At 44.0% G+C, this 144,179-nt stretch overlaps 1 protein-coding gene across 1 annotated transcript; it reads right to left on the reverse strand.

Moving 5' to 3' along the window:
• Nucleotides 1–13,217: 13,217 nt before the first annotated feature.
• LOC124615959 (cytochrome P450 6k1-like) lies at nt 13,218–96,641 on the reverse strand. Its single transcript, XM_047144162.1, has 8 exons — nt 96,542–96,641; nt 78,922–79,182; nt 54,195–54,433; nt 38,368–38,630; nt 26,297–26,487; nt 24,361–24,582; nt 21,757–22,005; nt 13,218–13,550 (listed from the first exon to the last, which is right to left on the reverse strand). The coding sequence occupies exons 2-8, from the start codon at nt 79,139–79,141 to the stop codon at nt 13,384–13,386; spliced, it is 1,551 nt and encodes a 516-aa protein (XP_047000118.1). The 5' UTR covers nt 79,142–79,182; nt 96,542–96,641; the 3' UTR covers nt 13,218–13,383.
• Between the last annotated feature and the right edge of the window lie 47,538 nt (nt 96,642–144,179).

A 144,179-nucleotide genomic window follows, 5' to 3' on the forward strand; every position in this document is an offset into this window, starting at 1 on the left:
CTGGCAATGTAAAGCTGTTTTCTTAGAGTTATTTGTTTTATTACATGGAAAAAGGTACCAATTAATTTGCCGTCAGTGGAGAGATCCTCATATAGCTACGATCAAGGCACATGGTCTAGCAAACAACGCTCTGCTAACTGTAATTAAGTATTTCGCTTTATCTCTGAATCAAAAATTAATTGTGCGCATTATTCTCCTTCAGATGCTATTTTCATGAAGCAGTAATTTAAACATGCTGTCACATTAAATCAAAAAAAATATAACTAGCAACAAAAAATCGTGGTAAATGTATAAAAACTAAAGTATAACTTTGAAAAGCGTGTTAAAAAAATGGTTCAAATGGCTCTGAGCACTATGAGACTTAACTTCTGAAGTCATCACGCCCCTAGAACTTAGAACTACTGAAACCTAACTAACCTAAGGACATCACACACATCCATGCCCGAGGCACGATTCGAACCTGCGACCAAGGGAATTCGAACCGATGTCCTCCCGAATGCCCCTCCTGTCTTTTGTTCCTGCTTCACATCGCTCTACGTGCTTTTACTGCGGAATTCTGTACCTCACAGTGCGAAAGAGGTTCTGGGTAGTCTAACTGACCAGCATTGATCTGTCTGGTGATGGGATGTATTGTCGTGTGCATATCGTAGTCCTCGCAGGACATCCTTGGCACTGTGGCACTTCGAAAGCACATGGAGAGTCAAAACAGTCTTCGGTAAAATTAAAAGCGAGAGTGTTAAGAGTGCAAGGAGAATTCCATTGTTACATACAGAGGAGAGAGTGGATAGGCGGAAAGAGTACATTGAAGGCCTCTATGAGGGGGAAGATTTGTCCGCAAGTGCGAGAATTATTGCGCAATCTGTTTGACAGTTCACGCTTCCAAGTTATTGACAAGAATAATATACAGAAAAATGGAATGGGAAATTGAGGATGTGTCAGATGATCAGTTTGGCTTTAGTAAAGGTAAAGGCACGAGAGAGGAAATTCTCACGTTGTGGTTGATAATGGAAGCAAGACTGAAGAAAAATCAAAACACGTTCATAGGATTTGTCGACCTGGAATAAGCGTTAGTCAACGTAAATGATGGAGGATGGTCGAAATCCTGATAAAAATAGGGGTAAGCTATAGGGAGAGACTGGTAATGTACAATATGTACAAGAGCCAAGAGGGAACGGTAAGAGTGGACGACCAAGAACGAAATACTGGATTAAAAAGGATGTAAGGCAGGAATGTAGTCTTTCGCCCCTACTGTTCAATCTGTACATCGAAGAAGCAGTGATGAAAATAAAAGAAAGGTTCATGAGTGAAATTGAAATTCTAGGTAAAAGGATAACAATGATCCATTCCATTCCGCTGATGACATTGCAATTCTGAATGCAGGTGAAGAATTACGTGATCGTCTAAAAAAATGAACAGTCTAATGAGGACAGAACATGGATTGAGAGAAAACTGAAGAAAGACGAAAGTAATGAGAAGTAGCAGAAATGATAACAGCTACAAACTTAAAATCAGAACTGATGGCCACGAAATACATGAAGTTAAGGAATTGTGCTACCTAGGTAGCAAAATACCCAATGACGGACTGAGGAAGAATGACAGCAAAAGCAGACTAGCACTGACGAAAAGGACATTCTTGGCCAAGCGAACTCTACTAGTATCAAACATAGGCCTTAATTTGAGGAACAAAATTTCTGAAAACTTACGTTTGGAGCACAACATTGTATGGTGGTGAAACACTCACTGTGGGAAAACCGGAACAGAAGAGAATCGAAGCATTTGAAATGTGGCGCTACACACGAATGTTGAAAATTAGGTGAACTGTTAAGGTAAAGAATGCGAAAGATCTGTGCAAAATCGGAGAGGAAAACGCTGACAAGGAGAAGGGACAGGATAATAGAACATCTGTTAAGACATCAGGGAATGACATCCAGGGCAAAAACTGTAGAGGAAGACAGAGGTTGGAATACATCCAGCAAATAATTGAGGACGTAGGTTGCAAGTGCTACTCTGGCATGAAGAGGTTGGCACAGAAGAGGATTTCGTTGTGGGTCTTCTCAAACCACTCAGAAGACTGATTTGTCTACCCTACCACACCACCTGTCAGACCCAAATTCTCAAATTACACCACACATTACTGTTGCAGTACCCCTGCTCATTAGCTTCAGTACTCGCGGCATCTCACCGAGCCCCATAAGGTTGGTGTGCATCTGCACTGAAGGGATCATTGGCCGCCATACAGATATATGTATATACAGGGTGAGTCACCTAACATTACCGCTGGATATATTTCGTAAACCACATCAAATACTGACGAATCGATTCCACAGACCGAACGTGAGGAGAGGGGCTAGTGTAATTGGTTAATGCAAACCATAAAAAAATGCCTGGAAGTATGTTTTTTAACACAAACCTACGTTTTTATAAATGGAACCCCGTTAGTTTTGTTAGCAGATCGGAACATATAAACAAATACGTAATCAGTGTCGTTTGTTGCATTGTAAAATGTTAATTACATCCGGAGATATTGTAACCTAAAGTTGACGCTTGAGTACCACTCCTCCGCTGTTCGATCGTGTGTATCGGAGAGCACCGAATTACGTAGGGATCCAAAGGGAACGGTGATGGACCTTAGGTACAGAAGAGACTGGAACAGCACATTACGTCCACATGTTAACACCTTTTTATTGGTGTTTTTCACTGACGCACAGATGCGGTGGACACTGTAGGTCGAAATTCGCCCACAAACACATCCTAAGCGACGTATCAGTATACTCACATACTAAATGAGGTGAAGGAAAAAATATTACTATTTATTGTTCTTCTTACTCCTGGACCGCCCTAAAATAAAAGTTGGCGACACAGAACTTAATGCAGCAAATGCTTCAATGAAACTCCCATCTCACGTTATATTTGTCGTCAGCTAGATCTCATCAGTGTGATAAATGTCTTCTGTGATATCTCTCTTGTCTTGACGAAACTCAGCGGTGACAAGAGAAGGCAGAGCAACTATTTGCTACTTTGTACATTAATACACATTTACGTGTATGGATTTTATAACTAATAAAGCAGAATCTGAAGTAGAGCTAGCTGATCAACCGTAGAAGGTTGTGTAATGCAAACAATCAATTTTCTTGGCGAGGGAATTATTTGACTGGCAGCTTGGTAACAGTAATGGCCGAACCATGAAAAGTGAATGGAATTCCATCGTCATTTACTGGTTTATTAGAAAAGTAAAACAGTACAGAACACAGTTAATGTTTATCAAGTTCTGCTAGTTTTTAGATGCTAAATGTCTAACTGACTTACTTTTCGCTGTCGTCTTCTATCACGAGTCATTAGATAAGCTGGCATCACAATTACCTTCACATCACTGTACTGTAAATATTTTCGTTGCCTATCCAGCAAAATGTAGTCAGTTATTTTCTGTACCTTCTCGATTTTTTTCCTTTGTTTTATTTCATGAACATCTAAGCGCAATATACGAGGGCTACTCGGAAAGTAAGGTCTGATCAATCGCGAAATGTAAACCACAGTGAAACTGGAATGAAGCTTTGCACAGATGTGTTGGGAAGTGTCTCTAATATGCCCATCGATCGCGTCACATCGCTCTTCTCTGTTCTGAGCGCACAGTGAGCACGTAAAGAGGCTTAGGTAAATAGTATGAGAGCCTGGTAAGAGTGTTCGCCTGGTGTCATGCAACCCACATATCTCCCATGCGTTTCTTTCTTCATGACAATTCTCGGCCGCACTCTGCGGAGGCAATGAAGATACTATTGAAGCGTTTTCGATGAGATCACCCCCCAAACAGCCATTAATTGGCTCTCCCTGAGTTTCATCTCTACTCATATGAACCACTGGCTATGAAGACAATATTTTGGCGCAGACAAAGAGATTCAGACTAGCGTACAAAATTGGCGGAAAGCACAAGCGGCTGCCTTCTACAATGAGGGCACTGGAAAGCTGGTACAACGCTAGGACAGAGGTCTAACTCGGCACTGCAACTGTGGAGAAAAGTAGCTGGAAGATGCAGCTACCTGCTGCAAACAAAACATTTTTGATTTTTCACAGTGGTTTCCGAGTAGCTCTCATATATCATATTACGACTCTTTATTTATCTGTTACTTTAAAGCTGTGGCTTGTTATTTGACTATCTTATTGCGTAGTATGACAAAGAGAGACTGTCAATGTTTTGTGTATACAAGTAGGACTTACCTCTGACACACAGGAAGCACATCGAGCATTCTTTTAGAAACACTATTTAAAGACGACAACGGCTTTTCTGACAGCCGCTAAAATACTATTCTGTTATCGAAGACCAGGATAATTAAGTAGGTTTTACATCGGTTACAATAACAAACTAGATAGTATAGCAAGTACATTCACAGACGATATGTAATGTCTGTGCTGCTGTCCCTTTTTATACCGCTTCATAGTATTATGCATAAATATAATCAAGATGTTCACCACTTATCTTGTAATCGGATTCTGTGGGGTTCTTTCTCTTTATTATTGCCATTACCTTGAATTTATCCACTTTTGTCTGGTATGAAGTAGAGACCTGAATAACTAATCAGAGACATATAAACAAGCTGAAACTGTTAAAGATGAATTTCTGGAGAGGATCAGCAATAATTTCCTGGAAAGACCACGTAAGAAACATGGCAGTGATAAAGAAGTGGAACTAGAAATATGTGATTGATACATCGAAAAAATTATAGTAGTATAGACAAGTTTGAAGGTGACAAGAACACAAAGAGACTGATACTGGGATGAGAAGTTGATAGAAGAACAAGAAGACGACGACTGATGACTACGTGGCTCCAAAATGTGCAGATGAAATAACATTTGAAGTGGAAGAAGAAAAAAAAATTGTAAATTTGTGGTAAGATCTTATCTTATGGGACCAATCTGCTGAGGTCATCGGTCCTTAAACTTACACATTACTTAATCTAACTTAAACTAACTTACGCTAGGGACAACACACACAGCCATTTCCGAGGAAGGACTCGAACCTCCGACGGGAGGAGCCGCGCGAACCGTGGCAGGACGCCCTAGACCACGTGGTTACCCTGCCCGGTGAAGAAGAGAATACACAAGTCCTGAATACCTAGGGGAACATCTTGAAGTGAAAGTTAGAATACTTCTGTAATACTCTTTGCAATGAATTCTGAGTATACTGTTTTTTTGGAATGAAAGCTCTGTATTAAGGAAAGCTTCAGTATAATTAATATAGAAAGATAGCTGCCATTCATTACATCAAAATGAAATTTTGTGCAGATCTTTTGTCCAGGTCGTTCTGCATTTTCTTATGATCGCAGTACAGTTATACTTCCCCGGCGACCACAACATAGTAAACCATCTTGTAATGCTGCTGTTACTATTTGACTAATCTTTTATGTAGTCTACGAGTATCAGAAGTAATATTACACATTCTTGAAGCACGTTCGATTTTTCTTTCTGTTCTGTTGGGGACTTGTCTTCCATTATAGAGTACTGCATACTACTTGCCAAACATTCATAAAGTCAGTGACAATATTAGTCGACGATGTTGTACAGTGCCGAACGTCTCAGAGAATTCCAGGAAGTTGGAATTACCTGTTCAGTTTCACCTACGGTTCGCAAGATCTCATGTGTGGATAAAGCAATCAGTGTTTCGCACGAATGGTTTTTGCTCAATACGTCTGTTATTTTTGTCACATCAGTACCAAACTTATTGGGAGTGCCACGATATCATTATTATTTACGAACTCATTTACTTTTCATACATACTGTTGTTTACTAACGATAATAATAGTGTTGCCTTCATCGGCTCTTATGACTATGTAAAGCTTTTTTTCATCATTTATCATTAACATTGTTTCTTTGTTTTCTTATGCATCTTTGTCTGCACCCACGCAAGCAATATTTCGACGTGAATTGCTTCACTCTTCATTTTTCGGGTGACTCGAATGAGAAACATGAAGTTTCTATTATGTTTTTAATATCAGTAAAAAGCTTTTACATAGGTCTCTCTTACATCTATTGTATTATTGTTACTGGTCTACAATAATCATTTCATGGTTTTTGGATGGAGTACTGACCGAGGTTATGATAGGAGTGGAGACAGAATAATGTTTTGCAGGTAGAGGTTACGGAATGTATAGGATTTCCCGCCAGAAGATCAACTGTAGCTCTATAGCATAACAAAAACTCTAGCACTCCTGAATTTTTCTCCATTTCCTCAAGCTATCAAGAGGCTAAGATCCATGTTTGCTCTCCACCCACACTTTATAGCTAACCTAAAATTCATACTGCCAATAATAACCAATATTACTGTGGATACATATTATTGAAGTAAATATGTTGCTTCCTTATTAGACCATTTCTAGTAAAATTTTCATACCACATTCAAAACCCGGCGTATTTCTTAAATGCGCTTCGTGTAAGCAACTCAGGTCGCTGTGGTTTCATTCTTTTGTAAGGGTTCTACTCATACAATTACTAGCACTGATTGGCTATAAATTTGGCGCAAGGGGGAGGGGGGGGGGGGGGGAGTAGCATCTCAGAACTGATCTGACATGCTTCTTCCTCAGCTATTTTACATTTAGGGTAAGGTTGCCATCAAAGGGCCAGTTAACTTTAGTCTCGAATTGAAGGCAATCCAATTTTTAAAATGTGAAACTGAAACACAGTTTGCCTACATTGCAGTGTATAGCCTTTATTTCTGAAGTACCTTTAATACCGCCAGGAAAAAATTCTGCCGGCCTCGGTGGCCGAGCGGTTCTAGGCGCTCAGTCCGGAACCGCGTGACTGCTACGGTCGCAGGTTCGAGTCCTGCCTCGTGTGTGATGTCCTTAGGTTGGTTCGGTTTAAGTAGCTCTAAGTTCTAGGTGACTTATGACCACAGAAGTTAAGTCCCATAGTGTTCAGGGCCATTTTTTTGAAAAAATTCTGAATTACTTTCTGCAAAGGTCCGTTCATGAATACCTATTTCCATCAATGGACCAGCGTGATTAAATCCTCTTATTCGAGTATACGACGGCTGGATGGATCTGAATACGTTCACACGGCATAATTAAGAAAATAGAAGGATGCTTAAGTGATAATTAATTTTTATATGAACGAGGAATGTTGATTCTGAACGTAAAAAATTAGACCAATACTGAAGTGCAGTAAAATCTAAAATGACATTATTATAAAATTAAGTGAACTTTAGACTACTTTATACCACAATTGAATTGCCATTGCATCTATAACACAGGGGTACAGTCTATCTGCAATTAAAACAAAAGTATCTTTTAGTATTCTACCTAACTCCAGTGCAATTTTTATGAACCCACTTCCTAAATGTCATGCACTGAATCACTTTTTCCACTGATCGAACTGAACATAATTCACAAAACCAATCATTGGTGTTGGCGCTTTTCGCTTGTTTCGTTTGACTCGATATAGGCAGCTTTCTCTTTATGTTAGCAGGAGATTTACGAGTAGACCTGGAATATGTTTTGTTGTTGTGGTCTTCAGTCCTGAGACTGGTTGGATGCAGCTCTCCATGCTAATCTATCCTGTGCAAGCTTCTTCATCTCCCAGTACCTACTGCAACCTACATCCTTCTGAATCTGCTTAGTGTATTCATCTCTTGGTCTCCCTCTACGATTTTTACCCTCCACGGTGCCCTCCAATGCTAAATTTGTGATCCCTTGATGCCTCAAAACATGTCCTACCAACCGGTTGGAAGGACCTGGAATAATCGATGTTAATACCACACACAGCTCAATCTGAACCTGACGCTACATCAAATAACGCAGTTTCCTTCAATCAGAAATAAGGTCTTCGCTGTAAACTACAAAATTCAATATAAGATGGGGTGTTTCTCAACTGGAAAGTCGGTGTAGCATAGCTAGAGGGCAACAGCTACCATGCAAACAGAAATGTAGCGATGGACCATCCATGGAACCGGTCGGCTGATGACAATCTTACGCTAACAAGGATTTTTTTAACACCCTGTGAAGTACTCTTCCTTCCTTGATCGGTATCTTCTGTGAAGGATTTTGTGAAGAGAGCTCTGGAATCATCTGTCCCCAAACTAACTGGCCCTTTGAAGAGGACAAACCAAAGACGTTTTGGCACCATCTCAACTCCATTCATACAAGCGTCATATTTACCATGGAAACAGATGAATATGTTTCTTTACTGTTCTTCGATGTTCTGTGCTATATAGACGTCGCCTTCGTTGATCACACCCAGCGCCCCAGGGGCCACTCACAGCTACGTGGGAGACTGCACTTTTAAATCTCCCGACAGCATGGCGACAAAAACTGGACAGACATGCCACACAAGATCAGAGCCACAACATGCATTTATTCTGACAGGGAATTTGATCTCCTGCAAAGAGTACACACACTCAGAATACCTATAGCGAGCAGAACGTACTACCTAGGGCAAATCCTACCAGTCTCAAATCACCTAGCAAAAGGTTCAAATGGCTCTGAGCACAACGGGACCTAACATCCGAGGTCATTAGTCCCCTAGACTTAGAACTACTTAAACCTAACTAACTTAAGGACATCACACACATCCATGCCCGAGGCACGATTCTAACCTGAGACCGTAGCAGCAGCGCGGTTCCAGACTGAAGCGCCTAGAACCGCTCAGTCACAGGGGCCGGCTCACCTAGCAAACAGCAAACAGGAGGCGTTCTGTTGGTACGTCCTCAGAGGCCACATTTTCAAAGTAAGCTTTCCAAGGTTGACCTTGCCATCCTCACGAGGAGGGATTGGTCTCATGATTGCCAAACATAAGTGTCGGACCTTACTAATTAACCGTACGCATAAACTATAACAATAACACACCGACCTTAATTAAGAATTTAATGCTAAATTGGAAGCGATGCAGTATAATTCTACCCATTAACGTAGCATTGATACCAATAACCTTTCGCCTTATTTACTACTGCGAGTTCAATTACGTACGATAAGCTGACAACATCCATCCACATTATACGAACGCCAAAATCTATAGTTATCTCACAAAAGATGGTAGAGAAAACAGAGTCATTTAAAAATACCAGAAAGCAAAGTAGAATACCATCTGGTGAAATATCCATAGCTCTGTCTTGCCATCACGCGTCCGGTATACGTGCTATCTAATCATCAACGACATAGTTGCAACCAATGACGAACTCCACAACATCCAAATGAGCACCACGCCCACCTGCTCGATATGTGGTCGCGTGTACACCTTAGTTCATAGATTCACCTGTGTTACAGCTAGATTGATCACGGCACACATGCGAAGCAGACTGGCGATAACTAACCACCTAGTTCGGCACAACGTCGACATCATGAAATTAAACAGGTCAGAAAAAGTACAATATCACCGTAGGAAGCAAAATGCCACCATTTCGATTTTAGGTCACACCGCTGCTTATATTATCAATCATCGTCATGAAACACTTAAGAATGCTGTGCATATATGGAATACGAACATGCAATAATGAGAGGACAAAGAGATTAGATTGAGATGTATGGTAACAAATTGAAAATTCTGGTGCAGATGTGAATCAATTTATTTAAGTCCCTATTTAGCACAAAACAACGTATCACAAGTTAGCCGTGTGGCTCGATAAGCGATATTCCCGCCGCCGGTGTGAGTCACCTTTCCGGTGGTGTGCGCAGAGCGCGCGGTGGCGCCACCTACCGGGCCGATCGGCAGGCGAGGGGTAAGCTCTAGCAAGTACACTACTGGCTATTAAAATTGCTACACCAAGAAGAAATGCAGATGATAAACGGGTATTCATTGGACAAATATATTATACTAGGACTGACATGTGATTACATTTTCACGCAATTTGGGTGCATAGATCCTGAGAAATCAGTACCCAGAACAACCACCTCTGGCCGTAATAACGGCCTTGATACGACTGGGCATTGAGTGAAACAGAGCTTGAATGGCGTGTGCAGGTACAGCTGCCCATGCAGCTTCAACACGATACCACAGTTCATCAAGAGTAGTGACTGGCGTATTGTGACGAGCCAACTGCTCGGCCTCCATTGACCAGACGTTTTCAGTTGGTGAGAGATCTGGAGAAAGTGCTGGCCAGGGCAGCACTCGAACATTTTCTGTATCCAGAAAGGTCCGTACAGGACCTGCAACATGCGGTCGTGCATTATCCTGCTGAAATGTAGGGTTTCGCATCTCGAATGAAGGGTAGAGACACGGTTCGTAACACATCTGAAATGTAACGTCCACTGTTCAAAGTGCCGTCAGTGCGAACAAGAGGTGACCGAGACGAGTAACCAATGGTACCCCATACCATCACGCCGGGTGATACGCCAGTATGGCGATGACGAATACACGCTTCCAATGTGCGTTCACCGCGATGTCGCCAAACACGGATGCTACCATCATGATGGTGCAAACAGAATCTGGATTCATCCGAAAAAATGACGTTTCGCCATTCGTGCATCCAGGTTCGTCGTTGAGTACACCATCGCACGCGCTCCTGTCTGTGATGCAACGTGAAGGGTAACGACAGCCATGGTCTCCGAGCTGATAGTCCATGATGCTGCAAACGTCGTAGAACTGTTCGTGCAGATGGTTGTTGTCTTGCAAACGTCCCCATCTATTGACTCAGGGATCGAAACGTGGCTGCAGGTTCCGTTACAGCCATGCGGATAAGATACCTGTCATCTCGACTGCTAGTGATACGAGGCAGTTGGGATCCAGCACGGCATTCCGTATTACCCTCCTGAATCCACCGATTCCATATTCTGGTAACAGTCATTGGATCTCGACCAATGCGAGCAGCAATGTCGCGACACGATAAACCGCAATCGCGATAGGCTACAATCCAACCTTTATCCGCAGTGGTTAGACACTGGACTCGCATTCGGGAGGACGACGGTTCAATCCCGCGTCCGGCCATACTGATTTAGGTTTTCCGTGATTTCCCTAGATCACTCCAGGCAAATGCCGGGATGGTTCCTCTGAAAGGGCACGGCCGACTTCCTTCCCAATCCTTCCCTAATCCGATGAGACCGATGACCACGCTGTCTGGTCTCCTTCCCCAAACCAACCAACCAACCTTTATCGAAGTCGGAAACGTGATGGTATGCATTTCTCCTACTTACACGAGGCATCACAACAACGTTTCACCAGGCAACGCCGGTCAACTGCTGTTTGTGTATGAGAAATCGGTTGGAAACTTTCCTCATATCAGCACGTTGTAGGTGTCGCCACCGGCGCCAACCTTGTGTTAATGCTCTGAAAAGCTAATCATTTGCATATCTCAGCATCTTCATCCTGTCGGTTAAATTTCGCGTCTGTAGCACGTCATCTTCGTGGTGTAGCAATTTTAATGGCCAGTAATGTACTTCTCAATTGATAAGAGTAAATATTGTAAATAAACTTACTAATGTGTTACCTTTTTGTAGACGTATGGTTCTCTTTCTTGGGCACCTCAGCCACCAACATATCAGATAACCACTGGCGACGAGCCTGATGCGTAACTGTGACACTTGTAGGAAATCTGTAAAGCGTTTCATATTTTTATTGTGAGTATATATTACATTGTCTTTAAGTGGGAACTTCTGAAGAGCAATCCCTCACTGCATTGGTTAAGTCTCAGAGCCAGCAAATTATCTCACTGCTCACTGCTGTCAACAGTTCGATGGACGCACAACAAACCCAGAAATCAACAACTGAAGCACAAAAGTGCAATCGGCGAGGTGTCTCCTCTCTCCCTTCCGTTCTTTTGACGCAAAACAAGAGGATGGACTGAGTACTGACTACAGGTCAAGCTGAATCTTCAAGCACAAAAGTATCAGGTGAATTAAGACGTTAATTTTTTAAAGTGGGTAAGAGTACGTGTTTTTAGGCTGTATAGGAAGTTGTTCGCTTAGTTAGAACCCAGAACGCTACCCTATAACTATTTTTATAGATACCATCGATTCCCTTCCAATTTTTTGATCTCTCTCTTCTCTTGTGTATAGCTACAACGCTGCATACACTGTGACGGTATGTATAACAGCGAGTGAAGGCATCATACACGGTAGTGAGAAACAATGTGAAAAGCTTGTAAGTGTGGTCCAGGGTAGTTTGTAATGAGAAGTAATAGATACCAAAAAAAGTTCAATACATTGCGCCTTTTCCGAGTTGATTAGCCTTTAAGTTAGCCAACCAGAAGTCTGCGCTCGTAAATTCAATCCGTTCGCCAGAGACGGTGTCGCCAAACGCGTTCTTCGTTTCGTTTCCTAAAATCCAACAAGAGAGCGCTACGAAAACTATACATGAGACGGCAGTAAAGATCGAACCCGAGACAAAGACTCAGCAGCATCGTGCGTCAACATCTATGCTGTTAGAACAACTGCCACAAATTGTGTCTGGCTGTCCACTTGAATTCGTGCACACAACGACCTGATTGGCTGACCTCAATGCTACCGTAATTACCTCGGAAAAGGCGCAAAGTATAGAACTTTTGCTTAACGATTATTAAAAAAAAATGGCTCTGAGCACTATGGGACTTAACATCTTAGGTCATCAGTCCCCTAGAACTTAGAACTACTTAAACCTAACTAACCTAAGGACATCATACACATCCATGCCCGAGGCAGGATTCGAACCTGCGACCGTAGTAGTCCCACGGTTCCGGACTGACGCGCCTAGAACCGCACGGCCACCGCGGCCGGCGCTTTACGATTATTCCTCGGCACAACCCACGCTGCAACTTCCCAACAAGCTTTTCAGACAGTTTGTGACAACCCTGTCTACGTTTACGTGGAGGTGTGTGTGTATGTGTGTGTGTGCGTGTGTGAGTGTGTGTGCGTGTGTGAATGTGTGTACGTGTGTGTTTATGTGTCTGTGTCTTCTTTGCGGTAATATTTCGTTAAATTCTTACGTACATTGTTTCTTCTATCCAGTATTCTGACCACTGGTTCATTTCACTCGGGTGATAAATTACCTGGACTACTGAAATGAGACAACATACGCTTTCATTCATCTGCTGAGGATAAGATATACGGTCATGTATACACCTGACTCAGTCCTGCAAATAAACAAGCCAGCTCTTTGGTATCGCTTCGCAGTGCAAAATGTAATTTAATTTTTCAAGTCAGACGACTATCAATAAAACTTTATGAAATTTCGGGTGCTTATAAATACTCATACACGAAGGGCGCGGAAGTGACAATCCTCATCGAACTTAAAACAAAACGACAATACAAATAAATATTTCGTAATAAATAATAACAAATAGTTTATTAAGGAAGCATTAGGATACATACAAATATTTAAATGCAGCAGAGATGGTACAGATCAATAGAAGAGCTGTATATTTCGATTGCATTTTCTGGTGACAATAATTGTTACACTTTTCTCACACATTAGAGCTAAGGCCCGCAGCATCTATTTCCTAATAGCCAAACGCAGTTGCACCCCACTGACGGGCATTATGACCTGTGACACATTGCTGAACTCCATTGGCACAATGGTTTGCTCACAGCGCTGCACCTCAAACTTGGACATGAGGTACGCCAGTCCGATCTTGGTCTGCAACAGACCGAGTCGCATTCCTGAAAAATAAATACCCATTTAGTTCAAAAACTCTCACTTCAAAATTTCACCACCAATGTCAATTACAAATTAAAAGTCTGAGACCTCTCTGCGTAAAGAAATAGTTCTATGTACCTAACTGATAATGCTTGGTTAAAATTGATTCAATAGATTTCCAAAGATTTGTTGTCAGGTGTCCCGAATAGTGAAAGTGACTGAGCGCCTTCGACGCCTAAGATAGGATGCTAAACTGAACTCCGTCAGAACAGGCCTCGGAAGACCGTAGCGGTACTAACCGACCACCGTGTCTTCCTGAGCCTATAGGCGTCACTGGATGCGAGTATGGAGGAGAGCGTGGTCAGTACACCGGTCTCCCGGCCGGTGTCAGTTGTTGTGAGCAAGGCTGCTACTTCTCAATCAAGTAGCTCCTCAATTTGCCTCACAAGGGCTGAGTGCACTCCGTTTGCCAACGGCGCTCGGCAGACCAGGCGGTCACCCATCTAAGTGTTAGCCAAGTCCGACATTGCTTAACTTCAGCGAGCTGATGGGGAACCGATGCTGGCAAGGATTTGGTAGTAAGATAGTACACAGACGAGAAATTTATTATCTCGAGCTTGGAATGTCATTTCCTCGTGCTTCTTTAACAGCACAAACATGTGAAACAATGCAGCCATGGAGCCATGTACACACAGGGCGAGGTGGCGCAGTGGTTCGCACACTGGACTCGCATTCGGGAGGACGACGGTTCAATCCCGGGTCTGGCCATCCTGATTTAGGTTTTCCGTGATTTCCCTAAATCGCTCCAGGCAAATTCCAAGATGGCTCCTTTGAAAGGCACGGCCGACTTCCTTCCCCGCCCTTCCCTAACCCGATGAGACCGATGACCTCGCTGTCTGATCTCCTTCCCCAAACAACCCACGTATACACGGCAGTGAAGCTGCGAACACGCCGATAGGACACGGAGGGAAAATTTTGTTCGCCCAACAATTGTTACTTCGCAGTGATCTGAATTGGGCAGTGCGCGCGTGTCGCAACCTTAGCATCAGCTGCACTAGGCCCGCTATCGACGCAGCCGGTTCGGGTTTGGACCTGTTTACTGAAGAGGTGAAGACATCTCGTTAGGAGTACTGTAAGAAGATTAAGACGAAATGCGCACGGTTTCAAGTACATGAAAATATTTGCGAAAGCTTTACTGCGAAACTTTACTGTCATCTTACTTCAGATCTAAAAACATTATCAGAATATTCCTTTCAGCATTCGTGAACTAAGCAGTGGGTGAGAACAAAACTTTTTGTTTTGTTTATTAACCCCATATGACTAAACCGTCGTAAAATTTACAATTGCACCTGGTACCAATTAGAGATTACCACCAATCTGATACATTCAATTTAGTGTGTAAAACAGGGACATTGTACTTTTTGTGTGTGACACACCAGTGGAGACCTTACAATTGTAATTAACTAGTCGATAAACTATAAATTATGACACCTTTTGAATAAAATATGGAGTAGTGAAATTTACGTTGGTTTGATAACAATGTGACATTTTCCCCTTTTTAGTGTTCTAGGGTTAATGGATTGATACACAAGATTATCAAATATGCCTGCTTTGCTCTCGTGAATGTAAACTCCGTCCACAGGCCTTGACGTGGCCTTCGGTACCGACAGACCGTCGCCTCATCCTCCCACCATGTCGTCACTGGGTGCGGAATGGAGTGGCGTGGGATCAAGACACCGCCCTTCTGGACGTTATCAGTTTACGTGAGCAGGAGCCGCTACTACTCGGTGAAATAGCTTCTCACTTGATTTCCTGTCCTATAGCAAAGAAAAGAAATCGCTGGCAGTACTGGGAATCGAACCCAGCTCCTCTGAAATGCAGTAACCGCGCTGACCCGTCAGCTACAAACGCGGACCTGATTTTCGTTACCTAAGTCATCATTCGTTGCTTTCAAATATGGTACTGCTGTGTGATTTTCGCTGGAACGTCGTCGTCGTGTTTGTGAGTGAGTGTTGAAATGATTTTTGTCACTGCGAGTCTCTACTTTTACTCACTCCTATGCATCGACCGTCAAGGCCGACTGATACTCGACGTCAACTTGGGTATGCGCGCCAGTCCCGGATCGAACCCTTCCGGCGGATTAGTTACGATGGCCAGCCTGAATGTTGTTTTTTGGTGGTTTTCCATATCCCAATAGGTGAATACTGTGCTGGTTCCCACGTCCCGCCTCAGTTACACGTGTCGCAGACATCTGGACACATTCGCACTTTTCCATGGATTACACAAGTCGCAGACAGTTGGAATACACTCATTCTGCCCCGGGGGTATGGGATGGGGGCAGGAAGGGCATCCCGCCACCCCTTAAACTAACCTTGCCAAATCCGATTAACCATGCCGACCCGGCGTAGCCGTGGGACAAGGTGTGGTGTCACCAGCCTTTAAATCAGCCGCGGTCCGTTAGTATTCGTCGGACCCGCGTGCCGCCACTATCAGTGATTGCAGACCGAGCGCCGCCACACGGCAGGTCTAGTCTAGAGAGACTCCCTAGCACTCGCTCCAGTTGTACAGCCGACTTTGCTAGCGATTGTTCACTGTCTACATACACTCTCATTTGCAGAGACGACAGTTTAGCATAGCCTTGAGCTACGTCATTTGCTACGAACTAGCAAAGCGCCATATACAGTTACTATGAATGTATTCTGAACAGATAATATTGTGAATCACGTACCGCCAAGAGCGACGTTCATCATTAATGGATTAAAGTTAAGTATCAAACTAATTATGTCCGCTTTCTGAATTCTAATTCCTTGTCATGTTCCAGACCTCACCTCAGTATAGTTCTTCCCTCCTCACGCCAGCCTGCGTGAGCTAAAACGCGTGCATTTCGGCCTCCACTAGTAACACGGTGTTGGCTCTTCTGCCAACACAACACAAGGCACAACCGATAGATAGACATTCAAATGACGGAGTGTTCACTCTAGATAGGGCGTCAATACAGCGACACGTCACATAGTCCAGTATTGGACGGCGAAAGTGACTTTCTGAGGTATCACCCTCCTACAAACAGTCAGAATGTACAGAACTAGGAAGATGATGAGAAACGTAACGGAGATTACCAAGGAACTAGCAGTCAAAGCGGATTCTATTAATGGCCAAATTCACAATGTGTTCCTGACAGAAAGGTTTTATGATAAATTTTCCATACTGCTGAAAACTGAAAAAATAGGGAAACTGTCGCCCAAACGTTTCAAAACATCAACACATACGAGGTGACTTCAAAAAGTAAGTTACACATTCTTATAGCAGGTCAACGGCTATAATAAGTTTCGTGAAATATATGATGCACAACAACTCATATTTCTGGCAATCACTTACGAGGGGGAGTCAAATGAAAACCTTATATTTGTAATAACAAATCGAAATTTCGCGCCGTTACCTTGTAAGTTGGTAACCGCGCTACAAACAGCGTGCAGAATGGCCTGTAGATGGCAGCATAGTGCAGATGCACACATACCGTCACAGTATCAGTATAAAGATGGCCGCCCCACTTGCGACTTGCACCAGAGAAGAACAGCGTTTTGTTATTCGGTTTTTGCGTAGTGAAGGTGTGAAACCTATTGAAATTCATCGAAGAATGAAGGTTTAGTACGGTGATGGATGTTTGTCACAGCAGCAAGTCTACGAATGGAGTAGGGAGTTTGCAAATGGTGTGACTTCAGTGGACGATGCTCCTCGTCCAGGTCAGGCACAACCAGTTGTGACGCCACGGAACATTGCAGCAGTTGAAGCCATAGTGAAGGAAAACCGCCGAGTGACACTGAATGACATTGCAGCATGTTTACAGATTAGTCATGGGTCAGCACACCATATTGTGCATGATGTGCTCCAGTTTCACAAAGTGTCTGCAAGATGGGTGCCACGGCAGCTGACTCCTGAAATGAGAGAACGGCTTGTTGATGTTCGTGAAGAACTTCTTCGCCGCTTTGAACGAGAAGGTGATGGCTTTCTTGCAAGAATCGTTACTGGGGACGAAACCTGGGTTAATTTCCACGAACCGGAAACGAAGAGAGCGTGCAAGGAATGACGCCATTCCTCATCACCAAAACCAAGGAAGTTTCGAACAGAACCATCAGCAGGGAAGGTTATGCTGACTCTCTTTTGGGACGAAAAAGGCGCCATTTTGGAGCATTACATGCCTAGAAGGACCACTGTCACCAGCGCATCATACCCAGATCTCTTAAAAAATCATCTGCGGCCTGCAATCAAATGAATGCGACGTGGATTGCTGTCAGCAGGTGTCCTTTTGCAACATGACAATGCAAGACCCCACACTGCCCGTACAACAGTTGCAACAATCACAGACTTGCATTTTGAGTGTCTTCCTCATCCATCATACTCACCAGACCTTGCCCCAAGTGATTTCCATATGTTTGGACGACTCAAAGACGCAATGGGAGGAAACAAGTTCCGTTCTGATGAAGAGGTACGCCACGCGGTGCATGAGTGGTTGCGCGGACTACCAAAAGAATTTTTTTCTAAAGCAATTTATGTACGTTGTAAGCGCTGGAGGACTTGCATTGAGCGTGGGGGAGATTACGTTGAAAAGTGATACAGCTTTGTACCACTTCTGCACAGTAAATAATATTTAAAAAAATATTTAAGGTTTTCATTTGACTCACCCTCGTATATTGACTGCTTCACTACACACCAAAGTGACACAGACAATATCGATCATAGTCACAAAGTCTCTGTAAACAATGGTTCGAATGTTCTACCAGTCTTTCAATTGCTGGATAGCAGGTCCACATCTTGGTCACGGTGATATTCGAGACCCGCTCTGTGAACGTCCCATATTTTGAAAATCTCTCTCTTGCCAGACGTTATTTCATCTTGGCGAAGTGATTGAAATAGTATAGTGCAACGTCTGGATTTCCCTATCAGCATCGGCAACATCGGTGCAGCCTTGATCAAATATATGGCACCGTTTCACAACAGCTGGTTGCGACATTGCATTTGGTCGATATACTACCAGAATTTCGCGATTAATCTGCGTACAATTTAACCGTTTGGCCGGACAATAATCGTACCGTCCCGCCAACTTTCTCTTTGGAGGACGTTTCCAGTTACTACCCCACGTCAGTCGCGTGCGTGATGCACTTGACATTCGCACTGCAGCAGAGAAGTGTCTGCAGGAAACCAGGAGCGTTTACTCTATCATGAAAATTCGCCATTCTTGTTGCGGAATGATCTTAGTGTGGGACATGTGAATTTCTTTCTAGAGTTCGTACATATTTGCTCGAGAAAATATGTAAGTACAAAGACATCACTTAATACTCAGAGAGCAATGCATAGCGCCTTTTCGCTTTATTCATTTTTTTCCTTCCAAGTACTAATAACACCAAAAAATGCATTTTTCTAGTAATAGTTTAATGAAAATTGTTTCATTTATTTAAGTTTTCAAATATTTGGCCCAATACGCAAAAGAACAATCATAGAACAAATTTCAAAATCCTCATGTAACTTTCAAAATATGTTACGAAAACAAAGAAATTAATAAAAATAAAGGTTAAGAAGACGCAAAAGAAGGAAATCCACTACTATTAGGCAATTGATCGCTGTGAGGTTACCATATTCTATTACCAGACGACACCACTGTCCCATCCCACTCGTTACCCCTGATCCCCCACATATGTCAACGTCAAAACCTCTTCCCAATCTTCTTTAACGTTGACGTTTTGTCCCTTCCCGTTCCGTTGGCGCCTGTGCAAATGCCAGCATTTGGAATGCATACACTACTGGACATTAAAATTGCCACATCACGAAGATGACGTGGTACAGACGCGAAATTTAACCGACAGGAAGAAGATGCTGTGATATGCAAATGATTAGCTTTTCAGATCATTCACACAAGGCTGGCGCCGGTGGCGACACCTACAACGTGCTGACATGAGGAAAGTTTCCAACCGATTTCTCATAAACAAAAAGGAGTTGACCGGCGTTGCCTGGTGAAACGTTGTTGTGATGCCTCGTATAAGGAGGAGAAATGCGTACCATCACGTTTCCGACTTCGATAAAGGTAGGATTGTAGCCTATCGCGATTGCGGTTTATCGCATGGCGACATTGCTGCTCGCGTTGGTCGAGATCCAATGACTGTTATCAGAATATGGAATCGGTGGGTTCAGGAGCGTAATACGGAACGCCGTGCTGGATCCCAACGGTCTCGTATCACTAGCAGTCAAGATGACAGACATCTTATCTGCATGGCTGTAACGGATCGTGCAGCCACGTCTCGATCCCTGAGTCAACAGATACGGACGTTTGCAAGACAACAACCATCTGCGCAAACAGCTCGACGACGTTTGCAGCAGCATGGTCTATCAGCTAGAGACCATGGCTGCGATTACACTTGACGTTGCACCACAGGCAGGAGCGCCTGCGATGGTGTACTCAACGACGAACCTGGGTGCACGAATGGCAAAACGTAATTTTTTCGGATGAATCCAGGTTCTGTTTATAGCATCGTGATGGTCGCATCCGTGTTTGGCGACATCGCGTTGAACGCACATTGGAAGCGTGTATTCGTCACCGCCGTACTGGCGTGTCACCCGGCGTGATGGTATGGGGAGCCATTGTTTGCACGTCTCGGCCACCTCTTGTTCGCATTGGCAGCACTTTGAACAGTGGACGTTATATTTCAGATGTGTTACGACCCGTGTCTCTATCCTTCATTAGATCCCTGCGAAACCATACATTTCAGCAGGATAATGCACGACCGCATGTTGCAGGTCCTCTATAGGCCTTTCTGGATACAGAAAATGTTCGACTGCTGCCCTGGCCAGCACATTCTCCAGATCTCTCACCAATTGAAAATGTCTGGTCAATGGTGGCCGAGCAACTGGCTCGTCACAATACGCCAGTCACTACTCTTGATGAACTGTGGTATCCTGTTGAAGCTGCATGGGCAGCTGTACCTGTACACGACATCCAAGCTCTGTTTCACTCAATTCCCAGGCGTATCAGGGCGATATTACGGCCAGATGTGGTTGTTATGGTTACTGATTTCTCAGGATCTATGCACCCAAATTGCGTGAAAATGCAATCAAATGTCAGTTCTAGTATAATATATTTGTCCAATGAATACCCGTTTATCATCTGCATTTCTTCTTGGTGTAGCAATTTTAATGGCCAGTAGTGTATTTCGATGTTCCGTTCACTGTAGTGACACCCTGTTTGAATTTTCTTGAAAAACCCCTTGCAACAACACTATAGTTCTGTGTGTCAAAACAAACTGTAGAATGGAAGTCGGTCATTTACACAGTTGAGAAAACCGGCATAGACTGAAGTTCTACTGTGTTATGATTTTGGATTGTTGCTTTTTTGCTGGATTTGACTTTGCTCGGTTACGGGTTACCTTAGTCGATTCCAGAACGATGAGTCAAAAATAACTACTTTGTGATTCCATTTCAGAAGTTGTATTAATACTGAGATGCACAAACTGCCTAGATGAGTAACTCTACGAGAGGGCTCAGCGCCGCGAATGTCTGCCTCGACATTGTTGTGCGAGATTTGGCATCATCATATCGAGGCAACCACGCACAAAAACGGTCCTTTGTTAGTGGCTACATTGGGAGCAACGATTTAGCTTTGAAAATTGCTCCTAAAAACTAAAACAAAGATTGACACTCAAAATTAATGAACACCCTGTTTTAACCTATTACCGGTTACTGTTATTTTCAGAGACCTTTGAATTTTTGCTACGTCTCATGCAGGATGTAACGGGTAAAAGTGCAGATATTTTTGTATGTTGTACAGTAATTTGTACACACATCAGTGTGTTGTTTGTTTTTTCTCTGTGTCGGACAGTCTTCCCACAAACACGTCACCAACTATACGATCTGATGTTTTCTGCGTTGTCGCACTGCACCACTGAGAAGACTACGCCTGTCAGTATAGACTGACCGTTTTGCGTCTACACGTCCTCACTTCAACACCTAACCTGTGCCCCAAAACATACAACTGGCAATTCTAGGCAAATTTGCACAGGATGTTTCTTAACTAAGGTATGATTCTGTCAGGTCTTACTATAATTACGTTCCTATTGCAGTCCTTACTCATGTCTGTACACATGCAAAGAGAGTGGACACTGATTTCTCCAGTCCAAGATTTAGCAGAGAATGACGAAGTCAGCGCACATTCATGTCTGCTTAGTGACCCTAACATGAACTTACCTATACAGTTGCGCGGACCTTCACCAAACGGCAGATACACGTAAGGGTGCCTCGTGGCTTTCTTCTCCTCCGAGAAGTGCTCGGGGTTGAAGCGTTGTGGCTCCGGAAAGTATTTTGGATCCATGTGAAGTGCGTAAACTGGGATGAAAACAATTGTACCCTCTTCGAGCTCTGGCCCATCCGGAATCTTGTAACGCCGTGTAGTTTTCCGTTGAAGAACTGCGCCTGGAGGGTACATTCTCAGCGTTTCTGGGAAAAAAATAAGCAACGATGTCACAGTCATGGTGGTAGTCATAAAATCAGTTCATGAATTGTGCTGTTAATGGCAGTAGAAAACAATACATAGGCAGCAATAGAAATAAACAGCAAAGAAAACACAAGTTTCAGTGCTTTAGCTAAGCTCGTTAATCTTCTTTCGTTACGATCTGTTCTAGGAAAGTTTGAATCCAGACACAATGTTGGTCCGATATTTCGTAAGCTCGCATCCTGTTCACTACGGGACGGTGCGATCGTGTAAGCCTTCCACAAATCCAGGGATGGGGCATCGAACTATCATTGCGAGTATGATTATGTTCGGTTCAATGGATCCTATTTACAAATAGAGCTGTATAAGCTTTACAAAATGTTGTGAAACCATGTTGATTTTTGTGTTTGAGATTCTTGTTCTCCAAGAATCTCATACGTGAGCGTAAAAAATGTTTCACAATTCTGCGACAAATCGTCTGCAGCGGAAGAGGCCTTTGGGGCTCTGCCCGATGCATGGAGACATAATAAGGTTAGATGATGTCAAACTTACGTTTTGAAGCCGCCGACATCATTTTAGATGCCCCAGAACATTAGCAGACAGAAGCTGTGTAAAACAGAAAATGTCATAGTGCATTCGTCAATAACACAGCGTCATCAAGTCGTTTCAGATTTTTTTCTAATCTTTAATTCATATTTGAACCAGTAATGCGACGCATGTCCTTTTTGTTACACATTTCGAATAACCAAGAAGACAACAACAGGTATGTGATATGAAAAGGCTGATTTCGTAATCCAGCACTTTCGGTAAAGCGGAATGACGAAACTGATGCCTGTCTGTGTCAACATTCCGAAAATTTTGAGAACATCTTTTGCTACGTTAGGTCACTTTCCAATTTTTCTGGCTCCTAGCGTTCATACAGAGAGAAATGATAGGTAATCTACGGTCAAATAACAGAAGTGAAAACTTAACTGAGGCGACAAAAGTCGTGAAATAGCGGTAGGCATATGTACACATGGGGTAGAATCGCATACACTAGGTATAAAACAGCAGTGCATTTGCGAAGCTATCATTTGTACTCAGGTTAGTCATATTAAAAGGTTTCCGACGTGATTATGGCCACCCGAATGCGAATTAACAGACTTTGAACGTCGAATGGTAGTTGGAGCTAGACGCATAGGACATCCTATTTGGAAAATCGTCGGGAAATTCAATAGTCTCAGATCCACAGTGTCAAGGGTGTTTATGTATATCACGTTTCAGACATAATCTCTTATCACAGACAATAATGTGGCCGATTGCCTTCACTTAACGAACGAGAGCAGCGATGATTGTGTTTGGGTCGTCAGTGCTAACAGAGAAACACCACTGGATGAAATAACCGCACAAATCAATGTGTTACGTACGACGAACGTATCCGTTATGACAGTGCGGCGAAATCTGGCGTTAATGGTCTAAGGCAGAAGTCAACCAAAGCGATTTCCTTTGCTGACAGCACGACGTCGCCAGCAGCGCCTCTCCTGGGCCCGTGACCTTATCGGCTGGACCCTAAACGACTGGAAAACCGTGACCTGGTCCTGGTCGTATGAGTCCTGATAATATCTGATGGTAGGGCTCGGGTGTGGCGGAGACCCCACGGAGTCATGAACCCAAGTTGTCAGGAAGGCCCTGTGCAAGTTGGTGGTGGTGGCTCCATAACGCAATGCACTGTGCTTACACGGGACGAACTGGGTCCTCTGGTCCAACTGAACCGATCATTGATTCTAAATAGTTCTGTTCTGATACTTGGTTATCATTTGTTCCCAGACAACGATGGATTTTTTTTTTTTTTTTTTTTTTTTTGTGGATGATAATGCGCCATTTTCCAGATCACAATAGCACGCGGTTAGCTTGAAGAGCATTCTGGACAATTCCAGCCAATCATATGGCCACCGAGATCGGCCGACATGTATTCTATCGAAAATTTATGGGGCATAATCGAGAGGTCAATTCGTCCACAAAATTCTGCACCCGCAACACTTTCGCAATTATGGACGGCTATCGAGGCAGCATGCATGACTCAGCATTTCTGCAGGGGACTTCCAACGACTTGTTGAATCCATGAACCACGTCGAGTTGCTGCACTACGCCGTGCAAAAGGAGAGCGGTTACGATAGTAGGAGGTATCCCTTACCCTTCGTCACTTGGAATCCTTCACTGCTATAGGGAACTACGATAAACAGCTACTAAAAAAGATAGCAATTTGTTACGCTTAATAAACCTTGTAATGTGTCATGTGGTCTGGATGGAGATGACGAAGTCGTTGCCGTAAAACCTTGCCGAAATAAATAAACTCAATGGGTGCTGGTGCAAGGCCTCACCTGAGACGACCTTGTCCAGGTACGGCATCTCGGCAATGGCTTCGTATGTCAGCTGTCTGTTGTTCTTCTGCATCGCGGCGTCCACCTCCTCCTGTAGCCTCTTCTGCACGTCCGGGTTGAGGGCCAGCTCGTACAGCGCAAAGCTCATCGTCGTCGACGACGTCTCGAAGCCCGCCAGGTAGAAGACGAACGCCTGCGCGGCCACCTCATCCAGAGACAACTCTGGACGGAACAGAAACAGAGGGCGCCGTCAGGGTCCGTGCGAAAACTTACACACAGGTAAACAGCGAAAATTCTCCGGTCTGGCACACAGAGACTACTGAAAACACTCGAGTTGTGGTTTAATAAATTGTTCCGTGTAGTGTAGTGTCTTGCACTCAGAGGTATAAACTGATTTAAGATCATGACATTTTCTGCTTTTTGACGATTTATCACAGTCATAAATTCATCCAGAGTTGGTAGAACCATATATTAGTTAAGCAGTTATCGGCTGAATACAAAGCAGTCGAACTTCACTTCGAAATCGGCAATTACGGCAGAAAAATAAAGCACTCCGTCTTCAGGCCACGACCCACTGGGACCATCCGACCGCCGTGTCATCCTCAGTGGAGGATGCGGATAGGAGGGGCGTGGGGTCAGCACACCGCACTCCCGGTCGTTATGATGGTATTCTTGACCGGAGCCGCTAGTATTCGGTCGAGTAGTTCCTCAATTGGCATCACGAGGCTGAGTGCACCCCGACAAATGGCAACAGCGCATGGCGACCTGGAAGGTCACCCATACAAATGCCGACCACGCCCGACAGCGCTTAACTTGGGTGATCTTACGGGAATCGGTGTATCCACTGCGGCAAGGCCGTTGCCACGGCAGAAAAATAACCAAATAAAATTTTATAAAAAACCGTCAAAGGTTTTGTGAAATAATTTCTCTGAATATAAGAAATAAAATAGACAAGATAAACTTTGACATGACTCTGAATGATACTCGAAATCATGTACGACAGAGTTACATCATACAATTCTCTAATCGTTTTTATTTCTTACTTTTACATAAATTATTTCCCAAAAGATTTCACAGATATCTTTTTAAATTTTTTATTTTCATGTTTTGTTAAGAATTCAGGAAATTTAATACACTTTAAAAGAAAAGAATGTCGCACCACGAACGAATTATCCGAATGGGACGGAAATCGGTAGATGCGTGGTACACGTACACAGAAAAACAAATGATTACAATTTCAGAAAAATTCGATGATTTATTCAAAGGAACGAATGTCACAAATTAAGCAACTCAATAACGCTTTGGTGCACCTCTGGCCCTTATAAAAGAAGTTATTCGGCCTAGCATTGATTGACAGAGATTTTGGATGTCCTGAGAGATATCGCGCAAGATTCTGTCCCTTTGCATCCTTATAATTATCTATTTTGCGTATTTCACCTTTTTTTAATAATGATTGTCATACGTGCTGCTGCATATTATGCAATCAGTCAACATGAATCTGTCAGATTCCATTATCTTATAATGAGTGGTATCGCCGAAAAACATTTTTTTAATCATCACATGTACTACTTACGTAATTTTCTTGCTACACGTTAGTGAACTAAATGAGAATAAAATATAAAAAACCATTGTAACCCAAATAGATCGAAAGTACTGCAAAACCGATACGCCTTCAAAAAACAATAACAACGAAAATAAAATGTTGAGATGGTGTAAATGTTAGTATTAGTGAAGAACATTTACGTGAAAACGCTTTACCATCTTTAATCCTCTAAGGAAATGATTTTTTGCGGCTAGTGTAGAATGTATTAAGGCTGCTGCAGAACCCTCGTTCACTAATTTTTAACGATGCAACACCAACAATTCTTTACTTGCTGCTAATTCCGTGACACGGCTTTCTTCCTGTCTTATAACACCTTCATACGTCTGCACTTACTCCAGTTGTCGATGTCCTTGTTTTCTCCCTTGTCGCCTATCTTCTCTCCGTCGATGAAACCTTTGTTCTTCAGTTGTACGAGTAGGTTCATGAAATCGTTTCGCGTTACGTTGTGCTTCTCTCGGTACTCTACTGTCTGTCTGACCATGTTTCGGAAGAATGCGGACACCTCTTGCGTTCCAGAATCAACTCTGTAAACAAGGGAAAGGAATGTTTTAGTTACAATAGAATCCACAGTCACCACAATTTTTTTGAATTATATAAACTTGCCAACCACGCTGCTATTGTTAGGATTAAAACCTCATTTTATTTTATATTGTTTTGACCACTGCTACGTAGTTTCCGCTCTGTATCAATTTTCAAGTGTAGAGAATAACCCATTGAACGTTGATAATCAGCGTACTTGTCCACGTCTTCTGAAATTGTGCGAATTGAGGGTATTACGTATTTTCTTTCAGCAACTATTTCTTAGCAGCAACACAAAGGAACTGTAAACTGTAAATGAAAATCAAGGTGGTTTCCCCAGCCATGATTTCAATCTAAAGAAGATTAAACACAGATCGCACAGCTCAACGTAACCAACGCTCTCACGTATTATACTGTATAATCAGTTTTCACACCGATAAGATAGGGATGCAGCTGACGACAAATATAGCGTGAGATGGGAGTTTCATTGAAGCATTTGCTACATTAAGTTCTGTGTCACCAACTTTTATTCTGCGGCGGTCCATGAGTATGGAGAACAAAAATAGTAACATTTTTACCTTCACCTCATTTAGTATGTCAGTATACTGATACGTCGCTTAGGATGTGTTTGCGGCCGAATTTCGACTTACAGTGTCCAACGCATCTGTTTCCACTATTAATATATTGGATCTTTTCAGGTGATTCACTTTACAGACTTATTTCTTAATATCCTGGAGTCATATTATGGAGATACTCATTTGATATACAATCTTTTGTACATCTATTTCCTATGAATGCCATTAGAATAGTACAAAGTTTTCAGCCCTGAAGCCGCGCGGGATTAGCCGAGCGGTTTGGGGCGTTGCAGCCATGGACTGTGCGGCTGATTCCGGCGGAGTTTCGAGTCCTCCCTCGGGCATGGGTGTGTGTGTTTGTCCTTAGGATAATTTAGGTTACGTAGTGTGTAAGCTTAAGGACTGATGACCTTAGCAGTTAAGTCCCATAAGATTTCACACATTTTCAGCCCTGAACCAACGTAGGCCATTATTTAAGAATCTGTAGTCCTTATCTCGACATGACAGTACATCTACACAGTCATGAGATTTGTGTTGACAGTATTAACCTGTTTAAAAGGAACAACAGCAACCATTCACTCAACGGAAGGCAAACAATCTGTGTATGGGACATTTGCCACTCTCTGCCGTTCTGAAAAGAGTGCTTTGTTGATCAACATACTTTCGCAGCAAATTAAGGCGATTTGTGTCTTTTTTCAAGGGCAGGTTACAGGTTTACCTCTTGGAATGCTTATTTTTTTCGTTGGTGCAATTAAGATCCAGGTGAGAGTAATTATTGCTATTGTGAAATACTTGCACCTACCTATTTACGAAGTATTATTGCTTTAATGTCTCTGGACAGCAAAATGATACAACTATACTGATTTGGCTTTTTCAACATTTTCTCAAACATTCCCAGGTGAAAACATGGATGGTTGCTATCAATACACTATTTCATGCCCATTTGGAATTTGAACTAAACATTACACAGGCCCATTATTACATTAATATTATTATTATCATTCCCTATAAAACATAGGCCTTGCGATGCTGCGCCTTGGTGATACATGTAGCCATCACAGGGGTTTCCCCTCAGTGCACATACACTGCAACCTCGAACTCTTATAGCAGTCGCTAAGTAGCCGCGAGTAATAAAGCTAATGAGAAGCGGCACTACATCAGTAGTGTGCGGTATAATTTGAGAATTTTGGTCAAGCAGGTGGCGTGGAAGGGGAGATAAATCAGTCTTACGACTGCTTTGATTGCGACCCGCCTGTGCCAACCTCTTCATCTCAGAGTAGCACTTGCAGCCTATGTCTTCAATTACACTACTGGCCATTAAAATTGCTACACCACGAAGGTGACGTGCTACAGACGTGAAATTTAACCGACAGGAAGAAGATGCAGTAATACACAAATGATTAACTTTTCAGAGCATTCACACAAGGTTGGTGCCGGTGGCGACACCTACAACGTGCTAACATGAGGAAAGTTTCCAACCAATTTCTAATACACAAACAGCAGTTGACCGGCGTTGCCTGGTGAAACGTTGGTTTCCCGGGTTCGATTCCCGGCGGGGTCAGGGATTTTCTCTGCCTCGTGATGACTGGGTGTTGTGTGCTGTCCTTAGGTTAGTTAGGTTTAAGTAGTTCTACGTTCTAGGGGACTGATGACCATAGATGTTAAGTCCCATAGTGCTCAGAGCCATTTGAACCATTTTTGAAACGTTGTTATGATGCCTCGTGTAAGGATGAGAAATGCGTACCATCACGTTTCCGACTTTGATAAAGGTCGGATTGTACCCTATCGCTATTGCGGTTTATTGTATCACGACATTGCTGCTCGCATTGGTCGAGTTCCAATGACTATTAGCAGAATATGGAATCGGTGAGTTCAGGAGAGTAATACGGAACGCCGTGCTGGACCCCAACGGCCTCGTATCACTAGCAGTCGAGATGACAGGCATCAGCATGGCTGTAACGGATCGTGCAGCTACGTCTCGATCCCAGAGTCAACAGATGGGGACGTTTGCAAGACAACCATCATCTGCACGAACAGTTCGACGACGTTTGCAGCAGCATGGACTATCAGCTCGCAGACCATGGCTGCGGTTACCCTTGACGCTGCATCACAGACAGGAGCGCCTGCGATGGTGTACTCAACGACGAACCTGGGTGCACGAATGGCAAAACGTCATTTTTTCGGATGAATCCAGGTTCTGTTTACAGCATCACGATGGTCGCATCCGTGTTTGGCGACATCGTAGTGAACGCACATTAGAAGCGTGTATTCGTCATCGCCATAATGGCGCATCATCCGGCGTGATGGTATGGGGTGCCATTGGTTACACGCCTCGGTCACCTCTTGTTCGCATTGACGGCACTTTGAACAGTGGACGTTACATTTCAGATGTGTTACGACCCGTGGCTCTACCCTTCATTCGATCCCTGCGAAACCCTACATTTCAGCAGGATAACGCACGACTGCATGTTGCAGGTCCTGTACGGGCCTTTCTGGATACAGAAAATGTTCGACTGCTGCCCTGGCCAGCACTTTCTCCAGATCTCTCACCAATTGAAAACGTCTGGTCAATGGTGGCCGAGGAACTGGCTCGTCACAATACGCCAGTCACTACTCTTGATGAACTGTGGTATCGTGTTGAAGCTGCATGGGCAGCTGTACCTGTACACGCCATCCAAGCTCTGTATGACTCAATGCCCAGTCGTATCAAGGCCGTTATTACGCCCAGAGGTGATTGTTCTGGGTACTGATTTCTCAGGATCTATGCACCTAAATTGCGTGCAAATGTAATCACATCTCAGTTCTAGTATAATATATTTGTCCAATGAATACCCGTTATCATCTGCATTTCTTCTTGGTGTAGCAATTTTAATGGCCAGTAGTGTATTTGCTTGATGTATTGCAACCTCTGTCCTCCTCTAGAGTTTTTTCCACAGTCCATGTTTCGCCAACACACTGTGTTGTGTTCCAAACGTATGTTCTCAAAAATTTTTTCCTCGTATTAAGTCCTATGTTTGATACTTGTAGGCTCCTCTTGGCCAAAAACGCCCTTGTTGACAGTGATGGTCTTCTTTTGATGTCCTTCTTCCTGTGTCCGTCATTGATTATTTTGTTGCGTAGGCAGTGGAATTCCTTAACAACATCTACTTCCTGGCCATCAATCCTGATATGAAGTTTCTCGCTGTTCTCATTTTTGCTGCTTCTAATTGCTTTCGCCTTTCTTCGATTTACTCTCAATATGTATTCTGTACTCTGTAGACCCTTCATTCTATTTAGTAGCTGATGTAAATCTGCACTTTCACTCAGAATAGCAATGACAGCGGTGAATCGTATCATTGTTATCCTTTCACTTTCAGTTTTAATTCCACTCCTGAACCTTTCTTTTATTTCCATCATTGCTTATTCGTTGTACAGATTGGACAGTAGGGGCGAAAGACTTTATCCCTGTATTACACCCTATTTATTCCCAGCATTTCGTTCTTGGTCGTTCACTCTTACTATTCCCTCATGGCTCTTGTACATATTGTATATTATCCTTGTCTCCCTATAGCTCACCCCTATTCTTCTCAGGACTTCGAACATCTTGCATCATTTGCGTTGTCTAACGCTTTTTCCGCGTCGACAAATCCTAGAAACATGTCTTGATTTTTCTTTAGTCTTGCTTCCACTATCAACCTCAAGGTCAGAATTTCTTCTCTGGCGCCTTTACCTTTCCTAAAGCCAAACTGATCGTCACCTAACACATCCTCAATTTTTAGATTCCATTCTTCTGTGTATTATTCTTGTCAGCAATTTGGATGCATGAGCTGTTAAGATGATTGTGCGATAATTCTCGCACTTGCAGACAAATCTTCCCCGTCATAGAGGCCTTCAATGTACTCTCTCCTCCTATCTGCTCTCTCCTCGGCATTTAACAATGGAATTCTCGTTGCACTCTTAATGTTACCACTCTTGCTTTTAATTTCACCGGAGGCTGTTTTGACTCTCCTATACGCCGAGTCACTCCTTCCGACAATCATTTATTTTTCGATTTCGTTACGTTTTTCATGCAGCCATTTCGTCTTAGCTTTCCGGAACTTCCTATTTAATTAATTCCTCAGCCACGTGTATTTCTGTACTCCTGAATTTCCCTGAACATTTTTGAGTTTCCTTCTTCCAGCCATCAACTGAAGTATTTCCTCTGTTACCCATGGTTTCTTCGCAGTTACCTCCTTTGTACCTATGTTTTTCGTACCAACTGTTTAGAGATGTCCATTCCCCTTCAACTGGATTGCCTATTGGGCTATTCCTTATTTGTGTATCTATACCCTTAGAGAACTTCAAGCGTGTCTCGTCATTCCTTAGTGCTTCCGTATCCCAAGTCTTTGCATGCTGATTCTTCCTGATTAATCTCTTAAACTTCGTCCTACCCTTTATTACCACTACATTGTGGTCTGAGTCTATATCTGCTCCTGCGTACGCCTCACAAACCAGTATTTGATTTCGGAATCTCTGTCTACTATGTGTAATCTAAATGAAATTTTCCCGTACCCCCCCCCCCCCCCCCCCCCCCCACACACACCGGCCTTTCCCAAATACACCTCCTGCTCTTGTGATTATTGAACAGAGTATTCACTATTGCTAGCTGAAACCTACTGCAATACTCAATTAGTCTTTCTCCTCTTTCATTTCTAGTACCAACCGCACATTCTCACGTAATCCTTTCTTCTACTCCTTCCCCTACAACCGCATTTCAATTCCCCATGACTATTAGATGCTCATCACCCCTTACGTACTGAATTACCCGTCCTATATCCTCATATATTTTTTCTCTCTTCATCATCTGCTCGCGGTGGCGTCATATACAAGGTGTGTTTTTTAGTAACTACCGTTTTGAAATTAAAAAAAGACGTGCTAAGATATCTCAATAATTTTTACATGAAAGCCTGTATCTTAATCTAGTTTTCTACATAATTTCCGTCAATATTGAGACACTTGTCATAACGTTGTACCAGTTTTTGAATACCCTCCTCATAGAAGTCTGCCGCCTGACTCGTTAACCACTGCATCACCACTGTTTTGACTTCGTCATCGTCTTGAAGACGATGACCGCCCAGGTGTTTCTTCAAATGCAGGAACAGATGGCATTCACTGGGCGCAAGATCGGGGCTGTAAGGAGGATGATCTAGAGTTTCCCATCGGAAAGATGTGATGAGATCTTTGGTCTGATTCGCCAGATGCGGACGGGCATTGTCTTGCAGCAAAACGATGCCCTTGCTCAACTTCCATGGTCTGTGACGTAGGCCACCCATGTTTCTTCGCCCGTAACAATTTGGCTTAAGAATTCGTCACCGTCGTTGTGGTACCGCTCAAGGAAAGTCAATCCACTGTCGAAACGTTTCGTTTTGTGCACGTCCGTCAACATTTTCGGCACCCAACGAGCGCACAATTTTCGGTAATTCAAGTGCTCGGTCACAATGCCATAGAAAACACTACGGAAACATTAGGAAAGTCATCCCGCAAGGAGGAAATCGTAAAGCGTCTGTTTTCTCTCACCTTATTGTCCACTTCCTGCACCAAACTTTCAATAACGACCTAAGGACGCCCTCTCCGTTGTTCATCATGCACATTTGTGCTGCCATCTTTAAATGCTCTCACCCAATTTCTTACCATTCCATCACTCAATGTTTTCTCCGTAAACTGCACAGATCTCACCGTGAATATGGATCGATTTTAGGCCTTTAGCACTAAGAAATCTTATAACAGCCCGTACTTCACACTTGGCGGGACTCACGATTATCGGAGGCATCTTAAACACTCAGTACACAACGTCAACAAGGAAGAATCAGACTGTAATGGCGTCAGTGCGTAGATTAAGGTACAGGCTTTCATGTAAAAATAAAATTATTGAGATATCTTAGCACGTCTTTTTTTAACGGTACTTACTTAAAAAGCACGCCTCGTATATCTGAACAATCGTTGTCGGTGTTGGTTTACTATCGTCTCTGCTATAAAACAACTCTCTCACTGAACTGTTCACAGTAACACACTCTCTGTCCTACCTTCCTATTCATAATGAATCCTACTCCCGTTGTACCGTTCTCTGTTGCTGTTGATATTACCCTGTACTCATATGAGCAGAAATCCTTGTTAGCTTTCCATTTCACTTCACTGTCCCCTATTATATGCAGACTGAGCCTTTGTATTTCCCTATTCAGATTTTCTAGCTTCCCTACCACTCCCCGACTCGAAGGACTTTATTTTTTCGTTGGTTATTTAATTTTTCTCTCATGGTCACCTCCCCCTTGGCAGTACCCTCCCCGAGATCCGAATGGAGAACTATTCCGGAATCTTATGCCAATGGAGAGATCATCGTGACACTTTTTCAATTATAGGCCACATGTCCTGCGGATACACATTACGTGTCTTTAATGCAGTGGTTTCCATTGCCTGCTACATTCTCATACCATTGATTATTGCTGATTCTTCCCCTTTAGGGGCAGATTCCCACCGCGAGGACAAGAGAGTGTCCTGAACCTCTGTTGTTGCTCCGCCCTATTTCACAAGACCTATGACATAGTCAGGGTAACTTCTTATGCCGAAAGTCTTCGGCCGCCAATGCTGATTATTACACAAAATTTAAGCGGTGGCAAGTTTCTTTCTTTTATCGATTTTGTTCGTTACTGTTTGTTGCATTTGTTCGGCGTAGTCGTTCCATGACACCCGCTCATGTCCATCATTGATCTATTTACTCAGTTGTTTTCTTACAAAAGGCTGCTAACCCTCCGACTGATAAGAATCCGGGACCGAGGAAGTTCTGATTACTAATGAAAGACGCTACCCCTAGACCATAGGTGGGGTGGCAGATAATGTCTCTAATTCCTTTGTAACTTGAGACTAATGTATGGTTCAGAAGAGGCGTTTCAACCTGTTCGAAAGTGGCTTAAGCAACAGTCTGTTGACTGACGGAACTATCCTTGCAACATTAACCATCAGAGATCTGCTATGTTGATGGTGCAGCAGAACTCAAAGCAAAGGAAAACTGTACCCGTTATATTTCCCGAGGGCACGCAGCGGCACCGTATGTTAAATGACTACGGAGTCTTCTTGGATAAAATATTTCAGAGGTTAATTAGACCCCCACTCGGATCTCAGCGATTTCGATATCAGTTATGAAACTGAAAACATTTTCACACGTACTCGCGGAGTCTGGCCACAGTTTGTTAGTTATTAAATGTAGGTTAAATCTGGAGAAACTTCAGAAAAGTAGGAAACTGAGGAGATGGAACATGGTTAACGTGAAATAACAAGAGGTTGTAATGAATTTCGAAGAAAGCATTAACCAACGACTGAAGAAACACGGCAGAAGGTGGATGAGTATCTTTAAGAGTTAGAGTAGAGAAGGCAGCAGGGGACTAACTAGGCAAAAAGATAACGCCCGGTAGAAGTCCACGGACAACACACGAGATATAAAATTTAATTGCTGAAAAATGAAATCATGAAGCAAGGAAAAAGAGAATACAGACCTCTAAAAATGAATTTGGCAGACAGTGCAAAAGGACAAAGCAGGCATGGCTAGAGAACATATGCAAAGCTGCGGAAGGGTGGGGTACTGTAGGAAAGATAGATACCACCTATAGGAAAATTAAAGAAATCTTTGGAAAAAAGAAACAGCTGTGTGGACAGATTTATGCCATTTGTATTTTTTGAATTGACTTCTGTCAGTGTTGATGGAATAAACTCTTTGACATTTTGCAATTGGGTTGCAGTAATAACATATGAGGGACATGAAAGGACCGCAGCAACAGCAAAGTGTTTCACAGAGTTGTAACAAGGAAGCCAAGAAGAAATTTGAAAAGAGGGTTAAAGTTCAGGAGGAAGAGCTAAAACGTTTAAGGTCTGCCGATATTTTGTCAGAGACAGCAAAGGATTTGGAAGATCGGTTGAATGGAATATGCACTGAGATGAGAAAAGCCATGGGATAGCAACATGCACATGCAAAAATGGCATAGGGTCGCGTAAACATGGCGTAAAATGGCAGTACATTGGCGGAGCTGTCATCTGTACTCGGATGATTCATGTGAAAATGTTTCCGAAGTGATTATGGCCGCACGACGGGAACTAACAGACTTTGAACGCGTAATGGTAGTTGGAGCTAGACTTATGGGTCATTCCATTTCGTAAATCGTTAGGGAATTCAGTATTCCGAGATCTATAACGTCGAGAGTGAGTCGATAACACCAAATTTCAGGTGTTATCTCTCACCATGGACAGCTCAGTGACCAACGGCCTTCACTTAACGACCGAGAGCAGCGTTGTTTACCTGAGTTAGTGCTAATAGAAAGGCAATACTGCGTGGAATAACCGCAGAAGTCGATCTGGGATGTACGACTAACGTGTCCGTTAGGATAGAGCGGTGAAATCTGGCGTTAATGGGCTATGGCAGCAGACGACTGAGTGCCTTTGCTAACAGAACGACATCGCCTGAAGTGCCTCCCCTGGGCTCGTCACCATGTAGGTTGGATCCTAGATGACAGGAAAAGCGTGGCCGTCCAGATGAGTATCGATTTCAGTAGGTAAGATCTGATGATAGGATTCGAGTGTGACGCAGACCCCACGAAGCCATACACCCAAGTTGTCAACAAGGCACTGTGCAAGCTGCGGGCTCCATAATGGTGCTGGGGTGTGTTTACATGGAATGGTGTGGGTCCGCTGGAAGTTCGGCTGCTTTCGAGAACATTTGCAGCCATTCGTGGACGTCATGTTCCCAAAGAACGATGGAATTTTCATCGATAACAGTGTGCCATGTCACTGGGCCACAATTGTTCGAGACTGGTTTGAAGAACATTTGGACAGTTCGAGCGAATGATTTGGCCACCCAGATCACTCAACATAAATCCCATCGAACATATGTGGGACTTATCATGGCTCAGTATTTCTCCAGGGTACTTCCAATGACTCGATGAGTCCATGCCACATCGAGGTGCTGCACTAAGCAGTGCAAAAGGAGAAACGATACGATATTGTTGGGTATCCAATAACTTTTGTCACCTCAGTGGGCAGTATCTTCAAATAAAGCCGTAAGTTAAAGGTAAATAAATGTAAAACGGTGATAATAGAGAGTAGCTGAATTAAATAAAGTAATGTTGAGCGACTCTGATTTGGAAATGAGGTGCTAAAAGTAGCCGGCCGGGTTGGCCGAGCGGTTCTAGGCGCTACAGTCTGGAACCGCGCCACCACTACGGTCACAGGTTCGAATCCTGCCTCGGGCATGGATGTGTGTGATGTCCTTAGGTTAGTTCGGTTTAAGTAGTTCTAAGTTCTGGGGGACTGATGACCTCAGATGTTAAGTCCCATAGTGCTCACAGCCATTTGAACCATTTTTTTGCTAAAAGTAGCGGATGAGTTTTCTTATTTACGGAGCAAAATCACTGATGAGAGTCGATGAAAGAGGATATAAAATGCTGATTGATAACATCAAGAAAAGAGTTTCTGCAAAAGAAAAAAAATTGTTAATGTTGATTGTGAATTTAAACTTACCAGTAAAAACACTCTGTCTGAAAAAAAAACAAATTTTCTAAAATCGAATACAAATTTAAGTATCAGGTAGTCTCCTGTGAAAGTGAAACTTCCTGGCAGATTAAAACTGCGTGCCAGACCGAGACTCGAACCCGGGACCTTTGCCTTTCGCGGGCAAGTGCCCTACCAACTGAGATACCCAAGCACGACTCACGTCCCGTCCTCACAGCTTTACTTCTGCCAGTACCTCGTCTCCTACCTTCCAAACTTTACAGTAGCGAACCTTGCAAACTAGCACTCCTGAAAGAAAGGATATTGTGGAGACATGGCTTAGCCACAGCTGGGGGATGTTTCCTGAATGAGATTTTCACGCTGCAGCGGAATGTGCGCTGATATGAAACTTCCTGGCAGATTAAAACTGTGTGCCGGACCGAGACTCAAACTCGGCACCTTTGCCTTTCGCGGGCAAGTGCTCTACCAACTGTGATACCCATCACGACTCACGCCCTGTCCTCACAGCTTTAGTTCTGCCAGTAGTTCTGCAAGGTTCTCAGGAGAGCTTCTGCAAAGTTTGGAAGGTAGGAGACGAGGTACTGGCAGAAGTAAAGCTGTGAGGACGGGGCGTGAGTCGTGCTTGGGTAGCTCAGTTGGATCGCCGGCACGGTAGCTCAGCGTGTTCAGTAAGAGGGTCAACTTGAACTGATGTCTTGTGACGTCCGCCCACACCAAACGCCACGAACTATAACGAAAAAAAAAAAAAGGTTGGTAGAGCACTTGCCCGCGAAAGGCAAAGGTCCCGAGTTCGAGTCTCGGCCGGCACACAGTTTTAATGTGCCAGGAGGTTTCATACCAGCGCACACTCCGCTGCAGAGTGAAAATCTCATCCTGTGAAAGTATTTATGTGTAGTGCAGTCTTATATGGATTTGAAACGTGAACGGTAGACTGTACAGAGAGAGAAATAAAAGAATTTGAAATGTTGTGGTATAGTAGAATGTTGAAGAGCAGATGGGTAGATCGAGTAGTGACTGGAAAGGTTCTGTATTGAATTGTGGAGAAAAGAACTTTGTGGTATGACGCGATTAAAACGAGGGATAAACTCAGAATAGGTATCTGGAATCTAACAAGACGGTAGTTTAAAAGGATTTGTGCGCTATTTTCGCTGACGTCTGCTTGGTTGCCATTCTGCGTCGTTTGCGAGTATCTTTTGATTTTCTCTGTGAATATTTTGTCTGTATGCTGTTATTACTACCGCATGTCCTTGAGATTAAATTTTTTAGCAGAAGAGGCAAGTAATTATTTTCAGTTAATCAGTTAGTGAAACGTGTGGTCTTGAATAAGTAAGGATGTCAAGGTTGTGGGCGCCTAGTAACATTTCCTAGGTGGCAAAGCTGGATCCAAATAAGGTGGAGAGGAAGCGACACGAGAATGGAATATGGGATACCTGCCGGGAAGGCTGAAGAAATAGGTTGTTGGTGTTAGGACAGAAGTAGATTATGCCCTAGCAGTTAGGAAGTGAAACGGTTGGCTTTTGGAATGAAAGAGGCAGGGTGGTCTACAGTTGAGAGGGCGGTTAGATCTCAAGATTGATGAGTGGGAGAATGAATGATGAGTGGGAGTAATGGCAGTCGACCAGGTTCTCAATGATGAGGGGCACATTGGGGTGTTGCGAGACAATTTTGTGATAGACATAGGACTGGCGAAGACATTTCAGGTGTTTGGGAAGATGCGGTAGAGGGTAAATGGATGTCGAAAGCGAGCCGGTGTTCACGGCCTTCAAGGAGGAGGTGAGGGAAACTGTCAGTAGGTCTTACCTTAGTAACCTGGCGACGAGTGGAAAGAACTCGTACATGAGCACAGCAACCTTGTTCTTGAGCGATGGTTCGAACACCTTGCGCCCCCACTGTCGGAACTCGGCCTCTGGGTTGCGCTGGCAGTTGACCTCCACCCCGAAGGCGACAGATGCGATGATGTCCGTGGCGTACCTGGCGGACACTTCCCTCATCTCCAGCACCTCGCCACGGCGTGCCGAGTCCTCCAGGACCTCGACCATCTCGCGGCCGCAGTCTTGCATCGTCTGCGGAGGAGAAGCGACCATCAAATAGTATTTAAAACATCATGTAGGCAGTGCTGCTTTCCCTGTACCACAGTGCCAAGTATGTCCTGCGAACACTACGCTATGTATGAAACCACGCCCACCAAAAACAGATCCAATGGGCAACATTGTATTACTGACCACTTTGGAGTAACGAAGAGTGTAACAGCTGACAGAAAAACCACAATACATCACATGACCAGCCAGATCAGTGTTGGGCAGCAACTGGAGATCAGTTATACCACCCAAAACCTCCCTCCCGCTGTGGGGTACAGAATCCCGAAGCCCAAGCATATAGAGCGAAGTGAAGCAGCGCTAAAACACAGGAGGGGCCTTCGGGAGGACGGCAGTTCGAATCCCCTTACGGATATCTAGATTTGGGGTTTACATGTTTCCCCTAAACCTGTGATATGGAATTTTCGGGAAGGACATGTTTGCTTCCACTTATCTTCCCCAATCTGAGCTCTGTCTTTAAATAAGTGGTCGAGAGAACATTAAAACCAAATCTTCCTCCCTTCTTCCTTTGCTTCACTTACGTATCTCTGATCACTATGCATCACAAGGCACAAACATCAGTACAGACACGGAAAAACCACCCTTCGCCGCTAGAATCACGGATAGGCTTCCCTGGTAAGATAACGCGCAGATATATACATTTCTTGGACTGGATTTGCTGATGATGGCGCCCTCTTCCAGAAGGAACTGACAGAACAGTAAAAAAATTGGCCAAGTGCGTGTAGAAATCGCGTACCGGGGGTTTCGTATAAACTTATTTACATAGTATATAGACAATTCAGTCATCCCTAGAATCGAGAATCTCGACGATTTTGTCTGTTATGTATACTGAATTCCAAGACTTTCATTAATGTTTTAATCTTAATTTCGAAGTCGGACAACAAATGAAAAAAGAAATGTTTTGTGTGCTATAATCACAAATTAACAATTTACGGATCTTTTCCCTTCATTTCTACTGCGAATCCTTGCACTTCCACACTCTTAAGCCAAAAAAGAAAAGGAAGAAAAACGACACTCTAGCAAGAAATTCAGAATGGTTCAAATGGCTCCAAGCACTATGGGACTTAACATCTGAGGTCATCAACGCTAGACTTAGAACTACTTAAACCTATCTAACCTAAGGACAACACACACATACATGCCTGAGGTAGGATTCGAACCTGCGACCGTCAAAGCTGCGCGGTTCCGGTCTGAAGCTTCGACAAGTAGTCCTACTTATTTCTTCTACTGTTGCTCTCATTACAGACCGAATTCTCCTCGAAATACTTGGTTTTCTGGTACTACTGCTTACCTCATGTACCTTCCTGTTTCCTGGTGTCAGTATACCATCCAGATTACTCCGTAACGTAATTGTCCATTGTCTAACTGGTTTTTCCTGTACAACAGATGCATCTCGTGGCATCTCTACATTCACAACAGCTTTCTGTCGCGGAAGGTTAACTTTGGCACGATGTTCAGTCAGAACATTTACTTTCAGCCTCACGTTACATCCTTCACTAATTTCATACCCGTCGCATACGCCAGACTTTGGCTGCCTGTAAACAGCTCATTACGCACTTCAGATGCTTGTCCTGCGAGGCTGCGACCCAGTGCTTGCGTTCGCGCTACATTCTGAACCACTGGCGTACACTCGACAACACATTCGGCTCTGTCGACTTGATCATCCACTCTATCAACTCGTCTCCTCTTAATTTCTCCCGTTCGCCGTGCATCTGAGGAAATGTCTATGCCTGTACCGTTTCAGCCACAACATCTGCAACACAATTACCAACAACCTCGTCTGCGTTCCCTGTAGTATATAAAAAACAACGAACTAATCTACAGTTCCACTCTGCACAATGCGAAAATCACCAGCAAATGCACTTTCTTGCGCATCCGACCCATGCTCTCCAGCCTCAATATAACGCTTGTTAACACCCAACGGGGCAGATACTACTGCCCTTAAATCACCCACGTTCCTATCCACACAGCCGCGTGGGATTAGCCGAGCGGTCTAGGGCGCTGCAGTCATGGACTGTGCGGCTGTCCCGGCGGAGATTCGAGTCCTCCATCGGGTATGGGTGTGTGTGTTTGTCCTTAGGATAATTTAGGTTAAGTAGTGTGTAAGCTTCGGGACTGGTGGCCTTAGCAGTTAAATCCCATAAGATTTCACACAATTATTGAACTATCCACACACTGCATCACTTCGGTACAGCCCACACTCATTCCCGCTACCACAGACTCCACAATTCCACTGGATATCGGACTTGGTGCTCCTATATTACTCTCCATCACCTCAACAACGTCATTACTCTGTGCTTCGCTTAAATTCCAAGAAAGTGGTATTGTGACATCATCTACAGCTAATTTAATCTTCCCACTAAAAAATCCATTTGCGACATTCTGTCCTACTCTTCACAGGACTGACAGCGTTGACTATTTCTTTGGAAGTCGGCTGTTACGCAGGAACGTGTAAAATATCCACAAACCTGTTCCACTCCGTTTCAGCCTCTTCCTTTTCCCTCCTCTCTGCTTCCTCTCCTTTCCTCCTTTCCCTCATCTCCATAATCAACATATACCTCACATTCCGAGGTCCGTTTTCATTTATCTATTACTCGGTCTCTCTCTGAAAATTTTCCCTATACTCCGGAGATCTGTGATAAGTCATTTCCTTCAACTCAGCATAACATGCTTCTAATCTCTCATCCCACTCCATTTTTTCTACTTGTAACTTATCAACTTCGTCTCCTAAAATTCTCAATACCTTCGCTCAACTACCCCCTTGCAGCATTAACAGCCGTGCTGCCTGCGATCTGGCCACGACATGATTAGTTCCTAAGAATCACACAAATGAAAAAAAAAAACACTTAACCATCCCACTACACTAACTCTTCCCACCACTTTACATGGTTCACCACCGAGCCATATTCCTTGTTCTGCACGAAATAAATCCAAATCACGAGAACATCTAACTGTAATACTACCATATTATTTCTTACTATAACTTACTTACTCTCGACGCAGTGGCTACTGATGATTACTACTATAAATCGTAACAGTGACTAAACTTAGCTTGCCCCTCTAAATCACTACTCATGATTCATAGCTTAAACACTATGTAACACTCTAAGAAACCAGAAAACCCAAATACGAATGTCATGATAATTTAAAGTAGGGAACAGTGTTATCCTGACAGGCACGATGACTTTGACAATAATATAACACCTTAAAGTTTTGATGAACACCAACTTCAATAATTATTGAGTATGTTATGATATAAAGGTAGAAAGAAAGGTTATTTTTATTTAGCTATTAAACATCTCAGTGATAACTGGAACTCAGTACGACGAAAGTTAAGTCCAAAGTAATATGTCGGTCAGAGATAACATTTATTGTGAAAGAGCGTTGTAAACGCGGCGAAAAGGAAATTCAATGCGTCTACAATGCTCGATCATGGAAATGCTTGCTACCAAGTCGTGAGAGAGTACCGTTTGTTACAGTACTACAAACGGAACGCTACGAGATTGTTTCTATTCAAAAAGGTACGATTGCGGTATAGAGATGCGCGGACTTTGTTCTCAGTTATTCTGACTTGAGAACTTGAACTGAAGTGATATTCTGATAGTATACGACGAGTTAATGAACTTTAATTATTGGAGATATTATTGTTGGACTCAACCTTCAGCAAAGTGAACAGTTACAACGAAGAATGGACATATTATCGAAGACTGAAATACCTGATTAGCCTTGAATAGGAAACACTAATACGATCACACGAAGATAATACAAATACGCCGACTGTAAAAGTTGTAATTGTCACGATCACCGAAGTGAAAAGAATCTTAATTGATCTGATCCATCGGTGTGCGTGTGGAGTGATGATTATAAACTAACTGCTAAGAAGGAACAATAAAAATTGTTGGTCAGTAATGGAAATCTCACGTGTTAGCTCCGTCATAAATTAAACTGTGTGATAGTTGATGATCAAAATTAATTAACTGTGAACATTTTAATGTGACTCTTCAGGCTTTCCCGGCGATCTAATGACATCTTGGGTTGTCGGGTGTTCTGCCGGATATCAGCGTCGTACTTGCACGATATTTCGGTCACGTAGCTCGAGACCTTCATCAGGTGCGACCTGAGACTGCTCCTCGAGTGAACCTGCACAATGGACTGAGGAAGATAACCTCGACTGGGGGCGAAGTACTAGCGCAACAAGTCGCTTCACCTTCTGGCATGACGGTTTGGCTAGGGAAATTTCATGGCGTTATTGTTCGGCTTGACTCTTTGTGCATTATTTATTTTATTTTTTTTAAATAAAAGAAAGAGGAAAGGATAGTAAGAGAGACAGTGAGAGAAAAGGAAAACAAACGGCCCAATTGACTGGCCGGGAATTACGATTAGTTACAGAAGAAAGGACAGAAGGAGGAATAGTGAGAGTGAGTGAAAGCGAACGGCCATTATCCTGGCCTCTTCTGCTTCGTAGCGGCGACGCGATGGCGGCGGCAGTCAGTCTTGAAATGGCGAATTGGGGGGGGGGGGGGGGGGGGAAGAGAAAGAAGTCAGAGGGTGACAGTTGAAGAAGTGGAAAAAGGAAGGGCCCATCATGATTAGGCCAACATTGGGGGTAGTGTGGGGGGAAGGGGGTGGCGTGTTGGGGGAGCGAATGACACGGCATGTGGGGGGGGGGGAATAATCTATGGCGTGAGGGAGGTAGTCGGCATGAGATGACGTGCCTGGTGCAGGCGAGGTCATGGGGGGCGAAATAAAAGGTCGGGCCATCGATTGGTGGCTAGTCGGTGAACACGGGTGCCCAGGGAAAGGATTAAGGGATTAGGAGAGTGACGAGTTTTGTGGTAAAAGGAGTGGGCGGCGGAGAGGATGCGGGTACGAAGGAGCGGCACTTCAGCCAGGAGGTGGAGCTCGCGGGTTGGGAAGTCGAAGGGGAGGCGGAGGGCACGCCGGAGAGCCCGGTTCTGGATGGTCTGGAGTCGGCGGAGGTGGGTGGGGGCAGCATTGCCCCACACCACCACCGCGTATTCAAGGATGGGGCGAACAAGGGAGGTGTACAGTCGAACAGCAAGGTGCGTGGGGAGGGAAGAGGTTGGGTTGATGAGAGGGTAGAGCAGGCATAGCCGCCCCATTGCCTTACGACGCACCTCGTCGATGTGGGGGCGCCAGGTTAGGCGTTGGTCCAGGGTAACACCCAAGTACTTTGCAGTACGAGTCCAGGGGACTGGGGTACCAAGGACCGCCACCTGAGGGAGCCGAATGGGAATACGGCGTCGGCAGATGATAAGGGCTTGGGTTTTGGAGGGATTAAATGCCAGACGCCAGGTCCTAGCCCAGTCGGTTAGGGAATCTGTAGCCCCTTGGAGCCACTGTTGAAGAACTGCCGCACTCCGAGAACGAGAGAAGAGTGCAGTGTCATCTGCGTAGAGAGCTAAATGTACCCTCGGCGCAGAGGGCAGATCAGCTGTGAAGAGCGAGTAGAGTAGCGGCCCAAGTACGCTGCCCTGTGGTACTCCTGCCCTGATGCGTCGTCGCGTGGATTTCCCGTCAGGGATCCTAACATGGAAGGTGCGACCTTCCAGGTATGTGGCTATTAGCCGTACATGGGACACTGGGAAGCCAAGGGAAAATAATTTGTAGAGCAGCCCTTCGTGCCAGACCGAGTCAAACGCTCTGGACACGTCGAGGAGTATGGCCCCGAAGTACTCCCTACGTTCAATGGCGTCCAGTGCCTCTTCTACAAGGCGCAGGAGTTGGTGAGTGGTGGTGTGGCCCTCCCTGAAGCCAAACTGCTCATCAGGGAGGACTCGTTCTCGGGCAATGTGGATGAGCATTCGTTTAAGGTACAGCCTCTCAAACACCTTGGAGATGGCGGGCAAGAGGCTGATGGGGCGGTAGCTGGCAGGGGAACGAAGATCCTTCCCAGCCTTGGGTATGGCGACCACTTCAGCGTGTTTCCAGGCAGAGGGATATTGCCTGGTTGTGAGGATGTTGTTGAATGTGGCCGTCAGGATGGGAATAGAAGCTGGGGGTAGTTGCTTGAGGAGGGCATTCGTCAGCTTATCGGGGCTGCCAGCTTTCTTGGATTTGAGGTACCGCAATTGCAGTGCAACCTCCTCTTCGTTGATGGGGGTGATTTCATCCTCAGGGTCCTGGACGGCAAGGAATTGAGGGAGGCGTGCCGTGACCAGGCGAATATGGCCGGGGTCAATGGGGTCATTGACCGGGGTGAAGTTGCGCGCGAAGACATCAGCCAAGGCGTTAGCCTTGGCGTCTGGTTTGGACACAAAGTCATTGCCGACCTGTAGGGGGGGGATCCGTTGCCCTCGTCTCAGAAGGCTTTTTGTGAGTCGCCAAGCAGACAGGTCACTCAGGTCAATGGCAGAGATTTTGTTCTCCCATGCCTGATTGCGGTGGTCGTGCACCGCAGCCTTGATTTGGCACTGTAATCTATTGATGAGGCGCTTGGTTGCCGGATTCCGAGTGAGCTGCCATTCACGGGTGGTCCAGTTTTTCTCTGTGATGAGAGCAAGGATGTGGGGGGGGGGGGGGGGGAGTGGATGCAGATGATCCGGGGGCCGGTGCGGACGGGGAGGGGTCGCTGCTGTTGCAGCATCTAGTACAACGGTGGTGAGGTGGATGAGGGTACGATCTGCGTCCGTGTGATCGGCAGCAGGGATTGTGGGTAGGGCTGCTTCGACCCGTCTCTGGTAGGACTGCCAGTCAATACCGCGGATGTCTAGGCCTTCCCTCGGCATGGTCGAGGTTCCAGCGAGATCGATGGAACAGATGACCGGCCGGTGATCGGAGCCTAGAGCGATGCGGGTGGCTGCAGTGATGGGGTGGGGTAGACCTTTCACCACTGCGATGTCTAGGACATCTGGGGGACGTCCACCAGAAGGGTAAATGGTGGGGTCGTGCGGGCCGATGGTGCGGGCATGATGCCGCTCTGCGACCCGGAGGAGTCGACGACCTGATGTGTTGGTTAACCTACTGTTCCAGGCAGCGTGTTTGGCATTGAAGTCACCGCCAATGAAGACGTCGTTGCCGAGCGACAGCAATGCTTCATAGTCCGGTGTTTCGAGAAGGCCTCGTGGTGGCCTGTAGAGAGCCACGAACGTGATGGGACCCCTCACCGTGTGGATGACAATGCCAGTGGCTTCCACAGTGTGAAGTGGGGGGAGGGGAATAGGGTGGTGGCGGAGGGAGTTACGCACGTACACCGCCGTGCCACCATAGGCGGTGGGCCTGTCTGTCCGGTAGCAGGAGTAGTTTGCTACACGGACAAAAACACCGGGTTTGAGGTGCGTCTCTGCAACAAGGCAAACATCAACCCTCTCATCCAGGAGGAACTGTCGGAACTCGCCCTGTTGTTTGAGGAGACCATTGGCATTCCAGATCATGGCTGTCAATCCGTGATGTCTAACAGCCATGACTGGTTGGAATGGGAGCGGGAGTGGCGATGGGGGATATGGATTGGGAGAGGGCGGTGGCAAGTTGGTGTGGGAGGGATTGGAGGAGGGAGGTGAATGTGGCGGAGATGGCTGAGGTCAGTGCCTCAACAACATTGGCGATGAGGTCACCAAGGGGGGTGGGAACAGAGGAGGGGGTGGGGAGAGGGTGCTGCGGAGAGTGTACCGGGATGGGAGAGGGGGAGGCAGTGCTTAACGCCTGCCGGGGGGATGGGGAAGGAACAGCGGAGTGTGACACCTGCTGGGAGGAGGGGGAAGCAGTGCTTGACACCTGCTGGGTGGGGAGGGGAGGGAAGGCTGTTGGAGGGGGTAGGATGGGGAGGGAGAGGAGTGGGGGTGGGTGGGAGCCCAGAGGGGCGGGATGGGAACGAGATGCAAGGGGGGGGTGGGCCCGCGACGCCGACCCGACCAGCACACCAGAGTAACTGGTGCCCGGGCAGGCCGCCGCCGATGTCCCTGCAAACCGTTTCTGATTTGCCTTGAAAGACTTAATTTTGGGGCAGCCCTGTGTGATTCCCTCCATAGCGGGCACAGGTGGGGGGGACGTCTCGGGGTACTGCTCCTCGAGTGGACCTGGTCCAGTATTTATGCCTATGGCCTTCCCCCTCCACCAACGGCTGCAGGCGCTTCCTCTGTGGTCCGCGCCCATTCCCTGTGACCTGCTGGAGCGTTGCTGCTCCGTTTTCCGTCCGCTGCGGTTCTAGGTGTTCCCTCTGCGGTCCGCGCCCACCAAACCCGCTCCTGGGGGTTTCATCTACGGTCTGGGGTACCAGGCGTTCCCCCTGCGGTCAGCGCCCGCTCACCACTATCTGTTGGAGCGTTGCCGCTCCATTTTTCGTCTGCTGCGGCTCTGGATGTTCCCTCTGCGGTCCGCGCCCACCAGTCCCACTTCTGGGTGTTCCATCTTCGGTCTGGTGCTCCTGGCAGTCCGTCAGGGGCTCGTTTACCATCTCCATGTCTCTGGTTCTTCTGTTTGTGTAGTGTTGCAGCTAGCCCCGTTGCTCCTTTAACAATTCCAGAGCCAGATCCCAAGCTCTGCTTAGCTGGTACCCTGTGTCACGATTCATAAGATCGTCAGCCATTTTAATCTCAATCGATTCTCTTATAACACTGTCCCAAAATCTGGGTGTTTGTGCTAGAATCTTGGTATCCTCATACTTCATGGCATGATCTAGTTCTAGACAGTGTTCAGCAATGGCTGACTTAGTCACCTGTCTTAATCTAGTGTGCCTCTGATGTTCTTTGCACCTGATCTCCACAGTTCTTGTCGTCTGGCCAATGTAGGACATGCCACATTGACAAGGTACATTGTAAATCCCTGGTTTTCGTAACCCCAGGTCGTCTTTGACACTCCCCAGCAGTCCCCCAATCTTGTTGTATGGACAGAAAACACACTTGATATTGTGTTTACGCAGGATCCTACTGATTCTGGCAGAAATAGAGCCAGCATAGGGCAGATATGCCACCTTCCTTGCTTCATCTTGGTCTTCTTCAGGAACCTGTGGTATAGTGGCTGGTCGGAGTGCCCTCTCAATTTGTCTGTCCATGTATCCATTCTTGGAGAAAACTGTTTTGAGACGTTCTATCTCTATGGGTAGATTCTCTTGGTCTGATAGGGCACGTGCTCTGTGGACCAAAGTCTTCAGAACCCCATTCTTCTGTGCAGGGTGGTGACAACTGCTGGCCTGCAGATATAAATAAGTGTGTGTAGGTTTTCGGTACACACTGTGGCCAATTGATCCATCTGCTTTCCTCTGGACTAGTACATCCAGAAATGACAGCTGGCCATTCTTCTCCAGTTCCATGGTGAACTTGATATTAGGGTGGCATGAGTTAAGATGTTCAAGAAACTCATTGAGCCTGTCTATCCCATGTGGCCAGATCACGAAGGTGTCATCTACATACCTAAAGAAGCATGTGGGTTTAAATGTGGCTGTCTCCAATGCCCTCTCCTCAAAACTCTCCATAAACATGTTGGCAACCACAGGGGACAGTGGGCTGCCCATAGCTACACCTTCAGTTTGCTCGTAATGTTGGTTTCTGTACAGGAAATACGTGGATGTCAGTGTATGACTGAACAGGTCCAACAGAGCACCATCAAATTTCTCTGCAATCAGTTCTAGTGAGTCCTTCAGTGGGACCCTGGTGAACAGCGATACCAACATCAAAACTAACCATGATGTCCGAATCTGCGATGTGCAGTTGCTTGAGGTGTTGCAGGAAATCTTCTGAGTTGCGGATGTGGTGAATACATTTCCCCACATATGGAGCCAGGAGACCTTTCAGGTACTTGGCTGTTGTGTACGTAGGTGCCCCAATATTACTGACAATAGGACGTAGGGGCACACCCTCCTTGTGTATTTTAGGCAGACCATACAGTCTAGGTGGCACTGGCGCTTTTTCCCGTAGTTGTCTGATGATCTTATCGGGCATCCCTGTTTCCTTCAAGAGAGCACTAGTCTTCTTGGCCACCTTGTCCGTGGGGTCACACTCCAGAATTCTGTATGCAGGGTCCTCCAGAAGTTGGCGTACTTTCTCATCATAATTTTAATTGAAAGAGTGACTTGATGAACATTGAGCATTGAAAGGAGTGTTTTGCCGAAATAATATTACGACGCACGAAATCAAGATAGCATTATACACTCCTGGAAATTGAAATAAGAACACCGTGAATTCATTGTCCCAGGAAGGGGAAACTTTATTGACACATTCCTGGGGTCAGATACATCACATGATCACACTGACAGAACCACAGGCACATCGACACAGGCAACAGAGCATGCACAATGTCGGCACTAGTACAGTGTATATCCACCTTTCGCAGCAATGCAGGCTGCTATTCTCCCATGGAGACGATCGTAGAGATGCTGGATGTAGTCCTGTGGAACGGCTTGCCATGCCATTTCCACCTGGCGCCTCAGTTGGACCAGCGTTCGTGCTGGACGTGCAGACCGCGTGAGACGACGCTTCATCCAGTCCCAAACATGCTCAATGGGGGACAGATCCGGAGATCTCGCTGGCCAGGGTAGTTGACTTACACCTTCTAGAGCACGTTGGGTGGCACGGGATACATGCGGACGTGCATTGTCCTGTTGGAACAGCAAGTTCCCTTGCCGGTCTAGGAATGGTAGAACGATGGGTTCGATGACGGTTTGGATGTACCGTGCACTATTCAGTGTCCCCTCGACGATCACCAGTGGTGTACGGCCAGTGTAGGAGATCGCTCCCCACACCATGAAGCCGGGTGTTGGCCCTGTGTGTCTCGGTCGTATGCAGTCCTGATTGTGGCGCTCACCTGCACGGCGCCAAACACGCATACGACCATCATTGGCACCAAGGCAGAAGCGACTCTCATCGCTGAAGACGACACGTCTCCATTCGTCCCTCCATTCACGCCTGTCGCGACACCACTGGAGGCGGGCTGCACGATGTTGGGGCGTGAGCGGAAGACGGCCTAACGGTGTGCGGGACCGTAGCCCAGCTTCATGGAGACAGTTGCGAATGGTCCTCGCCGATACCCCAGGAGCAACAGTGTACCTAATTTGCTGGGAAGTGGCGGTGCGGTCCCCTACGGCACTGCGTAGGATCCTACGGTCTTGGCGTGCATCCGTGCGTCGCTGCGGTCCGGTCCCAGGTCGACGGGCACGTGCACCTTCCGCCGACCACTGGCGACAACATCGATGTACTGTGGAGACCTCACGCCCCACGTGTTGAGCAATTCGGCGGTACGTCCACCCGCATGCCCACTATACGCCCTCGCTCAAAGTCCGTCAACTGCACATACGGTTCACGTCCACGCTGTCGCGGCATGCTACCAGTGTTAAAGACTGCGATGGAGCTCCGTATGCCACGGCAAACTGGCTGACACTGACGGCGGCGGTGCACAAATGCTGCGCAGCTAGCGCCATTCGACGGCCAACACCGCGGTTCCTGGTGTGTCCGCTGTGCCGTGCGTGTGATCATTGCTTGTACAGCCCTCTCGCAGTGTCCGGAGCAAGTATGGTGGGTCTGACACACCGGTGTCAATGTGTTCTTTTTTCCATTTCCAGGAGTGTAGATTATCTCTGGATTTGCGTCGTGCCGTAGTGAACAATTCTGCCTAGCAACGTAACAACAACTACTGATACTGAACCGCAAATGAATTTTTCCTCGCTTCAGTGGTGTGAAACGACGCTGGTGATGAATGGTTCACTCAATACTGCAATAACTAACTAACCGGGCATAGCAAAGCGTCATAAAACCATAACAGACAATTAAAATCAGCTGTTCGCATCGCTGAGAAGAGTGTGCGGACTCGCAAACGGACTTTCATACATTACGCGAGGAACAATTTTGTGTAGAGATTTTCAGGTGCTCTTCTACGTTATCCGACGGGGACAACCATCACTGCGCATTCGCGTCTCCATTCCACCGACCGAGCTGTAGCAGTAGCGGCTCAACATCAACAGCGACAACAAAACGGGAGAGGGGACGTCACAACTACTAGTTTATACACTGACTGACAATAAGCCACACCTCTTTCTTCTGACACCTATATTGCCAATAACAAGCAGGTGAAAATTAACTCTCGCATTTACGCCTCCTTCAATTATTGTCTGCATTTACTTATCAGCAGCTGAACTGACAAGTGCTAAACTCTGAAAAAACTCACTGCATTGCTATGAGACTCGCAGTCAAACAAAAAGCCTATATTCGCCCCACAATGAAGATAATGTAGGTGTTGTTACTTCTTCTGTTGTCACCAAACGACGTGGCGACGGGCTTGAAGATCCAACTTCTGACACTAATCTGAAGAGCGCTTGTTGGTGACGACCTCTCAGACACCATCATGGAAATAGTAGTTGCACTCAGGGAATTGAGAAGGCAGTGGTGACAGGCCAGCAGGACCAGTGGAAACACTAATGACAGTAAAGAATGCCTTTACTCTATTCCAATACATGATGTGTCATGGCTCAAAGAGGCAAACGTGAATCACTCTGTTGTCCCTGTCCAGCGCTGACGTATGGACAGCAGCTTCCACCTTGGATGCTGACTAGGCGCCCTGCGGTGCTGACACTAGGCCCGTCGCAGGCCTACTTCCTTCAGTGGCGTGGAGGTCTTTCGGCCACTTGGCTCAACATGTACCTTCCGTGACGGCGTGTTGAGACAGCTGTCCATGGAATTCGACTTAACCACCTGCCGGCAGTAGTTGGACAGCGAGTGGTGCTGAGAACACGAAGTCCCAGTAGGAACTCAGTGCTGGTGGCAGCAGGCACAGACACTGTGGCACCAGGTTCCATGAGAAACTTACTGGTGGTGGCAACAACCACAGCACGGTTTCTAACTCATGGCTGCTGCTGGCAATTCCCGGTCGTTTCGCTGGCTGGCGTGGCTCCTGAAGTCGTGGTGATGCTGCTCGACTCCGACAATGAGCAAATGCAAGAACAAGAGTACTTCTTCCTCAAAAGTCAGCCATATTTATACCACTCCAATGCACATTCGTTTCTCTGAAAGCTGGTCCCTGCTCATGTCGCCCATAACAAGGGACTTGCCCTGGTTTTGTGTCACTGACCAGCCCCCTATGGTCATTGTGACATTTCGCGAGGTCCTTAGGTGCACACCGTTCTCACCTACATGTCGCCACACTTGTGGCTGCCAGCCTGCAGCTGCTTTCTCACTACTTCTTGTTAATTTTGACGAAAGCCATATTACTTTTCATAAACGTCTGGGTAGTGGCGCTACACCACAGAGTGGTGAGATGGAATGATTCATTCCTCCCCCCCCCCCCCCCCTCCTTTTTACCCAATTATTGAGTCATCTCTACAACAACTCATATTGGCTGTGAGAACATATTTGTACACTACTGGCCATTAAAATTGCTACACCACGAAGGTGAAATGCTACAGACGTGAAATTTAACCGACAGGAAGAAGATGCTGTGATATGCAAATGATCAGCTTTTCGGATCATTCACACGAGGTTGGAGCCGGTGGCGACACCTACAACGTACTGATACGAGGAAAGCTTCCAACCGATTTCTCATACACAAACAGCAGTTGACCGGCGTTGCCTGGTGAAACGTTGTTGTGATGCCTCGTGTAAGGAGGAGAAATGCGTACCATCAAGTTTCCGACTTTGATAAAGGTCGGATTGTAGCCTATCACGATTGCGGTTTATCTTATCGCGACATTGCTGCTCGCGTTGGTCGAGATCCAATGACTGTTAGCAGAATATGGAATCGGTGGGTTCCGGAGGGTAATAAGGACGCCGTGCTGGATCCCAGCAGCCTCGTATCACTAGCAATCGAGATGACAGGCATTTTATCCGCATGGCTGTGACGGATAGTGCAGCCACGTCTCGATACCTGAGTCAACACATGGGGACGTTTGCAAGACAACAACCATCTGCACGAACAGTTCGACGACGTTTGCAGCAGCATGGACTATCAACTCGGAGACCATGGCTGCGGTTACCCTTGACGCCGCATCACAGACAGGAGCGCCTGCGATGGTATACTCAACGACGAACCTGGGTGCACGAATGGCAAAACGTAATTTTTTTGGATGAATCCAGGTTCTGTTTACAGCATCATGATGGTCGCATCCGTGTTTTGGCGACATCGCGGGTAACGCACATTGGAAGCCTGTATTCGTCATCGCCATAGTGGCGTATCACCCGGCGTGATGGTATGGGGCGCCATTGGTTAAACGTCTCGGACACCTCTTGTTCGTATTGACGGCACTTTGAACAGTGGACGTTACATTTCAGATGTGTTACGACCCGTGGCTCTACCCTGCATTCGATCCCTGCGAAACCCTACATTTCTGCAGGATAATGCACGACCGCATGTTCCAGGTCCTGTACGGGCCTTTCTGGATACCGAAAACGATCGACAGCTGCCCTGGCCAGCACATTCTCCAGATCTCTCACCAATTGAAAACGTCTGGTCAATGGTGGCTGAGCAACTGGCTCGTCACAACCTCCTCCGGGACCAGCCGCGCAGGACAGGCAGCATATAGGAACCTCAGAGTGAACATAGCGGACTTCCACTTCAACAGCATTGAGGCTGCTTGGACTTCACAGAAGAGAACTTGTACCACTGCACATGGAAACTTAAATGATGTAGCTCTTTGTTTATGAATAAGAAACCCAGCTATTAATAACAAGGACACCGTCCACCAACCAACCTCCTCGCCTAGCTTCCCAATGTACAGCTCTACAGAGAGAACGAGACGACATAAAACCGGCTAAAGAGAATGCAACACCAACAACAAACATAAATATTTCCATGTATTAATATTTCAATCAATTTGTTTTTACTGCGATCTGATTTGCACGCAAAAATTTTGCCACTCGATTCCAATTGATTACTTGTTGATGCCCAGTTTGGAGCCATTTTCACATTAAATTTTACTATATATTTTGGCACTCAGAATGGCATAACCTAATTTGACAAATCTCATTTCAATTCACTATAGTTTGGCGCCCAAAGTGGGATGACATCATTTTCAATTAATCAAAACAACTTCAGTTTATTACATAACATAAAAAATTATTTCTTCAGATCACGAGGTAGATGTAATTGACTGATAACTAATTCCTGATTTTCTTTCGATTTTCAACTTTTCTGTCGTATTTTAGCTTTCATTTAATAAATTGCTGATGTAGGCACCGTTGGAAAGTAGGAAATTAGGTAAGAAACTGTGGCACGTTCCCTTGGCGTTTGAATAGGCAATCTTTTTGCCCTATATGATTAGCTTATTACATTATGCCATACAGCTCTTATCAAAAATAGTGAATTTTTTATTTGGACTTTACTATCTATAGCCCTGAAAACCAGAAAAGTACTAGCACATTAAATGTCTTTTTCAGTATGATAAATGTTCCTTTCCATAGAAATGTTGACTATTGTTCTCAGGTGAATCTGCATCATAACTTACAGAATTCTCTCTTGACTGAAACCCGGATCATTTTCATATACTGTTGCATAATAAGGCATGTACGAACTATATCATTGTAGCAAAGCCACGCAACTATAAAACGTGTTTATAGCACCACAGTTCACTCATTGCACTCAATATGTACTCACCTGGGACATCATTTTGAGCTTTCCTGACGTGAATGTAGGAGTCATCTTCGTTCTCATTCGCTTCCATTTCGGCCCATCCATGAAGAATAGGTTGTGATTCAATGGCTCTTGTTCGTTGTACTTCATTCCTCTGTCGCGGAACGTGTCAAAATCCTTGACCAGTACTAGGCGGATGAGATCTGGATCATTCAGCATGAGGAATGGTCTGTTGAACGCATACATTCCCACAAATCTCTCACCTGCCGTACAGAGAAAGAACAGTAAAATTGCGACAGTTACTGATAAAATAATGGTGAATCTATCTGATATCAAAATGAATACATCAACAAATGGAATGATACACTTCGGATTAACTTACATATTTCAAAACCTAGCCATATCACGAGCTTTCTGAGCTCTTGGTTTGAAGATTGAGAAAAAAATGAAAAGATGATTCCAGAGTCTCAGTGTGCCACGTCATACAGAATTAAAAGTCTGCTTCGCTGATGACGCTAATAACGTAAAGCCGTATAACGCCTTTTCATCAACAAGTGTGAGATCTGGGGCTTGAGTGTATCTGTGCAGGATAGGTAGCTTGACGATTGCGAGTAGAGTTCAGTGCCCTGTTTATGTTATCGATATCAGTAAGGGCGTGAAGGACAAGGATGAAACACAGTGACGGCACATAACCTGCTGTAACCGAGAGTGCCAAGTCGACCGTTGAGACCTGGTAATTAAGGAAGGGAGGATTGGGTTACGATTGTGGACGGGTCCCGAATGAATTACTATTGGTTTGCTTTGCAGTTTCACTCATTTATTTTAGTAAATAATTTTTGAAACAAGCCAATGAGGTCGCAACCAGACTTTTAAGGCACGTAACCACAATCACGGCTGAAGGCCTTTAACGCCCAAAATGGCAATTATTTAAAAAATTTAACAAACGTACATAAAATACAGGCAGCAAATAATTTTTTGAAAACAACCGAATGTGACCCCAATCAGAATTTTAAAGTAAGTAACCACAATCACCGATGAAGGGCTTTAACACCAAAATGGAAATTATAAAAAATTTAACAAATATACTTTCAAACGGCAAAGGGCATCGCAAAAGTCAATTAAAAAAAAAAAAACAACAGATCACCAAACAGGGGAGACAAATGCCGGTAGCCGGCCGGAGGCGGCCGAGCGGTTCTAGACGCTACAGCCTGGAACCGCGCGACCGCTACGGTCGCAGATTCGAATCCTGCCTCGGGCATGGGTGTGTGTGATTTCCTTAGGTTAGTTAGGTTTAAGTAGTTCTACGTTCTAGGGGACTGATGACCTCAGCAGTTAAGTCCCATAGTGTTCAGAGCCATTTGAACCATTTGAACAAATGCTGGTAACTTAATAATACAATAATAAAATAAAACACAAGGGCGAGTGACAGAGGGTGCTCCAGGTATCGACCTCTGAGTAGGCCACACCAAAGACGCTTTCGCGAGCGAAGAGAAAGGAAGCCAAGAGTTGCATTCAGATCACAAGATGGTAACTCGGGCTAGTGGCTGTCTAACGAGCGACTAATGATAATCTTGGTGAGTCTACCTGGCATCCAACAAAACAAAAGCAAGATGTAAAATTACGCCAAAGCCGGTTAGGTTTAAGTAGTTCTAAGTTCTAGTGGACTGATGACCACAGCAGTTGAGTCCCATAGTGCTCAGAGCCATCTTCCCCAGGTACTCCACTCGCTGCTTATCACCTCGGCGACACTACGAGCAGCAACACAAACCCGAGTCACTGGAGAATATCGAGATTACACAAGGGTGGAGGTTTCTCTGCGCAAATTGCAGTGCAGTCAACTTAAACATCAGGATCCGTTTTCGACGAGGTCGTGCACCCTCGTGACCACTGCCCTTCGATCCGGCAATCCATACACGCCGCCAGCGGTCTCGGCGTGTTGTCGCTCTGCGCGGACCTCGCTGCTCCTGCATCCCCATCCGGAATCCACACTCACACCAGAGACAGGGCAGCAGAACTACATATCGATAAGCGCCGCTGCTGCCACTAGCGGAGAGTCACCGCTTACGAAACCGAGTGGCGCCAGTGGACACGAGAAGAAGAAAAACAACTGTAAGTAGGCTCTTTAGGTTTTTATGTTGGTAACGCCACGTAGAGCTCTATATGAAAATCACTGACTGTGCTGTTTGAAGTCTGTGGCTGATTTGCATTGTTGGAATTTTTGCTATTGTAGTGTTGGGCAGTTGGATGTGAACAGCGCATAGCATTGCGCAGTTGGAGGTGAGCCGCCAGCAGTGGTGGATGTGGGGAGAGAGATTGCAGAATTTTGAGAGCGGACGATCTGGACGTGTGTCCATCAGAAAGAGTAAATTTGTAATACTGGATATCATGAACTAATATATATGTATATATATATATATATATATATATATATATATATATATATATATATATATATGATGACTTTGGAACATTATTAAGGTAAATACATTGTTTGTTCTCTATCAAAATCTTTCATTTGCTAACTATGCCTATCAGTAGTTAGTGGCTTCAGTAGCTAGAATCTTTTATTTAGCTGGCAATATTGGCGCTCGCTGTATTGCAGTAGTTCGAGTAACAAAGATTTTTGTGAGGTGAGTGACTCATGAAACGTATAGATTATTGTTAGTCAGGGCCATTCTTTTGTAGGGATTATTGAAAGTCAGATTGTGTTGAGCTAAAAATATTGTGTCAGTTTAGCGTTGATCACAATTAGTAAAGAGAGAAATGTCTGAGTACGTTCAGTTCTGCTCAGCTGTTTGAAAATCAAACAACGTAAGGGGTTTATCAGCAAAGTCATTCATAAATTTTTCTAAGGCGACGTTTCACAACACAACCATGCCAACTGAACGACACGGTGTGGCAGAAACCTACACACGGCACCAACGCGAGCCGCAGCAAGGCTCAGCCGCTAAGGTTCTACAGCTACATCTACACCTATATCTACATCTACATACAAATCCCGCAAGCCACAGTACGGTGTGTGGTTGAGAGTACTCTGTACCACAACTAGTCGTTTTCTTTCCTCAAAATCTGCAGGCTTTCCTGGACGTTCTGACTGAAGCTAAGATTTTAACTTCAGTTTCCGTTTCTGTTCCACTCGCAAATAGAGCGAGGAAAAAACGACTGTCTATATGCCTCCGTATGAGTCTTAATTTCTCTTACGTTGTCTTCGCGGTCCTTATGCGAGATGTACGTTGGCAGCAGAGAGAATCGTTCTGCTGTCAGCTTCGAATGCTGGTTCTCTGAATTTTCTCACTAATGTTGATCGAAAAAACGTCGCCTTCCCTCAGGAGATTCCCGTTTGAGTTGCTGAAGTATCTCCGTAACACTTTCGTATAGTTCGAACCTACCAGTAACAAATCTAGCTGCCTGCCTTTGAATTGTTTTAATGTCTTGCTTTAATCCGACCTGGTGCGACTACCAAACACTCGAGCAGTACTCAAGAATAGGTCGGACTAGCGTCCTATATGCGATCTTCTTTACAGATGAACCACACTTCCTCCAAATTATCCCAATAAACCGAATTCGACCATTTTCCTTCCCTACCACAATCTTCGGATACTCGTTCCATTTCATACTGCTTTGCAACGTTGCGCTCAGATCTTTGAACAACTTGACTGTGTCAAGCAGGGCACTACTACTGCCCTATCTGAACATTACGTATTTGTTTTTCCTTGTCATTTTTCCTTCCATTTTTCTACCTTCATCACACCAACTAGAAATTTTGTCTAACGAGGAGACCTTCTGGTAGGGCATCGAGGTATGGGCTCCCACTTTGCCAGCTTATAGTGTGGGTAGGTACCTACCACACTTTAAAATTGTAGGTGCCAATGCGGTCTCGTTTTTTAAATATTGCCTGTTAAAGTTTGGGCAGCTCTTTATATACAGAAAAGTTTCACTACTGTGGCAAGTGAGCGAGTAGCCGAGCCACAATAGTGAAACTTTTCTGTATATAAAGAGCTGCCCAAACTTTAACAGGCAATATTTCAAAAACGAGGCCGCATTGGCACCTACAATTTTAAGGTGTGGTAGGTGCCAACCCATACTATAAGAAGGCGAAGTGGGAGCTCATAATTCGATGCACCTCCCAGAAGGTCCCCTCGTAAGTCATCGTTTATCCTCCTACAGTCACTCAACTACGATAACTTCCTGTACAGAAGAGGATCATCAGCAAATAATTGTACACTGCTGCGCACCCTGCCCGCCAGATCATTTAATTATTTTAAGTACACTGTTTAGCTTTTGATGTTGGTAACGCCACGAAGTGTTCTGTATGAAAATCACTGACTGCGCTGTGTGCAATATGTGGCTGGTTGGACTCCTTGTTGGAATATTTGCTTGTGCAGTGTTGGGCAGTTGGATGTGAACAGCGCGTAGCGTTGGGCAGTTGGAGGTGAGCCGCCAGCAGTGGTCGATGTAGGGAGATATGCCAGAGTTTTGAGCGGACGATCTGGAGGTGTGTCCGTCAGAAAAAGGAAATTTGTTTAATTGGATATATGACTTTTGAACGCTATTAAGGTAAATACATTGTTTGTTCTCTATCAAAATCTTTCATTTGCTAACTATGCCTATCAGTAGTTAGTGCCTTCAGTACTTAGAAACTTTAATTTAGCTAGCAGTATTGGCGCTTGCTGTATTGCAGTAGTTCGAGTCACGAAGATTTTTATGAGGTAAGTGATTCATGAAAGGTATAGGTTATTGTTAGTCAGGGCCATTCTTTTGTAGGGATTATTGAAAGTCAGATTCCGTTGCGCTAAAATATTGTGTGTCCGTTTAGTGATGATCAGAATATGTAAAGAGAAAACTGACTGAGTAAGTTGTGTTTTACTCAGTTGTTTCTGTATCAAATAACGTGGAAGTATACCAGCACAGTCATTCTTAATTTTTCTGAAGGGACGTTTCAGTATACAGATAATACCAGCAGTCCAACCCTCTTCTTTGGGGCATTCCTGACGATACCCTTGTCTCTGATGAGCATTCGCCGTCGAGGACAACATACTGGGTTCTATTTCTTAAGAAGTCTTCAAGCCACACATATATCTGAGAACATATTCCACACGCTCGTACCTTCGTTAACAGTCTGCAGTGGGGCACCGTGTCAAATAATTCTCGGAAATCTAGAAATATGGAATTTACCTGTTGCCCTTCTTCCATAGTTTGCAGTACATCATGTGAGAAAAGGCAATCTGAGTTTCACACGAGTAATGCTTTCTAAAACAGTGCTGATTCGTGAACTAAGCTTCTCGATCTCAAGAAAATTTAATATATTCGAGCTCAGGGCATGTCCAATTATCCTGCAGCAAACCGATGTTAGATATTGGTCTGTAATCTTGGGAGTCCGTTCTTCTTACCTCACCAAAGCTTAACGCCTACCACTACTACATGAGGTCCTACGTAGAGATTTGGAATATAACACAGGACATTGGTCCAAAATCCGGTGAACCACAACATTACGCATTCCCTTTGCTCCCCCACCCCTTCTTGTTTTCTTTTTTTATAATCATGATGAGTGACTGGTTTGATGCAACCTGCCACGTCTTCCTTTCTTGCGCCAACCTCAGAGCAGAACTTGCACACATCGGCTTCCATTATTGTATATAGAATAAAAACCAAACAACAGCCGTATTTAACTCAGTATTTATTTATTTTTCTTAAAGCCACCAGGTTCGTCCCTTCACTGGCGCTATCCTCAGGCCCCTGTATATTAGGATATCAACAAGTATACTAGTGTATGGTGTGTAGCACAAGATAATAATACAGATACACTATGTGACAGAAAGTATCTGGACACCTGGCTCAGAATGACTTACAAGTTCGTGGCGCACTCCATTCGTAATGCTGGAATTCAATATGGTGTTGGCACACTCTTAGCCTTGATGACAGCTTCCACTCTTGCAGGCATTCGTTCAATCAAGTGCTGGAAGGTTTCTTGGGGATTGGCAGCCCATTCTTCACGGAATGCTGCACTGAGGAGAGGTATCGGTGTCGGTCGGTGAGGCCTGCATGACGTCGGCGTTCCAAAACATCCCAAAGGTGTTCTATAGGACTCAGGTCAGGACTCTGTGCAGGCCAGTCCATTACAGGGATGTTATTGTCGTGTAACCACTCAGCCACAGGCCGTGCATTATGAACAGATGCTCGATCGTGTTGAAAGATGCAATCGCCATCCTCGAATTGCTCTTCAACAGTGGGAAGGAAGAAGGTGCTTAAAATGTCAATGTAGGCCTGTGCTGTGTTAGTGCCACGCAAAACAACAAGGCGTGCAAGCCCCCTCCATGAAAAATACGAAAACCACTACACTACCGCATCCGAATTTTACCGTTGGCACTACACATGCTGGCACATGACGTAAACCGTGCATTCGCCATACCCACACTCTGTCATTGGATTGCCACATGTGTACCGTGATTCGTCACTCCAAAAAGATGAGTCACGTTTCAAATCGTATCAAGCGGATGGACGTGTGCGTATATGGAGACAATCTCATGAATCCATGGACCCTGCATGTCAGCAGCGGACTGTTCTAGCTGGAGGAGGAGGAGACTCGGGTTTAACGTCCCGTCGAGAACGAGGTCATTAGCGACGGAGCACGAGCTCGGCTTAGGGAAGGATGGAGAAGGAAATCGGCTGTGCCCTCCGAAAGGAACCATCCCGGCATGTTCAAGCTGGTGGAGGCTCTGTAATAGTGTGGGGTGTGTGCAGTTATAATGATCTTGGACCTCTGATGCGTCTATATACGGCTCTGACAGGTGACACGTACGTAAGCATCCTGTCTGATCACCTGCATCCGTTCATGTCCGTTGTGCATTGCGACGGACTTGGGCAATTCTAGAAGGTTAATGTTACACCCCACACGTCTAGAACTGGTTCACAGTGGCTCCAGGAACACTCTTCTGAGATCAAACTCTTCCCGCTGGCCACCAACTCCCCAGACATAAGCATTATGGAGTGTATCTGGCATTACTTGCAACCTGCTGTTCACCTCCTTGTAACCTTGCGGATTTATGGACAGCCCTGCAGGATTCATAGTGTCAGTTCCCTCCAGTAGTACTTCAGACATTAGTCGAGTCCATTCCACGACGTGTTGCGGAACTTCTGCATGCTCGTGGTGCCCCTACACGATATTAGGCAGGTGTACCAGTTTCTTTGGCTCTTCAGTCTATCACCCTTTGAATTATGTGCCATTCATGAAAATAACTGAAATAGCAGCCATACTAACAAAGAAAGCGTACTCAGCGACAAACATAATAGTCCCCTTGTTGTTATGCGACGGACGGTATATGATGAACTAGCTTGGAGCCACTCGTAAAACTGAACGCCATAGAACTTTGTACCAGACGAACAGTGATACGCTACGCATACTTTTAACATCGAGCAATCTGAACGAACCGGAAAACATATATTAAGGCCTGCCTAACGGGAAGCTTCAGACATCATACCAGCCATAGAGAAAAATTACTTAAAACACATTGTTACAGTGTTGTAAGATGATTTCTCTTGGTAAATACAAAATGTCGTACAAGTTACATGGTTTGTAGAAACAAAGATGAAAATGAATCCAGGCAGAAACTTCATCTGCGAGATTTACACTTGAAAGAACGGAGGTTTGGGGAAGGAAAAGGATAAAGGAACATGGGGTTGGGGATGGGTAGATAAGAACCAATGAAAGTATACGAAGCATATACATACCTTTACAGGGCCATGATGGTACAAAAAGGAACGAAGTCTGTGAGTATAAAAGGGCAAATTAGTGAATGAGAAAAAATGCCTTATCAGAGTAAATACTAAATCTGAACAAGCGAGAGCTATTTTTTACATAAACAGACCCAGGTGGTGAAGCAAGATCAAATAAAGAAGAAGCGTCATATAGCATGAAACCTAAGCTAAAAATCATAGACTCTTCTTAATAATAAAAGGGATAAACCAAGTGGATTAAGAGCAAAGGTTAGGAATGAAGAAGCACTGGACTGTATACGCCACGTGTCTCTGTTATCAAGTAACACTACCTAACAGTTCTCTCTTTAAAAATAACCACAGAAAACTCCCTGACCATCATCAATTTAAACCTCTAGAAGTCATAACATTAGCAATATGGTAAGTAAAAGCCTTCCACATTGTGTATGGAGAGATAAAAATCATCCATCCACGAAATATACCGTATGTGCAAATTAAATCTATACAGACATCATAAACCTGCATTTGATTGCTCACGTCTCAGCTCATTTTTTTGTAGTTGCCATCATTATATGTCTTTTATGTGTAATGTGTTAGTTTATTGATGTCAGTCAGTATGTGAACGTGTTCTGTTACAGTGTGGTTTGTGTTCGAAATTAACTTTTTATATCCCTTTATGTCACAATTTGTATGGTGTAGCGACCTTTGCCTGCATTGATTGGTATCTGTGTTTATTATCTTGTATCATACACCAGATACACTGTATACTTTTTGATGTTCTAACGTACAGGGGCCTGAAGATGACCCTAGCGAAATGCCGAACCTGGTAACCTAAGGAAATATAAATAATAACTGACTGAAATACGGCTGTTGTTTTGTTTTTGTTCTACAAAGTGTCTGATCAGCCGCTGTCCCAGATCCATGGTGCATCCAAGGAGATCTTTAATTATTTATTGGTTATATCCTAATCTTTGACTTCTCCCACAGTTTTAACCCTGTGCAGTTCCTTTCACTGTAATGTACTATTCGAAAATAAGAGAACATCCTTCTCCAGTCGGTTTTCTCATTGATTTCCTCATATTTCTTTCCTTGACGATTCAGAGAGAACATCCTCTTTCCGTATGAGTCCACCTGATTTTCAACCTCCCTCTGTAGAATCATTTCTCGAACACTTCGCATCTCGTATTTCCGCTTTTCCCACAGTCCATACACTTTCATAAAACGCTTCGCTCCAAATGTACGTTCTCAGCAATTTCTTCGCGAAACTAAAGCTGATGTTTGATACTAGTAGACTATTTTTGACCGTGAGCGTCCTATTTGCATGTGCTAGTCTTACTTTTATGTCCTGCTTGGGCCGTCCGTCATGAGTTATTTTGCCCTCTTAACTTCGTCTACTCTGTGGTCCCCAACTTCCGTGTTAAGTTTATCGCTAATCTAATTCCATCGCTCCTCATTACTTGCGTCTTACTTAGATTTACTCTTCCGAAGTTCTGTCAAAGTCTGACGCTGACGTTTGATTCATTATTTTTTCCAAATCGCCTCTCATTTCTACATTTATCACTTCAGCAGAAGGTTTTTTCCTCCTCGTCTTCCGTTTTCGTCTTCGATGTACTCATTCCCCCTAACTGCCTTCTCTTCTGCGTGTAACAGTTTTATATCTTTTGCAGTCTTAATGTTCATGCCTTTGCTTTTATTTGTAATTTCAACAAACGTTTTGACTACATGCTAAACCTGTCATACCGCAACAATTTCCTTCTCGATTTACTCACCTTTTACATTGTTCACGACGTAAAATTTGATGAGATGGCGGTAGGTAGTGTGGGACAAGATTAACTAGAAACACCCGCCAGCTAGCTCGTTACGTGTACATATAGCAGAAGGCAGTTTATTGGTGGATTATCAATTACACTCCTACTAAAAGCAATATGTGCAAATAATGCAGCCAAACGATTTCGATTAGTATTTCATTTTGAAAGACATAATTTAGAACGAGTGCCTTTCCACGTTCACCTCAAAACCACTTGCTTTTTTTATAGACTTTCAGTTACGCTTTGCTCTTTCTGCTAGTGCAAGATATCGTTCAGGACTCTCTTAAGGCCCCCATGTATAATCAAATTTCGTCAAGTTTTACTATGTTTGTCAAATTTTTGACGGTGTACGGTGTTGTTTGGCGTGTTTGACGTGTCTGAGGGATGTCATGACTGACGGCGGATTTGCCAAGTGGCGGACGCTGTTTGTGTTGATATTTCGCAGCGCTTGTTTAGCGAAAATGAGTTTTATTACAGTTTATTTCACTGCATTGTGAGATTCCGGAAGTGAGGAAACTATGAACTGGATTAGAAACTAAACAGCACTAGCAGTTATCGAAATGGTAGAGATAGTGCGTCTTTCCCTGTCATATATTGCTCATGAAGAGGTTATTGTATGTATTGTATGTTAACCGGGGACCTAGAAACGACGGAGAGGCTGCGTTAGACCGCTCGGCTAACCGGGTGGGCTATGAAGAGGTTAAGAAGAAAATCCATATTCTATGCACGACAACATACAAGCGTGGGCGCAACAAAACAAAACAAAAATCGAAACTTAGGTGTTCTGCCACGGACGATGTATATGTTAGCACGTTGCGGTATTTTAATGAACTCTCATTAGAGAGTTCATTTAATTGGCAACCAAAATATGTCGCACCGTGTTCCTGAACTATTATGTGAAAATCTCATATACAGAATGTCATGAGATTATCAAAATTCTGTTTTATTCAGAACACATGGTGTTCTGTCATCATATTAGACATCTGAAAATTCAGATGAGATACGAGTAACATTTCGTACTCATTTCCAAATCTTCAGTAGAGTTAGAATATTATTGCTTTGCAGAACTGAGATGTTGTAACGGAGGGAGTGTTAACTGTGCTTACTCGATATTCATCCATCGCCATTCTGGCAAAAATGTATAACTTTCCCAATGGAAAATTATTATTCCTTCCTTGCGTTTAAATCTCGTGGATCATCAACTTGTTCCTAAAATCATCCATTTCAACCACGTGTTTCTGCGTCCATGTCGGAACTTATACATATACTCATATTCACAAAAAAAAAAAAAACACCTTGAACGACCAGAGATAATACGTTCATATTCACAGGTCATGTAAATTAGTATGTTCTGCAGAAATTTCAACTCGGTTCAGCATGTATCCTGTTGCCTAGAAGGCACAGGTTCCGCAATGGATCCTGATAACTTTTTGCATGTGTGAAGGCATCGACATGTATAAGGCACAAGCGGCGTCCTGTGGTATAGCCATCCATGCTGCATTCACCTGGGTTCAAAGTTCATCTGTGGTGGTTCGCATTGCGTGACAGCGCTGCAAGTGTGGTTTCACCATATCTCACACATTTTCGATTGGCGACAAGTCTGGCGATCTGGCGGGACAGGGCAAAAGGCTGACATCCTCTGACAACAAGAAGGCACGTGTTCATGCTGCAACATACGGGTGTGCGTTGTCTTGCTGAAGAATGGCACCTGGGGCGTCGTGCAGGGAGGGTTTGGCTACGGGTCGCAGGTCAGATTGGTCATAGTGCCCTGGATATGCACCAGCTGTGATTTGTGGCTGTACCCAATAACACTCCACACCATAAGCCCTCGAGTTGGTGTTGTATGTCTTCTGCGATTGCAGTCACTGTGATGCCGCTCCCCCTGTCTGCGGCGAACCACATTGCAGCCATCATTTTCAAAGAATCAGAATTGGATTCGTCTGAAAACGCTATCTGATGCCATTCCTGCCCCCTGCCCCCCCCCCCCCCCCCCAAGCGATGTCCTTCCATACACCATCGCCGTGTAACATGTGTAGCGGGACTTTGAATTTCGCCGCGCTACACTCGTTCCCTCAGATGAAAAATATCCCGTCGCAGCGGTATGAGCGCTCGACGGCAGAGAAAATACTAAAATTGTAACTCTTTTTTTGTTTTCTATTCGTTTCTTAATTGTCTCTCGACAGTGGAAGCTTAATGCAGACGTGATCTGATGCTGACGTAAAAAACTTATTAGCTAGTCTTGATCTGATTTTAATGTATAGACATATTGAGGAAGTTGTTATGACATTTGGAGGAGGGAAGCAACGTAAAATAAATTGCATTTAATGTCAAGACGGTTTTGTATACATTAGAAATTCCTGGACAATGAAACTTATTGCAAGATTTCGGAGCAGACTTTTCACGCAGAAATGAAGTAGGAGATTTTTGAAGACCTGGACGCCGCACGAAACAAGAAGACATGTTAACATGGTAAAGAATTAACTCTAAGCTACGCCATTTCCCCCTGTCAGTTACATTTTGTTATTCTCTGTTCTTTTTCAATAATTTTTGTAGTGGAAATTGGTTTAACTTTTGCTCATAAACGCCACAAGGACCACCCCAACAATAGCTTTTCCGAATCACGAAGTCCGATAGCTTTTCTATAATACGAAGACCGATTTGCTTTACATTCTTTCCCTTTTTCACGGTCATTTACGATTATAAAACCCCTTTTTTATTCACCATTTCTTCCCACATTTTCAACCTTTTCTTCTTCTTTTCTTCTTATTTTTCTTTTTTTATTAACCACTACACATGTTTCTGCACATTCATCAAAGTTGGGCGGAGAAATGGACGACGCGCACGTAACATATGCCGTAATAAGCAGCGACAGATTGTCACCCCTCATCCCATTCGGATGAGGCGTCAATGTTCTACCGGTGGTGGTCTGGGTGCTGCGTCCTGACCCATCTCTTCGTGTTCTACGGCCTTCTGTGAGCCATTCTGCACACACCGATTGCACTGCCGAAACACTTCGACCCACACGGGCAGCATTTTCCCGGACGGATGCATCACATTCTCTCGTGCCAATAAATCGCCCTCTTTCAAGCTCATTGATTTGACGGTACCGGTTGCGCATACGTCTGCGAGACATCCTGCACGTCCGCTCAAGTCACACTGATCCATTTACCTTCGGTTCATAGCGACAACGAGAGCCGCTGGCATACTTTACCGATAGGTGGCGTTGCTCCAAAGCTGTTTCACAGAGGAAGACCGCACTGCAGTTCCTTCTCTAAATCCTCGCACAAACGAAAAAATGGCAGACATCGAAATAAGTGTCCAAGGAATAGAAAAGCAACTGGAATCACTCAACAGAGGAAAGTCCACTGGACCTGACGGGATACCAATTCGATTCTACACAGAGTACGCGAAAGAACTTGCCCACTTTCTAACAGCCGTGTACCGCAAGTCTCTAGAGGAACGGAAGGTTCCAAATGATTGCAAAAGAGCACAGGTAGTCTCAGTCTTCAAGAAGGGTCGTCGAGCAGATGCGCAAAACTATAGACCTATATCTCTGACGTCGATCTGTTGTAGAATTTTAGAACATGTTTTTTGCTCGAGTATCATGTCGTTTTAGGAAACCCAGAATCTACTATGTAGGAATCAACATGGATTCCGGAAACAGCGATCGTGTGAGACCCAACTCGATTTATTTGTTCATGAGACCCAGAAAATATTAGATACAGGTTCCCAGGTAGATGCTATTTTTCTTGACTTCCGGAAGGCGTTCGATACAGTTCCGCACTGTCGCCTGATAAACAAAGTAAGAGCCTACGGAATATCAGACCAGCTGTGTGGCTGGATTGAAGAGTTTTTAGCAAACAGAACACAGCATGTTGTTATCAATGGAGAGACGTCTACAGACGTTAAAGTAACCTCTGGCGTGCCACAGGGGAGTGTTATGGGACCATTGCTTTTCACACTAGATATAAATGACCTAGTAGATAGTGTCGAAAGTTCCACGCGGCTTTTCGCGGATGATGCTGTAATATACAGAGAAGTTGCAGCATTAGAAAATTGTAGCCAAATGCAGGAAGATCTGCAGCGGATAGGCACTTGGTGCAGTGAGTGACAACTGTCCCTTAACATAGACAAATGTAATGTATTGCGAATACATAGAAAGAAGGATCCTTTATCGTAGCCGGCCGGTGTGGCCGAGCGGTTCTAGGCGCTTCAGTCTGGAACCGCGCGACCGCTACGGTCGCAGGTTCGAATCCTGCCTCGGGCATGGATGTGTGTGATGTCCTTAGGTTAGTTAGGTTTAAGTAGTTCTAAGTTCTAGGGGACTGATGACCTCAGATGTTAAGTCCCATAGTGCTCAGAGCCATTTGAACCTTTATTGTATGAATATATGATATCGGAACAAACACTGGTAGCAGTTACTTCTGTAAAATATCTGGGAGTATGCGTACGGAACGATTTGAAGTGGAATGATCATATAAAATTAATTGTTGGTAAGGCGGGTACCAGGTTGAGATTCATTGGAAGAGTGCTTAGAAAATGTAGTCCATCAACAAAGGAGGTGGCTTACAAAACACTCGTTCGACCTATACTTGAGTATTGCTCATCAGTGTGGGATCCGTACCAGATCGGGTTGACGGAGGAGATAGAGAAGATCCAAAGAAGAGCGGCGCGTTTCGTCACAGGGTTATTTGGTAACCGTGATAGCGTTACGGAGATGTTTAATAAACTCAAGTGGCAGACTCTGCAAGAGAGGCGCTCTGCATCGCGGTGTAGCTTGCTTGCCAGGTTTCGAGAGGGTGCGTTTCTGGATGAGGTATCGAATATATTGCTTCCCCCTACTTATACCTCCCGAGGAGATCACGAATGTAAAATTAGAGAGATCAGAGCGCGCACGGAGGCTTTCAGACAGTCGTTCTTCCCGTGAACCATACGCGATTGGAACAGGAAAGGGAGGTAATGACAGTGGCACGTAAGGTGCCCTTCGCCACACACCGTTGGGTGGCTTGCGGAGTATAAATGTAGATGTAGATGTAGATATCGATGTTGACCTTGAAGCCGTGGGCCGACATGAATCAAATGCTAATCGTTTTTGCAGAACATAGTAATTTACATGTCCTATGAATATGAACATCCTATTTCTGGTCTTTCAAGGTTTTTTTATTTTTTGTGAACATGAATGTACTTTCAAGGAATGGTGTGATTCTTACTTTTGCTTGTATTCATTGTTACACTGAACATGCATTCTCTACTTCTCTTTTATGTTATAAAAAACTTTCAGCAAAAAAAAGGTGAGTCATAGCATATGCTGGTACCACGAGATCTTCGAATGCTGAAACTACCCGACTGCTGACTATTGCATTCTCCATGCAGGCTAAAGGTTATACGTTATAAGTGTAGTAAGTAACAGCTGGCAAAGACATTTTCCCATGTAGTAATCGTACCTATAACGAGCGATTCAAATACTTGTGGGATGTTTCGTAGGTTATTGTGTCATCCTCGCTGCTTCCGAGTAACCTCCCACTTCTTGTTGGTCCTTGCATGGAATCTCTTCCGTCTATCGCTAATTTAAAGGTCAGATCGCTTTTTCCATGGGTCAGGTTCACTTTCTGGGGGTGAAGTTCAGGTCATATAATGTGTTCAACACTTTGCACGAACAGCTGCAACCTTGAAGATAAGTGAGCCTGCCCTTCAAGTTCTGTCAGTGTATTACCCAAATCAGTATGGGGTGGCGAACATCCTGTTGTTAGTGCCAGCAAACCACCGAGTCTTTAAAGAATCGAACTCACTTGTGTAAAACAGCTTCAAACGACCAAGTACTTTATAAATGAGCTAATGTGTTAAATAGTTCCCATTAAACATATAAGTCAAAAAGCTTAGAAGAGGCTCGAAATTATGCTTAAAGGTTGTTGGGAGTCGCTAAGTGCTCTCATTATGAAACACTGGATGAATATAGTCTGAGTAATTTGCGCCCCATTTTCAGCAAGATCAAATTTTCTCAATCATGTTTCAGTCATGTTTATGACGTCATACCTCCTGAACTGTCTCTTGTATAACGATAAAAAGTTGCGAGCACATTCAGTGATAGGGCCTATATGTTATACCTGCCAATTCTGCCAAGTCAGGGGGTGACTCCAGATTTTGCGCTTCTTCTCCTGCCTCCACGTTATTCCATTATTTCTCTCGATTTTAAGCTAATTATCGTCAATCCTAATACATTCGTTGTGAAAAATCGCCGATTTTTTCCCCTAATGTTCAAATGGTTCAAATGGCTCTGAGCACTATGGGACTTAACATCTGAGGTCATCAGTCGTCTAGAACTTAGAACTACTTTAACCTAAACTAACTTAAGGACATCACAAACATCTATGCCCGTGGCAGGATTTGAATCTGCGACCGTAGCGGTCGCTCGGTTCCAGACTGTAGCGCCTAGAACCGCACGGCCACTCCGGTCAGCCCCCTAATGTTCGAAAGTCTTTCGCTCATTGGTCGATTTTTAATCGATATACGTGTCTGTAAGAAAATCGCCTGCGATGATTGTTTTTCCTCAATCCCGTGCATTTTTTATAATGTATACTCGTATCGTTCAGCATTGAGCTCTGTGTGGCCTAGAGTTTGTTTGTTGTCATTAAACTTAAGTGAAGTGGCTTACTGTTCAATGTTTTTTATAATCAGTATAAATCTTTAGAATGGATGAGTCAATGTTATTTTGTTACGAGAATCCCTGAAAGGCTTTGTGTATGGGCTTATTTCACGTGTATCTTAATCGTCATATTCATAGTATTCGTAATATTAAAAAAGTTGAAAGTAAGAAGATTAAAACTTTTGGTCGATCTCTTATGAGGTAAGTAAATGGTAGGTTAACTGTCTTCTATTGCGTGTTTGTGTGCATCACACTTCAGTCCGCTGTATGTAAGTGGTTGCCTTTCCCTTAGTTTATGACTCGACGTTTTGGGTAGTTCTGGTGTCTCCATTTACGATTTTATAGCCGTTAATACAGGCTTGCGTCGTCGTAGGGAAAGACACGCATCAGCTGTCTCGAGAGTTCTTGATTTTTTAAAACTGAATCTCCCGATTTTTTGTTTTTGAAAGTTGGCAGGTATTGAGATACGGTCTGCAAAGTGTGTTGCGCAATACAGTTGGTAGTAAAGAAGTAAGAAATGAAAATGCTACACCTGAAGTTTTACTGCCCCCCTTTTTAAGCAGAAGCTGGTTTTTCACGCATCTAAATGTCTCTGACGCCATGGCTCCTGAACTATGTGTCTATAACGACATAATTTTGCAGATACATTCGTTGGTATATGTGGGTATGTCTGATGTTGCAGTTTTACTGCATGAACGGCGAAAATGTAGCAAGCGATAAACTTTTTTGTTCAAGTGCGGATATTTGCACGCAGTTCGTTACTCTGCCTCGAGGAAAACACACCGTTTCTTAACAGTAATACTTTATCATTATGTATACTTTTAGTTTAAGATTATACCTCTTACTGAGTGGTTTATGATAGCATTTTAAATTTTTAAATTTGCTCAATAATTACGCGAGATATAGAAAATCAGATTTCTGTTGCCCCGAAAGCCGTTAGATGGGTTCCCTGCAACTGGAATTGGGTATGGTGGCAGTCACTTAGTACTTAATTCACACTGTTCAAGGACGAAGCCCTTTTTTCCAGTCGTGATGGTCTTTACAATTGCTGCAAAAGTAATAATGAGGCAATTCCACTTTCCATGCTCATCACAGATCACCAATGAAGATGTTCCATCGTGTGGGCTAGAATTGTACAAGGTCATGAAGTAGCACCTAATTTGTCGCCAGTCCGTTTGAATGGTGCCAGTTACTTAGTATTAAATTAGGATATCGTGCCACAGTCGCTGGAGACTGAATCGCTTGTTCTCGGCGAGCGGACACGGGTTCGACACGATGGTGAAACACCTTGGTTCTGTATTGATGTCCGTGAACAGCTGAGCGACACAAACCAACATCGTTAGTTTGGAAAGGGCGTCTTGTCCCTTGGCCAGCAAGACCGCCCCATCTGACACGTATGAATTGTTTTTCCGTCAAGTTGGTGCATGAAACATTAGTAGAAACTGAGGAGAACTGCCTGTCTCTTGTACGTCTAGACTCATCAGAGAGGGTGGTGCTGTGGTAGGATAGTTCTTCCGGCCTCTGTTGGAACAGCGACTTTACCCATAAATGTGAGTGAAAGCCGGCACTCAATGCTAAAATGAATTAACCAACACCCTAACGGAAGCAACATCGCTATTATTCAATCTCTGGTAGCATACGTACTAGTTGGTTGGTTGGTTGTTTTGGGGAAGGAGACCAGACAGCGAGGTCATCGGACTCATCGGATTAGGGAAGGACGGGGAAGGAAGTCGGCCGTGCCCTTTGAAAGGAACCATCCCGGCATTTGCCTGGAGAGATTTAGGGAAATCACGGACAACCTAAATCAGGATGACCGGACGCGGGATTAAAACGTCGTCCTCCCGAATGCGAGTCCAGTGTCTAACCACTGCGCCACCTCGCTCGGTTCAAAAATGGCTCTGAGCACTATGGGACTTAACATCTTAGGTCATCAGTCCCCTAGAACTTAGAACTACTTAAACCTAACTAACCTAAGGACATCACACACATCCATGCCCGAGGCAGGATTCGAACCTGCGACCGTAGCAGTCGCGCGGTTCCGGACTGAGCGCCTAGAACCGCTAGTCCACCGCGGCCGGCACCTCGCTCGGTCATACGTACTAGGGACGTTCAGTAAGTAATGAGTAATGCAAATCATTTTTTTCTGAATTCGGAGTGGTTTTATTCAGGATTCCAATAGACAGTGCTATTTGCCATTCTTTTGGCTACAAAACCCTATTTTTCAACAATCTCAATTCAATGCGGCAGCCTTACTCCACCTTACGGGGAGAGCTTGTAGAGGGTGACAATTATTGAATTATATGAAATAAAATCGTCATAACTTTTGAACGGTTTGCGTTAGGACGTTCAAACTGCACGGTTGGCCGCGGCGCATGAAGGGAATTAGTATGCGCATTGTGTTTGGTTTAGCGACGAAGTCAATTTTCATTTGGATGGGTTCAAATGGTTCAAATGGATCTGAGCACAATGGGACTTAACTTCTGAGGTCATCAGTCCCCTAGAACTTAGAACTACTTAAACCTAACTAACCTAAGGACATCACACACGTCCATGGCCGAGGTAGTATTCGAACCTGCGACCGTATCGGTCACGCAGTTCCAGACTGTAGCGCCTAGAGCCGCTCGGTGACCCCAGCCGGCTGGATGGGTTCGTCAATAAGCAAAATTAGCGTGTTTTGGGGATTGCGAATCCGCATTTCGCGGTGGAGAAGTCTCTTCACCCTCAACGGGTAAATGTGAGGTTTGCAATGTCCAGTCACGGAATAGTTGGTCCGATATTCGTTGATGGCGCGGTGGCTACCGAACGGTACGAGACGGTTTTGAGGATGATTTCATCCACATTATTCAAGGCTACCCTGATTTCGACAAGATGTGGTTCATGCAAGACGGAGCTCGACTCCATCGAAGCAGGAGAGTGTTCGACGTCCTGGAGCAGCACTTTGGAGACGGCATTCTGGCTCTGCGATATCCAGAGGCCACTGGCATGGGCCTCGAATGGCCGCCATGTTTTCAGATATGGACACATGCGACTCCTTTTTGTGGGCCTATATTAAAGACAAGATGTACAGCAATAATCCCAAAACCATTGTTGTGCTGGAAACAGCCATTCAGGAGATCATCGACAGCATCAGTGTTCCGACACTTCAGCGGGTCGTGCAGAATTTCGCTATTCATCTGCACCACGTCATCGCCACCTATGGCAGGCATATTGAACATGCCATAACCGAAATACGAATATCTGTAGTGACGTTTACATGTTGAACAAAATGGGTGCACGCCGTAGTTTGTAACTAATTTAAGTTTTTTTCATATTGTACAATAATTGTCCGCATGGTACCACTCTAGTGGCCGATGTCGGAGCCAACGTCTTGCTGCATCAATAACCTCCACATCATCCATGTACTGCTTCACGTGGAGTTCATCCTTCATGCTAGTCGTAAGGTGCGAGGCCCGGACTGTAGAGTAGACGAGGACGAACAGTCCAATCAACATTTGTGATCTCCTCACGGGTGCGCAGACACGTTTGAGGGCCGGCTGGTGTGGCCGTGTGGTTCTAGGCGCGTCAGTCTGGAACCGCGAGACCGCTACGGTCGCAGGTTCGAATCCTGCCTCGGGCATGGATGTGTGTGATGTCCTTAGGTTAGTTAGGTTTAAGTAGTTCTAAGTTCTAGGGGATTGATGACCTCAGATGTTAAGTCCCATACTGCTTAGAGCCATTAAAAAAAAAAAAAAAGTTTATCGTTGCGCCATGAGGAAGGTCATGAAATAGAGTAACCGCTATAGAGTCCCAGAGACCGTCACCCTGACTTTATCGGCTGAGGGGGCAGCTTTGAACTTTTTCTTCGGAGGAGAGGTCGTGTTGCCCCACTCCATCGATTGTAATTTTCCTTCCGCTTCGAAGTCATGAACCGATGTTTCATCACCTGTGATGATGTTCGACAAAAAATTGTTACGATCAGGCTCGAACCTGGCAAGCAATTGCGCACAGATGATTCTGTGTCGCTCTTTATGTCCTTACATTAGGTAGTGAGGAACCTAGCGGTCACACACCTTTGAGTATCTCAACTGGTGGGCGAGTGCGTCAGCACTTCCTGTTGTGCAGCGAGCTGTTTGATTGTGATTCATCGATCACCTCGAATGAGTGTGTCCACACGTTCTATCATTGCAAGACTCACAGGTGTGTGCGGCCGGCCGGCACGCGGGAGATTGACAGATTTGAGCGACTTTGTTGCGATAATGACAGACGCCTCGCCCAGAGGTTCACCGTGCTTTTGTTCACTGACAGTTTTCCGTAGACACCATGCTAGCGCCTGTGAATATCTGCTATGCTCTGGTTTTCCGCTTAAAGAAACTCAGTGACAGCGCTCTCTGCCGCTATGTCCCATAACATACTCCGCATTTTTTTAACCGAAATGGGCCGAGAAAAAATGTGTTACATTACGAATCCTGTCAGTTAAACAACGTCTTTTGAAGAAACCAGGGTATCACGTTCTCTCGTAGTCCCGTTTTGTATGGTTTTGATACCTGATTTGAAGTAAGTTCTCCATGTTCTATCACAAATTTACAAAAAAATTGGTTTTTCTTACTTAATTGAGTTGAAAGGGCGGTTACTTAGCAAATATTACCACGTCGAGTAATGCTTCCGCTAAGGGTGTCTCCAGGAATGGCGTATAGGGGGCCACAATGGTCAGCCAGGGCCAATACAACCGCCGAGAACTAAAAGTTATCTGTTCCACTTTTACTGTTATTCATCCCAACAAATATTGAACGTAACTATAATAAACGATGATTCATTGTACACAATAATAATATTCCTAATTAACAATAAAGGTAATAATTACCCAACATTAATAAATAATGATTTTTATTAAATAACAGAACAGTTAATTTTTCCACACAGCAATGGTGTGCACATGTAAGGGCAAAGAGGCAGTCGGTCATATGTTCCCTGTGACACGGAGAGACCAACACAGTCACCGAAGAACGACATAGCTTTCAAAACTGCTGCGACCTCCTATCGACTTCTAAGGTACAGATTGAGGAGATGACTTTAGAAGGAAAATCCACGTGATACTGACAACAAGAAGGTATTTTGAGTTTTTCAGTGTGTGTGTTTACCTCAATCAGAGAGAAGGGAATTTATGACCGTCTCCTGTTGTTGGAGAGAAGATTTATCGGCATGACTGTTAACGAACTGTGATGCGCAGCATTTGAACTGGCCGAGAGAAATAATCTTTCTCTTAATTTCAACAAAGAGAGTAGAATGTCTGGGAAGCGATGGATTGGTGGTTTGCGGAAATAGTTTCCAAGACTGAGGTTGAGGTCTACTGACTAGGATGTGCAATGTGGGTCCACAAACAATATGTGGCTATTGATGAAACCAAAACGATTATTTGTGCGATAACTCTGCTAAAAAATATTCTAATCACTTTACTTTTTCTCGGTAGTAATAATGAATTTGTTCTTGAAAACATTATTCTTTTGTGTAATTTTTTTCCTCTCAACACGTAATTTGCGCTGTAATACTTTCTTTTGCTCTCAGTGCGGTGTTTCAAAGCTGAAAATGGTTTTCTCAATTTATTTAGCCTTTCTTACTTGTGGTCAATGTGTTTGTCCCGTGGGGCAAACTGGCCTTTTACGTATTTTTTCGGTTATTGACTATTTAGGAACTTTCGTTTTTCCAACGACAATGAAAAAAAATCGAGCAGATGGGAGAATAGTTTGATTGTACACCCCGAGATTTTAGTGGTCTTAGATCGACTGCATCTTGCTGTAAAAGGAAAAAGAATCACCAAACGTAGGATCACCGTCAGTGCGCTCTTTCCCTGCCTCAGATAACACCTGAATGTAATGACAGAGGATGTCGATGAAAGTTCAGTTTACGTACAAATCTGATACAAGGAATCAGCAAACATTTATCCACGAATTTCGCTGGGGAAAACTGCGTTCTCCTCTACTCTTTGTTTAACTGGGACCCTAAACCTTTTGGACACCCTGCATACATTAAGTTTAATGACGATATCACGATGAGGAGCACTGAAAGACCTAAGTCGAAACAAGGCCCCGAGAGTAGACATTCCATTAGAACTACTGATAGCCTTGGGAGAGCCAGCCCTGACAAAGCACCACCATCTGGTGAGCAAGATGTATGAGACAGGCGAAATACCCTCAGACTTCAAGAAGAATATAATAATTACAATCCCAAAGAAAGCAGGTGCTGACAGATGTGAAAATTATCGAACTATCAGTTTAATAAGTCACGGCTGCAAAATACTAACACGAATTCTTTACAGACGAATGGAAAAACTGGTAGAAGTAGACCTCCGGGAAGATCAGTTTGGATTCCGTAGAAATATTGGAACACGTGAGGCAATACTGACCCTACGACTTATCTTGGAAGCTAGATTAAGGAAAGGCAAACCTACGTTTCTAGCATTTGTAGACTTACAGAAAGCTTTTGACAATGTTGACTGGAATACTCTCTTTCAGATTCTGAAGGTGGCAGGGGTAAAATACAGAGAGCGAAAGGCTATTTACAATTTATACAGAAACCATATGGCAGTTATAAGAGTCGAGGGGCATGAAAGGGAAGCAGTGGTTGGGAAGGGAGTGAGACAGGGTTGTAGCCTCTCCCCGATGCTATTCAATCTGTATATTGAGCACACAGTAAAGGAAACAAACGAAAGTTTGGAGTAGGAATTAAAATCCATGGACAAGAAATAAAAATTTTGAGGTTCGCCGATGACACTGTAATTCTGTCAGAGACAGCAAAGGACATGGAAGAGGAGCTGAACGGGATGGACAGTGTCTTGAAAGGAGGATATAGGATGAACATCAACAAAAGCAAAAGGAGGATAATGGAATGTAGTCGAATTAAGTCGGGTGATGCTGAGGGAATTAGATTAGGAAATGAGACACTTAAAGTAGTAAACGAGTTTTGCTATTTGGGGATCAAAATAACTGATGATGGTCGAAGTAGAGAGTATATAAACTGTAGACTGGCAATGGCAAGGAAAGCGTTACTGAAGAAGAGAAATTTGCTAACATCGAGTATAGATTTAAGTGTCAGGAAATCGTTTCTGAAAGTATTTGTATGGAGTGTAGCCATGTATGGAAGTGAAACATGGACGATAAATAGTTTAGACAAGAAGAGAATAGAAGCTTCCTGTCAGATTAAAACTGTGTGCCGGACCGAGACTCGAACTCGGGACCTTTGCCTTTCGCGGGCAAGTGCTCTACCAACTGAGCTACCCAAGCACGACTCACAACCCGTCCCCACAGCTTTACTTCTACCAGTACCTCGTCTCCTACTTTCCAAACTTAACAGAAGCTCTCCTGCGAACCTTGCAGAACTAGCACTCCTGAAAGAAAGGATATTGCGGAGAGATGGCTTAGCCACAGCCTGGGGGAAGGTAGGAGACAAGGTACTGGTAGAAGTAAAGCTGTGAGGACGGGTCGTGAGTCGTGCTTGGGTAAATCAGTTGGTAGAGCATTTGCCCGCGAAAGGCAAAGGTCCCGAGTTCGAGTCTAGGTCCGGCATACAGTTTTAATCTGCCAGGAAGTTTCATATCAGCGCACACTCCACTGCAGAGTGAAAATCTCATTCTGGAAACATCCCCCAGGTTGTGGCTAAGCCATGTCTCCGCAATATCCTTTCTTTCAGGAGTTCTAGTTCTGCAAGGTTCGCAAGAGAGCGTCTGTTAAGTTTGGAAGGTAGGAGACGAGGTACTGGTAGAAGTAAAGCTGTGAGGACGGGTCGTGAGTCGTGCTTGGGTAGCTCAGTTGGTAGAGCACGTGCCCGCGAAAGGCAAAGGTCCCGAGTTCAAGTCTCGGTCCGGCACACAGTTTTAATCATCCAGGAAGTTTCATATCAGAGCACACTCAGCTGCAGAGTGAAAATCTCATTCAAGAGAATAGAAGCTTTCGAAATGTGGTGCTACAGTAGAATCCTGAAGATTGGATGGGTAGATCACATAACTAATGAACAGGTATTCAAAAATCGCTCTGAGCACTATGGGACTAAACTGCTGTGGTCATCAGTCCCGTAGAACTTAGAATTACTTAAACCTAACTAACCTAAGGGCATCACAAACATCCATGCCTGAAGCAGGATTCGAACCTGCGACCGTAGCGGTCGCGCGGTTCCAGCTGTAGCGCCTAGAACCGCTCGGCCACTCTGGCCGGCGTAGAGGTATTGAACAGAATTGGGGAGAAGAGGAGTTTGTGGCACAACTTGACCAGAAGAAGGGACTGGTTGGTAGAACATGTTCTGAGGCATCAAGGGATCACAAATTTAGTATTGGAGGGCAGCGTGGAGGGTAAAAATCGTAGAGGGAGACCAAGAGGTGACTAAACTAAACAGATTCAGAAGGATGTAGGTTGCAGTAGGTACTGGGAGACGAAGAAGCTTGCACAGGATAGAGTAGCATGGAGAGCTGCATCAAACCAGTCTCTGGATTGAAGATAACAACAGCAACAATCACGATGAGGTCATCACAATGCAGATTGGTCTACACGTATAAAATTATGGGCTACGCAATGAAAGTGAAATGTAAAGACAATGTAGCCGCTGTAATGGAATACAGTACCTTTGTGTAGATCGTAGACTTCCTTCATTATCAGCTCCAGTCGACTTTGGGCCAGGAAGGTCCTTCGAATGTTCCCGAAAGGGAACTGGGGCTCTACCTGGAAGACGCCCTTGCGGGTCCAGTACTTGAACCTGTTGGCGAACCACAGGTAGGTAGCCGTGAGCGCCACCAGCGCCACGGCCACCAGCTCGGCCAACCACGACTCCAGGAAGACGGCCATTGCGTCACGGGCGCGGCGCTACCCACCCGCTGCCAGCAGTACTGAAACACACGATGCGTGCAACGTACAGACTCTATCGGTTTTCATAACGCATGTAGACAAAGCAAATTGCGGAACAAGATTTTTTATCAATACATAGTATTGCAAACACGATGTTTGCTAGTTATTTACACGTCCCTTAGAGCATGTTGCTGTTGTGGTCTTCAATCCGAAGACTAGTTTGATGCAGCTCTGCGTTCTACTCTATCCTGTGCAAGCCTCTAGATCCCCGAACAACTAATGCAACTTACATGCTTCTGAATCTGCTAACTTCTCTCCAGTATTAACTTGGTGACCCTTTGGTGTCTCAGAGTGTGTCCTATCAACTGAAACCTTCTTCAAATCTGGTTGCGTCACGAATTTATTTCCTCCTGTTGTGTACATAGTTCCTCGTAGTCAGCGCGTACACAACTTTCCCACTAGAGCGCGCCCCGCTAAGCACAACAGCACAGGCGCAGCACTCGTCCGTCTCCACGCTATGAGATGGCGCTGTCTTAGAGACGGACCAAATTCTGCATCCGCTGATCCACGTATTAATATGTAATGCAGCCAATGAGATTGCTGCTAACGTATAACCTTTTCTCCTCGCGGATCACACTCGCGCAGTGATACCTGAACGCGCGATGTATTATAATGAGTGTACAGACCTCCGATTAGTCAGTGAGCATTAGTCTGCACCAGTCTGTACCAGTCTGCATTAGTCTGCATTAGTCTAAAGTCAAGTTACAGCCTGCGCCTAATAAGATTATCATATTCCTGTACATAGCCATGAAGATAAATGAATAGACACTTTGTCAAGTATCAGAGATATGTGAGAAGAAGATTAACGTACCAAGACCGAAGGAACTTCAGATTGTCAATTGTAAATAGCATCCAGAACCAAGTTAACTTATTTTTATGCTTTGTTATTATTTTAATAAATGTGTGTGAAAATTAATCAAGTTCTGTTTAAAGTTGGCCACCGTCAATCTGCTAGTCTAAGCGTGCAAGTAGCATTTCTATCGTCTGACGTAACGGCAGAAGATAAACACGCCACTATATGACCACGAGACATGTTGCTGACACTCGCCTACTTCGTTAGAGCGACAAGTCAAATAATCTGATGGTGTGTGTACCGAAGGTCTTACAGTACGCACACCACACCTCCCCAGTTCTGTTCAGTACCTCCTCGTTAGTTACGTGCTCTATCTATCTAACCTTCAACATTCTTCTGTAGCACCACATTTCAAAAGCCTCTATTTTCTTCTTTCCTAAAATGTTTCACTTTTATACATGGCTACACTCCATACAAATACTTCCAAAAAAGATTTACTAACACTTGAGTCTATAATCTATGTTGACAAATTTCTCTTTCTCAGAAACTCTTTTCTTGCCATTGTCATTTGCATTTTATATTCCCTTTACTTAGGCTGTTATCAGTTATCGCATGCCCAAGGAGCAAAACTCATCTACTTCTTTGTCTCGTTTCCTAATCTAATTCCCTCGGCATCACCTAACTTAATTCGACTACATTTATTTATCCTTTTTTTGCTTTTGTTGATGATCATCACATATTCGTCTTTCAACACACTGTCCACTCCATCCAACTGCTCCAGCAAGTCCTTTGCTGTCTCTGACAGAATTACGTCATCAGCAAACCTCAAAGTTTTTATTTCTTCTCCCTTTAATTCATTCTTCAAATTTTGCTTTCATTCCCTTTACTTCTTGCTCAATGTACAGACTGATTAACATCGGGGGAAGGTTACAATCCTGTATCACTTCCTTCTCAACCACTGCTTCCTTTTCGTCCCCCTCGCCTCGTATCACTGCTATCTGTTTTCTGTACAGGTTGTAAATAGTATTTCGCTCCTTGTATGTTACCCTTAATACCTTCACTATTTTTAAGAATGTATTCCACTAAACGTCATCAAGAGTCTTCTGTAAGTCTACAAATGCAATAGACGTAGGCTTGCCTTTTCTTAACCAATCTTCCAGAAGAAGTCGCAGGGTCAGTACTGCCTCCTGTGTGCCTTCATTGCTCTGGAATCCAACCAGAGCTAGGCTTCTACGACTTTTCCATTTTTCTGTAAAGAATCCGTGTCAGTATTTTGCAACAATGACTTATTAAACTGACAGTTCGGTAACATTCACACTTATCAGCACCTACGGTTCTTTGCTATTAAATCGTTATATTCTTATTGAATTCTGAGGGTATATCAACAGTCTCTTATATCTTGCACTCTAGACGGAAGAGTGTTGTCATGCCTGGCTCTCCCGTACTATCAGTAGTTCTGGCGGAGTGTCATCTACTCCTGGGGTCGTATTTCGACCTAGGTCTATGCTCCGTCAAATTCTTCTCGCAGTATCATATCTCCCATCTCATCTTCATCTATTCCTCTTCCATTTCTATGGTATTGCCTTCCGATTTCATCTCCCTTGTATAGAGCGTATAAACGATTTTTTCATTGAAATTATGTGAAACTGTCAGTTTATAGGATATCCATACATGATTCATAACATTAATGAAAACATCATTTTTTTAGTCGTACTCGTGCTAATACACTCTTAAAAACTAAGCCTTTTATTCTATTTTACATAATTTATTTTATTTTATTGTTACAGGCTACCAGTTTTTAAATAGAAATTATTCCTTGGAACTGAAGGACTTGTCCAGGAGAAATGATTTTATGTTAAATTTAAAACTTGCCTTGCTGCCTGTCAGAAATTTTATGTTATTGGGCAAATGGCGAAAATTTTTGTTGCTGTATATTGAAACCCTTTCTGTGCCACTGACACCATTAGTAATGGGTAATAAAGAACATTTTTTTCCTCTAGTGTTGTAGATACAGATGTCACTGCTCTTCTCAACTTGTGGTGTATTATTTACGACAGTGCATTTTAAAATGTCTTAACTCTTTAAAGAGATACATAAATGACGCCCGCGGATGAACAACACATATTAGTCTTTCTGCTTGCTTTTGCGCAATTAATACTTTCTTTTTAAGTAGTGAGTTAACTCAGTGAATGCTTCCATGAGACATTATTGAGTAGAAACACGCAAAATATGTCACGAGGTTGATTCGTTTGTTTCCAAGACTAGCAATTATACCAAGAGCAAAAGTAGCTCAATTTAACTGCCTGAGAAGCTCAGTAACACGCTTCTTCAAATTCAAGCGTCCATCAACACGTAAATCAAAAATTTCGAAACGTTCTATCCTATTTTCTGACGTCTATTCATATGCTACACCAGTTGTCGGTATGGCTCTATTTTTTGTGCAGAACTGAATATAGAGCGTTTTCTCAAAATTTAGGGAGGTATATTTTCAGAGAATCACTCAATAATTCTTTTTAAATATGACTGATAATCTCTTCTCTGGGTTTATCCCTAATGTAATTTATTGTAACACTAGTAACATTTCAAAAAGGTACCAATTCTGTATGTTGAAATTTAATTTATTGTATTTTTTCCTGGGGAATGGCAGCCCATTCTTCACGGAGTACTGCACTGAGGACAGCTAACGAAGTCGGTCGGTCAGGTTTGGCACGAAGTCGGCGTTCCGAAACATCCCAAAGCTGTTCTATATATTTCAGATCAGGACTCTATGCAGGTCAGTCCATTACAGGGATGTTATTTTATTTTATTTATTTACACGTCAAGTTCCGTAGGACCAAATTCAAGAGCAAATCTCCAAGGTCATGGAACGTGTCAGTACATGAAATTACAACATAAAATTATTAACAGAGAAATAAAAATTTTATGAGCGTAAATAACCGCAGTCAACAATATAACATAAGAATCACCTTAATTTTTCAAGGAACTCCTCAACAGAATAGGAGTGACCGATGCGGAAACTCTTTAGTTTCGATTTGAAAGCGCGTGGATTACTGCTAAGATTGTTGAATCAAGTGATAGCTTATTGAAAATGGATGCAGCAGTATACTGCACATCTTTCTGCGCAAGAGTTAAGGAAGTCCGATATCAAGGAGGTCTGATTTCTGCCGAGTATTATCTAAGTGAAAGCTGCTTGTTCTTAGAAATAAGCTAATATTGTTAACAAGAAATGACAGTAAGGAATATATATATATATTCAGAGGCAAATGTCAAAATACGCAGACTCGTGAACAAGAGGTTCGTGAACTTACACCACTTATTGCCCGAACCGCCCGTTTCTGAACCAAAAATATCCTTTTAGAATGCGAAGAGTTATCCCAAAATATAATACCATACGACATTAGCGAATGAAAATGAGCAAAGTAGACTAATTTTCATGTCGAACAATCACTCACTTGAGATACCGTTCAAATAGCAAATTACGTGTTAGAAACTGTAACAACTTTAGCGTTAGTTTATTTTCAACAAGCCATGAACTTAGGTCATGAACTGCACTATTTGAAACTGAGCCAATGTTTCACGTAACATCCGTTGCTACTAAGCTAGTGTCGTCAGCAAACAGAAATATTTTGGAGTTACCCATAATACTAGGGGGCATATCATATTTATAAATAAGGAACAGAAGTGGCCCAAACACTGATCCCTGGGGCACCCCCACTTGACTGTACCCCACTCAGACCGCACATCACAACTATTCTCAACGTTGTGAGTAATGACCTTATGCTGTATGTCGTTAAAGTAAGAGGTGAACCAATTGTGAGCTACTTCCTGTATTCCATAATGGTCCAACTTCTGGGAGCAATATTTTGTGACCAACACAATCAAACGCCTTACTTAATTTAAAAAAATTTACCTAGCGTTCGATAGCTTTTGTTTAACCCATCCAGCACCTCACTGAGAAAAGTTGTTAAGCGACTTCTAGAGCTGAACTGTTCCTTTTATAGCAAATCGTGTGATATACAATGATCAATTATTCTTACATACACAGCCTTTTCAATAACGTAAGCGAACACTGATGGCGTAGAAATAGGTCTAAAATTGTCCTTTCTCCTTTTTTATAAAGCGGCTTTACTACTGAGTACTTCAGTCGTTCAGGGAACTGACGATTCCAAAAGGAAAAATTACAAACGTGGCTGAATACAGGGCCAACATGTGCAGCACAGTACTTTAATATTTTGCTAGGCACTCTTTCATAACCAAGAGAATGAAGTTATAATGAAATCTAGACCTCTCGCTGCTTACAGGCGTTGATAAACATAAACGGGGACAGTCGAAAAATGTGCGCCCCGACCAGAACTCGAAACCGCGACCTCCTGGTTATATAGCAGACGCTCTATCGGAATGAGCCACAGAGGACACAGGCGATAGTGTGACTGCAGGGCACGCTCCCCGTGAGACCCACACTTTCCAACTTTCTGTCCACACACTACATTTGTAGTGCCCGTGCCCACCATATCATTACTGGCGCCAGTCGATGTACCGATTCCCGTAAGAGTTCGGGTAATTTTGAGTGCATCCGCACTAAGGACGATCATTGGCCGGTAAGCCTTATATCTATGACGCTGGTATCTGTACAGATATCGTTGGTGATCTTGCAGCTATCGAAGAATGACGTTATAATCAAATCTAGACCTTTCGACGTTTACAGGCGTTGAAAAATATCAACGGGGACTGCCGTGAGTAATGAATATGGTGGTCAGGGGCACTACAAGTGTAGTGTGTGGACAGGAAGTTGGGAAGTGTGCGTCTCACGGGGAGCGTGCCAGAGATAAGTTCCTGCTGTCGCACTGCTGTCTGTGTCCTCGGTGGCTCAATCAGCCGGCACGGTAACTCACTGTGTTCGGTCAGAGGGTCAGCTGCCCTCTGTAATAAAAAAAAAACTGAGTTAATGGATCAACGACGAACTGAAACGTGTGTCTTGCGACGTCCGTCCCGAGCAGATGCAATGGTCGAAAACGAACAAAATGAGATTACAAAAAAAAAAGTCGGCTAGAGCGTATGCCATGTAAGCAGGAGGTCCATGGTTCGAATCCCGATCGGTGCACACATTTTTCAACTGTCCCCGTTGATATTTATCAACGCCTGTAAGCAGCGAAAGGTCTAGAATTCATTATAACTTCATTCTTCGAGAGCTGCAAGATCACCAATGATGTCTGTACAGATACCAGCTACATATAACAATGAGAGTCCTTGGTCTTCAGTGATTTAATTATTGACTCAGTCTCCCCCTTGTCTGTATCACAGAGGAGTATTTCAGAGATCAATCCCGGAAAGGCACTTGCCATAAAAATTATATGATTCCCTGTAGAAACTAAATTTTTATTTAATTCACCAGCAATGCTCAGAAAATGATTATTAAGTACTGTACATATATCTGATTTATCAGTAACAGATTTTTCTTTACTTCGAACTGACTTTATATCGTCGACCTTGCGCTGCTGACCAGACACTTCCTTTACAACTGACCATATGGTTTTAATTTTATCCTGTTAATTAGCTGTTCTATTTGCATACCATATACTCTTTGCCTTCCTAATAAAATTTTAAGCATTTTACATTAATGTTTGTAATGGGCTACTGCAGCTTGATTGTGTCTACTTCTAACAATTTGATATAATTCCCGCTTTGTTCTACATGATATCCTTATCCCACTAGTCAGCCACCTGGGCTGCTTTTTACTGTTAGTATCCCGTTTAGGACGTTCTAATGGGAAGCCACTCTCAAAGAGCATGAGAAATGTGTCAAGAAAATTATTATATCTATGATCTATGTTATCAGCGCTATAAACATCCTGCCACTCTTGTCCCTTGACAAGGTTTAAAAAAACTCTATCGCTGTTGGATTAACTTTCCTACATAGTTTTTAGTTACATGTTACATTTGTTTGAGTACAACAGCCTTTTAGTGTTAAAATTTGTGCATCATGGTTTGAAAAGCCATTCACCCTTTCACCGACAGATTGCCCATCTATTAATAAAGAAAGAATAAAAATATTGTCTGTGGTTGTGCTACTGTTCCCCTGCACCCTAGGTGGAAAAAAATAGTCTGCATCAGATACCATGAACTTAGTAGCTCTTCCAACATCCTTTTTCTTGCACCATAATACACAAAATTTATATTGAAGTCACCATATATAACTAATTTCTGGTAGTTCCTACAAAGAGAATCAAGTTCCCTCTCTAGCTTGAGCAAAAATGCTCTGAAGTCAGAGTTAGGGAACCTGTAAACACTGCACAACATTCAAATGTCTGTTCAGTGCAGTGCCGTGATACGTCTAAGGACTCAAAAATTGTCGTGTAACGACTCCTCCACAGGTGGTGCATTATGAATAGGTGCTCGATCGTGTTGAAAGATGCAGTCGCCATCCCAGAATTGCTCTTCACCAGTGGGAAGCAAGAAGGTGCTTAAAACATCAACGTAGGCCTGTGCTGTGATACAGCCACGTAAAACAACAAGGGGTGCAAACCGCTCCAGGCAAAAAACACGAGCTCACCATAGCAGCACTGCCTCCAAATTTTACTGTTAGCACTACACACGCTGGCAGATGACGTTCACCGGGCATTCGCCGTACCCACACGCTGCCATCGGATCGACACATTGTGTAACTCCACACAACGTTTTTCCACTATTAAATCGTCCAATTTTTACGCTCCTTACACCAAGCGAGGCGTAGTTTGGCTTTTGCAGGCGTGATGTGTGGCTTATGAGCAGCCGCTCGACCATGAAATCCAAGTTTTCACACCTCCCGCCTAACTGTCATAGTACCTGCAGTGAATCCTGATGCAGTTTGGAATTCCTGTGTGATGGTCTGGATAGATGTCTGCCTATTACACATTAAGACCCTCTTCAAATATCGGCGGTCTCTATCAGTCAACAGATGAGGTCAGCATGTACGTTTTTGTGCTGTACGTGTCCCTTCACGGTTCCACTCCACTATCACACCGGTTATAACGGACCTAGGGATGTATAGGAGTGTGGAAATCTCACATACAGACGTACGATACAAGTGACACCCAATCACCTGAGCACCTTCGAAGTCTGTGAGTTCCGTGGAGCGACCCATTCTGCTCTCAGGATGTCTAATGAGTACTGAGGTCGGTGATATGGAGTACCTGGCAGTAGGTGGCAGCACAATGCACTTAATATGAAAAACGTATCTTTTTGGGGGAATCCAGGTACTGTTGACCACATAGCGTATCAATCTGAAAATTATTTCACGTGCTAATGTCTTCGGTCCGTTGGCGATATAAAAAATTTGAACTTCTATGTCAATGCAAACAAAATATACTGCTATTTACGTCACGCATTTTGATATCTTAACATTGTCGATACCGATAACGAGCAATAATCATGCTAAATCTCGATTCCCGGGATGGATGAACTATCACTGTACATAATTAAGTCCGAACGGAACCCCCGGTGCGGAAATCCTACTCGCACTTACCCGGATCTTTTTAAAAGAACTTCTAGAAAAATGAACTCACGCTTGCAACGAATTAACGTGCTAAATTCGAAAAATGTTTCTCTTTAAAAAATATGACTTTGTGATTAGATAGCTATCGACGAGACTGCCATATCGCCGGCCGGTGTGAGCGAGCGGTTCTAGGGGCTACAGTCTGGAACAGCGCGACCGCTACGGTCGCAGGTTCGAATCCTGCCTCGGGCATGGATGTGTGTGATGTCCTTAGGTTAGTTAGGTTTAAGTAGTTCTAAGTTCTAGGGGACTGGTGACCTCAGAAGTTAAGTCCCATAGTGCTCAGAGCCATTTGAACCATTTTGAGACTGCCATATCGGAAAATTCTCTAGGTTTAAATTACGTTTTCGATCTATTCACGTGGCATTCGTTTCAGTTTAAATAAGCAAGATCTACTGGTTCTTTCAGGGTTTGTGCTAGAAGAAGAAGTGTGAATAATGCGTCTAGAAAGTTGGTAGTGACGTAATCTCAGCCGTTAAACAATGTAAAATCCAATTACCGCGCGAAGCGCGACAACTGCGGCTGTCTGCAGCAGTCACTCGACGGTTTTGCAACGAACGCGAGCAGCTGTAAGTTCAGCAGGTATTTGTTCACTGTTGTCCCATATTTCCACACTTTGCTTGTTACCATGTCTCAGGTACTGCAGAGATTGTTGGATCGACGATGTGGGAAAGATGAGTGTCAGGTCGCCAAACAAGTCTCTTCTGCACTACCAGATTCTGTCGTTGTTGCACGAGCATAGGAAACACTGACTGGTTAAGAAAAATAAATGCCTTCGACAGAATCAAGTAATCTTCGGTCTCCAAATGAGGATGCGTAAATAATTTTTGAAATTTTCGAGCGACTGGTTTTGTAAATAGCAGTGAAGGGTGTTAAACAACTGTGGCGTACGTTTCATATCTATGGTCAATGAAATATGGAACTACGAAATGAAAGTTGCAGCTTTTCTCCATACCTGAAACATAATACAGAGTGGTCTGTAAAGAACTGTTTACGCCACAGCTAATGAACTTAACTCGATATGTTTATCAGAAGCTGGAGTTTCGCATTTTAAAAGGCTATGCATTAGAATAAACACGAAATGTTTTGGTATATATGAATGCATGATTGGAAGGAAACCGCGACGTATGTGAGGCCTGCAACAGGGATAATTTAAATCATATTTATGGTTTCTGAATCAGACGCTTGTCTTATCCGCACAGTTCGCATATATAATTTGCGCTGAAGAAAACCAACGAAATTCTGAAGGGCGGTGAAACGAGTTCCTTCAATGACATGCCAATCGTGTGAAAACTCGCCTTAACACGTCCCTTTCATTTTTCAGCCTGGGTTCGTATCACTTTCACTATCTAGAAAGCAGTCTTTCGTAGTACAAACTCCTTTTATACATGACTAAATCTGCAACAAGACCTCTCATAGAGTACGGTGTGTATGGATGTATAAACTTTTGTGATCATATTTAAGTAAAGCATAAGTCAAACGAAAAAATGAAGTCCTTAAAAAAAAGTTACTTTTCTCTGAACACATTGCAATATTTCATTCGGTTATTAGAGTGTAATGATTTAGCGAGTGGGGTCCAATGACCATTTAGAAGTACCGTTCAGAGGTTGGTAACGTTATGAAACGAGACTCATTTGACCAAATGACGTTCTTCCATTGTTTCAAGTCCAGTTTTATGGCTTTGCCACTACATTTTCCTATTACGAGCGTTTGCATCACGGCTGAGTGAGTTCTGGAATTGCGGGTCATCCTTAAGTCTGTTCTTCTGGAGCACCCTTCGTGTTGTTTTGGTGCTGACAGGTTTCGCGAGTGGAACATTCAGTTCTGCAGTGACTTTTCCAGCTGTAGTTCTCTTACTTTTCCTCACAGTACTTTTCAATCTCAACACACACATTCTTCCGCATTGTGACCTAGCGGTGACGTCTTCCCGCTTTTCCCGTATTCGGCATAAACCTTTGATACAGTGTATCTTGAGACACCAAACATTTCGGCTACCTTGGTATCGTCCCGCACTGATGTTTAGTGAAAAACAGACGAGCTTGTCGGCTATCGGACCAGATCTGCGACTGGATTCAAGACTCCCTTGGCATAGAACTCAACACGTCGCTCTTAACGGAATAAAATCGGCAGAGGTGAAGGTAATTTCCGGAGTACCGCAACGAAGAGTGATAGGGCCGTTATTGTTTCCATTGTACATAAATGATATAATAGAAAGTGTGGGATGCTCTGTAAGACGTACGAGGATGATGCGGTTGTCTACAGCAAAGTAACAGTGCCAGAAGACAGTATCGATTCGCAGGCTGACCTGCATGGCGTAGATTCTGCCAGTGAATCGTAAACGTAAATGAATGTGACGTAATGCGCATACGTAGGAAAAGAAAGCTACTACTGTACAAATACATTATCGATGAGAAACTCCTGGAAACAGTATCTACCATAAAATATCTAGGAGTAAGTATCCAAAGCGACCGTAAGTGGAATGACCATATAAAACAAATAATAGTAAAAGCAGGTGCCAGACTGAGATTCATAAGTAGAATGTTAAGGAAATGTAACTCATCCACGAAGGAAGTGGTTTCTAAGGCGCTTACCAGGTAGGACTAATAGAAGACATAGAGAAATCCAACGAAGAGCGGCGCATTTCGCCACAGGACCGTTGAGTCGGCGCGAGAGCGTTACGGCGATGCTCAATAAACTCCGTTGGCAAACGTTACAAGAGAGGCGTTGTGCATCACGGAGAGGTTTACTGTTGAAATTTCGAGAGAACACATTCAGGGAAGAGTAGAGCAACGTATTATTTCCCACCACATACGTCTCCGACAAGCATACTCCTCACGCGCCAACAGGGCAGCCGGGGATCACTTAGTGGTACCAAAAGTACCCTGCGCCACACACCATTAGGTGGCTTACAGAGTATGATGCAGATGTAGATGTAACGGAAGCAATCACCATACGAGCACGAACATTTTTCCCACTTTCGAATTCACATAACTCCGGCGTAATGCGCTCAGAGCTATACAGAACACTGTTCTGACCGGGACTGACACTTGCAAAGTATTGACGAAGTTCCACAGGAGCCGTTGGTGGTCAAATACAACAGGCTTTGATGGCATCTGTGTTTATGTTCAAGCATGCATTTCTCACGGTACTCCTATGCCTTTGTCCAACACCGTACGCTACACTATGAACTTTGATCTAAATGCACGTTGTGTCACTTCTAAACGACAGAACGAATAGTAGGTCTTTGCTGGCACGTGATCAGCATCCTAACTGGCTATGAGCTTGATCTTTTCGTAGGCCTAGATCGAGATTGCTCTGAGAGTTATGAGCAACATAAGATAATGATTCAAATAGTTCAAATGGCTCTGAGCACTATGGGACTTAACATCTATGGTCATCAGTCCCCTAGAACTTAGAACTACTTAAACCTAACTAACCTAAGGACATCACACACATCCATGCCCGAGGCAGGATTCGAACCTGCGACAGTAGCAGTCCCGCGGTTCCGGACTGAGCGCCTAGAACCGCTAGACCACCGCGGCCGGCATAAGATAATGAGGGCCACTTATATAAGTTTACTGATCTAAATATTGGTTATACCTAAAGGATTAAATAAATTAAAATAAAATATCGACCTTGCAAAAAAAGTTGATAAACAAAACTAATATTAGGTTTTAACATCCTATCATCCTTCTCAAGGAAACCATCCCAGCATTTTTCTTATCGTTTTAGAGACGCTACAAGATGGGGATTTGAACCGCTGTACTCCCCCGTGCGAATCCTGTGTGTTACCTCAGCGACACCTCGCTCGACAAAAACCGACAATTTCATACAGGTCTAAGGATCTGACAGATTGCTACATTTTTGTCAAATAATTAAGGAATACACAGAATAAGAGATGTTACTTATTGACGAGTAGAAATGTCTGCGGTTTGAAAGTAATTTTAAACACTGGCATACTCGTATTTGGAGAACTAGAAAATTTAGAATGTTAATGCAACAGATGGTATTATTTTCGATTTCAGCTATCAGTCGTCCTTTGGAATTTTTATTGGCAGCTAGATCTGCCAATAAAAATTCCAAAGGACGACTAATAGCTGAAATCTATTATTTACAAGTCAATATAACGGTCGCTACGTGCAACAGCCTCTGATTGGAGGGTAATCAGATGGTAGAAAGTCTCGATTCATTATATTTTATGTTTGAGGAATAGGAGCATATTCCCTCCACAGATACTTATTACTTTTTAGGAATGACCTACTTGGGTATCTATAAATAAACTAATATCCTTTATGGGATTTGTTAGACTCAATGAAGCCTATTTAAATCACCCACTGGTTGCTTGTGTGTCAAACTCGTCAAAGAGCTTCTTCTTGGAAACAGTGGACGATGGAAGCGGTTTGTTTATACAACAGGCTGCCATTAGTGCGTCAGTAGTGTTCGGTTACGAAATCTGGAATGCCTCAAAGAACACACGGTGTCAATGCAGACTTCGCACTGTTACTAATGTGCAAAGCCGCTTCTAACTTCATACTCCCGTGCTGAATGTGGCCAGCAACACGTCACACAAGTTGTTGAAAATGATTGTTCCTGTCGTGGATAATTCAAAAACGGAAACCTTCTGTCACATACGTTATGCCGTTGCGATGCTGCAATGATAAACACTCGAAGTTTCGCTAGTGCACTGCACAACAACTTATTGCGTAGCGTGTTAGATTATTTCTAATTTCTATCAGGGATAGCAATTGTAATATAATTTGCCAAACAAAATGAAAGAGGTGACTAAAGTACATTTATTTGAAAAGGTTGTTGTACACTCGTGTCCAAGACTCAAGGAGGAAAGCAGCTTTCGCATGATAAACAATAATGATAATGGCACTGGGGGCCCGGCCGCCGCTCCACAAGTTCTTTAACGCCACTACGGAGACTTGCGAGTGAATGAGGATGAAATGATGATGAAAGACACACAACACCCAGTCATCTCGAGGCAGAAAAAATCCCTGACCCGCCGGGAACCGAACTCGGGACCCCGTGCGCGGGAAGCGAGAACGCTACCGCAAGACCACGAGCCGCGCACTTCGCGTGATGTGTTACCGCCAAATAACATAGATCGAAAAAACTTTAACCATACAAAGAAAAAACTGCTACACTATACCATAGAAGGTAACTGAAAGAAATATGCAGTGAGACGAACAGAAATGATAATTTTATTCGCAGACATTACCTTTCATGACGGTCCCCTGGACTTTACAAAAGATTGAATGTGGTTCTTCATAAATAGCGTGACCACCACCGACGGAAATGCATGTTCTGCGACATGTCCCACCGTGGCCATAAGACTGGTAACGAGTTGTTCTGGCACGGTGTCCTGTTCCTCCACCAGCAATGTTGACGACTGCTGGATGGTCGTTGGTGCATGTGGACCTGCTGCAATACGCATCCCCAACGCACTCCAAACGTTCCCGATGGGATTTAAGTCGGAGGGGACGGGCAGGGCAAATCCATTCGCCGAATATCCTCCCGTTCCAAGAGGTCCTCCACCTGCGCAGTCTGACGTTGACTGGTGAGAGTACTGTGGTCAAAGATTTGGAGGTTCATACACCCAGACAACATAATTCCTCGCACAACATAACACGTGGAGCACCGAAACGATCATATTCGGTCCGCAGCTCGTGGTCGTGCGGTAGCGTTCTCGCTTCCCACGCCCGGATTCCCGGGTTCGATTCCCGGCGAGGTTGGGGATTTTCTCTGCCTCGTGATGACTGGGTGTTGTGTGCTGTCCTTATGTTAGTTAGGTTTAAGTAGTTCTAAGTTTTAGGGGACTGATGACCATAGATGTTAAGTCCCATAGTGCTCAGAGCCATTTGAACCATCTGATCATGTTCGACATTGTTGACATTCATGCGGCAAGAGTACACTCATATGGCGAGAGGTGGGAGCACGTAAGGCACCCAGAAACGTTGTTGGACGTTATCGTTTTGGTGTTCCAGGTGTTATGATGTGTAGAGGCATAATGTGGCATTGGTACACGGACCAAATCTTTCAGCACGATATACTCACCAGCCAATGTTATTGCGATCCTTCCCATGTGCGATCCTTCAGGTGTGAATTCGGCCCTATTTTTATGGATGATGGTGCGCGACCGTAGTGCGCATGGAGGAGCTCCTGGAACGAGAGGACATTCAGCTAATGGACTGGCTTCCCCGTTCTCCCGACTTATATCCCATCTGGCATGTTTGGGGTGCGTTTGGGAAACGTATTGCAGCATGACACCATGAACCATATAGCAGTATTCAACCGTGCTGGTGGACGAATGAGGCGCCATGCCACAAGAACTCGTTATCAACGCCGCGCGGGATTAGCCGAGCGGTCTACGGCGTTGCAGTCGTGGGGTGTGTGGCTGAGGCGGAGGTTCGAGTCCTCCCTCGGGCATGGGTGTCTGTGGTTGTCCATAGGATAATTTAGGTTAAGTAGTGTGTAAGCTTAGGGACTGATGACCCTAGCAGTTAAGTCCCATAAGATTTCACACACATTTGAACATTTTCGTTATCAACCTTGCAGGTAGCATAAGAGCTCACTGCAGGGCACGCATTGTCGTCCGTGCTCATCACACACTGTACTGAGAACCACGTCCCATCTTTCGTAATGTCCTGGGGACCATCTTGTATCGCGATCACACCAGTATAATTATTGTCTTTGAATGAAAGTATCATTACTGTTCATCTCACTGCGCATTTCTATCAGATACTTTTTGTACTGTACTGTAGTAGTTCTTTCTATGTATGGTTCAAGCTCATCGAGCTATGTTAGTTGGAAATGGCACATCACACTTTCGTATGGGGATCCCCGCCAGTTTAGTATACATCGGATCGTGTCCATGGCTTTACCCTCGTGGCAACGAGCTCCAGTATATGTAAGTTTCGTGCATTGTTGTATTTATGTTGGGTGATTTATTAATCTGGTCTCTTGCTATTACAAACCGGGTCTACTACTATCTGATATGTTCCTTCTCGATTCTCACTAGTTTCTTATTGGTGAGATTCTAAAATAAGACTTATAACCTTGTAAGGCTTTTAAGAACCTTTCGTCCTTCATCTGCCTTCATGCATGAACATGGATGCAGCTTAATTATCTTCTCGCTTACTGATTTTTAATCTTGCATAACTCTTTGCTTCTGAGGCTTTCACCTTTGTAGTAATGGGGCTAGTTTATGGGTAACGTTTCCCAGATAGACGTTCCACTGATGGAACCTTATTTTATACTTTTTCTATTAGATTTTAGCCATATAGCCATATTTATTACGCTACCTACTGTTCTTTTTGACATAGTGCCTCATGCCATGCACTGCCCTCTACATGGGGTTGGATTCTGTGACTATGAACGATGATGCCGTCTCCGTTTGCTAATCTATGTGACACAACGTATATTGGATATCCTTAACTTCTTCCTTTGTACAGTATTTAGTATCACCTAATGATCCTGCTGCAATTGAACGAAATAATCGTGAATTATCATCAGTTTGAGATTTATTTTTTTATTACCATTTCGTCCTTAAGACTTTTACACCATTGTAGTGTACCCTGTAAATAATGCATACTAGATTATTAAAAACTACTTAGATAACTGAATGGGAGTAAATTATAATAATGATAATAATAACATGGTAGATGAGGGGATGCTGACTTAGTTTTTGAGAGAGATGGAACTGTAATGTGTAAGGCATGTGCAATATGGGTACATTAAATGAACAGTATGTTATTATTTTTAGTTAACCTATCCTTTGTATGTATAGATATAAGAGAATTGGGCTTTAGGTACAACCAAATAGGGTGGTGCACTTGTTAAGACATTGGTGCCACATTCCTGAAGATGGAGACTCGCACTCTGTCCAGCCATTCTGATTGAGGTTTTCCGTGGTTTTCATAACTCATTTCAGTCATATGCAAGGATGGTTCCTCCAAGAAGGCCGCCTCCTCTCCTCATCAAAACATTTGTGTATACTGATATGTCTGCCTCTATGACTCGCATTTTCCTTGTAACAAGCTAACACATCGTACATAATTGTAAAATATTCCATGGACGAATAAGTAACTACTACAACTAAATAATGTCTGGATTACAACTTTTTGCCAACGATTATCGGTTTCAGCCTGCAGTATATAACATATTTAGGTTTCTGGGCGCAAAGTGCAGTTTATTTACAAATCGTAATCAGTAATAAGAAGTTGTGATCCAAACGATGTTGTTTATTTGCTGTAATAATAGAGATCACGTTTCCTAAGGCACTACTACTACTAGAACAACCACCACTACACTTAGTATAGCGCCAGATGTTGATGTCTTAATTCACCAAGAATATGACTGTAGTACACAACAGCAGACGTAATTTAAAGAAAAACATGTGGAATCTCTATTAAATTTTGTCTACATAAAGTAACGCAAATAATTTCATAATATCTTACATAACCGTCGCCCTGTAATTTTTAATTATTGAAAGAGCCAGATTTTCCCTAAAATATTGTGACGTCTGCTATGTACAGCATCCTAAAACCCTAAAGAGTACAACAGCCACAAATATTCTATTGTATTTGCGACTGATTGCTGTACTCTTTACTTTTTCAAATAAATACAGTTCTTGGGCACATCTGCTTCCACATGAAATCAAACCTAATATATAAACAGTTATATACAGTGCCCTTGGTCGGTACTTATGGAAAATTTCGTAGTAGCTGGTATTTATCATAACGTGAATATTAATTACGTATACGAAAAAGTATCTGACAATAAAGTCATAATACGGGTTGAATTGTTATGTTTGTTTAAACGAAACGGTTTTCTCGTGAATTTTCTAACAGGTTATTGGATGTCATTGGCATAAACCTTTAAACCATAATGGAGGAAATCAAGCTGTAATTTTCACGAGTTAAGAACAAAATCACAAGCATCACTTCCGCATCCATTCATAATAAACAAACAACATTGATACAAAGCACAGAGCAGATGGAAATGTGACTCACCTCAGTCGCCAGACGCCAACCGATTTAGCACGAGAGCTCCCGTGTTTGCAGGCAGGAGTCCGCTGGCAATGAATGGCACGCTGAGGTAAGTACCAGTTATATAGCAGCGGAGATAACTGCATTCGAGACTGACTCATCTGTTTTCTCGTGTAATTATCTGCAAAGGAAGTGGAAAGAGGGGGAGGGAGGCGGTAGAGGGGACAGTGACTGCTCCGTCCCGTACTTCACCTTTGGCGGACATCCAGCTGGACCGAAAGCTCGACAGCCTAACATCGGGTCTGGAAATCTCTCTTGGTAAGCATATCCAGCATTACTGTCAGAGCCGCATATTTCGTACGTGAGACGTATTATATGGTTCCGTAAAGTTCTGCAGCAATTTAATTCATGTCATGGATACACAAAAATCTCATCTGTATACTAGTATAGCTAGGAAAAGAAAGTATAAAATGAAATAAGTCATGCAGTAAAAGGCGAGTTTACACTAAGTTTGACACAAAAGAGGTGTCCCAAGTGTCGCTAGAGATCAAAGGAACATTGTTTCTGGTCTGCTACCACTAAACGCCGTTAAAGAGCGCTAGTATTTATGCTTTGTCTTACTTCGTGTGGCGTTCCGTGTTGACTTGCAGTGCGTTGTGCGTTACGTTTCAAAAATGGAGTGGAGAAGACATGAGATGTACGAACTTGTTACCGTCTGTGAGATAGAAGAGTACCTCTGGAAAATTCAGAGAGACAGTTATAAAACCTAAAATGAAGCAGGTATTTCTAAAAAGATAAAACGAGGGGGAAAAACTGACGTATGTCATGGCTCAGTTCAACTATGAGAAAACAGAGATTAAGGAGTGCAAAAAATGTACTCACATCACATACGAAACTCAGCTGATTTTATCAATAGACTGGGGGTTCTTCGTCTTAGCAGTGTAGACCTTCTAGTAAGTTTTGATGTGGTCTCACTTTTTACAAAAGTTCCTCTTGCAGGTTCTTTGACACTGATTGGTAACATGTTTCCTGTTGATATCACTGCTTTGTTCAGGCACGCTCTTTCCTCAACTATTTTGAACAGACTGACTGTGTCGCCATGGGTAGCCCCCTGTCTCCTATAGTGGCCAACCATTTTATGGAGAATTTTGAGGAGAGAGCGCTTGAATCAGCTGCCCTGAAACCAACAGTTTTTTGGAGGTATATGGATGACACTTTCATAGGGTTGCCTCATGGAGAAGATAAATTAATGGAGTTTCTACATCACCTCAACTCCATTCATAGCAACATCCGGTTCACCATGGAAATAGAGAAAGATGGTTGTTTGCCTTTCTTGGATGTCCTGGTTCGAAGGAAGAATGATGGTTCTCTAGGGCATTCAGTTTACTGCAAACCCACTCATACTGATTTGTACCTGCAAGCATCGAGTTACCATCACCCATGGCAAACCATGAGTTTGCTTAAAACACTTGTTCATAGAGCTCATACTGTCTCAGATCTAGATAGCTTACCTCAAGAACTCGCCCTTCTAAAGACAGTTGAGCGAAAATGGGTATTCCATCCGGCAGATTAACAGGGCACTAACAGTTAAAACTAAGTGAACAAAGAGGAGAACATGCCGGAACAATCTTTAGCTTCTCTTCCTTTCGTTGGCAACACTTCGTTTAAAATAGCAAGAATCCTCCGAAAATTTCAGGTAAAAGTGGTTTTCCGCCCACCATAGAAGATTGCGGACCTTGTGGGATCAGTTAAGGACAATCTGTTACTACGAAAGGCCGGAATTTACAAGATACATTGCCAATGTGGTATGGCTTACATAGGTCAAACCACACGCACCGTGAAAGAACGCTGCACTGAACATCAACGTTACACCCGCCTTTTGGAGCGAAGCAAGTCCGCTATTGCTGAACATTGTATTTCTACTGGACATTCAATGAAGTATGAGAAAACAATGATTTTGTCCACAGCAACGTCTTTCTCGGACTCCATTATTAAAGAATCCGTAGAAATACGACTGGCGGAAAATCTGTTAAGCCACGACAGCGGCTACCAGCTGGACAGTGCATGGAATCCCATCATCTCCACGATTTGCTCTAATCTAAGACGACAGAGTGCGTCGACGGCCGCGGCAAACAGCAACGCAGAGGGCGACTGAGTTCTGCTATCCCACCAGCGAGGGCGCTGCCGGCGGGCAGTGTGGTTCATCTACCAAGTTTTCGACGCATGTGCAGAATAGTTACAGTACGCTAACAGTACGCTATATATTGCGGAACAGGGACGTTTTCGCCCCCCCCCCCCCCAAATTCTATAAGTCCCTCCAGATCCTTGAGCGTCGTGCGCTCCGCCTCGCCTTCCGCATACGCCTCCTGTCCCCCACGCGGATCCTCTATGACCTCATTCCTTTCCCCCATCTGCTCCTATTCCTCGAACATATCCGCATACTCTACACCTCCCGCCGCCTTGATCCCCCTCACCCCCTGGTTGCTCCTCTCCTCTCCCATCCCCGCCCCCTGCCACGTCTTCAATGATGTGTCCCCCCTACCCTCCATCTCTACATCCTTCATCTCCTTTCCCAAGGTGGCTTCCATCAACTCCCCCTCCCAGATGATGCCCTCTCTCCCTCCATTTATCCCTCGTATCAACTCTGATCCTCACCCCCATCCTTTCCTCCATCCTTTTCCTGGGCTCCCTCTCCCCCCTTCCATCCTCTTTTTTCCCCACCTACCCTCTCTCTGCCCCCCTTCTCTCCCCCAAGTCCTTTTGCATTTCCTTCCTCTGCCTTTTCCCATTCTCTCTCGCGTCTGCCCTGCTCCTCCCTCTCCCCCCCTTATGGGTCCTCTCCCTCCTTTGGTTCCCCCCCTTTCGTTTTTCCTCTCCTCCCTCCTTGTTTTCCCCCCCATCTGTCTAGGTCCACCCCCCCCCCCCCCCATCTGCCCTAGGCTATGGTGCGTCCTCTTTATGCCGACATTTTAGTGCAGTGTTTACAGTGAGTGTTCAGTGTTGTGTGTCTTTCCCGAAGTGTTGCGAATGGCCATCATACTGTCGCTGGGTGTGATCTTACATCTCTTGCGAACAGAAGCCAGACTGTCGCCATGCTTTTAATTGTCTGTCTACTATGTTACCTGTCTGCATCCTGTGTATTTTTACTCGCTTTGCCAACCCTTTGCCTTATGTTTTAACTTTCCCCAATTTTCCGCCGTTTAACAATTTAAGTCCCCGTTTTATCGCCTGCTTTTATTGTTTCTTAACTTCTCCTTACATTTTAAAAAGTCTGTAGGCTGCAGAGCAGCGTAATAAGCTGCTGCCAGCCTGCACCCTTCGGGGGGAATAATCGAAATACAATAAAGGAAAAAAAAACGTTTTCGCCCGTCTGCGACGGCTTACCTGAAGATTACTGGCAGGTGCCCAGTTGAAATATCGTGCGAAGTATTGAACGACGACCGGCTGCAAGCCCGAAATTTTTTTGAACAGTCAATTCGCCGGGAAAATTTTAAAATTCACAATGTGGATGTAGTTTAAAATCTTTGTATAAACCAAAGGCGTTTGGTTTCATTTGTTTACTGCTCCTGCATTATATTCAGGAACCAAACGAAACAAGAGACACAATCGAAACAGGTAAATAAGGTTATGATTGCTTATGTTTGCCCGCAGTGGTAACGCAGTTCCCGTCATATTACCGACGTTAAGCGCTGTCGGGCTGTGGTAGCACTTGGATGGGTGACCAGCGCTGTTGGCAAGTGGGGTGCACTCAGCCCTTGTGAGGCAAACTGAGGAGGTACTTGATTGAGAAGTTGCGGCTCAGGTCTCGGAAACTGACATACGGCCGGGAGAGCGGTGTACTGACCACATGCCCCTCAATATCCGCATCCAGTGACGCCTGTGGGTTGAGGATGATACGGCGGCCGGTCGGTACCGGTGGGCCTTCCAAGGCCTGCTCAGACGGAGTGTTGCTTATGTTTGTTAGTATTTTGTACTGAACAACAATTCACTATCGACACCGCCCTTCTACACAGATCCACCTCTGCCTCAAAGAGTGTCAATTTTTTGCCATGGTACAGCTCCTTCTGTGCTTGAAAATAATTTCATATTCATCACAAATTTCTTTGCGTTCTCTGTGGTATATTTGGGAGTGCAGTTATCACGATGCAACAGCACCTCGTCTGTGTGCCCCTGAGATCACTTCACCCGTGTGTGGACAATCAGAATCGGAGTTTCCTTGTGGTTTGTAACAGCTCACTGACTCGGCATTTCCCCTTAAGAAATTATGGAAGATCAGGGTTGTCACAGTGACAGTTCGTGGCTTCTCAGGTTTGCAGCAATATCGGTTTTCCGGAGACACACAAAACTGAGGCCATAATACCGAATGTCTTTTCCACAACCATCCTTGCTTTAGACAATCGGTAGTTCAAAGTTCTGTATGATGAGCCTTACTTGTGACGTCCTGGATTTGGTTTCAAGGTGTTTTCCTGTAATGGAAAAGGATGTCTGCCAGGAATTTTGTATGTGTGTGTGTGTGTGTGTGTGTGTGTCAGTATATATATATATATATATATATATATATATATATAGGGTGTTACAAAAAGGTACGGCCAAACTTTCAGGAAACATTCCTCGCACACAAAGAAAGAAAATATGTTATGTGGACATGTGTCCGGAAACGCTTACTTTCCATGTTAGAGCTCATTTTATTACTTCTCTTCAAATCACATTAATCATGGAATGGAAACACACAGCAACAGAACGTACCAGCGTGACTTCAAACACTTTGTTACAGGAAATGTTCAAAGTGTCCTCCGTTAGCGAGAATACATGCATCCACCCTCCGTCGCATGGAATCCCTGATGCGCTGATGCAGTCCTGGAGAATGGCGTACTGTATCACAGCCGTCCACAATACGAGCATGAAGAGTCTCTACATTTGGTTCAAATGGTTCAAATGGCTCTGAGCACTGTGGGACTCAACATCTGAGATCATCAGTCCCCTAGAACTTAGAACTACTTAAACCTAACTAACCTAAGAACGACACACACATCCACGCCCGAGGCAGGATTCGAACCTGCGACCGTAGCGGTCGCGCGATTCCAGACTGAAGCGCCTAGAACCGCTCGGCCACTTCGGCCAGCTCTCTACATTTGGTACTGGGGTTGCGTAGACAAGAGCTTTCAAATGCCACTATAAAAGAAAGTCAAGAGGGTTGAGGTCAGGAGAGCGTGGAGGCCATGGAATTGGTCCGCCTCTACCAATCCATCGGTCACCGAATCTGTTGTTGAGAAGCGTACGGACACTTCGACTGAAATGTGCAGGAGCTCCATCGTGCATGAACCACATGTTGTGTCGTACTTGTAAAGGCACATGTTCTAGCAGCACAGGTAGAGTATCCCGTATGAAATCATGATAACATGCTCCATTGAGCGTAGGTGGACGAAACTAAAATGAGCTCTAACATGGAAATTAAGCGTTTCCGGACACATGTCCACATAACATCTTTTCTTTATTTGTGTGTGAGGAATGTTTCCTGAAAGTTTGGCCGTACCTTTTTGTAACACCCTATATATATATATACACTCCTGGAAATGGAAAAAAGAACACATTGACACCGGTGTGTCAGACCCACCATACTTGCTCCAGACACCGCGAGAGGGCTGTACAAGCAATGATCACACGCACGGCACAGCGGACACACCAGGAACCGCGGTGTTGGCCGTCGAATGGCGCTAGCTGCGCAGCATTTGTGCACCGCCGCCGTCAGTGTCAGCCAGTTTGCCGTGGCATACGGAGCTCCATCGCAGTCTTTAACACTGGTAGCATGCCGCGACAGCGTGGACGTGAACCGTATGTGCAGTTGACGGACTTTGAGCGAGGGCGTATAGTGGGCATGCTGGAGGCCGGGTGGACGTACCGCCGAATTGCTCAACACGTGGGGCGTGAGGTCTCCACAGTACATCGATGTTGTCGCCAGTGGTCGGCGGAAGGTGCACGTGCCCGTCGACCTGGGACCGGACCGCAGCGACGCACGGATGCACGCCAAGACCGTAGGATCCTACGCAGTGCCGTAGGGGACCGCACCGCCACTTCCCAGCAAATTAGGGACACTGTTGCTCCTGGGGTATCGGCGAGGACCATTCGCAACCGTCTCCATGAATCTGGGCTACGGTCCCGCACACCGTTAGGCCGTCTTCCGCTCACGCCCCAACATCGTGCAGCCCGCCTCCAGTGGTGTCGCGACAGGCGTGAATGGAGGGACGAATGGAGACGTGTCGTCTTCAGCGATGAGAGTCGCTTCTGCCTTGGTGCCAATGATGGTCGTATGCGTGTTTGGCGCCGTGCAGGTGAGCGCCACAATCAGGACTGCATACGACCGAGGCACACAGGGCCAACACCCGGCATCATGGTGTGGGGAGCGATCTCCTACACTGGCCGTACACCACTGGTGATCGTCGAGGGGACACTGAATAGTGCACGGTACATCCAAACCGTCATCGAACCCATCGTTCTACCATTCCTAGACCGGCAAGGGAACTTGCTGTTCCAACAGGACAATGCACGTCCGCATGTATCCCGTGCCACCCAACGTGCTCTAGAAGGTGTAAGTCATCTACCCTGGCCAGCAAGATCTCCGGATCTGTCCCCCATTGAGCATGTTTGGGACTGGATGAAGCGTCGTCTCACACGGTCTGCACGTCCAGCACGAACGCTGGTCCAACTGAGGCGCCAGGTGGAAATGGCATGGCAAGCCGTTCCACAGGACTACATCCAGCATCTCTACGATCGTCTCCATGGGAGAATAGCAGCCTGCATTGCTGCGAAAGGTGGATATACACTGTACTAGTGCCGACATTGTGCATGCTCTGTTGCCTGTGTCTATGTGCCTGTGGTTCTGTCAGTGTGATCATGTGATGCATCTGACCCCAGGAATGTGTCAATAAAGTTTCCCCTTCCTGGGACAATGAATTCACGGTGTTCTTATTTCAATTTCCAGGAGTGTATATTTGTGTGTGTGTGTGTGTGTGTGTGTGTGTGAATTAGTTCGCTTACAGAGGCATTCTTGAAAACGCCTCCATCTGAGATCCCTCCTTGGTAGCCACCATCAGCATATAAAATTTGCGATTGGCATCAACAACAGCAAGCAGCATACTGCTAAATGACTCTTTATGATTGTGAAATGCGCTCCCACTAGCAACAGGGCACTCTTCCCAGTAATTGCTCCCACACTATGGAGGAAATAGAGCACCTGGCTTAAACACACTTTCTTTCTCACGTTATTGATTTTTCATTCTCTGGCATCTGAAACAAGAAAATTCGACTTCAGGTTCCACAAGAGATACAAGCAGAAAAAATGGAAGATGCTCCAGATCCAGGTGAATTGGCAGGTAAGCTACCTCCTCAAAAATGGCTGAAGAGGAGGAATGCAAGAAGCAATCAGGCTACAACAACATTGCAGAATGTTCTACATCAACAGCTACATCAACAACAACAACACGATTCAGTAAATTACATAGAGAAGTTCGTCATCAGAAAACTTTGACAGCTGCTGCCCTACTTCTGCGGGCCAACCACGACGATCTTTTGGTGACTGTGAAACGTCCCCTTAGAAAAATTATACATGACTGTGCTTAAACTGACACACAATATTTTTTTGCGCAACGCAATCTGACTTACAAAAATCCCTACAAAAGAATGGCCCTGACTAACATTAAACTATACCTTTCACAAATCACTTACCTCACAAAAATCTTCGTTACTCGAACTACTGCAATACAGCGAGCGCCACTACTGCCAGCTAAATAAAAAATTCAAACTACTGAAGGCACTAACTACTGATAGGTATAGTTAGCAAATGAAAGATTTTGATAGAGAACAAACAATGTATTTACTTCAATAGTGTTCAAAAGTCATAATGTATATAGCAGTTCATGACATCCAGTCTTACAAATTTCAAAACTCCGCCATTTCTCTCCCCACATCCACCACTGCTGGCGGCTCACCTCCAACTGCGCAACGCTACGCGCTGTTAACAGCCAACTGCCCAACACTACAATAGCCAACAACAATGTAAACCAGCCACAGACTGCACGCAGCACAGCCAGTGATTTTCATACAGAGCGCTACGTGGCGGTGGCATTACCAATGTAAGAACCTAGACAGCCTACTTACAACGGATATCAACGACCAACTGCTCCCCTGAAACTAACACCACTGCACGGACGCGTCTTAGCTGTGGCGGGGCAGGCCGCACCTTGAAACTGCAATGGCACAAGGAGCGAGAAGGCTGTTGTTAGTCTCCGCTCTCTGGGTGATATCGTCCGGCAGACTGCAAGCTATAGTCGGCAGTGGCGGGGCCGGGGTGCAAACTCGCAGCCTCCCGTGTGCAGAGCTGTCCGATATTGACCAGGCTGGCAACGGCGGACGGCTTGAGCTGCTAAGATTCAGTTCAACGACGACAGACAGCTGTTCCCCTTCGGCGCTCTACACGGCGTCCACGAGTTGCGCTTGAGGGAGCAACCAATCGTGTCCCCAGCTACCAGCGCAGCCAACACGCGCGCCGACCACTTAACCGTGGCCTGAGTGCAAGGCTGGGCGGCTGGACACCGACACAGCAGATTCCACCATTGGCATTGTCACTGACCTATGCACGCTCGCTGCGAAGCGCCATAATCGGGATCAGCAGGAGGGCCACTGTTTATCTTCGATGCAATAAAGTCAACGAACACTAGCCGGTGATCTTCCGCATCCTTTGGCATGAGTCACCCCTCTCCCGTAAACATTATTCCTTGGCCGTTCTAACATATTACAATCCCCTAAGCTCGGCGGGTTGTAACACCATGAAAGGACAGTTGCAACAAAAAAGTTATGACTCTGTCTGAGGTAGAGGTGTATTTGTGCAGAAGGGTGTAATATATAGCGAATGTGAATGTGGCAGGCGGAGCACTATCTGCAGCTTCCTCTGACACATTTGGTGCAACTGGAAGTCACACTGGAGTTCTCCTTGTTGATACACATGGTGATGATGGTTTGAATTAATATGGAATAATTTTAATCTACATATTAAAAATATATTGTCAACGAAATACACTACTGACCATTAAAATTGCTACACCAAGAAGAAATTCAGATGATAAACGGGTATTCATTGGACAAATACAATATACTAGAACTGACATGTGATTACATTTTCAAGCAATTTGGGTGAATAGATCCTGAGAAATCAGTACCGAGAACAACCACCTCTGGCAGTAACAACGGCCTTGATACACCTGGGCATTGAGTCAAACAGAGCTTGGATGGCGTGTACAGGTACAGCTGCCCATGCAACTTCAACACAATACCACAGTTCATCAAGAGTAGTAACTGGCGTATTGTGACGAGCAAGTTGCTCGGCCACCATTGACCAGACGTTTTCAATTGGTGAGAGATGTGGAGAATGTGCTGGCCAGGGCAGCAGTCGAATATTATCTGTATCCAGAAAGGCCCGTACAGGACCTGCAACAGGCGGTCGTGCATTATCCTGCTGAAATGTAGGGTTCGCAGGGATCGAATGAAGGGTAGAGCCACGGGCCGTAACACATCTGAAATGTAACGTTCACTGTTCAAAGTGCCGTCAATGCGAACAAGATGTGACCGAGACGTGTAACCAATGGCACCCCATACCATCACGCTGGAGGAAACGCCAATATGGCGATGAAGAATACACGCCTCCAACGTGCGTTCACCGCGATGTCGCCAAACACGGACGCGACCATCATGATGCTGTAATCAGAACCTGGATTCATCCGAAAAAAATGACGTTTTGCCATTCGTGCACCCAGGTTCGTCGTTGAGTACACCATCGCAGGCGCTCCCGTCTGTGATGCAGCGTCTAAACGCAGCCACGGTCTCCGAGCCGATAGTCCATGCTGCTGCAAACGTCGTCGAACTGTTCGTGCAGATGGTTGTTGTCTTGCAAACGTCCCCATCTGTTGACTCAGGGATCGAGACATGGCTGAACTATCCGTCACAGCCATGCGGATAAGATGCCTGTCATCTCGACTGCTAGTGATACGAGGCCGTTGGGATCCAGCACGGCGTTCCGTATTACTCTCCTGAACCCACCGATTCCATATTCTGCTAACAGTCATTGGATATCGACCAACGCGAGCAGCAATGTAGCGATACGATAATCCGCAATCGCGATAGGCTACAATCCGACCTTTATCAAAGTCGGAAACGTGATGCTTACACGAGGCATCACAACAACCTTTCACCAGGCAACGCCGGTCAACTGCTGTTCGTGTATGAGAAATCGGTTGGAAACTTTCTTCATGTCAGCACGTTTTAGGTGGCGCCACCGGCGCCAACCTTGTGTGAATGCTCTGAAAAGCTCATCATTTGCATATCACAGCATCTTCTTCTTGTCGGATGAATTTCGTGTCTGTAGCACGTCATCTTCGTGGTGTAGCAATTTTAATGGCCAGTAGTGTATATGGTTCAGTGCTGTTAACGTAACTGAATTATCGCCCCATAACTCTTCCATCTGCTAACCAAAGCTTCATAAACTGCAGAAACTAAGTGATTTTTAACATTTAGACACTGATGAAATAACGAGCAACTGATTTTCTTACGCGGGGATGGCGCCTATAGCGACCTAGATGGGCTCCATATGATTTACATCAAGCGAATTTGGTCGCCGAGACATTAACGTGAGTTCACCATAGTAGCACGGCAAATCTGTTTCTGAGATAGTTTGTTAGTATTGGTTCCACTCATTCAGGGTAAAGCTCAAACTCAAGTGCAAACTTAATTGATTTATGACCTTAACCTATTGTTCAATTAAGTGGTTTATGACCCCCTGAGGATTGATTTACGACGACCTAGGGATAACCCATCCCTCTAAGGAACTCCCCCTCCCTTCCTGCTCCCTGACCCTCTGGGAAATTCCAAATCCTCTGCCCTCTCCATAGGTAATACTAGCACGTGCTTGGTATCAAATTAATTGACTAATTTAATTAAATCTATCAATTAATTAACCTCCCTCTGGGAAACCCTCCAGCTCTCCTTTCCTATCCCCCACTACCCCTCCTCTCCCAAAAAGGGAAATTTGTGGGAGAAAAAGGATTTCATGATACGAAATAGAAGTCAATGTCAACTACATAGCAAAGTGTACACTATTTATATATAAAACTGACTTTCAGCGATTGAATCTCTTTATATGGCGGGAAAGCTCATGTCCAGCAACTATATGTCCTAATTACATAATTACACTGCTGTAGATTGGAGGTGTTGTTTTATTGGAAAAATTTTGTGTGTGTGCTCACCTTGATATGTAAGGATTGTGTGAGTTAGTGCACAAAGTCACCACCAGAGGACTTACCGCCTCCACCCATCACCTCCTCCCTCCCTGCCTCACCCAGAAAAAAGTGGTGGCAAAACGACTCACCTCTGTGGTGGAGAGGAACGATCTCACAATACGAAATTCAAATGAATGTCGATAACATATTTATGCATATTTTTTATTTAATAAGATTGCAGAAGGCAATGCTCCCCCACTTCTGTAGAGTTCAAATCTGCACCCCACATCCCCAATTCACATGATGTAAGAGCTGTAAGCACTGAGGAACGATGTGCAGTATAGTAGCCATTGTTTGGGGCCTCCTGAACATGAATCTGTCGTCCGTGCAACACCATGATGGTCAAAAACCACCCAATGTCCTAATTACAGATCACGATACTTAGTAGCACTGACCACACATCGAATGTCAACCTTCTTTGATCTCACGATCCCAAACAAAGCATCAGATGATGACAACTCTTTGGTACTGATACCTGGGAGATTCCTCTCGAAACACATGCTCTCTGCCTCTCTCACTCTGCCTCTCTCTCCCCCTCTTTCTCTCTCTCTCAAGCGGATGCTTCTGGCCCAGCAGGTATCTGTCATGTGCCACACGAAACCTTATTTGGTCCTGTGCAAAGTAGTGGATACCTGATAAATCACAGCTGTGGATGTCTTGCAAATATTCCCTCACTGTATCAGATTGATTGACTAATTAACTGAATCAGTACCCTCTGCGTGGGATGGTTTTTACTTGGATGCTATTTATGGATAGTAGGACTGGTATATTTGGTGGGAATAGATCCTCCAACAGCCCATTTTCCAAACCCTTCTGGATATTTTTCCCCTCGCTCCCTATTGGTGGACACAGGCAAAGTTACATCGTTTGGTGGGAGGTCCATTATATTGGAGGTATCTGAGAATTTCAAGTTTCAGCTCAGTTGCATGCTATGACCTTAAACAATCTGCAGAGGGATTGGATTGTTGTATTTGTTCACAGTACCTCTATTGGAAACAATAAACTGATCAGTCGGGGACTTGACGTCTTGACTGAAAGTGGTTTTGTATAAAATGATAGTTGGAATTTCAAATTTTTGTGTAAATTTATACCATTCATTTGTTGCATTGTGAATCACTACAGATCTGATAAGTTTATTTTGTAAAGTACTATAGAATTCCTAAGTTTAATATACGGAATTATAACAGCAACCAGTTATGGAAAGTAGTAGTAATCATATCCTAAGAGCTGATGTTATTCCGCATATTAAATTAGCACAGTTGTTGCTGCAGCAATGCTTAAGATCCAAAATTCCCAAGTTTCTCAGCTACATAAGAAAAAAGATGATGGTGGAAAGGGACTTCCATGTGAAAGGATAGCAACAACAGCAAATACCACTACAAGACAGAGTGCATCTGCAATGAATGGAGCAGCACTAAACCACAATGCTAGTAGTTGTTATGGCTACATGCCTGAGACTACTAAAAACTCTTGTATACACAGCCCACACACTTTCCAGATGTCCACATGCAGCAGGCCTGTCCCCTCGTACATGGCCAGCGCCAATGCTCAGAGGTCAGAGTAAACTGCCAACGTGACTGCAGTCACAGTGCGGATTCACATGTCTACAAGAGTGCATCAACATGTACAGCATCCAGGATTGATTGGAATGGTAGGAAATTGGATGTTGTCAATAGGTCCAGCGCCAAAAGTTGGGAGTGATCGATATTGAATGTCTCTAATTTCCATGAAGAATGCATGCAATAGACATGATCGCAGAGACATCCTAAGGCATGCTGAGTATTAGTTCACTATTCAGCTATCCCACGAGCTCTGTGTGGGCCGCCACTGGGACTTGTCCCTGCAGCTGTGTGCAAGAGCCGACTAATCGGCTGGCCAGCGCTTTTCTTTGAACCTGCCACTTGCGACAGCCTTAAGCAGGAAATGTCAATTCGTTCTGGTCACTGACTACTTCCATCATGCAAAATGGTTCAAATGGCTCTAAGCACTATGGGACTTAACATCTGAGGTCATCAGTCCCCTTAGAACTACTTAAACCTAACTAACCTAAGGACATCATACACATCCACGCCCGAGGCCGGATTCGAACCTGCGACCATAGCAGCAGCGTGGTTCCAGACTGAAGCGCCTAGAACCGCTCGGCTACACAAGCCGGCTCCATCACGCACCTATATGGCCGGCAAAGTCATTCTAGGAAACCAGCTACTTATTAATAAACGTAATTACAAATAAATATTACGACTGCAGCCCCAATCTGGTGACATACAACAATGAGAAAAGTATCGGAAATACGTCCTTCTGATGGTTGTGGCTGTCGGAAGAATCTCATATTAAAATATCAATATCCTCCTTATGACTGGACATAATTTTCCATGTAAACTCTTTTATCCCATATATGGCTATCAACGCTTTGAAATCACAGTCAAATCCACTCTTCACTTGTGACCAGACATACACATTTTCTTTGCACACGTCGAACACTGACAACAGTAACTTTACGTGTCAATACATATTTTATAAGCCTGTTGATCACAGCGAATCTATCACACATCCCCTACTAAGTATAATACTTCGCCAATAGCTGATGCTGGTGGTACCAAACAATACTGAGCGAAAGTCGGCAATGCATGAACATGCTCCATTTGTTTTCCTTGCGAGTGGTACCAGTGTCTTAGGAAGAGACATATAATTGTCCTACAAGCGACCAGCTATTAAAAATATGATCGCAACGACTATGTTATTGTCACCCTGCGTAAAAAGCTATCTTGGTTCTACAGGTACAGACAAGTATCGCTAACTATGTCCATGTGTCCATGCTAAAAACTATATATGCGTTATAAATCGAGATATGGTATTTGTTCCAAGTGAAGTGGTCTTCCACACTAATACCAAAGTGATGATCAAGTGAGTGTGTATTAACAGACTGAAAGTGAGGATACGCATGAAGGGCTTATTTCAATAGCGGTAGAATTCCGTTACCTCCACTTTTCTGCCTATAATGCTTCTGAAAGTAATGATCCACACAAACAATAAGAAAGGTTCATTTCTAGCAAGAAGCCATATGCTTGAATATTTTTGTTATCTCAACTGCAGATTTTTCAGAGCTCGTTTAACTTTAGGAATCTGTATCTCAAAATGAACAAAAATGGACTTGTACCACTATTGAAATAAGCCCTTCGCATGGTCAGAGGTGTAAGCTCGTTATAAAATCACCTTTCTCACCAAATTTAGAAAGTGATTCAGCTAAGGAATGTGGTAGTATTAAGCCAATATTTCCAACTCCATCGTGCCGCTGCTAGATAATTCCCACTCCAAAAAACAGTATTTGTAACGCATTCTATCTCAATTCCACGTAGACAGTGTGACAGAGATTCTGTGTTCAGTGGAGAAACAGGGTGGGCTGAGTTAATGCGGCAACACCATATTTCGACCATTCAGTGGAAATGGGAACATTGTCATAGCTCTGCCAGCTATGAAAACGTGTAGGGCCAGTGCCAAATGAAGCTTCCTCCTTGAACTTGAGGTAGTAGAAAAGACAGTATGAGCAGTTACAGTGTTGTTTCTTATCAAGAAAATTAGGAACACTTCACATCACACAGGAACTGGAATGAGGACGAGAATTTTGCTACTGCATTGCAGTGCATTTCCAAACTACATACAGGTACAGCAGTCCAAAAAACCACACTAATGTCACCTGGTGGAGAACTCGATATGATATTACTTCATCCCTCTCTTCTGAATCAAAAACAAATACCATCTGCATGTTGGCACGAACATATGTGGCGATCCTATTAAATATACAGGTATTGTTCCATTGGGGCAGGTGTGCTCTGATCTAAGTCGCTTGCACAGACCAGTATACAGTTTCATTACCTGCACTGTAAGAGGACCATATGCCACAGACTGTCAGTCACAAGAGAGCGTTTCTGTGTTGTTGTTTCATAATAAGTTTGATACATTTTTTTCTGCAGTAGCAACCTCCAAGCAGTTTATGACTACAGCTTTGTACACTGCCACACATTTTGTTTTTCCACCACGAATTCGAGGTCTAAACCGACATTAACACGTTTTGATCCATTGGCTCTCACAGAAAGCTGGACATGTTTTAAATGATGCTGCTCCCACAACACACAGGATGATTGAAATAAAAGACAGAGGTAGTGTCTCTTATTGACAAAAAAGTGGAAGACATCGAAACACATGAAAACTGGAAGAGTTTGTGGAGCATTTCCAAACAGCTGTGCAAAGGTGATGTTCTCTAAATTTTCTCATCTTCCACAGTGATGGGGTAGCAGATTTCTTTCTGTTCCATTTTTCGAAGAGACCCTGCGCATTGATTCCTCAAAGTCATGGTGCATATTGGACCCAGATATGACCGCTGTTTCGGTGTCCTATATGGTAGTCATCCTGTCCTGCAAATCTTTGGACACTGTGTCTTTCAGTTTTATGACCTAAAGTGCATAACCATACGTGGAAGAAGGGGATATTCTGCAGGCCTTAAACAGCTAGATCACAGATAGCATACATTATCATTTGTCAATGCCACTGGTGGAAGAATGGAATGATTTTCCGTACACCAAGGGGAGCATGTAAGTACCTCATCTCACCACATCTCTTGCCACATTTTCATCAATTTTACGTATTTGCGATCAATTTTCTTAATTTTTTCATGTTTTCTTAAATTTCTACACATTTTACTCAATTATTCGATGTCCAAACCACCACTCTCGATGAGTTGTCACATCAACAAAATGTCTCATTGTATCGATATCAAGAGCTATCAGCCAATGACATTGCAGTATGATTCTCAGTTTCTGTATCATCGCTAAATCATTTCTTCCGTTACTTTGGGAGGATCATATGTATGTGGACATATAGCACATGGCACAAATACTGTATCTTAGTGTAGTTTTTCTCCTATGTGAGTGGAGTCACAAAGTATTGAAGCATTCTTAGCATAAAGTCAGAGATTCAAAATTCTAGCACTGGGCCCCCCTACTTCGAAACGAGCTACCCCTTCGTTGACCTACAGACTAAGGACTCAGAAAAACTCTATCCAACCTCTCTCTTGCATCTCATAACTCTTCCTCTGTCTTTAACCATCTCCCTGTCTCCTATTAAATTTGGAACTAACCAGAAGTAGGAGGGTGTATACTCGCTGCATTCAGTTCTCATGGAGGAACAGAACAAGCTGTGTTCCATGTAATCAATATGCTTCGATATTTTGCTTTAGCAAAGAGTATAACACCTGTTCAAAACTTGTACTGACCGGCGCTAGTACTATAACTGGTTTCCTCAATCCAATACTGTAACTACCGTTCGCCAAAGACTGTTCCATGCCAATCTTACTCATGTCGCCACCCAGTTTCACACAACCTGTCTAGGTGCTTGTATTCTGAGGAGTCTAGCAATCATTGGTCTATAGTAGATACGAGCCTGATACATTTGAGAGCATTGTGGTGATATAGCAGACGATCAAGAAGAAGAAGAAGAAGAAATGTTTTGAAACATTTTATATTAATCATTTGTGCTGTCAATTCTATAGTATACTTGTAGTGTCTGGATTCCATACCAAGAAGATGCTGGGAAGAAAGAAATGACTGTAGAACACAAACACATACACATAGCAGCAGTGTTTGATATTTGAAATTACACACATACTGCACTAACTCCATGAACAGAACACATTCTCTTCCACACATACACACACACACGATATTTATCAAGCAAATGTATACACAGGGTTTGCAGCACCTCACAAACTTCTGTCACTGACTTAGAACCACTGTAGTTATGAAACTGAAGACTCGATTTATGTCCAAGATGTGGCAGAGAAATGAAGTACTTCCCATACCTCTTCGTTCATCTAGAGGATGATGCTGAAATAAGTTTTCCATGAATGGACATTATTCATCACATATGCATTGGTAGTCCTCTGCTGACAGTAGTATAGAGAGATTTGTTGTTAACGATTGCAGATAGACGGCACTCTAAGTCACACACAGAACAAGCAGTTGTATACAAGTCGACTGCAAATTCTATCACACAACCGATACAACCCGAGAAAAAAACTAACAAAATGGTTAAATGCATCAAAAATGACCTTCTACAATATCTCCCTCTCTCTTGAATGCATCATCAATCTACCATTAAATCATACCCCGTTCCATTCCCTCTCAACCGATCACACTATTTGCTTTCTATCATAATTTAACGCAGATCCATGTCAGTTTAGAGTCAGATGGTTCTCTTTTCCAGGAAGGCATCAAAAACAGCAGTCAACTTGCATGTATCCCTATTACGCAATACAGCAGAATGTTGTTAAAAACATTGCAGCAACTATTCTGTAAAGTATTTTTGTCTGATACCGCATGGTAGTGATTGGTAGAGAGTACAGGGAGCACACTGTAATTACTGTTTGTCAGGGTTTAAAACACCTAAACAGTCTTGTGCATGGCCAAACACGCGATCCATTCAGTAGTTGAATATTTCAGTCCCCCAGCTGGTAACACAGTGTTCTTTAGCTAAGGACACTTGATAAAAATCTATAAAGAGATTGCCAATAACTTTGGGGTCACACCTGGGATTGTGATCCGGCCTATATAAATTTATTACTCTACATTTGGTCATCATCCACGTTAGGACATCTGTTCCAGCTGTCTTACCGTTCTCCACGAAAAATAATCGTTCTGTGGTTACCAGTGCATCCATGTCAACGTTTTCTCGTATTCCTCCTATTGTCACACGCTCGTTCCCATGTACAAGAATTTTCAAATGGCTCTGAGCACTATGGGACTTAACATCTGAGGTCATCAGTCCCCAAGAATTCTCCTGCACCAAGCAGAAAACATGCCAGTACCTCCTCATTCCAATTCAATTTCGCACCATTTTGGCCTATTTTCCCTCATTTGTACGTATTTTCTGTCGATTTTTGTAACTTTTTCGATTTCATATCATTTCTGCCCATGTGATCATGACATCACTTCTCGCCATGTATTCTAAAATTGCTTGTAAATGTATTACAGTTGTCATATCACAGGCATAAAGGAAATTTAAAATTGTTTCAGCTAACGAACATACTTTTTCCACCTCCTCTCTGCTGGCGGCTATTTCCTACATTAAGAATCAGTATTTGTGTCATGTGATGTAGGCTGTGTAACAGGGTTCACGATATGTCTACATGTGTATAATCCTCGCAAAGTAACGGAGCTAGTGGCTTAGCAACGATACAGAAACTAAGAACCACGCTGCAATGTCATTGGCTGATTGTATTACAAGATCAGCGCGATCAGATGTTTTGTTGACATGACAACTGGTCGAGGGTGGTGGTTTGGACCTCGAGTAATTAAATGCGTTGAAATCAAGCAAAACCTGGTAAAATTACGAAAATTGATATAAAATACGTGAAATTGATGAAAATATGACAAAAAATGTGGAGGGATGAAGGTATTGTGTTGTAATGAATTGGGGACCTAGAAACGATGGAGAGGCTTAGTCCCCACTGTAGCCCTCAATGGTTCACAACCCCACAACAGTCTACAGCAGTCCACTCACCCCACCACCGCACCACACCGAACCCAGGGTTATTGTGCAGTTCAGCCCCCAGTGGATATCCCCCCCCCCCCCCTCCCAGGAACATCTCACAGCAGACTAGTGTAGTCCCAATGTTTGCGTGGTAGAGTAATTATGGTGTACGTGTATGTGGAGAAAGTGTTTGGGCAGCAATCGCCGACATAGTGTAACAGGCGAAATAAGGGGAACCAGCCCGCATTTGCCGACGCAGATGCAAAACCGCCTTCAAAACCATCCATAGACTGGTTGGCACACTGGACCTCAACACTAATCCACAGGGCAGATTCTTTCTGAGGACTGGCATGCCTTCCTGCCCGAGAAAGCAGTGAGTTAGACTGAACGGCTAACTGGGCGGGCAGGGATGAAGGTACTTACATAATCGCATAGGTGTATGAATATCATTCCATTCGTCCACTGGTGGCATTGACAATTGATGGTTTATACTAACTGTGCTCTATGGGTTATGCACCATTAGCTTATTTGGTCGTAAGGGTGGTGTGGATTTGACTTCTGCGATTTCACCTCATCATTAGCTGTAAGGGGGCTGAAAGATTTCACATGGAAAATTATTTCCAGTCATAAGGAGAATATAGCAATTGGTGTTTTAACGTGTGATTCGTCCCGGAGCCACAGCCGTCAGGAGGAGGTATTTCTGACACTTCACTCATTGTTGAATGTTACCAAATTGGGGCTTTAATCGCAATATTTAATTGTGATTACTGCTGATTCTCTAGAATGACCCTACCAGCTATCCGGATGTGTGGCGGAGGTAGCCAGTGACTGGAGCAAAGACACATTTTCTGCTTAAGGCTGTCGCAAGTGGCGAGTACTAAGGAAAGTTCCAGCCATCCAGCTGGTCAGTTCTTGCCCACAGCCGCTGGGACAAGCCCTGGCGGTGGTCCACGCGGCCCTCTGTGGATAGCTGAATAGTGAACTAATATTCAGGATGTATTGGGATGTCTCTACGGAAAATTAAGTGATTCAATATCGATCTCAGTAAAGTGTTGGCCTTGGACATATTGATAACATCCCATTTTCTACCACTCCAACCATCCCCAAATGCCCTCCATGGACAGGGTGGTGCACTCTGGCAGACACATGCATCCACGACTGCAGCTGCAGTCATGGTGGCAGCTTTCTCCAGCCTCAGAGCATTGGCACTGATGGTGTACAAGGAGACAGGTGTGCTACATGTGAACATCTGGGATGTGAGTGGACTGTATGTGATATTAGGCATCTAGCAGTGACAACTACCATGATTGTGGGTTAGTGCATTTCAATACATTGCAGTGCACTCTGTCTTGTAGTGGTATTTGTTGTTATTACTATCGTATCATGTGGTAGACCGTTTCCTCCTCATTCTTTGTCCTGGCGTAGCTGAGAGAACAAACTTAGAAAATCTGCAGTGCTTTATAAAATACACTTAGCAGTCCTGTAGTGGTCGGGAATTCCACAACTGTGATGGTATAATTTCATGCCAAAATTTAAAAGTACAACTATTATTTTTTATACCGCTGCTTCTCACTGAGATGTAAAATCCTTGATTGGGTAATTAATTGTTTCAAATAGTGGTACTGCGAGCACATAGATTATTCCAACCCCTCTGTAGATTGATTAAGGACATTAACATGAAACTGAGACGAAATTTGAAACTCTCAACTACCTCCAACATTTTGGACTTTCCACCAAATGATGAAATTGTGTCAATATCCACCAATAGGAGGCAATGGGAAAAAATCAAGAAGGGTTTGGAAAATGGGCAGTTGCGAGGACTCCATCACACCAAATATACCAGTCCTAGTATCCACCAATAGCATGCAAGGTAAAACCATCACACATAGAGGGTATTGATTTAATTAATTAGTCAGTCAATTTGATAGAGTGAGGGATATTTCCAAGACATCCAAAGCTGGCGAATTATCAGGTATCCACTACTTTGTACAGAACATAATATGGGTTTATGTGGCAAGTAGCCACTTGAGGGAGAGAAAGCGAGAGGGAGAGAGAGAGAGAGAGAGAGAGAGAGAGAGAGAGAGAGAGAGAGAGAGAGAGAGAGAGAGAGCATATGTTTTGATAGGAAATTCTCTGGTATTGATATCAGAGATACTGTTACCTGATGCTTTGTTTAAGATTGCAGATGACAGACTGATGCACATGAGATGCTGAATGGCGGCTACTATACCACACTTTATCCCATTTCTCAGTACTTAAAGTTATTACATCATGGGAAGCAGCAGTGGTGTTGCAGATGTGAGCTCTACCCAAGTGGGGGAACCCTGTCTCCCACAATTCGATTAAATAAAGCATCGATTAAATAAATGCGTCAATATATTATTGTTATTGATTTGAAGTTCATATAGTCAGTGACTTCCTTTCACCACAGAGTGAGTCCTTTCCCTACCAATTTTTTCTGGGTGGGAGGGGGGAGGAAGGGGCGAGGGGTGGGGGTGGGACATCGTCTGGTCGTGGCACTATGCAGTATCACAGTCGATCCTTGCATGTCAAGGCGAACACACAAACGAAAATTTTCCAACAAGACAACACCTCCAGTCTGCAGATGTGTAGTTACATAATTAGAACACACCATCAGTGGATGTGAGCTTTTCCCACCAAATAAAGAGATGAATTTTATAAATAAACAGTATATCCTCTGGTAAGTAATTGACATTGGCTTTAATATCATACCATGAGATCCTTCTTCTCCAGCACAGAGTCCTTTCCCTGCCAATTCCCGAATGGGTGAGGGGAGGCGGATTGAAAGATGGGAGGGAAGCGCTGAGGGATTTCGCAGAGGGGGGTGAATTAATTAATCGATATAATTAATTAGTCAGTTAATTAGATATCAAAAGTGTCCTTGTATCAGTGAGGGGGAGGGCAGAGGGGTTGAAGATTTCCCAGAGGCTAGGGAGGGGGAGGTGTGGAGGATTTCTCTGAAGGACAGGTTATACCAAGGTGGTTATAAATCAACCATCATAGAGTCATAAAACACTTAGCTGAAGAATAGGTTAAGGTCATAAATCAATCAAATTTGCACCTGAATGTATGCTTGCCCCTGAATGTATGTAACCCATACTAACAAACTGTCTCAGAAATGGCTTCGCCCTACTACTTATTAAATGCTTCTCAAACGACTGTAGCAACGTTCTGGCTCTGAGACTGCTGAAAGATGACATCCCTGTAGGGGAAGGCATGAAGCACGAAGCGATGCAGAGGGTTTGCAGCTGTTTCCATGTCTTCAATTACTAGCACAGGTCCTATGGAAGTGGAGAATGTCTCCCATAAAATAATGTTTCTCCCATCAGCCTGCATCCGTGGCACACTGCACATTTAGAGCCACCGTTCACCTCGATGACGGCGTTTGTGGAGACTACCATCCACCTAGTACAGTAAAAAATTTGATTCACCCAAAGATCCGACATGTTTCCGTTGATCGAAGGTCGAATTCCTATGGTCATGTGCCCACTGTAGTCATAATGGACGATGTCGTTATATCAACATGTTCAACAATGTACGATGAACGGTGGGCTCCGAAACACTTGAGCATGCGCCAGCATTGTGCTCTTTCAGCGGAGATGCCACAGATCACCATCCATCGTACTTTGCAAAGCAGACAAGTTTCTGAACCCCACGTTCTCTGAAGAGTCGTGGACGTCCAACCATTTAGCCCACAGTGATAGTTTCACTGTTATACCTCTTTCTGTAGATGCTCACTGTTCTGGCGTAACCACAAGCTCCAAAACGGAGGTGTAGAACGCAAGAGAAGAGAAGAGGGTGAAAAGTCATCGGCCAATGGTGCGCTGATTAGGACTGCACCAAGACAGGAGCGGCCTCTAGAAGAGGAGAATATAAGCGCGGCTCCTGCCAGTCTTGGCCGCTCAGTATCGGCTCCGTATTCTGACAGTATTTGGACAGTATTAGCACGGCCTAGCAGAGAGTGCCACGATAGCAGTTATTAGTGTGTGTCAAAATTGCATGAACATTATACAGGGTGGTCCATGATAGTGACCGGGCCAAATATCTCACGAAATAAGCATCAAAAGAAAAAACTACAAAGAACGAATCTCGTCTAGCTTGAAGGTAGAAACCAGATGGCACTATGGTTGGCCCGCTAGATGGCGCTGCCATAGGTCAAACGGATATCAACTGCGTGTTTTAAAATAGGAACCCCCATTTTTTTATTAGATCTTCGTGTAGTAATTTAAGAAATGTGAATGTTTTGGTTGGACCACTTTTTTCGCTTTGTGATAGATGGCGCTGTAATAGTCACAAACGTATAAGTACGTGGTATCAAGTAACATTCCGCCAGTGCGGACGGTATTTGCTTCGTGATACATTGCCCATGTTAAAATGGACCGTTTACCAATTGCGGAGGAGGCCGATATCGTCATGATGTATGGCTGTTGTGATCAAAATGCCCAACGGGCGTGTGCTATGTAAGCTGCTCGGTATCCTGGACAACATCATCCAAGTGTCCGGACCGTTCGCCGCATAGTTACGTAATTTAAGGAAACAGAATGTGTTGAGCCACATGTGAAACGTCAACCACGACCTGCAACAAATTATGATGCCCAAGTAGACATTTTACCTGCTGTCACGGCTAATCCGCACATCAGTAGCAGACAAATTGCGTGAGAATCGGGAATCTCAAAAACATCGGTGTTGAGATTGCACCCGTACCATATTTCTATGCACCAGGAATTGCATGACTACGACTTTGAACGTCGTGTACAGTTCTGCCACTGGGCACAAGAGAAATTACGGGAAGATGACAGATTTTTAGCATGCGTTCTATTTAGCGACGAAGCGTCATTCACCAGCAACGGCAAAGTAAACCGGCATAATATGCACTATTGGGCAACGGAAAATCCACGATGGCTGCGGCAAGTGGAACATCAGCGAAATTGGCGGGTTAATGTATGGTGCGGCATTATGGGAGAAAGGATAATTGGCCCCCATTTTATCGATAACAGTCTAAATGGTGCAATGTTTGCTGATTTCCTACGTAATGGTCTACCGATGTTACTGCAAGATGTTTCACTGCATGACAGAATGGCGATGTTCTTCCAACATAAAGGATGTCCGGCACGTAGCTCGCGTGCTGTTGAAGCGGTATTGAATAGCATATTTCATGATAGGTGAACTGGTCGTCGAAGCATCATACCATGTCCCGCACGTTCACAGGATCTGACGTCGCCGTATTTCTTTCTGTGGGGAAAGTTGAAGGATATTTGCTATCGTGATCCACCGACAACGCCTGACAACATGCGTCAGCACATTGTCAATGCATGTGCGAAGATTACGGAAGGCGAACTACTCGCTGTTGAGAGGAATGTCGTTACACGTATTGCCAAATGCATTGAGGTTGACGGACATCATTTTGAGCATTTATTGCATTAATGTGGTATTTACGGGTAATCACGTTGTAACAGCATGCGTTCTCAGAAATGATAAGTTCACAAAGATACATGTATCACATTGGAACAACCGAGATAAAATGTTCAAACGTACTTACGTTCTGTATTTTAATTTAAAAAACCTACCTGTTACCAACTGTTCGTCTAAAATTGTGAGCCATATGTTTGTGACTATTACAGCGCCATCTATTAGAAAGCGAAGAAAGTGGTCCAACTGAAACATTAATATTTCTTTACGTACTACACGAATAGGTAATAAAAAATGGGGGTTCCTCTTTAAAAAAACGTAGTTGATATCCGTTCGACCTATGGCAGCGCCATCTAGCGGGCCACCCATAGCGCCATCTGGTTTCCCCCTTCAAGCTAGACGAGTTTCGTTCTTTGTAGTTCTTTCGTTTGACGCTTATTTCTTGAGATACTTGGCCCGGTCACGATCAATGGATCGCTCTGTATATAGCAAAGGAATCGGATTTACGTTGCATGTCGCCCATCGCTTCAGACACGCTTGTTATTTCAAAGTTAAGTATTGTCAATCTTCTTTATTGAAATAAATGTTATTTGCTTGAATTGTTGTACAGCATTCCGAGAACGCAGCCTCCCTTAGGCACCCTATACGTGACGAGTTGACAAGACCCCACACTCCCGACAGCAGCACGTGAACATTCGACCAGCTTCGCCGTTTTCAAGGTACTCGTTCACAGGCTCTGCGAAATATAAACTGTCCTTTGTGAAAGTCAATTATCTCAACTGATTTCCCCATTTGCAGCCCCTATCTTTGCTATGGTGTTCCCACGTCCGCGTCATTTCCGTTTACTTACTTTTGCTACCATGTCACGTCCCTGCAATGCCACCAGACTGTCTCCAACGTCGCGGTGGGCAGTGGTTTTGGCTGATCAGTGTGGTTTTCGAATCATGACACCGATATTTTAATTAAACTGTATACTTTTTACGTAGTGTTGAACCGCCTTCAAAAGTGACACATATGTGTAATTTCATCCATTTGTAACAAGATAACAGCACTGTAAAACTGTCACACCATCAGGAGAAATGTTTACCAATAAACACTAAATATGGCTGCATATCGTATAACGTCTAACTACCACAACAAAACATGTACCTCGTGCACGAATCGCGTGCTTAGTATAATGTCCATCAAATGAAGTTGGTAAGAAGTTGACCTTCAGCACTGATATACGTTATAAGGTGATTCCGGGAAAACAATACTACATGTTGAGTTTCGTCTAGATCTGCATTGCATAAAAGAACCATGGCATATGGCATTTCTTGTCCTCGGGAGTCGTCAGTGTTTTCTTGTTATCTACCTATTTTAATTTTCCCCAGAGGAAAAAGCCCAGAGACGTTATATCTGGTGAGCATGCATGCCATTTTGAGTGTACGAGCGACTGTGCCAACATCTGCAAATTTAAGAATGTCTGTATATTTCTGTGGAGAATGGGCGGGACATTTGACATGTTGGCCCACATGGACGGCCCAGAGCAGTAGTCGTCAAACGTTTTTGCTTAAGAGCCAATATTGACGTTGTAAGACAGCTCTTCGGGCCGCATAGGAAGGGCGTCGACGGGGCACGTAAAGTGGCCGTTGAGAAGGAAATTCAGTTTTCGCCAAACCATGGTAACTGATAGAAACTTACCACTTACACACTATGAATCTTCATATTATAAGGTATCACAACAATTACTTCAACTGAAAAAGAAAATAACCCACTGGAACTGCTTACATGTTTCTAGAAGCTTACATACTTACTAATTATCCGTACCTAAGCGGGTACTATGGCCATTGGCTTCGCAACGGCAGTCCGTGTTTGTTTTTCTGATTTCCGGGCACTTTTTCTAGGCGTCTCCACTCCCTATTATGTCAAAGAATACCAAACGGTTGCAGCAGACTTTTTTTCCGTCGGACTTTTGTGTTAGGCCAAATATAACAACACAGGCAATGCCTTACGTAATATAACTTAATTAATTCAAAATTGTCATAAAGGGATAGAACGATGCATGATAGCGTTGTACAGAAAAGGCTTTAGAAGTCAGTTTTATCTGTTGTATTACGCGTGTTTTTCTGTAAGTAACTAACTCTTACTGGGGTGAACACTTTCACCCAACGGCTAGCGTGGCCACTTTTCTCGATCGGACGCCATGTCTGTATTAGTGATCCACAGAAGAAACTATCAGAGTGAAATAAGTAACAAGGAACAACATTTGCAGGCCAAAAGACGTTTTTAAATACTAATATTGTAAAAAATTATTGCTCTCCATACACGTGAAGTAACAAATATAATATAAGTGACTTACTTTACGTCACACCACTCAAAACCAACGATTTTACTAAAAAGTAACGGAAAACGCTTCCTCTGTTAATTTCACTGACGACAATCGCGGTGTATATTAGAACTAGTCTGACCACTTATCGGTAAACAGCAGCACTTTTCACGGCAGAAGATATGCAATGACTGCTTTTCTCGTCCTGGTTACTTTACCACAACTTCCCTAATTGATCTTGTTATTAACTGGTGTCCTACATAAATTAGTAATTTACATTAATTAATAACAGTAATTAAAATGTGTGACATTATCACAAATGTTTACCAGATGTTCTGAATATCATTTTTCTTTCACTCATTACATTGCACTACAACAGCCTCTATCCGAATTCATATTACCTACTACAAACATGTACCACATTTGAAGACAACCGCCTCTATATAGCGCATTCACAAGTCCATGTTATTTCCGTTTGGCATCAGTACACAGCCAGTGATCGGTGCTAGTTTCGCACGCTCGTGAATCGTCAACATGGCAGAGAAACAGTGAAACACCTCCCCTTTCACATCTATTAACCCCGCAGTGACTGAGCTGCGTATCTTTCTGCATCTGACGTAAGCGGAAAATTTTACTTAGCTCACAACCGAATTCAACAATGTCAGATAAAATTAAGGACATCTTAACATATTGCTGTCTCTGTAATTATTTTTGTTTGTCTCTCAGCAAGAAAAAATACATTCATAAGAAACTCCCAATATTAGCTCATATTTTGAGATTCTGCTGTTAGTTGCTAAAAGCATATTATTATAAAATACGGCTGAGACCCGCGGGCCGCACGAACACTTGATTCAGACCACAGTCTGACGGCCACTGGCCCAGAGGGATGTCTTCCGATAACTATGGTAGCAAATCTATTAGGAACTGCAGATACTTCTGTTTAAAGTCCCATCGATGAAACATCCGCCATTAATGTGAGTGTTGAATAGCCTGCGCCACACGTTGACATAGCGAGGTCATTGTAATACACCTCTCTCAACTAACGTGGGTTTTCTACTGACTAGAATTGCTTACTTCGAATATTTATTTGTCCATGGTTTGTAAACGCTGCATCATCTGTAAACAAAATCTGGCACAAAAATGTCTCATCACTTTGTAATTTTCGTAGACACCATTGAGAAACCTTGTAACCAAACCGCTCAATGCAACTTTCACTAATATCCTACGTGAACTCGTGTCAGAAGGGTTATAAATTAAAATCAAATTCATTGATGGGATTGTACTAAGTTAAAAAAAATTTCTCTTCCTTTGAGGAAGTTAATAAAATCTACACCGATATACTGAAAACTTTGCCACCGCGTCTGGCTGTTTTTGCTACTGAGGCTACACGTTCAGCTACATTTCGCCATTAAATTGCGTCTTTACGTATTTCCACACTTAACAAAACTAAATCTTTGTCTGCTTCTTGTGTTTGAAATTATTTAGTGAACTTTTGAGTAGTGTTCCTAATGCACACAGGGGTGACAAAAGTCGTGGGGTAGCGAGATGGACATATACAGATAGCGACAGTAACTCGTACACAAGGTATAAAAGGGTAGTCTATTGGCAGAGTTATCCCTTCCACAGAGGTGATTCGTGTGAAAAGGACTCCGACGTGATCATGGCCGCACGATGGCAATTAACAGACTTTGAACGCGGAATAGTAGTTGGAGCTAGACGCATGGGACATTCCATTTCGAAAATCGTCAGCGAATTCAGTATTCCGAGATCCACGGTGTCAGAGAGGTGCTGAGAGTACCTAATTTCAGGCATTCCCTATCACTATGGACAACGCAGTGCTCGACGGCCTTCACTTAAAGACCGACAGAAGCGGCGTTTGCGTAGAGTTGTCAGTGCTGACAGACAAGCAGCACTGCGTGAAATAACCGTAAAAATCAATGTGGGACCCACGACGAATGTTTCCGTTAGGACAGTGCGTTGATGGACCGTGGTAGCAGACGACCAACGCGACTGCCTTTGCTGACAGCACGACATCACCTGCAAAGCCTCTCCTGGGCTCGAGACCATGTACACTACCGGCCATTAAAATTGTTACACCACGAAGATGACGTGCTACAGACGCGAAATTTAACCGACAGGAAGAAGATGCTGTGATATGCAAATGATTAGCTTTTCAGAGCATTCACACAAGGTTGGCGCCGGTAGTGACACCTACAACGTGCTGACATGACGAAAGTTTCCAACCGATTTCTCATAAACAAACAGCAGTTGACCGGCATTGCCTGGTGAAACATTTTTGCGATGCCTCGTGTAAGGAGGAGAAATACGCACCATCACGTTCCCGACTTTGATAAAGGTCGGATTGTAGCCTATCGCGATTGCGGTTTATCGTATCGCGACATTGCTGCTCGCGTTGGTCGAGATCCAATGACTGTTAGCAGAATAGTGTACTCAACAACGAACCTGTGTGCACGAATGGCAAAACGTCATTTTTTCGGATGAATCCAGATTCTGTTTACAGCATCATGATGGTCGCATCCGTGTTTGCGGACATCGCGGTGAACGCACATTGGAAGCGTGTATTCGTCATAGCCATACCGGCGTATCACCCGGCTTGATGGTATGGGGTGCCATTGGTTAAACGTCTGGATCACCTCTTGTTTGCATTGACGGCACTTTGAACAGTGAACGTTACATTTGAGATGTGTTACGACCCGTGGCTCTACCCTTCATTCGATCCCTGCGAAACCCTACATTTCAGCAGGATAATGCACGACCGCATCTTGCAGGTCCTGTACGGGCCTTTCTGGATACAGAAAATGTTCGACTGCTGCCCTGGGCAGCACATTATCCAGATCTCTCACCAATTGAAAACGTCTGGTCAATGGTGGCCGAGCAACTGGCTCGTCACAATACGCCAGTCACTACTCTTGATAAACTGTGGTATCGTGTTGAAGCTGCATGGGCAGCTGTACCTGTACACGCCATCCAAACTCTGTTTGACTCAATGCCCAGGTTATCAAGGGCGTTATTACGACCAGAGGTGTTTGTTCTGAGCACTGATTTCTCAGGATCTATGCACTCAAATTGCGTGAAAATGTAATCACATGTCAGTTCTAGTATAATATATTTGTCCAATGAATACCCGTTTATCATCTGCATTTCTTCTTGGTGTAGCAGTTTTAATGGCCAGTAGTGTAAGTTGGACCCTAGACGACTGTAAAGCCGTGTCCTGGTCAGATGAGTTCAGACTTCACTTGGTAAGAGCTGATGGTGGATTTCGAGTGTGGCGCAGACCCCACGAAACCATTGACCCAAGTTCTCAACAAGACACTGTGCAACCTGGTTGTAGCCCAATAATGGTCCCCTGATCCCACTGAACCGATCATTGACTGGAAATGTTTGTGTTCGGCTACCTGGAGATCATTTGCAGCCATTTATGCTCCCAAACAACGAAGGAGTTTTTATGGACGATAGTTTGCAATAACACCGTTATGTTCGCAATTGCTTTGAAGAAAATTAGGAACAGTTCGAACGAATGATTTCGTTTCCCAGATCACCCAGCATGAATCCCATGGAACATGTATGGGACGTAATCGAGAGGTCAGTTCGTGCACAAAATCCTGCGCCGGCAGCACTTTCGCAATTACGGACGGCTATAGAGACAACATGGCTCAGTGTTTCTGCAGCGACTTCCAACGACTTGTTAAGTCCATATCAGGTCGAGCTGCTGTACTACGCCAGGCAAAAGAAGGTCCGACACGATATTAGGAGGTATCTCACGAGTTTTGTCACCTCAGCACCCGTTCGAGCATGCATTCATCACGGTGTTCCCAGATTTTTGTTCAACCCTTGCATGTCTGTCGTTGGACGGATACTCAAATTGCGTATCGCACCTGTACCTTGCTCGCTAAACCATCCGATGTTAAGCATATAGAAAATGTCTGGGCTTATGAGCAACAACGGGTGAAACGTGGCAACGAACATCGCCCTAGTTTAGTGACTCTGCGGGATTCAAATCATCAGCGGGTGGCGTTAGCCGGATGAGATGTATCTGAAACAGTTGTGGACTCTCTTCCTTGTCTAATAATCGAGGCTAGAGGTGCTGTTACTCTACATTAGCTTGATATCACCTCTCTCGTGAGCTTTTATCTGCCTGTAAGTGAGCGATAATTGATTCCGTTATTGTAGATCCCAGTAATACGTTAAGGACCTGAGACTGCAGGATGTTGTTCAAGACGAAGCAATTTCACTCGTACAAATCTACGACCGCCAGTGACTGATGTCGAACACAATGAAATACTTACAGCGTCATCTTGGGAAATATTTAAAACACAAAATTAACCGGAAATGACACACTTAAAGTAGTAAGAAGTTTTGCTATTTGGGGAGCAAAATAACTGATGATGGTAGAAGTAGAGAGGATATAAAATGTTGAATGGCAATGGCAAGGAAATCGTTTCTGAAGAACAGAAATTTGTTAACATCGAGTGTAGATTTAAGTGTCAGGAACTCGTTTCTGAAAGTATTTGTATGGAGTGTAGCCATGTATGGAAGTGAAACATGGACAATAAATAGTTTAGACAAGAAGAGAATAGAAGCTTTCGAAATGTGGTGCTACAGAAGAATGTTGAATATTAGGTGGGTAGATCACGTAACTAATGAGGAGGTATTGAACAGGATTGGGGAGAAGAGAAGTTTGCGGCACAACTTGACTAGAAGAAGGGATCGGTTGGTAGGACGTGTGTTGAGGCATCAAGGGATCACCAATTTAGTATTGGAGGGCAGCGTGGAGGGTAAAAATCGTAGAGGGAGACCAAGAGATGAATACACTAAGCGGATTCAGAAGGATGTAGGTTGCAGTAGGTACTGGGAGATGAAGACGCTTGCACAGGATAGAATAGCATGGAGAGCTGCATCAAACCAGTCTCAGGACTGAAGACCACAACAACAACAAATTAACCGAAATTTAGGCAGTGCTGCAGCCGACTTCCTCAGTGTCAATTTTGTGGTTTGTCTCTACAGCAGTCACAATATACTGAAGAGCCAAAGAAACTGCTGCACCGGCCTAATATCGTGTAGGGCCCCCGAGAGCACACGGAAGTGCCGCAACACGAAGTGGCAGGGACTCGACTAATGTCTAAAGTAGCGCTGGAGGCAAGGCTGTACATAAATCCGTAAGAGTACGAGGCGTTGGAGTTTTCTGAACAGCACGTTGCAAGGCATCCCACATATGCTCAATAATGTTCTTATCTGGGGAGTTTGGTGGCCAGTGAAAGTCTTTAAACTCAGAGAAGTGTTCCTGGAGCCACTCTGTAGAAATCCTGGAGGTGTGCGGTGTCGCATTGTCCTGCTCGAATTGCCCAAGTCCATCGGAATGCACAATGGACATGAATGGATGCAGGTGTGATCAGATAGGATGCTTTCGTGCGTGTTAACTATCAGAGTCGTACTAGACGCATCAGGGGTCCCATATCACTCCAACAGCACACGCCCCATACCATTACAGAGCTCCACCAGTTTGAATAGTCTCCTGCTGACATGCAGGGTCCATGGATTCCTGAGGTTCTCTCCATACCCGAGCACCTCCACCCGCCCATTACAACTTGAAACGCAACATATTTCCAGTCATTAACAGTCCAATGCCCAGGCACGGCCTAAGACTTCGTCTCGTGCAGTCATCAAGGGCTTCCGTTGAATCGTTCGCACACTGACACTTGTTGATGGCCCAGCATTGAAATCTACAGCAATTTGCGGAAGGGTTGCGCTTCTGTCATGTTAAATATTCTCTTCAGTCGTCGTCGGCCCGTTCTATCAGGATTCTTTCCGGCTGCACCGATGTCGGAGATTTGATGTTTTACCGGATTCCTGATATTCACGGTACACTCGTGAATTGGTCGTACGGGTAAATCCCCACTTCATCGCTGCTTCGGAGATGCTGTGTCCCATCGTTCGTGCGCCGACTATAGCACCACGTTCAAATTCACTTACATCTTGACAACCCGCCATTTTAGCAGCAGTAACCGATCTAACAACTGTTTCAGACACTTGTTGCCTTATATAGACGCTGCCGACCGTAGCACCGTATTCTGCCTGTTTACATATCTCTGTATTTGAATATGCATGCCTATACCGGTTTCTTTGGCGCTTCAGTGTAAGATGGCTGCGTAGATTGCCTTCAAAATAGTTCATATAGCCTACATTATAAACAGCAAAATCCCTTTAACACTTCCATGGGGAACGCCAGATATCCTTTTAGTTTTACTGGATGTGCTTACCTTAGTTACTACAAACTGTGACCTTTCTAAAAGGAAACTACGAATCGAGTCCCACAACTGAGACGATATTGATGTTACACTAACGGCGATCATGAATACCTCGAGAAAATGAAGCAGCGTAACGATGTCAATGGTGAGGATGGCCACAGGGTCTCGACATCCCAGTTGCCAGCGTCCACAGAACAGCGAGCCTCTATTGATCACTTCCTACTGATGTCATCGGAATTTGCCAAGACAGTGTGTTCAGAGTGCACGGGTGGAAATGACGTCGTTTCCTCGTAACTACCAGCAGAATAACAATTAATCCACCAGCTTCTCGCCATTTTACAGTGGTCTATCAATTACCAGCAAGCCTTGCAGTCCAATTGTCCGTCCTGCATAACACTCTCTCTGTTGTACAGCGGACCAGTGGTTATTTGAGCCCAATAAAAACTAATGAATTTAACGTTGGCAATACACTGAAGCCCCAAAGAAACTAGTATAGGCATGAATATTGAAATACAGAGATATGTAAACAGGCAGAATACGGCGCTGCGGTTGGCAACTCCTCTATAAGACAACAAGTGTCTGGTGCAGTTTTTAGATCGGCTACCACTGCTACAATGGCAGGTTATCAAGATTTGAGTGAGTTTGAACGTGGAGTTATAATTTGCTATTATTTGTCTGTTGTCTGATATACTCAAATCAGACGGGAAAAGCCGATAAATCAAAGACTGTAGCAAAAAGTCGGTTATTTTAATATTTTAAGTATTTTGTATGATGACGTGGCAGCACAACCATAAGAGCTGTAATATCGAAGTTGGGACCGATGACCGTAGCAGTCTGGTCCCTTTCATCCCACAAACCAACCAACCTATAACGAAGTTACCTGATGTCTTGGAGCAATTCAGTTACTCGATTACGTATCATTACAGAATGAAATTGTGATAAGCAATCTGACTGATTTTCACAACTGTTTGATAGAAAAATAACTCCAATGTGCATCACGGCTAAATACGATTCATATAAATATAACGTCCACACGTCTGGAGCACAAGGAACGTGGCCGCTGCTTTGAGTGATGGACAGAGACCGTTGACACACCCCATTAGCGCATCATCATCATCGTCATCATCATCATCATTATCATCTCTCGACTATTTTGCGATAATACAAAACGAGCTGCCAATCTTTGAACTTTTTCGATGTCCCCCGTCATCCTCTCTGTTGCGGGTCACACACCGCACAAAAGTACTCCAGAAGATGGCGGGCTAGGGTAGTGTAAGCAGTCTCTCTAGTAGACCTGGTGCATTTTCTAAATGTTCAGCCAAATAAATCGCATTATTTGGTTTGCTTTCCCCATACTATTTTTACGGGATCGTCCCAATTTAAGTTATTCGTAATGCCTAAGTATTTAACAGAATTTCCAGCCTTAAATTTGTGTGTTTTATCCTGTAACGGAAATTTGGCCGATTCCTTTTAATATTCATGTGGATGACTTCACACTTGTCATTATTTAGTCAAATGCCACTTTTCTCACCGTACAGGTATCTTTTCTAAATCGTTTTGCTATTTCTTTGGATCATCTGATGACTTTACAAGGCGGTAAATGACGGCAACGTCTGCAAACAATCCAAGTGGGCAGCTCAGATTGTCTCCTATATCGTTTATGTAGGTCAGCAAACGGTCTATAACACTTTCTTGGTGAACGCCAGATATTACTACTGTTTTACTCGATGACTTTCCGTCAGTTACTAGAAACTGCAACCTTTCTGACAGCAAACCACGAATCCAGTCGCACAACTGAGACGGTACTCCAAAGGCACAAATTTGATTGGAAGTCGCTCGTGAGGAAGTATCAAAAGCCTTCTGGAAATCTAAAATTATTCAATCAGTTTGACATCCTCAGTCGACAGCACTCATTACCTCGTGAGAATAAAGAGCTACTCGAGTTGAGCTGAAACAAACAAGTAACATACTGACAGACAGAAGCAGCCACTGCAGGTTACTTCTGCGCAGTATAATAAACAGAATATATGAGTAGTGCTTATTCATAAACTCTGATAATTAAGGGTATAATTTCTGAAACGACACGAGTGCAGTGATTGTGGGCATGAGATCGGCCGTAGTGCTGACACGAAGAATGATATTTGCATTTATTTTATAAAATATTCACCATGTATGTATTTTTTTCCAACGGTACGACACACTTATAATAAAGATCTTAAAGGGATGATTCAGAGACTCTTGTAGGAGTATAAGTCCCCTGTTTCATGAGCAATGTCGGGGTAGAGGGGGAGGGGGGTTTGCTCCATATGATAGTGTTGTTGAATTTCTAAACATTCTGGACGATTGGGTAGTTTAGCAGGTCAGAGAGGAAAAGAGAGCAAATTGACATTAATGGTTAAGCACTCGTCAAACTCAACGACTTTAGAACCTGAAATCGCTAGAAGAAGATGTAATTATACGAAACAGCTAACTCGACAAATATTGAAGTGCATACCATTAGTAATTTTGTACGCGTTTTTGTTATAAAATACGTATTACGATCTGAAACAACAACTAAATAACGAAAATGCTTACTGACCGAAGTCGAGTAGCGCTCATCTGAAGGTTCAAGTCCTAAATGATGAGCAGAGACTACCTTTTGCAGCTTTCTTACGCCATACGAAATTCACACATCAACGACGAAAAACCTTTATTTCATGCAGTTGCCTTATTTTGTATTTTTACTATACTGATCCTAATCTGTTCATTCTCCATTTACTTTTTCCAATTAACAATCAACATTTAATAAATACACTTTTAACTATTTTAATTATATATATTTCAGGTACTATTTCAATTCAAATAATATGAGGCTGAAATTCACTGGCAATCGATTCATCGGAGAAATGACTGTAACATAGGCATTAAGGCGAAGAGAGAAATAAGATACTTTGTGTAAGCTAATGAACAAATAATTCCTGTGCAACAAAGAGGTTCATACTGCGATAAAACTTTCGTTCATATTGAAGTAATAAATCACTTTTCATTGTGAATACAAGTACTTTGCTAATTTTCTACTTCTGGCAAGTCCGACCTCGGGATGGACAACTTTGGGTTCCGGAGAAATGTAGGAAAACAGGAGGCAGTACCGACTCTACGACATATATTAGAAGATTAAAAAAAGACAAACCTGCATTTGCAACTTTTTAGATCCAGTGAAAGCTTTTGAATTGGTTGACTGGACTACACACTCTGAAATGCTGAAGGCACCAGTGATAAAATTCAGAAAGCGACACATTACCTACAGCTTGTACAGCAGCTATACTACACTTTAATGTGTTCAACGTAATGAAATTGTTTGGTTGAGAAGGGAGTGAGACACGTTTGTGGCCGATGCCATGTTATTGAGCTTTATTTCAGTAGTGGTACAAGTCCATTACCTCCACTTTTCTGTCTATAACGCTTCTGAAATTGATGGCCGAAACAAACAGAAAGAAAGGTTCATCTCTAGCAAGAAGCCATATGCTTGAATATTTCTGGTATATCAACTGCACATTTTTCAGCGCTCATTTAACTTCAGCACTCTGTATCTCAGAATGAACAAAAATGGATTTTTACGACTATTGAAATAAGCCCTTCAATTCTAATTTTGTCAGCGACGGTGAAGGACATACCAATATTCAAGAAAGGTAGTAGGAGTAATCCACTAAATTACAGGACCATATCATTAACGTCGATATGCAGCAGGATTTTGGAACATATATTGTGTTCGAACAATATGAATTGCATGGAAGAAAACGGTCTATTGACACACAGTCAACACGGATTCACAAAACGTCGTCCTTGTGAAACACAACTAGCTCTTTATTCGCATAATGTGTTGAGTGCTATCGACAAGGGATTTCAAATCGACCCCGTATTTCTGGATTTACGGAAGACTTTTGACACTGTACCACACAAGCGGCTTGAAGTGAAATTGCATGCCCATGGCATATCGTTTCAGTTATGTGACTGGATTCATGATTTCCTGTCAGAGAGGTCACAGTTCGTAGTGATTGATGTAAAGTCATCGCGTAAAACAGAAGTCATTTCTGGTGTTCCCCAGGTAGCGTTATAGGCTCTTTGCTTCTCCTTACCTATAAAAACGATTTGGGAGACAATCTGAGCAGCTGTCTTAGGCTTTTTGCAGATGATGCTGTCGTTTATTGACTAGTAACGTCATCAGAAGATTAAAACAAATTGTAAAACGATTTAGAAAGGATATATGTATGCTACGAAAATTGGCAATTGACCCTAAATAACGAAAAGTGTGAGGTCATCAACATGAGTGCTAAAAAGAATCTGTTAAACTTCGATAAAACGATAAATCAGTCAAATCCAACGAAATACCTAGGAATTACAGTTACGAACAACTTAAATTGGAAGGAACACATACAAAATGTTGTGGAGAAGGCTAGCCAAAGACTGCCTTTTTTTGGCAGGACACTTAGGAAATGTATCAGAACTACTAAGGAGACTGTCTAAACTATGCCTGTCCGTCCTCTTCTAGAATACTGCTGCATGGTATGGGATCCTTACCAGATAGGACTGACAAAGTGCACCGAAAAAGTTCAAAGGAGGCTAGCACGTTTTATATTATCGCAAAATAGAGAGAGAGTGTCACTGAAATGATACATGATTTGGGGTGGACATCTTTAAATGAAAGGCGTTTTTCGTTGTGGAGAAACTTTCTCACGAAATTTCCATCACCAAATTTCTCCTCCGAATGCGAAAATATTTTGTTGACGCTGGCCTACATAGGAAGAAAAGATCAACATGATAAAATATGGGAAATCAGAGCTCGTACGGAAAGACGTAGGTGTTCGTTCTTTCCGCGTGCTATACGAGATTGGAATAAGAGAAAATTGTGAAGGTGGTTCGATGAACCCTCTGCCAGGCACTTAAATGTGATTTACAGGGTATTGATGTAGATGTAGATGTAGATCCGTTCAACAGAATGGATTGTGCGTAGAAACAAGGCTTTAAGATGGACAGTGCCAAATGTAATGTAGTCGTACCAAATCAGGCGATGCTGAGGGAATGAGATTAGGAAATGAGACGCTAAAAGTAGTTGATCAGTGCACCGAAATAACAGAAGATGGTCGGAGTAGAAAGGATGTAAAATCCAGCAAAAAAATTATGTCTGAAAAATAGAAATTTGCTAACATACAATATCAGTTTACGTATTAAGAAATCTGTTATGAAGGTTTGTGAATGGAGCGTTGCCTTGTACGGAAGCGAAACGTGAACAATAAACAGTTCTGCCAAGAAGAGAAAAGTATTCTAAGGTTTTGAATGGCTTTAGCTGCATTTGGGCAATGAAATGAATCAAAGGTATAAATTTGTGGTGGAGCGGCACCCGAAACCGCATCTCTACTTTATGCAAGCGATATATATATATATATACACTGATAAAAAATTCGCAACAGCAAAAAATAATTTAGAGTAATGAAATTTCAGGAATACATTTGGCTAGGTAACATATTTAAGTGAACAACGTTGCAAGATCACAGATTAAGCCATTGTAAATATGAAATGATGGTACGTTAATAATATGTGTAACCGCCAGAATGTTGAATGCAAGCACGCAAACGTATATGCATTGTGTTGTATAGTCACCGGAAGCCAGTTTGTGGGCTGGAGTTCCATGCCTGTTGCACTTCGTCGGTCAATACAGAGATGGTTAATGCTGTTTGTGGACGACTATCGAGCTGTCATTCGATGATGTCCAATGTGATCGATTGGAGACTGAGCTGGTGATCGAGCAGGCCAAGGCAACATGTCGACACTCCGTTGAGCATGTCAGCTTATAACAGCGGTATGTGGGCGAGCGTTATCCTGTTGGGAAACACCCCCTGGAACGTTGTACATGAATGGCAGCACATGAAGTCTGATCACCAGATTAACATACTAACTTGCAGTCATGTAGCGTGCGATAACCACAAGAGTGCTACGGCTGTCATAAATCGTAGCCCAGGCCATAACTCCAGGTGTAGGCCCAGTTTGTCTAGAACGCAGACAGGTTGGTTGCAGACCCTCAACTGACCGTCTTCAAACCAACATACGACCATCACTGGCACCAAAACGGAGGCAGCTTTGGTGTCTGAAAACACAACAGACCTCCACCGTGCGCTCCAATGAGCTCTCGCTTGACACAGCTTAAATGGCAAATGGCGGTGGTTTGGGGTCAGCGGCACGCACGTTACAGGGCGTTCTCGAAGTAACCGATTCGTAACGGTTCATTGTGTCACTGTTTGTGCCAGCTGCTGCTCAAATTGCTGCTGCAGATGCAGTACGATGGGCCAGATTCATACCCCAACCACAATGGTTCTCTCTCTCAGTAGTGCTACGTGGCCGTCTAGAGCACTGTCTTCTTGCCACTGTACATTCGTGTGACCACCGCTGCCAGCAATCATCTGCAGTGGGTACATTCCTGCCAAGTCTTTCTGTAATATCGCAGAAAGAAAATCCAGCTTCTCGTTTCTCAATTATACGACTTCGTTCAACCTCAGTAAATTGCTGTCAGCGGTGGTCACAGGAATGTACGGTCGCAAGAAGACCGGTCCCAGATGGCCACGTAGCACTACCGAGAGGAAAGACTATCGTGTTCGGCGTATGGCTGTGGCGCATCGTACTGCATCTGCAGCAGCAGTTTGAGCACCAGTTGGCACCATCAGTGACACAACGAACTGTTACAAATCGGTTACTTCCAGGATAACTCCAAGTCAGATGCCGTATAGCGTGTATGCAACTGACACCAAACCACCATCAATTGCGACTTCAGTCTTGTCAAGCGAGAGCTGATTGCAGAGCAGGGTGGAAGCCAGTTGTGTTTTCTGACGAATGCTGCTTCTACCTCGGTGCAAGTGATGACCGTGTGTTGGATCGAAACCAGTTGACACCCTGGATCTACACATTGAGTTATGTTCAGAGGCGCCATTTCGTATGACAGCAGGAACACTCGCGTGGTTATCCCACGCACCCTGATTACAAATTTGTACGTCAATCTGGTGATTCGACTTGTTGTGCTGCATCCACGAACCGCATTCCAGGAGGTGTTTTCCAACAGCATAACGCAGCCCACATACCGCTGTTGTAACCCAACATTACCTGTAATAATCGACATATCGCCTTGGCCCAGTTGATCATCAGATCTGCCTCCAATCAGGCACATATGGAATATAATCGGACGACAACTCCAGCGTCATTCACAAACAGCATTAACCGTTCCTGTATTGACCGACCAACTGTACAGGCATAGAACTCAATCCTACAAACTGACATCCGGCACCTGTTCAACACGACGTACATACATTTGTTTCCTTGCATTCAACATTTTGGTGGCTACACTTGTTATTAAAGTATCATCATTTCACATTTGCAGTGGCTTATCTCGCGCTTGCATTAACCTGTGATCTTGCAAAGTTGATCACTTAAATATACACCAGTGGACATTAAAATTACTAAACCAAGAAGAAATGCAGATGATAAACGGGTATTCATTGGACAAATATATTATACTAGAACTGACATTTGATTACATTTTCACGCAATTTGGGTGCATAGATCCTGAGAAATCAGTACCCAGAACAACCACCTCTGGCCGTAATAACGGCCTTGATACGCCTGGGCATTGAGTCGAACAGAGCTTGGATGGCGTGTACAGGCACAGCTGCCCATGCAGCTTCAGCACGATACCACAGTTCATCAAGAGTACTGACTGGCGTATTGTGACGAGCCAGTTGCTCGGCCACCGTTGGCCAGACGTTTTCAATTGGTGACAGAACTGGAGAATGTGCAAGCCAGGGCAGCAGTCTAACATTTCCTGTATCCAGAAAGGCCCGTACAGGACCTGCAACATGCGGTCATGCATTATCCTACTGAAATGTAGGGTTTCGCAGGGATCGAATGAAGGGGTACGGCCACGGGTCGTAACATATCTGAAATGTAACGTCTACTGTTCAAAGTGCCGTCAATGCAAGAGGTGACCGTGACGTGTAACCAATGGCACCCCACATCATCACGCAGGGTGATACGCCAGTATGGCGATGACGAATACACGCTTCCAATGTGCGTTCGCTGCGATGTCGCCAAACACGGATGCGACCATCATGATGCTGTAAACAGAACCTAGATTCATCAGGAAAAATTACGTTTTGACATTCGTGCACCCAGGTTCGTCGTTGAGTACACCATCGCAGGCGCACCTGTCTGTGATGCAGAGTCAAGGCCCAAGGGTAACCGCAGCCATGGTCTCCGAGCTGACAGTCCATGCTCCTGCAAACGTCATCGAACTGTTCGTGCAGATGGTTGTTGTCTTGCAAACATCCCCATCTGTTGACTCAAGGATCGAGACGTGGCTGCACGACCCGTTACAGCCATGGGATAAGATGTCTGTCATCTCGACTGCTAGTGATACGAGGCCGTTGGGATCCAGTATGGCGCTCCGTATTACCCTCCTGAACCCACCGATTCCATATTCTGCTAACAGTCATTGGTTCTCGACCAACACGAGCAGCAATAATCGCGATACGATAAACCGCAATCGCGATACGCTACAATCCGACCTTTATCAAAGTCGGGAACGTGATGGTACGCATTTCTCCTCCTTACACTAGGCATCACAACAACGTTTCACCAGGCAACGCCGGTCAACTGCTGTTTGTGAATGAGAAATCGGTTGGAAACTTTCCTCATGTCAGCACGTTGTAGGTGTCGCCACCGGCGCCAACCTTGTGTGAATGCTCTGAAAAGCTAATCATTTGCATATCATAGCATCTTCTTCTTGCCGGTTTAATTTCGCGTCTGTAGCACGTCATCTTCGTGGTGTAGCAATTTTAATGGCCAATAATGTATTTTTGAGAGAAATGTATTCCCGAAATTTCTTTAGTGTAAATTAATTATCTTTTGATGCTGCGAATTTTTTTCCACTAATGTATAAGAGAAGAGTATAGCTTTTGAAATTTTGGCTACACAAGATCGCTAAAGACTAAGTGGGTAGTTCTGGTAACCAATGAAGAGCAATTGAACTGAGTTGGGCAGAAAACAAATTTATGGCACAACACGACTAAAAGAAGGGGATCTTGATAGGATACGTGCTGCGGTATCAAGGAATCGACGATTTGTTAATGAACGAAAGAATTTGCTGTAAACATTGTCGAGTGAGACCAAGGCTTGAACACAGGAAGTAGATGCAAGTGGACGTAGAGTGCCACAGTTGTGTAGAAACGAAGAGGTCTGCATGGGATAGTTTCGCACAGAGAACTGCATCGAACCAGTCTTCTGTCCGATAACTATAACAATAAAACATGGCTGACGATGCGTTTATATATTGCAGAGTTATATGCGCAGTTACTGCAATCAAACTCTGAGTTAGCATTTTCACTCGATGTTCGAGAAATAAATTCTAAGAAGTGCGATTTGTTTTTCATTTCTCTCCAGACAACGATCACAATAGAGCAAGCTAAGCATGAGCTGTGAAGTTTGGTTGACCTTCGTCATTGCCTCTACATTTTATCGGAAATTACTCAGAGATTTCGCGATCAGTGAGTCACGTCATATCAGATTACAGATAAGTGGATAATAACACGTCAGTGACAAAGACTCATTAAACGATGTTAGGGAACAGCACAGAAAGCGCCGACTCATATCCGGATTAAATGAATGTGGACTGAACATTTGGATTATTAACACCCACTTACAGCTTATCGCAATGTTCCATCTTTCTCCCTTTACTAATCTAAACGCAGAATCATTTTCTGTGGTAACTTCACCACTTTCCAATCTAGACTGGTAGTTTTCAAGCAACTCGTCAATTCTTCGTTACATTCTATTGTGTATTGATACACACGACTGCACAAATCACGCGAAGTCAAACTCGTTGTGTGACAAGTTCCATTTTTTTTTTTTTTTTCCTCAGGAGACTCAGAATACTGTTTTTTTTCTGGAAACGCGGCAATGCATCTCACAGACCCCAGTGTTTTGTGCTGCTGACCCCTATTGTTAGTCTTCAACAGTTCATTCAGTGATAAAACGTATTGTTATCAGTCTGGCAAAACTCCGAAACGAATATATTACTTAGGAGCTTCATATTTCTTATTAATCAAAGTTTCACATAGTTTTGTACAGTCGAACAAAATATTCAACCTGAAAATTAATTGATCAAGAAAAACTGTAGTACCTTTCTGAATGCAGAAAAAATTTAAATAGTGTGCTTCATATTTTCCCTACTGCTTAAAACCTTCAAAAAATTATTTTGTGCCAACAGTAACAATTCCTGAAGATGTTACTTTGGTTAGTGCATAGAAGCAGGCTCATTAATACTTAAATAAACATACATTTTAGTTATTACATGTTTATAATATACTAACCTACTCTTGTGATTATTATTAGTTACTGTGCATAACTCTTTCATTCGTCAAATTTTCATTTGAAACTATGTTTAATTTTTTGTTGTTTCTTAAAATATTTCAACCAGCTTTATTTATAATTATCAAGCCCCGCTCCTTAAGGTTATAATATAAAATATAAATTTAAATGCGAACATTTTTAGGTTAGGCTTTACCGTGACTGTTACTGACATTAAATGAAACAACAAGTTTACTGTTACCAGTCACCGTTTTATTTATTTATTTTTTTCCACGACGCGTTTCGAAGGTTTAAACCTCCATCATCGGGTGTATTTACATTAGTTAGTATTACATATGTGTGTATGTTGTGTTGCGACATTTGGAGGAACTTGTGGCACTGGCTAGTTGAGAAACAAGACACTATTTCAGAATATGGTTTTGGATAACTTTTGACAAAAAATTAAACTGACATTTAATGGTAAACTTTAATAAGTAAACTAGAGTACCTCCAGTGGTCACAGGTTCCTTTTTCTGTCGTAACACTTCACATGTATACTGCCACATTTGTAAACAAATATGGCGTCTGGAATCAGCTGGGTGCAAGGTTCGTGCAGCAGAAGAGAAGACATAATCGCAAAGTGCAAAAATAAATAAAATAAAATAAAATAAAACGGTGACTGGTAACAGTAAACTCGTTGTTTCATTTAATAAAATATAAATACTGATTTACTAACATGAGCACAATCACCATTGTGTTCTGGATGGCTATCCAGATATTCAGCTTCGAAATTTACTTATTTTTTAAGAAACAAAACTCTTCTTCAGATAATATCTGTTACAAAAAGAAGACTTATGCTAGATTCGTTACATATAGGTTTCATTATCCTAAACTTTTACCAAATTTCTCGATACTGTTTTTTTTTCTTTATATTTTGTGTGTGAATTACAGTCCCAGTAGCAAACATCATTGAATCTTTAAAGATTATACTATTGTTTAACTCTTTCATTATTATACTTCTTGCCATAAGGCTTTATTTTCCCCAAATTTTACTACAGTGCTCTACATTCACGTACCTATATAAACTGCATACAGAAAAAATTGTTTAATGCATGAAACTCAACATTGTTTAACATTATATGGGGAAAAATGAAAGTATCATACGTACTAGGCATACTGCTTAAAGGAAACACAGTGACAATCTTGTAAATAACATTCTTTTATTGCAATTTTTCCAGCCTCAGGCCACATAAATAGCAGCAGAGTCAGTCGGTTTTAACACCTTGGGAGTTCATCATCAGAGCAGTTGTTTGAAAAGGAAGTGCTGGGCGACTGCCTTTCCAGTTGGAGTCCGTAGCCTGCGGGTAAGTGAACAGGAAGCTGTCACTGCATTTCTCGACCAGAAGCTGAAAGGGGTCGGCCGGCCGCGGTGGCCGTGCGGTTCTAGGCGCTCCAGTCCGGAACCGCGCTGCTGCTACGGTCGCAGGTTCGAATCCTGCCTCGGGCATGGGTGTGTGTGATGTCCTTAGGTTAGTTAGGTTTAAGTAGTTCTAAGTTCTAGGGGACTGATGACCACAGGAGTTGGGTCCCATAGTGCTCAGAGCCATTTGAACCATTTTTTTGAAAGGGGGCGAGGTGAGATGACTGAAGGCTCCGGCCTGCAGTAAGGCGAGTCCGGTGGCCACGTGACTAGATTCACTGCCTACTGTCGAGGTGGAAACATACATTATTCAGGTGACAATAGTGGTGGGATGTCTCCTAATACCGTGTCTGGCCTCCTTTTTCCCGGTGTAGTACAGCAACTCGACGTGACATGGACTCAACAAGTTGGAAGATTTCTGCTGAAATATTCAGCCATGCTGTCTCTATAGAGGTCCATAATTGCGAAAATGTTGCCGGTGTCGGATTTTGTGCACGAACTGGCCTCTTGATTGTGTACCATAAACGTTCAATGAGGTTCATGTCGGACGAACTGGTTACCCGCATCATTCGTTCGAATTGCCCAGAACGTTCTTCGAACCAATCGCAAAAAATTGTGGCCTGGTGAGATGGCGCATTGTCATCCATAAAAGTTGCATCGTTGTCTAGGAATCTTTGTTTGAGAACATGAAGGCCATGAATGGCAGAAATGGTGTCGATTGGTACAGCTCGACCAGAAGACCGAGCCGAGCCGAGACTTTGCCAACACCACTTTCGAGCCACCACCAAATTGCTCTGTACCTTGTTGACGACTTAAGTCCGTGGCTTGGTGGGGTTGCGCCATTAGCTCTTACTAACTGAAATCAGGACTCATCTAACCTTGGACGGTTTTTCGGTCGTCTAGGGTCCAACCGACGGTCACAAGCCCAGGAGAGGCGCTGCAGGCGATGTCGTGCTGTTAACAAAGGCACTGTTCTAACATAGCCCATTAACATGTGGTTCAAATGGCTCTGTGCACTATGGGACTTAACATCTGAGGTCGTCAGTCCCCTAGAACTTAGAACTACTTAAACCTAACTAACCTAAGGACATCACACACATCCATCCCCGAGGCAGGATTCGAACCTGCGACCGTAGAGGTCGCGCTGTTGCAGACTGAAGCACCTAGAACCGCTCCGCCACACCGGCTGGCAGCCCATTAACACCATATTTCACCACACTGTCCTAAAGGATACGCTATTCGTACGTCCCACATATCTGCAGTTATTTCATGCAGTGTTGCTTGTCTGTTAGCATGTACAACTCTACGTAAACGCCGCTGCTTTCCATCATTAAGTGAAGGCCATTCGCCACTACGTTGTCCGTGGTGAGAGGTAATATCTGAAATTTGGTATTTTTGGCTTTCTCTTGACGCTGTGGATCTTGGAATATTGAATTCCCTAACGAGTTTCGAAATGGAATGGCCCGTGCATCTAGCTCCAATTACCATTTCCGCGTTCAAAGTCTGTTAATTCCTATCGTGAGGCCACAGTCACGTCGGTAGCCTTTTTACAAGAATCACCTGAGCGTAAACGACAACTCCGCCAACGCACTGCCCTTGTACACCTGTGAAGGGGTACTACCGCCATCTGCATAAGTGCTTATCGTTATCCCATTACTTTAGCGACCTCACTGTAATCGAGACGTCATAGTAGGAGGGTTGACCCGACAAAATGGTGACCTAGATTACACCATGTCCGAGCCTAGCACTCTGCTGCTTCGGTGGTCTACAGGATCGCACACGATGTATTGTTGAAAAACGTAAGGTCGAGCGATCATAAATACTTTCCACTCTGGTAATGCAGTTTCTGTTATTATCCGCGGCGAGCTCTGAGAAGTGCTCCACGCCAGGCGTCTACCTGGTGTGGCTCATCCTGCCCGACTACTACTGGACACTGCATCCGCCATCTGCAGATCTATGGGGGTTGTGGCTAATCCTAATGGTTCTGGGAGCTGAACTGGTGCCTTAGAGGTGTGGATCGTATGCTGGCTGACTTGGTTCATAGCCATGCTCAGGTGCCACCCACACCATACTCCTGAGCCGTTGCATACCATGTGTGTACACACTCTGCCACTGCAGGCTTGCGTCCATGAGCTGCTGACGCTGCAGCCTACATTAGGGCTCCTCAGCAAACCAATGTCTTTGGGCCCATCCTACACTGGCAACACCACAAGTACACTCATGCTCATAAATTAAGTATAGTTGCAGAATGTGGTGCCACACAATGTGGCCCTACACAAAACTGGCGTGAGGCACATGGGGAACACACACGACACAGATCTGTAAGTCCACGGTTTTGGTGATAAGTTGAGAAAACCGTCCCGAAACACATGTTCTACAAAACGTCACCTGCGCATGTATCCCGACATAAATATGGGGTATGATCACCACGGCACACGCACACAGGCCGCACAACGGGTTGGCATACTCTGGATAAGGTGGTCGAGTAGCTGTTGGGGTATAGTCCCCCACTCTTGCACCAGTTCCTACCGGAGCTCCTGAAGTGTCGTAGGGGTTTGAAGACGTGCACCGATACGTCTACCGAGAGCATCCCAGACGTGCTCGATGGGGTTTAGGTCTGGGAACAGGCAGGCCTCTCCATTCGCCTGACATCTTCTGTTTCAAGGTACTCCTCCACGATGGCAGTTCGGTGGGGCCGTGCGTTATCATCCATCAGGAGGAAGGTGGAACCCATTGCACCCCTGGAAAGGTGGACATACTGGTGCAAAATGACGTCCCCATATACCTGACCTGTTACAGTTCCTCAATCAAACACATGCAGGGGTGTACGTGCACCAATCAAAATCGCACCCCACACATTCAAACCACGATCTCCAACAAGTCCCTTTCAAGGACATTAAGAGGTTGTTATCTGGCTCCTGGTTCACGCCAGATGAAAACCAGGCGAGATCATTGTTCAGACTATACCTGAAACCGTCCGGGAACATAACCTGGGACCACAGTTCCAATGACCATGTGTTGTGTT

The sequence above is a fragment of the Schistocerca americana genome, chromosome 5 (assembly GCF_021461395.2).
Source record: "Schistocerca americana isolate TAMUIC-IGC-003095 chromosome 5, iqSchAmer2.1, whole genome shotgun sequence".
Lineage (NCBI taxonomy): Eukaryota > Metazoa > Arthropoda > Insecta > Orthoptera > Acrididae > Schistocerca > Schistocerca americana.

What these genes read in the sequence shown, in the direction of transcription:
- LOC124615959 (XM_047144162.1), bottom strand. Translation starts at nt 79,141, where the DNA reads ATGGCCGTCTTCCTGGAGTCGTGGTTGGCCGAGCTGGTGGCCGTGGCG. An exon ending in CCTGGACAAGGTCGTCTCAG is followed by an intron (nt 22,006 to 24,360) that starts GTGAGGCCTTGC and finishes TTTTTTTCCCAG; the next exon opens with AAACGCTGAGAATGTACCCT. An exon ending in AGGTCCGCGCAACTGTATAG is followed by an intron (nt 13,551 to 21,756) that starts GTAAGTTCATGT and finishes TTTATTTTTCAG; the next exon opens with GAATGCGACTCGGTCTGTTG.